At 54.4% G+C, this 135409-nt stretch overlaps 36 protein-coding genes across 36 annotated transcripts in view; 16 read left to right on the forward strand and 20 right to left on the reverse strand.

Annotated features, from left to right (window-relative positions):
* Nucleotides 1-2859, reverse strand: part of GLRG_03524 (fork head domain-containing protein) — a gene marked incomplete at both ends in the record, with an annotated part of 3405 nt that extends 546 nt beyond the window's left edge. Inside the window, one exon of the mRNA XM_008094209.1 lies at nucleotides 1-2859. This exon is cut by the window's left edge and continues 546 nt beyond it. Within this exon, the coding sequence (XP_008092400.1) occupies nucleotides 1-2859 (2859 nt within the window).
* A 1481-nt stretch (nucleotides 2860-4340) lies between these two features.
* Nucleotides 4341-5764, reverse strand: GLRG_03525 (sulfate transporter; the record flags this gene model as incomplete). The annotated part of the gene is made up of 2 exons (XM_008094210.1): nucleotides 4341-5465; nucleotides 5528-5764. 2 exons carry the CDS (start codon nucleotides 5762-5764, stop codon nucleotides 4341-4343), a joined length of 1362 nt encoding a protein of 453 aa, XP_008092401.1.
* A 3986-nt stretch (nucleotides 5765-9750) lies between these two features.
* Nucleotides 9751-9951, forward strand: GLRG_03526 (uncharacterized protein; the record flags this gene model as incomplete). Its single annotated transcript, XM_008094211.1, has 1 exon — nucleotides 9751-9951. The coding sequence occupies one exon, from the start codon at nucleotides 9751-9753 to the stop codon at nucleotides 9949-9951; it is 201 nt and encodes a 66-aa protein (XP_008092402.1).
* Nucleotides 9952-12336: 2385 nt separating this feature from the next.
* Nucleotides 12337-13054, reverse strand: GLRG_03527 (uncharacterized protein; the record flags this gene model as incomplete). Its single annotated transcript, XM_008094212.1, has 2 exons — nucleotides 12337-12635; nucleotides 12853-13054. 2 exons carry the CDS (start codon nucleotides 13052-13054, stop codon nucleotides 12337-12339), a joined length of 501 nt encoding a protein of 166 aa, XP_008092403.1.
* A 2744-nt stretch (nucleotides 13055-15798) lies between these two features.
* Nucleotides 15799-18747, reverse strand: GLRG_03528 (uncharacterized protein; the record flags this gene model as incomplete). The annotated part of the gene is made up of 6 exons (XM_008094213.1): nucleotides 15799-16512; nucleotides 16577-16837; nucleotides 16899-17467; nucleotides 17530-17833; nucleotides 17889-18232; nucleotides 18294-18747. The coding sequence occupies 6 exons, from the start codon at nucleotides 18745-18747 to the stop codon at nucleotides 15799-15801; spliced, it is 2646 nt and encodes an 881-aa protein (XP_008092404.1).
* A 1983-nt stretch (nucleotides 18748-20730) lies between these two features.
* On the reverse strand, nucleotides 20731-23503 carry GLRG_03529 (MCM2/3/5 family protein; the record flags this gene model as incomplete). The annotated part of the gene is made up of 3 exons (XM_008094214.1): nucleotides 20731-20988; nucleotides 21045-23391; nucleotides 23499-23503. 3 exons carry the CDS (start codon nucleotides 23501-23503, stop codon nucleotides 20731-20733), a joined length of 2610 nt encoding a protein of 869 aa, XP_008092405.1.
* Nucleotides 23504-23956: 453 nt separating this feature from the next.
* Nucleotides 23957-25699, forward strand: GLRG_03530 (uncharacterized protein; the record flags this gene model as incomplete). Its single annotated transcript, XM_008094215.1, has 3 exons — nucleotides 23957-24090; nucleotides 24152-24206; nucleotides 24269-25699. 3 exons carry the CDS (start codon nucleotides 23957-23959, stop codon nucleotides 25697-25699), a joined length of 1620 nt encoding a protein of 539 aa, XP_008092406.1.
* Nucleotides 25700-27002: 1303 nt separating this feature from the next.
* Nucleotides 27003-28833, forward strand: GLRG_03531 (amino acid permease; the record flags this gene model as incomplete). Its single annotated transcript, XM_008094216.1, has 3 exons — nucleotides 27003-27321; nucleotides 27444-27783; nucleotides 27843-28833. The coding sequence occupies 3 exons, from the start codon at nucleotides 27003-27005 to the stop codon at nucleotides 28831-28833; spliced, it is 1650 nt and encodes a 549-aa protein (XP_008092407.1).
* A 420-nt stretch (nucleotides 28834-29253) lies between these two features.
* Nucleotides 29254-30479, reverse strand: GLRG_03532 (uncharacterized protein; the record flags this gene model as incomplete). The annotated part of the gene is made up of 2 exons (XM_008094217.1): nucleotides 29254-29921; nucleotides 29978-30479. The coding sequence occupies 2 exons, from the start codon at nucleotides 30477-30479 to the stop codon at nucleotides 29254-29256; spliced, it is 1170 nt and encodes a 389-aa protein (XP_008092408.1).
* A 630-nt stretch (nucleotides 30480-31109) lies between these two features.
* On the reverse strand, nucleotides 31110-32372 carry GLRG_03533 (uncharacterized protein; the record flags this gene model as incomplete). The annotated part of the gene is made up of 1 exon (XM_008094218.1): nucleotides 31110-32372. The coding sequence occupies one exon, from the start codon at nucleotides 32370-32372 to the stop codon at nucleotides 31110-31112; it is 1263 nt and encodes a 420-aa protein (XP_008092409.1).
* Nucleotides 32373-34854: 2482 nt separating this feature from the next.
* GLRG_03534 (glycosyl hydrolase family 31) lies at nucleotides 34855-37745 on the forward strand (the record flags this gene model as incomplete). Its single annotated transcript, XM_008094219.1, has 3 exons — nucleotides 34855-35086; nucleotides 35154-35889; nucleotides 35948-37745. 3 exons carry the CDS (start codon nucleotides 34855-34857, stop codon nucleotides 37743-37745), a joined length of 2766 nt encoding a protein of 921 aa, XP_008092410.1.
* A 155-nt stretch (nucleotides 37746-37900) lies between these two features.
* Nucleotides 37901-39557, reverse strand: GLRG_03535 (galactan 1,3-beta-galactosidase; the record flags this gene model as incomplete). Its single annotated transcript, XM_008094220.1, has 4 exons — nucleotides 37901-38563; nucleotides 38632-38796; nucleotides 38914-39345; nucleotides 39465-39557. The coding sequence occupies 4 exons, from the start codon at nucleotides 39555-39557 to the stop codon at nucleotides 37901-37903; spliced, it is 1353 nt and encodes a 450-aa protein (XP_008092411.1).
* Nucleotides 39558-40906: 1349 nt separating this feature from the next.
* GLRG_03536 (uncharacterized protein) lies at nucleotides 40907-43569 on the reverse strand (the record flags this gene model as incomplete). Its single annotated transcript, XM_008094221.1, has 3 exons — nucleotides 40907-42977; nucleotides 43037-43416; nucleotides 43477-43569. 3 exons carry the CDS (start codon nucleotides 43567-43569, stop codon nucleotides 40907-40909), a joined length of 2544 nt encoding a protein of 847 aa, XP_008092412.1.
* A 589-nt stretch (nucleotides 43570-44158) lies between these two features.
* On the reverse strand, nucleotides 44159-44341 carry GLRG_03537 (uncharacterized protein; the record flags this gene model as incomplete). The annotated part of the gene is made up of 1 exon (XM_008094222.1): nucleotides 44159-44341. One exon carries the CDS (start codon nucleotides 44339-44341, stop codon nucleotides 44159-44161), a length of 183 nt encoding a protein of 60 aa, XP_008092413.1.
* Nucleotides 44342-49012: 4671 nt separating this feature from the next.
* On the forward strand, nucleotides 49013-51017 carry GLRG_03538 (patatin-like phospholipase; the record flags this gene model as incomplete). Its single annotated transcript, XM_008094223.1, has 3 exons — nucleotides 49013-49079; nucleotides 49191-49746; nucleotides 49808-51017. 3 exons carry the CDS (start codon nucleotides 49013-49015, stop codon nucleotides 51015-51017), a joined length of 1833 nt encoding a protein of 610 aa, XP_008092414.1.
* A 2688-nt stretch (nucleotides 51018-53705) lies between these two features.
* Nucleotides 53706-56711, forward strand: GLRG_03539 (uncharacterized protein; the record flags this gene model as incomplete). The annotated part of the gene is made up of 4 exons (XM_008094224.1): nucleotides 53706-53785; nucleotides 53884-54518; nucleotides 54592-55087; nucleotides 55535-56711. 4 exons carry the CDS (start codon nucleotides 53706-53708, stop codon nucleotides 56709-56711), a joined length of 2388 nt encoding a protein of 795 aa, XP_008092415.1.
* Nucleotides 56712-60642: 3931 nt separating this feature from the next.
* On the forward strand, nucleotides 60643-62238 carry GLRG_03540 (MATE efflux family protein; the record flags this gene model as incomplete). The annotated part of the gene is made up of 2 exons (XM_008094225.1): nucleotides 60643-61222; nucleotides 61304-62238. 2 exons carry the CDS (start codon nucleotides 60643-60645, stop codon nucleotides 62236-62238), a joined length of 1515 nt encoding a protein of 504 aa, XP_008092416.1.
* Nucleotides 62239-62845: 607 nt separating this feature from the next.
* On the forward strand, nucleotides 62846-63976 carry GLRG_03541 (oxidoreductase family protein; the record flags this gene model as incomplete). The annotated part of the gene is made up of 2 exons (XM_008094226.1): nucleotides 62846-62905; nucleotides 62993-63976. The coding sequence occupies 2 exons, from the start codon at nucleotides 62846-62848 to the stop codon at nucleotides 63974-63976; spliced, it is 1044 nt and encodes a 347-aa protein (XP_008092417.1).
* Nucleotides 63977-64045: 69 nt separating this feature from the next.
* GLRG_03542 (thioesterase superfamily protein) lies at nucleotides 64046-64719 on the reverse strand (the record flags this gene model as incomplete). Its single annotated transcript, XM_008094227.1, has 3 exons — nucleotides 64046-64394; nucleotides 64458-64508; nucleotides 64646-64719. 3 exons carry the CDS (start codon nucleotides 64717-64719, stop codon nucleotides 64046-64048), a joined length of 474 nt encoding a protein of 157 aa, XP_008092418.1.
* Nucleotides 64720-65515: 796 nt separating this feature from the next.
* Nucleotides 65516-66946, forward strand: GLRG_03543 (RluA family pseudouridine synthase; the record flags this gene model as incomplete). Its single annotated transcript, XM_008094228.1, has 1 exon — nucleotides 65516-66946. One exon carries the CDS (start codon nucleotides 65516-65518, stop codon nucleotides 66944-66946), a length of 1431 nt encoding a protein of 476 aa, XP_008092419.1.
* Nucleotides 66947-72273: 5327 nt separating this feature from the next.
* GLRG_03544 (uncharacterized protein) lies at nucleotides 72274-73157 on the reverse strand (the record flags this gene model as incomplete). The annotated part of the gene is made up of 5 exons (XM_008094229.1): nucleotides 72274-72303; nucleotides 72397-72639; nucleotides 72800-72840; nucleotides 72998-73108; nucleotides 73154-73157. The coding sequence occupies 5 exons, from the start codon at nucleotides 73155-73157 to the stop codon at nucleotides 72274-72276; spliced, it is 429 nt and encodes a 142-aa protein (XP_008092420.1).
* A 424-nt stretch (nucleotides 73158-73581) lies between these two features.
* On the forward strand, nucleotides 73582-75513 carry GLRG_03545 (uncharacterized protein; the record flags this gene model as incomplete). Its single annotated transcript, XM_008094230.1, has 3 exons — nucleotides 73582-73717; nucleotides 73914-74552; nucleotides 74714-75513. The coding sequence occupies 3 exons, from the start codon at nucleotides 73582-73584 to the stop codon at nucleotides 75511-75513; spliced, it is 1575 nt and encodes a 524-aa protein (XP_008092421.1).
* A 16241-nt stretch (nucleotides 75514-91754) lies between these two features.
* GLRG_03546 (glycosyl hydrolase family 3 N terminal domain-containing protein) lies at nucleotides 91755-94402 on the forward strand (the record flags this gene model as incomplete). The annotated part of the gene is made up of 3 exons (XM_008094231.1): nucleotides 91755-91824; nucleotides 91910-92832; nucleotides 92894-94402. The coding sequence occupies 3 exons, from the start codon at nucleotides 91755-91757 to the stop codon at nucleotides 94400-94402; spliced, it is 2502 nt and encodes an 833-aa protein (XP_008092422.1).
* Nucleotides 94403-95002: 600 nt separating this feature from the next.
* On the reverse strand, nucleotides 95003-96263 carry GLRG_03547 (uncharacterized protein; the record flags this gene model as incomplete). The annotated part of the gene is made up of 3 exons (XM_008094232.1): nucleotides 95003-95221; nucleotides 95320-95628; nucleotides 95697-96263. 3 exons carry the CDS (start codon nucleotides 96261-96263, stop codon nucleotides 95003-95005), a joined length of 1095 nt encoding a protein of 364 aa, XP_008092423.1.
* A 1292-nt stretch (nucleotides 96264-97555) lies between these two features.
* On the forward strand, nucleotides 97556-98385 carry GLRG_03548 (uncharacterized protein; the record flags this gene model as incomplete). The annotated part of the gene is made up of 2 exons (XM_008094233.1): nucleotides 97556-97883; nucleotides 97964-98385. 2 exons carry the CDS (start codon nucleotides 97556-97558, stop codon nucleotides 98383-98385), a joined length of 750 nt encoding a protein of 249 aa, XP_008092424.1.
* A 193-nt stretch (nucleotides 98386-98578) lies between these two features.
* On the reverse strand, nucleotides 98579-101724 carry GLRG_03549 (calpain family cysteine protease; the record flags this gene model as incomplete). Its single annotated transcript, XM_008094234.1, has 4 exons — nucleotides 98579-100347; nucleotides 100408-100912; nucleotides 101018-101535; nucleotides 101622-101724. The coding sequence occupies 4 exons, from the start codon at nucleotides 101722-101724 to the stop codon at nucleotides 98579-98581; spliced, it is 2895 nt and encodes a 964-aa protein (XP_008092425.1).
* A 2542-nt stretch (nucleotides 101725-104266) lies between these two features.
* Nucleotides 104267-105070, reverse strand: GLRG_03550 (zinc knuckle; the record flags this gene model as incomplete). Its single annotated transcript, XM_008094235.1, has 3 exons — nucleotides 104267-104686; nucleotides 104743-104918; nucleotides 104977-105070. 3 exons carry the CDS (start codon nucleotides 105068-105070, stop codon nucleotides 104267-104269), a joined length of 690 nt encoding a protein of 229 aa, XP_008092426.1.
* A 3496-nt stretch (nucleotides 105071-108566) lies between these two features.
* Nucleotides 108567-109252, reverse strand: GLRG_03551 (uncharacterized protein; the record flags this gene model as incomplete). Its single annotated transcript, XM_008094236.1, has 3 exons — nucleotides 108567-108806; nucleotides 108864-109168; nucleotides 109237-109252. 3 exons carry the CDS (start codon nucleotides 109250-109252, stop codon nucleotides 108567-108569), a joined length of 561 nt encoding a protein of 186 aa, XP_008092427.1.
* Nucleotides 109253-113308: 4056 nt separating this feature from the next.
* Nucleotides 113309-114541, reverse strand: GLRG_03552 (WD domain-containing protein; the record flags this gene model as incomplete). The annotated part of the gene is made up of 4 exons (XM_008094237.1): nucleotides 113309-113358; nucleotides 113414-114169; nucleotides 114224-114350; nucleotides 114404-114541. 4 exons carry the CDS (start codon nucleotides 114539-114541, stop codon nucleotides 113309-113311), a joined length of 1071 nt encoding a protein of 356 aa, XP_008092428.1.
* Nucleotides 114542-115141: 600 nt separating this feature from the next.
* Nucleotides 115142-115887, forward strand: GLRG_03553 (transporter particle component; the record flags this gene model as incomplete). Its single annotated transcript, XM_008094238.1, has 4 exons — nucleotides 115142-115176; nucleotides 115229-115237; nucleotides 115295-115517; nucleotides 115576-115887. The coding sequence occupies 4 exons, from the start codon at nucleotides 115142-115144 to the stop codon at nucleotides 115885-115887; spliced, it is 579 nt and encodes a 192-aa protein (XP_008092429.1).
* A 3580-nt stretch (nucleotides 115888-119467) lies between these two features.
* GLRG_03554 (uncharacterized protein) lies at nucleotides 119468-122176 on the forward strand (the record flags this gene model as incomplete). The annotated part of the gene is made up of 4 exons (XM_008094239.1): nucleotides 119468-119974; nucleotides 120034-120215; nucleotides 120286-121684; nucleotides 121739-122176. The coding sequence occupies 4 exons, from the start codon at nucleotides 119468-119470 to the stop codon at nucleotides 122174-122176; spliced, it is 2526 nt and encodes an 841-aa protein (XP_008092430.1).
* Nucleotides 122177-124156: 1980 nt separating this feature from the next.
* GLRG_03555 (glycosyl hydrolase family 16) lies at nucleotides 124157-125062 on the reverse strand (the record flags this gene model as incomplete). The annotated part of the gene is made up of 2 exons (XM_008094240.1): nucleotides 124157-124251; nucleotides 124312-125062. 2 exons carry the CDS (start codon nucleotides 125060-125062, stop codon nucleotides 124157-124159), a joined length of 846 nt encoding a protein of 281 aa, XP_008092431.1.
* Nucleotides 125063-125481: 419 nt separating this feature from the next.
* GLRG_03556 (uncharacterized protein) lies at nucleotides 125482-125802 on the forward strand (the record flags this gene model as incomplete). The annotated part of the gene is made up of 2 exons (XM_008094241.1): nucleotides 125482-125681; nucleotides 125793-125802. 2 exons carry the CDS (start codon nucleotides 125482-125484, stop codon nucleotides 125800-125802), a joined length of 210 nt encoding a protein of 69 aa, XP_008092432.1.
* A 1501-nt stretch (nucleotides 125803-127303) lies between these two features.
* Nucleotides 127304-128221, reverse strand: GLRG_03557 (meiotic recombination protein DMC1; the record flags this gene model as incomplete). Its single annotated transcript, XM_008094242.1, has 2 exons — nucleotides 127304-127818; nucleotides 127903-128221. The coding sequence occupies 2 exons, from the start codon at nucleotides 128219-128221 to the stop codon at nucleotides 127304-127306; spliced, it is 834 nt and encodes a 277-aa protein (XP_008092433.1).
* A 542-nt stretch (nucleotides 128222-128763) lies between these two features.
* On the forward strand, nucleotides 128764-129013 carry GLRG_03558 (uncharacterized protein; the record flags this gene model as incomplete). Its single annotated transcript, XM_008094243.1, has 2 exons — nucleotides 128764-128898; nucleotides 128960-129013. 2 exons carry the CDS (start codon nucleotides 128764-128766, stop codon nucleotides 129011-129013), a joined length of 189 nt encoding a protein of 62 aa, XP_008092434.1.
* Nucleotides 129014-129542: 529 nt separating this feature from the next.
* GLRG_03559 (WSC domain-containing protein) lies at nucleotides 129543-131102 on the reverse strand (the record flags this gene model as incomplete). Its single annotated transcript, XM_008094244.1, has 4 exons — nucleotides 129543-130188; nucleotides 130241-130330; nucleotides 130381-130713; nucleotides 130774-131102. The coding sequence occupies 4 exons, from the start codon at nucleotides 131100-131102 to the stop codon at nucleotides 129543-129545; spliced, it is 1398 nt and encodes a 465-aa protein (XP_008092435.1).
* Between the last annotated feature and the right edge of the window lie 4307 nt (nucleotides 131103-135409).

The following is a 135409-nucleotide window of genomic DNA, read 5'->3' on the forward strand; positions in this document are numbered from 1 at the left end:
GGGTTCGGCTTGCGCTGGCGGTGTGGGGGTGGGTCGGGCTTGCTGTGGTGCAGCAGCGGGTATCTGTGGTGTTCGTGCTCCAGGGGTGGCGGCCGGAGCAGGTTGTGGTGGTGGCGGCGGTGCTGATGCCGCCGAGGCGGCGGCGGCGCCGTCTTCCGTCTTGACGGCCGGGTGAGTTGGAGGCGGTCTTGGCGCATATGGTGAACTGTAGGTAGACGGCTGTCCTGCGACGCCTTGAGGCCGAGCAATGGCGGCGGCAGCCCCGTAGCCAGGGAGCGTTGCCGGCGCAACTGGTTGGGAGGCCACTGGCGGCGCAGGCTGACCAGGGGTCGGCGTCGCGCCTGGGGGCGAGTACTGAGGCGTTCTCGCTACTGCTTGCGCTTGTTGCCCTGTGTAGGCTTGCGCGTGGTAATTGTGCGGCAGGTGTTGGTAGCCGGGGGGCATATGGCCTTGCTGCTGCTGGGCGTACTGAGTGTACATCGGGTGGCTGTAGTGACCGTAGCCCGCACTCACGGATCGATCTGGCGACGAGGCCTTGCGTTTCTTGCCGGCATCGAGCTCGACGCCGGGCACTCTCGACCACAAGCCTGTCGTATCGTCCTTCTTGAAGGCCTCGTTCCCAATGAGGTTGTGCCGTACACTGGATTCCCAGCCCTTGGTCTCTGTATGGAAGTAGAACCAAGGGTATCTTTGAGTAATCCGTTTGTAAATCTGTTTGAGCGTGAGGCCATCGGGCCCTGCTGCAGTGAGCGTCTCGTCGATGAGTACCCCATAGTTCTTGTTTGGCTTCTGCAGCTGTTCCTCGGTGTAGTCCTCGATCTTGAGTTCCAGGGGTGGCGACTTGGGCCGGACCTTCTTGTCCTTCTTCTCCTTGGCCCGCCTTTCGGCGTCTGATCCTTCTGCGCCATCTTCGCCCTTGGGCTTCCGAGGCTTATACTTGCGCTTCTCGGGCCGATCGCCCCCTTCTTCCGGTAAGGGATGTTTCCGTGGGCGCCCAACCTTTCTCTTAATGGGAGGCTCACCTGGAGGCGGCTGTGGCAATGTCTTCTTCGCCATCTCCTGTTGTGCCTTTTTGAGCAGCCGTTGCTCGCGTTTGGACATGAAACCGTTCTTCGGTGGCCTGCCAGGCCCTCGCTTCTTGTTGGGGTAGCCCAAAGGTGCTCCTGCTCCCATCAAAAGATGTGCCATTTCTTGCTCCTCTGATTTGACTTCAGTGGTTGGTTGGATATTCTCTGCTTCCTCGCCATACTCATGGTGCGCTTCTCCCTCGGCATCAGCGTCATCAGCGTCGGCATCGGCATCAGCCTCTGCTGCTTCAGCTGCCTCGGCCGCCTCAGCTGCCGCCTCTGCCGCTTCGGCTTCGGCCGCCTCTGCCTCGTCTGCTTCTGCTTCTGCACGTTCGGCCTCACCTTCTGCCTCGGCTTCAGCGTCTCCTTCAGCTTCATCATCTTCCATGCCGATGTCAGACAGGCCCGCGTCAGAAGGTGCAGGCGAGCTGAGCGAGGAGTCGCTTGTGTCATCCAGGCCGTCGCCATGTGACGCCTCAAACTCGAAGCTCATCTCCTTTCCGCCTGTCGGATGCTTCTTCTTCTTGAGTTTGTCCTCCTCGAGATATTCTTCAGCGCCCGTCCGTCCTTCCGGCACACCGTTGATGACGAAGCGAAAATCGACGTCTTTAATCTGTAGTTGGTCGCCACTGCGCAGCACGGCGACACCCTCCTTGTGGTGCACGTCGTCAATGAAGAAACCGTTCTTATGGAGCGGGATGGCCTCGAAGACCCCTTGTTCCTTGTTGAACTGGATCTTCAAATGCTCCCTTGATATGGCTTTCGTCTTTTTCGCTATGTCAGGTCCTGGCGAATGGATGCCGATAAACGGAACGTGATGGGGAGAGGGCCGTAATGAAGCGAGATCGACGGCTGCCGCGCCGGGTGTGTGCGAGACGTACTGGCGATTTGAGATGAAATTCTCGTCTGCCTCGTCTTCTTCCGGCTGCTTCTGCGAAGATCCGGTGCTGGTCGTCTTGCGACGCTTGGCCGGTCGACCGTCACCTTCGCTATCGGATTCGGGACCCAGCATGCCTCCTTCCTCGCTGACGTACGACTTGCTGAATTTCCTTTGATTGAAGGGTTCTGGAGGTGGCAGTCCGTCGCGTTCGTATTCTTCCGCCCTTTTGCGATACTTCTCGTCTCTCTTCGCTTGCATTAGAGCCTTTTGATCACGGCCGATGATAACGGCATACGTGGTCATCTGGAAAACACTGTCGGCGAATTCTATACGGGCGAAGGATTCCAGGCCTTGTGTCGCGGCGGCGAGGTTGTGTGTGCTTGCGACGAGAGGATCGTTGCCGTTGCCAATTGTGCTGGGGAGGGTGACCTGAGCTGGCGTGACGGTCGGGGGCGGTGACATCTGGTTGGACAACTGATTGCCGGCCATGTGCGCAAGCGCCATCATCATGTATGCGTGGTCCATGTTCGGAATTGGGGTATGTGGGAAGGACGAGGACGAGGCGAAGGGGCCAGCGTCCATGTGAGCTGCTGAGGCCGGGTGCGACATTGTCGCAGGCGGAGCGCTGTCTGCGTCGGCTTCGGCCATAACGGTGTCGGCTGGCCCCGGCGTCGATTGGCGTTTGCTCGACGTGTCGTCGTTGGATGGCTGAGCTGTATCGAATGCTTCGGCACGCGACGGCGGCTGTTGGTGATCGGCAGCGGCGGTGGTCGCGGTCGCTGTCGCGGTTTCTGTCGTGTTGTGGTCGTCGGAGTCAGGTCGGCCGGGTGTTGTTGGCGTCGTCTTGTTCTTGGGCGGCGGCGTGGTCGGCAGGTTCGCCAGGCCATTTTGGCCGGCGTTGGACGAAGTCATCGCTGCTCTGTAGTCGGACAGACCAGCTCCTTCGCCGTCGGCAAGCCAAGAGAGGCGTTTTGGTCAGTCGCGACAAGGTTGGACCTGATGAGGCTGCGAACAATGCGAGAGATGCCAGAAAAATTACAAGTCATTCTTGCCGCGATTGCAAGGTCGACGGAGGAAGTCGCGACGCTGATTGGCCGCTCGGTGGGCTTCACCTGGATCATGGACTAGCCTTTCCCCGCGCTGCGCAAGTACCCAGGTACCTTTTTCTGTCTCTCCTTCCCTTTGAAAGGAGGAGCGAGCGGCCAGCCCAGCCCAGCCCAGCCAGACACCGATACCGACCCAGCCAGTCCCTTGACCCTCTCTCTGCCCGTTCCCTCCCTCGTCCCCCCTTCTCTGCGTCCCTGCCTCCCTTTTTTCTCCGGTAGGTATCATGCCTACCTGCCTCCTGCCGTCTGCCTACTATTATTACGGATACACCCATTCATTTCGATTCAATTGGGAAGCAACGACTGGCCACGGAAAGCACCATTGCTCAACGCTCATCCACCAATGCAGCTTCCCACAACGCCACACCCCTCCCCGACACTGATGGAAATTTGATGACTCATCTGCGATGGAGCCCTTCATGCGCCTCCGCACTCCTTGTCAGTTGGTTCAGACCTGGACCCGGCGCTCTGGTTCGATCAGTTGTCTTGCGGTGAGCGGGAGGGTGTTCACGATGCGTCTCGGTCAAGGTCCGAAACACCTCTAGTCGACTCGGGAGAGGGATGGGATCAATGTCGCGCACACCACCCTGCGTAGATCGCCCAAACTTTCTTACCTTGGTTCCCACTTCTCTCGGTCAGGGCCCAATGGCGAACGGCCTGTCGGTGAAGGAGACAATGTCCATACCGCCATCCCACTTGCGCGTACTACCGCGGGATGCCAGCCACTGACAGTGCAGAGTCTGACGTACGAAAGGGTTCAGTCATATGAGGCTGTGAGATCGCCATCAAGGTACTTTGAGTCTCCCTTGTTCTGTTCATTGTATGTGTCGGTCGAATGCGTCAATATCAAGCCGATGCATTTGAAAAGCCTGCCAGACTACCGCCATATAAAACAACCTATCAAGCAAGCGCGTGTGAAGGTTAACGGCAGCAAACCGAGCACAACTATGGTTTATGTCACAGCAGCTACTCTTAAGGAGGAGCTCGATAGAAAATGTCTACCCACATGAGGGTCCCATGTGTAATGAATTCTTCCGTGCTCTTGAGGAGGCGCTGGAGAGAGAGAGAGAGAGAGAGAGAGAGAGAGTCTCGCAGAATCAAGGACCCGATCGGGTACCCTTCGTAAAGATCTATAAATCGGCATATCTGATGCGAAACAGGTAAAGACGTTCCGAGTACATTGTATATATTTCATGGACGACTCTTTGCGTAAATCTCACAGGTGTTAGGTAAGGAGGCAGACACTCGACTCGTCGGGAACCTTCCCAGAACAGAGCCGTGACGCGTTCATCTCAGGAGCGGCGCAGTCTCGCCACCAGTAAGAGATCTCCTGCCCTCCCACCACTTCTGCGTCCTGTCCGAGAGCCGGTACGCCCAGAAACACAACATGCCCGCGACGAAGCCAATGGCGTCATTCCGGAACGCGAGAATGCCCGCCGTAGTCATCAGCATGACCGTCCACCTCTCGGTCCTCTCGTCGTCCGACAGCGTGCGATGCTGCCTCGTGATGCCTCCGCCGTCGCCGCCGCCCCCGTTACCGACGGAGCTCTCCCAGAGGTCCGAGGCGCCGTGATTCAGACTGTGGCCGACCTTGGCCAGCTCCAGGCCCGCGGCGATGACCATAACGCCCAGAAGGCTCTTGGGGTAGTGCCTGAGCAGGTCGACGAGGGAGTTGCCGAAGACGACGCCCAGGATTAGCTTGAGCAGGCCTAACATGATGATGCTCGCGCCGCTGCGCGCCCCGAAACGGTACTGCGCCGCGAGCCCACCGGAGCCGTGGCACACGGGCATGGCACCCCACCACGTGCCGATGAGGTTCATGAGGCCGACGCTCGTGCCCACGGCGGTCACCGATGGTGTGGGCATATCCGGCAGCAGGTCGGCGGCGAGGGCGCTGACAGCGATGACGGAGTTGAGGGTGGTGAGCGGGAGCTGACCAATGGCCATAGACAGCGGCTTGTACTTGAACCAGTTGAGGTCCCAGTGGAACCAGTGAGGCTCCCAGGGGTCGACCACGCGGAGGATATGGACGTTGTTATGCTCATGTTCCTTCAGGGCGACGAAGGCGAAGACGAGGGACAGGACGAAGACGAGTAGCGCGTAGGGGAAACGCGGGAGCCTCTGGGTGAAGATGAGCACGAGGAAGGCGGCCAGGGCCCAGAGTCTGTTGTCGACGACGGGATGCGTCCAGTCCAGATCGCGTAGCAGCCCGGAGCCGGCGGCCATGACAAGGGAGAGGCCGGCACCGAGCTGAATGCCCTTGACGACGGGGACAGGAACGTTCCTGGTGACCCAGTGGAGCAGGCCGGTAAGGCTCATGACAAGGACGGCCAGACTGACCCACTGGCCGGCGGCCATGACAGTCTGAATCTTGCCATACTCGGGGCGTGAGATGGCGGCAGCGGCGATGGCCTAGGGTTACTGGGTTGGCATGTTCACTTCCAGAGAGAGCAGCGTTCCACATGGGTGCTTACCTTCATCGGCTGGACAGGGAGCGGGATGCCGAATACGGCGCCGGTCACGACATTGAAGATGCCGGAAAACACTAGTGTACTGTCCAGATAAATGGAGCCTTGTAACGCCAGTGCAATCATCAAGGGAAGGAGAGTGCCGAGGTCGCCCAGAGCGCCAGAGATCTCGGCGAGGGGAGACCGGCGAAGGGTCGCGGCATTGTGGCGTTGGACTCGTTTCAGATGACTTAGAACCGACATGGTGCGGGGAAGACGATGGCACGGGGAGTATCCAAAAAAGGGTCCTTGGACGTCAAGGAAAAGAAGAAGGGAAGAGACATGAAATAGTCGGCCTGTAGAGGTGAAGAAGGGCCACGATCAATCAACGGTGATCAAGGCCGGAAAGCACACAGGATTTGAGTGTGTCTTGGCGGATGACGACGCCCTCGTGATGCCGTTGGCGACTGGTCAGACTGTCGTTACCTTAGTACCTAGTGTACCTACACCAGAGTGTTCCTTCAGTTAGGCAGCTGTGTCCCGAGGCGATTCTACTGGGTACCGGAGGAAGGAACTCTTCGATCGGGGCGAGCCCGATAATGATTAGTCACCCAACCTCCGACGGCAGACGCCCCGCCGTTTGGTGGTCCGTTGTTGATACCTCAGGTACCTAGGTACCTGGGCAGATAGACCGACCGTTAGGACCTGAGAAAACATGTCATAGAAAAGCAACAGCGGGTCGTAATGCGAACAAACGCCGTGGGCGAACGAACTGATCATGCCCTCAGCATCCCCAACGGCCCCTTTTGTAGTAGGACTCGTATTATGTGCATAAGGCAAGGCGAAGTCGGCGGGGAAAGCGTGAAGGGAGCCCAGATGACCGAGATGGCTGGCAACCAAACCGCGAGCTCTCGAAGCGAAGAGGGCGAGGGCCAGTGGGCATAAACGCTAATTTGCAGGGCCGATTATTTAAGCAGAGAAATAAGCGCCTGACTAGATGGAACCCCCACTAGAACAAGCTTGGGGAAAATGAGAAAGAAGAAAAGGGTAGAAGGGGGAAAGGAAAAGGACAGGGGGAAAAAATCAAATAAAATCAAATAAAATCAAATAAAATCAAATAAAATCAAATAAAATCAAATAAAATCAAATAAAATCAAATAAAATAAAATAAAATCAAATAAAATAAAATAAAATAAAATAAAATAAAATAAAATAAAATAAAATAAAAAATCGAACTGGGGCGGAACGGGCGGGCGACGGGATTCGGACTGTTACGGATGGACACCCAATGGGCCCACCCCATGGTCTCACCCGTGAGCCGCGTGTGGAGCTTCGAGGTTGCTTACAGCGACAATCGACAGCGCCCCAGGCTAGAGAGCTCTTCTATGAGGGTTTTACGCTACCAAATGAGAGCGTCAGCGGTGGACGCGAGAGAAGCTGCCGGTGTGACGCTGCCAGCGAACGGGGAGACAGTGGGCGCGAGGTTCGAAACGATGTCGGGCGTTACAGAAGAGAGCGGCGCCATCAACTTCTATCTGACTGCATGCCTTGTAATCGTCTGTTTTGGTGGGGTGGTTTATTCATTTATCCATGGTTGGATGTGCATCAAGAGTTACCTGGCTGGGATTGACCAGCCCCGTATCGCTGAGCACCGTGATTTTCATTCTTGCTTGGCCGAGGCTCAGTCAGATGACTGGTCCAAGCACGGGTTTGGTCTATTCTCTTGTTGGAGAGATAGAGACAGAGAGAGAGAGAGAGAGAGAGAGAGAGAGAGAGAGAGAGAGAGAGAGAGAGAGAGAGGTCGCCAATGCTTTGCCAACCGCTCCGCAGCAGCTTGGCCGGGCGCAGTTCGGGGGCAGGGCGTCGAGCCTTGCCCTCGTGGAAATGAAGCCAATGCTGCAGATGGCCTGCCAAGGCTTGTGCAAGCTGTTGGAGGCGACATCCTGTCATTGAAAGACGCACGTCGCTGAGAAAAGGTCCGCGCACAAACAGCAGCGACAAGGGGAATCCTTTCAACCGGCTAAGCAGGGGAGGGAGCCAAATTGCGCGCCGGGTGTACACAATAATTAAGAAAGAAGAGGAAGAGGGAAAAAAGAGGACCACGGAGGACGAACCAAGGCAAGGGACCACATACCTAGGTAGGGCAAGGCGGTTTTCCTGGTGATGTTACCGAGAAATCTCCCGACAACACACCTATCGGTGAAGGCGACGCCGGGCGACGACGGATCCAAGGAAACAAGAGCAGCAGGCCCAATCGAGAATCGAGGCCAGCATACCTAGATAAGCCCCGTTGCCCCATCGGTGAGGTAGATGCCGATGGAATTACTACGCAAAACCCCCATCATCGTTCCCCGTCAGACTATGTATGTGAAGACTGAAGGGGCGTACCTACCTACCTAGGTAGTGTACGGAGTATGTAGGCCACTACAAACCAGGCCTCAGCAAAGGTATAAAAAAAAAAAAAAAAGAAGTCTTGTTGTTGTCGTCGTTGTCATCGGTACATGAGAAGGGCAGCGATACCCCTTACTGCCACGAGGTAGAGCGGACCTGGACGAAGGAAACGAACCAGTGGCCCTGCAAACCCCACCAGGAAAAATGGGTGCCGGGGGGCCCGGTGCACGTCCCGGCTCCGGACCTCGTCAGGTCACCCATGTCATCCAATGGTGTCATCCCTTCTTTGTACGCAGGCAGTAGATTGATTGTCGAGGACGAGTTGTGTCGAGAACTAAGCCCGAAATTCGCGCAAGGAAAAGGGACGTTCCGGGAGACCAAGATTTCATTCCCTGCGTGCTTGCACGAATACCTACGTCCATCTACCTACGAGCTACCAAGTAGGTAGGCACGTAGGTACTAAGGTATCCGTACAGTAGGTCTCTTAGGAGGCCCGCACACCCGATTCTCCACAGCGGTAGGCCCTCTGACCCTGCCGTGTTCCCGGCATCCATGGAGACAAGCTTTTTTATCCTGCTCGCTTGGCGCCGTTGCTCTGACATAACACACTCTCCGATCCCACCTCGCCATTACGGATCATGACTTGTCAATGGCTTGCTAAGACGAAGGCCTCATGCATGCCGAGGTACCAGCCTCTGTATGGATGGGTACATGCCAGGGCTTCCTGTCTTGGGCAATTCCGGTGGACGGTCATGTACCTAGTGTAGGTATACTGTTGGTAGGCACGCAGGACGGGGCACGTAGTGTAGCATTCGTAAGGTATGTACTTACTCACCTGGTATTTCGTATGCTAGATCCAGGTAGGTAGGTACCTATGTACAAGTATAGGTATGGTCGCAATGGAGCAAAGCAAGCAACTTGGATTGGAGAGCAGGCGAAAGGAAGTGACACACACACTCGCGCCTGGCGATCGCCCGACTATTTGACCAGCTATTTACCATCACCTCCGCCCTCTCGTCACTCCACTCGACCGACTCCGTCCTTCCAGTGTTTTCCCTCTCCTTCTCCTCATCCTTTAACACGCCCGACGACTCATCAATCACGACGGTCAATTTCCATCCTCTCTCTCTATCTCTCAATTCGCCCCGTGTTCTTCAACCCAACATCAACGTGAGCTTCGGATGCCAAGCCAACCCCGGTTTTTGTTTCAATCACGCTGACATTAAGCGCCCTGCGATCGACTTACCAGGTTTCTCCTCTCCACCTCACTCTGTCGTTCGACGCCGAACACGCGGCCTAATCGGAAAGGTAATTTTGTTCCCTCTCAATGTCTCAATCCCCCAGATATGCGAGCCAAAAACTGCGACGACTGCCCTGGCCTCTCGATTGAGTCTTCGCCGCCGTGCTTCCCAAACTGGACGCACCCGAGAAAGTGCCCAAACCGGCGAGATGCAACCGTGAGGAAAAGCAGCCGAGCTTCGCTTCTTTCTATTTTGTATGCGAACGTCGGATATCCCGGTAATGACAATGGATACCGAGCTCCCCATGCTCGGCTTCCTAAAGGTGACGGACCGGCCTCTCCATAAAATGCCTCAAATGGACAAGCTTACACGCCCGCTTGCTTCATGGGCATGTTTTTCCTTGACCCTGGCCTGGTCTCTTTGGCACGCCACGCCCGCCCGTCGTGGACAGTCGCCATGGCCACACACACACACACACACTCTCTCTCTCTCTCTCTCTCTCTCTCTCATACTTAACTCACTCGCCTGTCATACTTTCTGTTTTCTTTTCCTCCTCTTGACTTCCCTGCTGACAAGTCTTCTTATTCCCCAGCCGACTTCGCACTCATATCGTTCAAAATGCCTGTCATCAACTCCATCATCGCCCGCGACGCTGTTCACCAGCTCGCGAAGCGCGAGAACTGGGCCTCCAAAGAGGCCGGTGTTATTGTCGTCTTCGCTATCGTATTCCTCGTCGCCGTCGGCGTCACCGGTCTTTGTATTTCCCGCTGCCTCTCACGCCGCAAGGCCAAGCGCCTGGCTACCGAGTCCCGTGCCTAAACGCCATCATCTTTCCCGCCCGGGAGCAGGGAGCATGAGAAAGAACAGACGAAAGTAATAAAAGATTTCAGACTGAACGCAGCTTTGAAGTCGGGGTGGACCACTCTCTCGGCCCACTCACGCACGAGGAGGGCTCAGGCCGGTGCATGTCAATGAGCCAGCCTCTTGATGTGTCGATATCGTTCATATTTACACCATCACGGATCACCACCGACCTTCGATTCTCGAACCAAGTCACCGTCTGCAGGATTGGAGTCTCATGAGAGACGCGGTCACGAAGGAAACGCCCGGGCTACATATACAAGCACCACGACCAGCCGGATAATGCGTGGGAGCGGTCACATATCAACCGCGACGCGGCAATCGTATTCTACACCAATTTTTAATGATACCTATTTCACATTGCACAAAGCGTATCTCTCTTTTTTTATTACCATTGCTGATCCTGTTCGCAATTCCGCATCGTGATGTTCGTCTCATTTGTCTGACTTGACCATCCCCTGGCAACGCGAGCATTCCTGGACATGTGTCGCATATCACAGAAGAAGAAAACAAAGAAAAAGTGGCCCTATTGTTTGTTTTGTTTTGTGCAATCAAACTAGGACATCAGACGGTATGGCTGCCAGCTACCTACCCTTCTGACAGCCTAGACGCCATCAATCTCAAGAGACTTTCACAAGGGAGGCTTGGCATTGCCGCAGCTTGGCTTCCACCCACGAGGGTTTTGCGCAACAGCCTACAGGACTTGACCCCTCCTCCATGCCAGACTTGCATGGCCCCGGCTCTCTTCCGTCGAAGCGTCACTTTGCTGGCCAAGAGGGCCAGGTTTCTGGCAGACAACGTCGGTATCCTTTTTCAGTCGCATGCTTCCTGATGGTGCATAGTCGGGAAGTAGAAGCAAAATACCAACAAAAACTTGGTCCGGAGCGGCAGCGGCTTAGCAAGCCCGAGTTCACCGAGCAATGACGACCCGGCCGGGTCTATCCTGTGATGCAGTCGACCACTGAAATATAATGTGCCCGGGTGATTGATTGACGAAGCTCTACCTACACCCTTCGTTCCTGAGAATGGCGGTTGCCTCGTGTAAAACCATGTGAGACGTAAAACGCCCTACCGCCGCGCCGCTCTTCTAGACGTACACAGTACGTCACTTGACCAAAGAAACCTCTCCTCCTCCAAATCCATAACGCCGATGAGAACCGCGTTTCTCACACTGCCCCACTCAGTCCATCAATCGAAACGCCAAAGGGCGGTCGGTGAATTTAGGTTGGCGTGCTTCATGGATCCGCCCTGCCCCCTCCTTTCCCCCCAGCGGCGCGTGACCCGGCGATCCCGCCCACCCGCCGCACCGTGCACGTACACGGGCCCGAACCTGGTTGTCCAAAATCACGAAGGAGGGGAGAGGGGGTTCTCCCGGGTGGCTTCTCCGTGGTCCGTTTCCAGACCCTAACCGGAGAGGCGTGTTTGGTTTACATATGAGGTTGCGTCGGCGCCAAATGGCTGGTGCGATGGCGTGTGAATGATGCCGATTTGGGCGCGGCCGAGTGGTCAGTTGGGTGGCTAAGGTGACAGGGACCGAGGAGGGACCTGAGTGAGGGGGGGGGGGGGGGGTTTCTTTTTTTTTTTCCTCGGCCGTCGGCGGCGTAAAATCCCCTTTGCTTCGCGGGCCATGATGTAAGAGTCATGCGGCCCAAGTAAATCCAAAGGCTCTCTCCGTCACCGCACCCGAGTCTCGTCGTCCTGCAAAGAGAACACAACACGGAGGGAGAGAAGAACGAGTGCGACGTCAAGATAGGTTCGCGCGGCGCCGTGGACTGGGCGTGTTGGGAAAGTCGGTCGGTCCACTTACACCGGCTCGTGGCGAAATCGGTAGGATCCGTTCCACGGAGGTCATGACGGGGATCCAAGATGGTGTCAACGGGTCCCGAGTTGGGGAGAAGGAGGGACACGAGGTAGTAGTTTTGAACACGACTTTGTGATTTTTCCCCGCCGAGCACGTCTATATAAAATATAAAAGCAGAATGAAAGGGGGGGTGCCCACTGGGGGCTGTCGGTGTCATATGAGCGATATGTTCGCTCGTTTGTTGCGCTGTGGTGGTGGGAAAAATCATGATGGAAAAAGGCAGAAAAAAAGGAAAACCCCCGTCGCCTACAAGGTATCGCGGCATTTGGTATGACACCCATCTGAATCTATCCGGGAACGCCCCTCGGTCCTTTTTTTTTTTCGGAGAGTCCTCCGTTGCACACTGACGAAACACCAATGCCGTAGCACCCATGCCCGTAGCACCCTCCCGAGTAATAATAATAATAATAATAATAATGGTCATGATGACAATGATGATAGTACGGTCCTCCATCCGCCTGGGTGCACCACCCGGCGTCGGCTCATAGGTAGTCCCAGGCGATCAGCAGCGGCAGCGCGATCAGCAGGAATATGGAGGCCACCAGGGCGGGCATGACGGGCGGGACGGATTCGGACGCCTCCTCGAGGAACTGCAGGGCGTCGATGAGCGGGACGAGGGCGAAGCGGCGCAGCAGCGCCAGAGGACCGCGCCCGGGCCGGCAGCACCGGCAGCGGGTCCAGACGCTGTGACGGTAAGCGACATCGTCGTGCTTGGGGGCCTCGAGGGCGGCGCGAACGTCGGCGCTCAGGTCGGGCAGGGAGCGCGACGAGACTTGATGGCCTGGTGGGGTGTCAGTGGTGTTCTGCTAAGGGTCTACACTAGAGGGGGAGAAGAGCTAGAGAGAGAGAAGAGAAAGGACGAGCGCACTCGAATGGGTCGCGGATGTTGTGGTGGGTACGTGGGGAGAGAGTCGAGCGGGTGAAGGACGGACGGAGATGGGGATGAGAGGATTAGGAAGGTGGAGGAAAGTGGGTAGAGGTCGGTGCCGGGAACTCACCGAATGATGGCCGGGGCGGCAGCGGTGATCGGGAGCCGTCGGGAGGGATCTCCTGCGTTCGGCCCTTGGTTCTGGCGTAGTAGGCTGTCTTGCGGTGTGAGCATATGATTCCCGTGCGGTTGCCGGCCAGAGGGGATTCTGATAGAAACTCCAGACGCATGTGATCTTCGGATGCAATGACGGGGATGGGGCTCGGGGACATACGCATTATCACTGTCCTGGTGATCTTTCACTCTCAACTCCCTCGGTGTCTTCCACGCGCTTCAAACCGTCGCCGTCGTTGGGTTTCGGGGTTTCCGTCGTGGCCTTTGAATCGTTTCTGATATCGTCACCCGGTCAATCTCGGGGAGGTTTCAATCACGACGGTCAGGACGTGTATGTCGAATCCGGAGTTGAAGGGTTTGCATTCCTCGACAATGAGGGAGACGAAAAAAACAGGGCTGCTAGGAAGATAGGAAGAAGGTGGAATGTGAGATTAGACCGGGTTCTCGGCGTCTTCTGGTTCTGGGTTTTTACGTCTGTCCCTGCGCCACTTTCTCGTCTTCTGTTTTATCGGGACGACGGCTTGCGGAAAAGCGTTGCGTCGCAGTCTGCGACAGGCCGAGAACGGTTGCTGAAGTGAGCAAGGTTTGGACCTTTATTTTTCTCGTCCTCTTTTGCTGTCGTATCCTATCGAGTGTCGGATTGATCCGAAGCGGAATGGAAGGACCTGGGAGTATCGCCCACACCCTCGTGTTCGAAGGCGAGCGGGCTGGCTGGAATGAAATGGGATGCCAATGTTTTGAGCCGAGAATGCCAAGACCACAGTCCAAGGTCTGGGTGTTGGGGTCGGCCGGGGCGATGCGAGGGATTGGGCGGCGGTGCTGATGCCGTTGCGGGTGCAGGATGCAGAATGCAAAACCCGGCAGAGCGGAGCAGATGAGAGAAACGATGCTCCACAGCCGCAGGAGCAGATGTGACGAGGTTGCAGAGTTATGGAAATCGAGGTCGATTAGAGGAGGGGACAGGATGGACAGGGAGGAGAGCGAAAGAGTGGTGAGCGAGCGAGTGAGAGAATGAAGGAAAGAAAGAAAGAGAAAAGCTCAGTTGAGGCCGGAAAATGTCGAAACAGAGAGCAATGTGTGTACACCCACCCATACACGGGGTCAGCAGCTGGAACGATCCGCGCAGATACTGCCGCAAGCGTCGGGGAGACTTGGCCGAGATGGCGTCTTCTGCGGTTGCTGTGCGGGAGCATAAGCTGTTTTGAGTTTGAGCTCGAGAAGGGGGACTCTTCAGGGCTTCAGGGATTGGAACACCAGTGTTTGAGTTGGTTTAATGACCCTGGGGCACCGGGAGAGGCTTCAAGCCACGGCTGACCGTCCCTCTCCTGCGTGCGTGACACAGACGGTGGATACTATAGGCGGCGCAGTTGGGGGTGAAGGTCGACGATGTGGGCGCCATGGAGCGAAATGAGGAAGTGAGAGGACGGCAAGTCGTTCCGATACCAGACACGTCAAGACATCAACAGCAGATCAATCAATGTTTAGACGATGGGATGGATCGTGCCAGTTTGGCCACATGCCCCCCTCCCCCCGCCAGGGCCAGGCAGACCATTACATCGGCACATCGGTAGGTACGGAGGCAAAGAGGACTTCCACCTCGGGCACAGGTAGCAAGCAATATACTTGTAGTTTACAACAAACTATCTAAACCATCCATCGTACAGGGTGGTATGAAGCAACAAGGTTTGCGGAATCGCTTGCACAGCCTCCTTTTCTCCAACACGTTGGTTGCCGGGAACCACCTTGTCCATGCCGGCCGAGAGCGTGCCATTAATGCCGCCTTTTTTTTTCCCTCTTCATGTTTCTCTCCTCTATTGGTGGGCAAGAATGCAAACTCCTCACGTCTTCCTTGACACTACACTCTTCTTCCCTCAGTGATTTGACCCCAGTTCGTGCAAGGACATGCGAAAAGACGGCAAGGGGTGGTGGGCACAGGCTCGGAAGACGCCGACCTCGAGTCACGATACCAAACTAACACTGCAGGGCATGGCATGGGCCGGCGGCAATGGAAGGAGTCTGATGAATGCTGCGACGATGATTGCGCGACTTGGACCACGCAACGCCATCTTGCCTGTCCCCAATGCTTCTGTCCGACGATACAGTCCCTGACAGTGTCTGTGTCTGTGTGTGAGTTTATCTGCGTCGGGGTGCAGCCACCTGAGTCCACCGGCCGGTGTCGATTGAAACTCCAAAACAAAAAAATGGCTGTCCGGGCACATCCACACGTGTTTCCGGGTCAAAACGCCACGAGACCCCTTCCCGACCTGCGTGTCGTTGCCAATTGGATCCGGCCATCGTGGAGGTCCGAGCTAAGAAAACCAATACCGGAGCCCACCACCCACCATCTAGATCAACCTTATGTACAGCCAGCCCCCACCCCCCCGACCTGACCACCAGACCTTGTCCCACATGATGGAGGCTATGCTCGCTTCAGGAAAAACAGTCAATATTGAACAGGCGTTACGAATACACAGATATCATTACCCCAACGTACAGTGCCAACCTGAAGCCCATGGTTCTGTCCTGGTCTATTAATTCTGGTGTATCTCATGATGACCCAACCAAGTATAGCACGTGTTGTGTTTTGGAGCATGCGTACGAGACGAGCTGCTCTCGTTCTGGTTTCAAAAAGGGGCCGCCATTTATGACATAATACTCTTGCCGACGCCTTGGAGCTCTCTGCCCTCATTCAATCTATCCACACCTGCCGATACGATCCAGTTAGCCAGCGGGCAGGTTTGCTCCGGCACATAACGGCTGTGCTTTCCTCTCCCGAATGGCGTCTGTGTCTGTATAGACAAGACTGATTATTATTTACACTGAGGCTTCCGAGGGCTTGGGCGCCCGGCTCATGCTTGGCTGGAGAACCGGGTTGCTTGAACTTTGTGACCAAGGCGCACAGCTAACGCAGCTTAGACAGCTTGGCTTGCCATGCTTGTGGCATCCACGAACCGCTTGTGCTCAGCCTGCCGTAGCTGCTCCTCTGCCGCCCGCGATATGCCGTATCTACCGACAACAAGTCCTGCCCGGCATACTTGCCCCGCCACGGCCGGTCGCTCGCCTCTTCAAAGAAGTAGTGGTTTGCGACGTTCGCGTAGGCCACGCGCCACGGCACCACGAGGTCGCGCTTCACCGGTCCGCCGCCGCAGCTGCCCTTGATCTGCTCGCTGGGCGGCGAGTTGACGGCCAGGGCGAAGAGGTTCTGCGGCTCGGTGAAGTCGGTGACCAGCCCGGACCGCGCGAGGAAGTAGGCGAGGCAGACGACGTTTATGACCACGACGAGGAAGAGGACCAGGTAGAACACCTTTTGCCACTCCGCCACGTGGCCCGAGGTGTACTCCTGCGTGCGAATCGAGGCCTGAAACGGGTCCAGAGCGCCGGGGGCGCCGAGCTCCGCCTTCTCGTGCCGCCAGTAGTGCTCAAACGGCGTGCCGTGGCCACCGATGATGAGCGTGGAGGAGGCGTAGACGGCCAGAGCTTCCGCCATGGAGGGGAGGAGGGGGTTGAGATGCGGTTCCCCAAGGACAAACTGCGTGAGGATGCGGGCGTTGGAGGCGTTGTTGTTCTGGGCGCCGCCGTTGATGTCCATGGAAAGGCGCCATTGCTCTGCAATGTTCTAGGGCCAAGGTCAACGAGCGTCCGCATGTATAGGTATATGCCCGTCAGGCATGGATCCTTACCTTCCAATCAACCACGGGCACGGAGAACGTGACCTCTGGGTGGACGTGGTTGTAGCTGTCCTTGTCCTCGGGATCATCGCAGTGGGCTTGCATGTGCGCCCCCGCGGTGCCGGAGATGTTGAAGTGCGTTGAGCAGAGCGGCGATACCCACGAACGCATCTCGCAGAGAGTATAGTTTGTGATGAACGCCGATTTCGTCAGGACATAGATAGCATCGTTCGCAGCGGTGGTGTTGGTCACCATGTTGAAATCTGCGGGGTACTGGGATTTTGGTAAACTGTTAGCAGCCGCATCGTCCGCATTTCTTGCTTGAGCCACTCACGAGCTGGAACACGGGAGGTCGTCGGTTGTACTGCTCCCCCCAGCGAAAGATGCTATCCGCCAACGTCCGGTTGAGCCACTCTGTCTCCGAAAGCCCCGGCACATATTGCTCCCAGTCCAGCGGGCCAATCCTCTGACCCGGGACCAACGTGTCATTGGAGTTGATCTTGCCCATGGGCCATTCCGTATAGACCAAGGGCGCAAGTTCGTCCGGCGACATGTTGACACACATGACGTTGAGCGCGGGGGATACGACGCTCGCCTTGATGGCGTACTCTCCCACACCAGACAAGTCGTTCGGCTGGAGGATCTTGTTCACCGGGTTCGTGGCCGCGTCGTACACGCTTGGGTGAGGCATCGCGAGAGTGACATTGTTAACTATCCTGCCGTGTTCCTCAAAGTTCTTGGTCGTGTTGCTAAACTCGAGCTCGATCCACGCCGACGTCAGTGTCGTGTTGTCATACAGAAGGGCCGTTCCCACGGGACGGTGCGAGATGTCGACGGTAGCGCTCGTGCCGTTTCTGTTGATGGCGTCCCAGTCGCCCATGAAGGACATCAAATTACGGTAAGCTGGAGAGAGATGATCAGTGCCTTATCTTCACACGGCACACCCGCTCCATAAACCCACTTACACTGTCCTGCATACTGCACTTCGAGACAAGCACGCCCAGCAGTGTCAACGCCCGCGGGGTCGCTGTCTCGCAGTGGTGTCTGGCAGCTCTCACGAGCAAAGGGAGGATTTGCGTAGGAGGCCAAGACGTAGCCGCTCAGCGTTTTACTCTCCCAGCCACCGAATTTCAGCTTGGGGGCAACCAAAGCATCGGACGCGGTCGTGTAGAACGTCGACGCAATCGTCGCGACAAGAGAAACCACCCCGAGCAACGTCATCCCGGCGTAAGGCAGCGTCTCCGAGTGTGTAATCAGGAACCCTGGTTGCTTTATCGAGTCAGGTCATCCCCCATACCAGAGAAGGAGGCATACTTGAACTCACAATGACCCAGTTCCTCATCGTCATTTCGGCCAACGTCATGCCCTTGGACTTCTTTACGAAAGCGCGGCGCGTCAGGACCTGGCCGATGAAGGTCACGAAGACGGTTACGAATGATATTTCAATCGTCTTGGCAAACATGGCACACACTAGGGACGCCGTTGACGGGAGGATCCCGCCGCTTGAGGATATCTGCGGTCCCCATCGCGGCTGAACGATAGCCACGATGAACCAGAGGCAGCTGAGGCCTGTGGAGTATATTGACAGAGCCAGGATCGACAGGGAGAGCCAATTGTGCTTTTTTCTGTGGACGTCGTTTCGCGAGTCACAGTAAGTTGGCGGACGGCCTGGGTTTTCTTTTAGAAGGTGCTGGCTGCGGTGAAGTTACAACGACGTAGGAGAACTCACTGAATCTCTTGTACAGCATCTCATCGCCGTCCATCCGACCAGGCTCATCGACAAAGTCGCCTTCCGGTCTCGGTGGATTTGGCATACTCCCCGTTGCTATTGGTATGCTGTGGCATTGGCTTTCGTCTTTGCTGAGCGCCCCGCGCCCCAGATCCCCCATCTCTTCGGCATCGGCATCGTGCCATGGAGCGGAAGACTTTGGTGGGTCGTCCCAGGCCATCGAGTGTTTGGACTTTGGTGTTGCAAATCCCAACACACTGGGCGATGGTGGAGTCGACTCTAGCGGTGATATGAGGTCGTGATCCGGGTTCGGCGGCCAAGCACACCCCTCTTCTCTTCGTGGAGATGTATAATCGGACTCGGGTGTAATACAAAGGACACTGTTCGAACCAGGAGTCGTGGGAGAGCTGCTTTTAGCACCGACGGGGACGCGTGCCAAGAGCATTCGGCTCATGATGCTCCTAAATGGGATTCGGAGAGGGCCTATTAGACAAATGCTGGAGGTCTCTGTTGCGTGCGTAGTTTAGTTTTGCGCGGCGCTACTTGATGTTCAAAGGTCGACACCGGTGCCGGGTAGCATTAGGTCATGACCATGTCGTAGGGAGTTGGAGGACGACGAAAGAAACTTTTCGGAGGGCAAGAACTTGCCGTGCGTTGTTTGTGGGTTGAACAGGTGAAGTTCTTCCACCCCCTTCAGCGACCGGGGTAAGGGGGAGAAGGGACACGGCCACGACGGCTTTCTATGGAGTGGGCGTCAGCGAAGATCAAGGAAGGTGTGTGATGGCTATTGGGCAAACATGGCAGACTGATCATCCAACGAGACATTGTTTGAGGGTGCGGGGCCTCAAAGGATGACAGCATCGTCAGACATTTGGGAAATGGATCTTGACCGAGGGGTGGCTTGCCTGTGTACCTATTTGCGGATCGATCCCAGAAGCGAGGGTCGTCGACGGGGCCGGTTGTCAGTCGAGGAATGCTCTGTAGGCTAAGGGATGAAGAATATCCTCTTGAAGGCACGCATGTGCACGCTAGCGGTCGTTGAATCAGTGATGGCGCTGAACATGGCGAGATATCTTTGGGGGAGGGGGGAAGGGATGGTGTAACACAAACGTGGCACAAGAACAAACAAATCGGACAGCATTGTTTACATGAGATTGGAAACGGAGTGCAGGATCAAGCCTGTGGGCTGACATCCGAAGACGTTTGTAAATGAGTCTTGGTTACGTTTCCTTCGGCAGGTAAAATGTAGATCAAAGGGGCGCCTTTCCGAATCCGGACTGACAAACAGTTGCACAGGGAGGCCTAGACTTGACACAAGAAAAGAGGAATTGCATGAGGTAAATGAGTCTATGGGATGTTTGTGAGATTCAGGTTGCGGGTAAGGAGAACAGCAAGAAAGAAGAGTGTGCGTCTGCTCAGTCGTCAATCCTTTTCGGGTGAGAACTCTAAACCCAGGTTCAGATGTATTGACGATTGGTCATTTTGCGTGGTTGGTTGAACTGTGCCGGACAACGTGTGCCATGCGAACGACAACGAGTTCATTACCAAGCTTTATGGTGACTACCTGCATCGAACTGGAGGAAACAATTTTGCGCCTTTTCCCGTTTTTCAACACATGCCGTGATGTTGCAGGTGAGAATACATTGAGGGCCCGGAAGAGGTCATCATCCCACCGCCACATCAGAAGGGATTTCCGTCTTTGCATAATCGCTTCTCTCAAGTAGGGGTCATCACGACGGCTTCACCTTCCCGGTTAGTAGCTTCTAGCCATGTCATCCCATAGTTGAATTACGTTCATCGTCATCATTGAATCCGTAATCACAGACACTCATCTACTTGGCAGCGAGAACCAAGCATTATCGCTACCATCCTCAGACTTTCCTTAGGAATTTGACCGAGACACTGATTCCGAGGCAACAAAAAACCGGACGATTCATTTACAAACGCTCAGCAACAGATTGCAAAGTATCCATACAAGTATGACGATGAAGGGGCATGGAGGGGTACACGAGAAACTGTAGATGCTGTTGTGAAATAGAAGTCATACTTCTTCTGGATTGCTGCTTGCTGCAGTGGACGTCCATATGGAATGCTCAATATGTGTCCCCATCACTCGCCATCTCCTTTTTTTCCATCCCTGATTGGTCATGAATTGACGTCAGAGAAATTGCATGTCACTCGATAGATGGCCAATTGCACGACCAGCGACAGCAACAACTCACCATGCGCGACAGGGTCAAAATTATACACAAAACCATTGCAACAACAAAAACGTAGCCGCTGTTCGCATTACCCCGATATCATCCATCAATTATCCATCCTGGACATGTGCGCTTCGCCTCTGCGCCGATCGCCGCCGGCCTATTGTGCCTGTACATCAAAGTTCCGCCCCCATCGTGAAAATGCAAAACATGATCCTCAAAATGGGTTGATCAAATCAAGCTCGCATGACGCCTGCGTGTCTCGATGCCTGACTACCCCCGGTCCTCCTTTGCCAGTTTCCCTTCGGCTTGTTCAATGTGTACTTTGCGAAAGCTCGTGCCAACGCCTTCTTGCAGCTAACCTTTTGGCTGCCGACAAAGCTCTCGACTGTCACAGCGATGGCTCTGTCAATATCCTCCGCTTTGCAGTACTCCGAGAGTCTCATCTTCGCAAAGCCCTCACTGATGCGGATGATAGCCTCAAGATGGCGCACCTGAAGCTCAATTAGCGCCTTTGAACTCACTGGGGTTTCAAACAAGGGGGGCTTACAGTAATGGGGTATGCGCCGGTGGCCAAAGACTCTCTTCTCATGTCAGCAAACAGACGAGCGACCTTGTCCTCGTCCATGTTGTACAACTTCGGACTGACGCGGTCGCGCGCATACAAAATGTACTTGCGGAGAAGTTCCTGGGGAATTTCGCCCTCCTTTCTCTGAGTCTCGGATTGTGTTTCCCGGTTCTCTGACTCGTGCTCGACTTCCATCGAGTCCTCCGCAGCCTGTGATGACGAAGGATGGCTGCGGCTGTGTGAGCCAACAATGAAGCGAGCAAGGCGCTCATCCTCTTCGGGCTCAACGGTATCTCGGACTACACATAGAATGTCGAAACGGGAAAGAATGGGCTCGGTGAGTTCGACGTTGGCGGAAAAGGGTATGGTAGAGTTGTACCGCCCACCGATTGGGTTGGCAGCCGCGATGATACCGCAACGAGCCTGGAGAGTCGTCACAATACCGGCCTTGGAGATAGAGATGGTCTGTTGTTCCATGGCTTCGTGGATAGATGTTCGGTCTTGGTCGTTCATCTTGTCAAACTCGTCAATCAGGCACGTACCCTTGTCCGCCAGCACCAAGGCACCACCCTCCAGAGTCCATTCGCTGGTCAGCGGGTCTCGTCGGACACTGGCCGTCAATCCAACAGCACTAGCACCTTGGCCCGTTGCAAAGACGGCCCTATGAGCCGTCTTTTCAACATATTTGAGAACTTGAGATTTGGCGGTACCAGGGTCACCCAGAAGCAGAACGTTGATGTCACCGCGGACTTGGTGAGAACCGCGTCCTACCTTGGCAACTCCGCCGAACAAGGACAGCGCAACGGCCGTTTTTATATCCGTGTGGCCGTAAATACTTGGAGCGATGGAGTTGATGATCTTGTCGATGATGCCGGGCTCTCTCGAAAGCTTGCGAATTTCGTTCTCATCCTCCTCTGTCATGCGGAAACCTGCCAGCTGGTCATGAGACTTGATGACGTTGTTTGCTTCGAGAATTGTAGCGAAAACGGGAAAGCCGTTTCTATTATTCAACTGAGCGTCGTAGTTGTTTCGGTAAACACCGGTTACCTCGATTTCTTCACCAGGCTTAGCCTTATCAATGAGGTCCCAAAGAAGGATGACGTCCCTGTGGCGAGGCAAGCGACCGGCCGGGACCGTGCCAGGGGACTCTTGAAGGGTGAGCTTCTGGTAGTTGCGGTACACGGTCTTCTCCGAGTTGAGCGTAAAGGGACCCCGAGACTGGCAGGCTTGGCAGTACGAAATCTTTACTTCAACGTTGGACTCCTGTTGGAAAGGGCCAAGAGTAATACCGCACTTGGTGCAGTCAAACTTGACATACTTGAGCTGAGGGAAGACGCCTGTTCTCTTCGTCACGACACCACTGACACGTACCAAACAGTTCAGGTGCGATTGACGAAGCTGTCTCAAGGTGTAATGGACAGGAAGGTCGAAAATGCGGACGTGGATCTCAGCATGGATGCGCTCGTAGTCGGGGTAGTGAAGGAGCACAACATCCATGGCCACCTCGTCGAAGAGCTTCAGCATCTCGGCCGGGGCGTTGGCCAAGAAGTAGGCCAGAATGGCCTTGGATGTGGAGAGATGCTCATAAGAAACCTCGAGAGACTCGGCATTGACCTCACCAAGCGTCCGGATACGGTTGCCATAGACTGAAGAGCCATGCTCGTCGGTGTACTCCGTCAAGAAAGCTTTGAACTCTCTCTTGATGGTTCGCTGAACAAATGGTTGAGACACCCATTCGGTCAGACTGGCGGCCTTGACATCTTGGAGGGCCTCGAGAGAAAGTTCCTCGTCCATAATATCGGCATCCATGTCTTCGTCGGGGTCTTCATCGTAATGATGGCGGCGGCGTCGGGGTTGAGCCGAAAGATCAATGTCGCCTTCATCGTCTTCGCCCGGAAGAAAAGCGGCGGGGATTCGTTGACGACGGGCAACTTCTCTGTCTCTGCGGTTGAGCTGGGCCTCGAGCCTCCGCCTTTCAGCGAGATCCATGTCGCCATAATCGCCCTCGTCATCGATATCAATGCCTTCGTATCCATCGTCTTCCTTGGCTCTGTAATCCTGCTCGAAACCCTCTCTGAAAAGGTCGACCTCGTCTTCAGCCATCTCATCCATTTCATCCAAATCGTTGTCCTGGATCTCGGCCTCGTCTTCTATGTCCTCATCATCGTCACCGCCATGCGCCATGAGAGGTGCCGGGGGAGACGATGGCATGGGACTCGATCCTGGAACAGCCGGTGACCCATCGTCGCCATTTGTACGACCGCGCTTGCGACTGGATCTATTGGGTGTCCCTCTGTTGGCGGAACTCGGGTTGCTTCTGAGAGGAGAACTGGAGTTGACGGTCAGCACTCAACTGTTTTTTTCTTCTTTTTCTCACGCACTCCAGTGTGGAGCGACCCAGATTCAAGGTCAGAGGAGTGGTTTCAGAGAACTTACCTCATGATTGCGGATTGAAAAGAGGCACTATACAGCGGTAGGCTGGCCCTCTTGTTAAATGCTAATGTTTGCGACGTAATCGTCGAAAAATGGTGAAGGAGAGGGGGTGCAGAAATGGGAGGGGGCAGGAGTGCGAAATTAGAACGAGGACCCATCCGCGTCGCCAGGGGGAACCGCGTCAGGGGTGAGCGCGTAAAGTGGCACCTTTCCTGATATGGACGACGCGTAAATGGGCAATTGTGGGCAGCTGCTGCAGGATAAGCTTGAAGCTGCGGTACGTATCTGACGTACCGTTCCTCAACGCGGCGTCACAATGCTTATAGAGACCTGGGATGATTGCTGTCTTGTCCCACGACCTCTTATTCTCCTGCCCTGCCTGTTTCCTCCTACGACCAGGAATATAATTTGCAATCGCATTTTCACCCTTGGAGCCCATCGCAGATTGATTCATTGCCAAAATGTCAATGGAGCCCCCTCCGCCACCAGCTGCGTCTGGCGACTTTGATGGTGCTGTTCCTACTGGCGCGCCAAAGGCTGCGCGAAGCGAGAGCTTCTCGTCGCACAAATCCAACGACTCTCAAACTGCTGCTGAGTGCGCCGAAATCCCAATACCATCGAATGTTGTTTTCTCAAGCTAACTCTAGCTTCTCTAGATTCATCCGCGATCAGATGCAACTGGAAGCCGACGCGCGCGAAGCTCTTCCCTACGTTCGTCCTCTCCGCACGCACACTTCATCTGCCAATCGAATGACCAGTCTGACTGTATATAGAGCATCGAGAACTGCACCAAGATTCTCGGATCTCTTCGCCAGAGCGTCTTTGCCTGTTTGACTTGCAACCCGCCGCCTACAAATCCGAAGGATGCCTACAATAGTGCAGGCGTTTGTTATGCGTGCTCGGTCCAGTGCCACGGCGAACACACCCTTGTTGAGATCTTCACCAAGAGAAACTTCACATGCGATTGCGGCACCAAGCGATATCCATCTACAAGCCCCTGTAGCTTGCGAATCAACTCCGTCAACAACACCAAGGGCGGCGTTCATTCGGAGGAACCGGATGCGAACAACAAGTACAATCAGAACTTTAGGAATAGGTTCTGTGCATGCGAGTGTGATTATGACCCATTCCAGCAAAAGGGCACCATGTTTCAGTGCTTAGGTTTGGGGACGGCTGAGACTGGTGGCTGTGGCGAAGATTGGTATCACCCCGGCTGCTTGGTTGGATTAGGCCCCAACTGGTTCGAGGGCATGAAGAGGGAGAAGGATTCCAAATCCAAGGATGAGATTACAGACGATGCAGCTTTGCCGACAATCTCGGAGGATTCAGAAGCGCGCCCAGCGGAGGCGGCGGGGGCAGTGGGGGCGGCGCCAGCTGCTGTTGGGCCCAAGGAAGAGGAGGAAGACGACGACGACGATCCGCCAATGCCACCCGGCTTCCCAGGCGAAGACGACTTCGATGCGTTCCTCTGCTACAAATGTGTCAACGCCAATCCATGGATCAAGAAATACGCCGGTGCCAAGGGGTTCTTGCCCGCAGTTTTCTCAAGTCAGAAGCAGGAAGACGTCTCAATCTCAGAAGAAACTACCAGGAAGCGTAAGGCGGATGACGACGGTGCTGAACCGGAGTTTAAGCGACTGAAGGGCGATTCCGAGCCATCAGAGGACGGACCTGACAGCAGAGCTACAGAGGCCAAGGAAGAGCCCAATGAAGCCGTGTCGACTTGCAAGTGGGCAGCACTTCCACCTCCGCCACGCGGAGAGTTCTCGCTCTTCATGAAAGAGGATTTCCGTAACAATTTCTGCCGTTGCTCGTCGTGCTACCGCAACCTGGATCCCCACCCGCAACTGCTGGAGGAGGAGGAGACGTACGAGCCACCACTTTCAGATGGCGCAAACTCAGAGCACGGTGGGTCGACCAATGGTAGCGGCAGCCTTCTTGAGCGTGGTGAGAGTGCTCTACGAAACGTTGACCGCGTTCGTGCAATCGAGGGTGTCATGGCGTACAACCACCTCAAGGAGCAGCTGAAGCCATTCTTCCAACAATTTGCAGAGAGCGGCCAAGCGATCGGCGCAGAGGATATTAAGTCTTACTTTGCCAAGCTCAGAGGCGACGAGCAGGCCATCAAGGACGCCGGAGAGGCAGCCAATGGTCCGAAGGATGATGAGGAGGATGACCAACGTCGGGAGCAGAGTGGATACTAGACCTGGAAGGAGTCCGGTTTCCCAAGAACCCGGGGCATGCTCTATTGATTTACGTGCTTGTACAATATTACGACTGATCAGGTTGGGATAGTAAGGGCGGGGTTCGACGCCCCTACAAATTGATACTTCTTTTGTCTCCAGACATTGAAGTCCGCTATGGCGTTGAGATGCAGGACCAAAACCAACTCGAATTTGTGCACAGAATTTTGGACGTCTGAGCAAGCAAATCCACATTGAAGCACCCCACACATCCCTCCATGCATAACTGCGTCACCCACAGCTAGACATCCTGGTTCTAGCCTATCTCGCAATCTTGTTCCAGTGAAAGCCGTCCAGGTGCCGTGGAAGCGTCACAGGGTGGCGCCAATTCCACAGCTGAAGAGGAGCCAAACCTATTGCGAGGGTTTCTTTGAGTTCGCGGGGGGCCAGTTCGTACCAAACTATTCAGAGCGCATCGACCTTGATAGGATCGCGATGCTGATCTGAGTTTAGCACCCTGGGTACACATTGTTGACGTGATTGCAAGTCCGAATGGCCTCACGGGGACGGCTCTGCAGTTCAGTGAACCTGCGAATATAAATACGCCGTAAGGAGGAATAATTATCTTCAGCTTTACCATCATTCCAGAATCCATATTTTCGTAAGGGAATGCTTTTCAAATGCTAGCCAGAAAGTCGGTGTGTACTTGTCAGAACATCAGAGGGACAACGTCTCCGCACCCCTTTTCGCCATGATCAGGTGAGGTCCCGGCTCATCTTTACCTTTATCAGCGCCGACAGAGCGATATCCGTAGCTAGGCTAGGCTGAGGACCTGGAAGTCAGGATATCTCTCTCCGAAATCGACACTACGGGCGACAAAACCACAGTGAGCGAATCGGGCGGGGGGATGTCACCTACCATAGACAGATCTCAAAACAGGAAGCAGCAACCCTATGGTTGCCGCCTAAACATGATAACGGCAACGGCCAAGAACACACGCCTTCAGAACCTTATATGCTTGAAGACGCCTTCCACTTCTTGACCAGGTACTCCAGTCCCACGCTCCCTGTCACTATCTCTTCCGCCGCAGCCAAAAAGGGTTCTACTGCGGTCTTGTTCTCATTGCGCCTCCTCAACTTCTCTCCAAAGCCATTGCATGCACTTCTACCCATAGGTATATATAGAAGCCATCCTTTCCTTATCCAGCAAATTCTCTCCTACTCCCTTCGGTCCATCCATCTTCCATCATCAGTACTTTGGCTTCTGTTTCTGCCTCGATAGCCGTACTCTGTTTTTACATATAGTCCATCTTCGTCCTATCGATATGTCGCTCCCGGAAGCCGATGGTGATAAGTCAGAGGAGGTTACGACAACAACGATCGAGGCCATAGCCATGGGCTCAAGGATGCCCAGCGGATCTGCCAGTGTTGAAATTGCCCCTACCACCGAGGGCGACAAGTTGAAGCGAAACATCAGCATTCGGCAAATGATATTCATGGCTTTAGGAGGCTCCATCGGCGCTGGCTTGTTTGTTGGATCCGGCGCGGCCCTTAGCGCCGGTGGACCGCTGTCTCTGGTCGCCAACTTTGCGATTGTCGGTCTCGGTGTTACTTGTACGATGGGATGTCTGGGAGAACTAGCAGGTGAGTCGCTTCTCTACTCTGTCACTGTTTACAACATACCTCACGAATTCCCATGCACATTCTCTCAGACCTACCTTGACAGACACCAATGGCGGAGTACATTGCTCACAATGTGTGTGTAGCTACATTCCCAGTAGCCGGCGCCTTTTACGAATATTCTAGACGCATGATATCCGAGCCCTGGGGTTTCGCCATGGGTTGGAACTTTGTCTTTAACTGGCTCATCGTCTTTCCCTTCGAGCTCACCGTCATAGCCGCGCAGATGGGGTACTGGGTTCCAGACCTGCAGCCGGCCTACATTATAACGCCCATCCTTATCACTTTGACGGGCACCTCGTTTCTCGGATCCAAGTGGTTCGGCGAGTTCGAGCACGCCTTCGGCATCTGCAAGGCCCTTGCCGTCACTGTCTTCATCTTTGTGGCCATCTTCATCATCACCGGCGCCGTGCCATCAGACCCTCGGTACGTCTCTTACATTCCCTCCCCCGGTCATTCGGTCAAAAATGGCTAACTTCTCGCAGACACGGAACGGGAGCCAAGTTCTGGCACGACCCCGGCGCGGTGAGCAACGGCTTTTCGGGCTTTCTCATGGTATTTCGCGTCGCCGGTATGTCGTACGGAGGCACGGAGCTCCTGGGCATGACGGCAGCCGAGTGCAAAAACCCGCAAAAAGCGCTCCCCCTCGCCACCAAGGTTGTCTTCGCCCGTATCTTCTTCTTCTACATCGTATCGCTCCTTCTTCTCGGCTTCGTCGTGCCCTCGAACCACCCGGGCCTGGCTTCGACCGGCCACGGCGCAAAGTACAGCCCATTCACGCTGGCAGCCGAGCTCGCCAACATTCGGCACCTTCCAAGCTTCTTCAACGCCCTAATCGTCGTCGCCATCGTCTCCATGGCCAACACCAGCATCTTCGCCGCCAGCCGTGCATTCCAGGCTCTCTGCGAGAGGGGCATGGGTCCCCGCTGGGGCGCCACGGTCAAGTGGGGTGTGCCGGTGTATGCCTTCTTCGTCACCTTCGTCTTTGGCCTGCTTGCGTTTGTCAACCTGGCGCCCGGCGGTGGTGCAATCTTTGACTGGTTATTGAGCCTCTCGGGGGCCAGCAACTACTACACGTGGGCCTCCATCTGCGTGAGTCACATTCGCTTCCGCAAGGCGTGGGCTGCCCAAGGACATGACCATAAAACGCTCCTTTGGAACAGCCCCTTTGGTGTTTGGGGTGCCTGGCTTGGAGTTGCAATTTGTGTCGTAGGACTGTTCGCCAACGTCCTGACGGCGATTTGGCCCGTTGAAAACCATGATGCTCAGGCCATCATTCGTGACAACATAGGCACCGCGATCCCAGTCGTTCTCTACTCTGGCTACCGGCTCTGGCAATTCATGATCAAGAAGCTCAAGCAGCCCGTTTTGATTCCTTTGGACCAGGTCGACGTGCGGACGGGCATCCGCCTCTATATGGACAGCGCCAGCTCGGACAGCATAGAAGCACCTGTTGGTGTAGCTGTCAAGATATAGTCATTTCCCTCGTTACTTTCGTCGTATGCACGGCGGGGGTGGAAGGGCGGAGAAGGCCCAAAAGATACGAGGTCGGGGGGGGGGGGGGTTATGCGCCTGATAACATCAGGCGTTCCGGTGAGAAAGTGTCAGTTCGTATTGTAGTGTTCCCCGAGTGCGGCAACCGCGGTATATATTTGAAACAGGATATCATCAAGTCGTCCGTTCCAACAAACCATTAGGGTATTCGTGACAATGCTGGCCCACAGGCAAGCTGCTTGGCAAGTGTAACATGAGGTATAATGCAATCGCTCGACTTCAAGCGTTCCTCCCGTCCCAGACCCTATACCCAACGCCGCACATTTCTTTTACCCGAAATGCCCATTGCGCCTGTGATGCCCGATAGCATGCTTCTCAAATTCCAAACGCTATTTTTCGATATCATTGGCCAGAAGAGCCGGTACTGGATGTCGCGCTCGAGGGCCGTGGTGGAGGTACAGGCATGCCCATAGGAATACCCAGATCTCGCTGCATGGGGACGCCGCCCATCATGCTAGACTCCGGCGACTGTGAACGCGAGTATTCATCGCCCATCTGCTGGCTCCCAGCAAGTTGCTCCTGAGCGGCCCTCTTTTCCAGCTCCTTCTGCCGCTCCTTCTCCGCAGGGTCGATGAGGTCATCGTCGTCGCTCCAGCAGGGATCGTCGTCGCTGACTTCGGGCATGGCCATTCGTTTCCAGAAACGCAGCTCCTGACGCGCGGCAACCTCTTCGACGCGCCGGTCCCATCTCGTCTCGTTCTCGTCGTACTTGCGGCGGAACTTCCGCAAAGCCTCGTTGGCTTTTCCCGCGCGCTCCTGCATCTCCCAGATCTGGTCCCGGAGCCTGCTATTCTCGGCGCGCGCTTCGGCAAGCTGAGAGCGGTAGGAGCGATGCCACGCGGCGACATCCGTGACGTGCTTCGCCTTGTACTCGTGGAATTGCTTCAGCATCGCAGCGAGGACTGTCGCGTATTGGGTCAGGAGGGTCGCGTTGGCGTCGCGGCTGTATTTTGCCTTCTCGAGGGACTCTGAGAGGATGGAGATGAGTGTGTCGAGATTCTGTTCTTGTGCTAAGACGGGGTCAGCATATCGATGCGAAGCAAGTGGACGAGGTAATGCTCCATACCGTGAATATCATCGGCAGCGTTGTGGATGAGGTCGTCATTGCTCATCCCCTGCGTCCTCGCGCGGCTACGCACTCTCCCAAGACCGGTCACAATGTCTTCGGTAACACGACGGTTCTCCGCAAGCTGTCGGCTGAGCTCCTCGACCATGCTATAGATGTAGTTGAGCTCGGCCTGCTGGCCAGCGGGGGTAGGCACGCCGCCCATGCCGTTGGGCACATTGCCACCGTTCATTCCGTTCATGAGGACAAACTGTTGGTACTGCGCGTGTGCAAAGGCTTGCTGGGCGGCGGAGAGGGATTGCGCGGTGGCAGACGACGCGGGTGGGGGAGACGGCGGTGGCGGCAGTGAGTACTGCTGCTGTTGATGGTGTTGTTGCTGTTGCTGTTGCAGCTGCAACTGGCGAGAGGAGAAATGGGCCTGCTGTTGGTACTGTTGCTGCGGCTGGGAGTTGGAGTTGGAGTTGAAGGCGAAGTCGTTGGTGGATGAAGTGGGAACGTTCATGGCCCTTGAAGTTCTATCCGCTCTTAGGTGGACAGGTTGCAGCAACTGGCTGGCAGCTGTGAAAGACGGATGTGTCTTTTTTCCCGAGGTGAACCGGGGCAAGACAAGTTGGGTGCCGCCGGAAAAGAGAAGCGATTGAGCGAGCGACTAGCAAATGGGGGACTGGTGTGGAGCTTATCTGGGTGTGAAAGGCCTCGTCGAAGGTACTTTGATTACTCTGGCAGTACCGTTTCGGGCTTGGAGTGGGTGGTGGAGGAGGAGTAGAGGGGGCAGAAGGGGGTGTGATTGCTACAAGACACACTTTGTGGATGTGATATCACTGTATCCAGAAAACCGGGGCGCTTGTGTTGATCAACTTTGCATATGATAATTGCATAAAGCGCTAAGAAAGCGACGACCAACCACCACCCTTGACCCAACTACGTGTTGACCAGCCCAAAACCTTGCAGGTGTCTCGCTGAGGTTCAAACCACCTCTAACGATGTTTTGGTTTTTGAAGTGGCAAGCGCTCTTCTGCAATGATCTGAATGTCGACGGAGAGCGCGGGGGCGACCCAAGGGAAAGCAGAAAGGGACAGCACACAGAGGTCCTGTCAAAGATTGGTATTCCAATCCTTGGCCGTGTGGTCGCTTACTCCTCGTCAATATCCATATGGCGGTTGAGGACCGAAGCCTTCGGCGTGAGCTCCTCATCCTCCTCACCCTCCTCCTTCTCATCTTCCTCGTCCCCGTCCTCGTCTTTGGCGGCAGCGGCGAAGCGAGCCAGAATCTCGCGCTCGCGTGCGACGTCTCTGCCCGAGAGGGTAGTAGTCCTTTCAAACTCACCCCGAGCTCTCTTGGTCTTTGTTGGTGTACGTGGAACTGGGTAACCAAAATAGTACGGGTGAGGGCTATGAGCACGGCCGCTATAACGGTCTGAGGAACCAGAGCCAGCAGCCGCGCCCGAGTTGAAATCATCAGCTGAGGTGATGCGGAGACGCCCCATCTGAAGGCGGAGGGTAGGCGATTCATCTGGCTTCGTATCGTTGCAGGGGAACATTGTGGCCGGTGTCGTTTTGACAGTACGAGGGCGGTCAGGTGTAGCACCGTATGGGCCCTCCTCCTGTTGGAAGCCAGGAGGGGGATGGGGCGGGGTAGAGGGAGCAGTCTCGCCTTGAATCTTGTTGATATCCATGGTTGAGCCGCTCTGGGCGCCGTTTATGGTCTTGCCTTTCATACCGAGAGCCAAGAGGTTCTTAGGGCTCGGGTCGAAGATGAGGTGGTTGCCGGTGCCGGGACTGGGCTTATTGGGGTCACTGTTCATGCCGGTGTTCTCATTCTTTTCGAGCCGAATGGTCTTGTTGGATCTGCGGGCTTCGCCAACAGACAAGGAGCCGAGGCGGGTAGGGGTCGGTGGAGCAGTGGCGTTGATGGGAGCTGCAGGGCCAAGGAAGGCGTCAGGCGATTCTCTGCGAAAGCCACGAGGAAAAGGTAGATCGACAGGCGAGTCATGAAATATGCGAGCGCTGGTTCCGCGAAGCTTGGTACGACTCAAACGGGAGACAGGTACAAGAATGGGTCGTCCAATGTTGACATAGGGCCCCTCGTAGAGATCAGCGAGGAAGGCCTCGCGGCGCTCCTCGTCAGTACGGCCCCAATCGATGTAGTCCTGGTTCCGAAAGCCGTCGACGGGCCTCATCTCATCGATGGTCTGTATGATGCTAGGGGAGAAAACATCTTCGCGCTCATCCTCAATGGGGGAAGAAGTGTTGGTCTGATGCTGCTTCTGGTGGATGTCGTAGGCGAGATTCTTTTGCCTGCTGTTCTTCTCGTTACTCTGCGCCATAGGCTGGAACTCAGGCCAAAGGGTGCGTTGGATACTCTCCTGGCCCTTGTTGATGTACTCGGAAGCCATTTTTTCTGGTTCATCTGAGAAGGCGACGGAAGCGTTATGCTTGCTTTTCTGCTTCTGCCTAGGTCAAGGGTCAACGAGACCAAAGGAGCCTTGGAGCGCGAAGCTTACCTCTTGGCAGACGCCCTCTGCGTAGTATGAGAGAGGCAGGGAGGAAAAATCCTTTTGGCAGAAAGGACAGCTCAAGTGAGTACCTGGTGTCTGCCTTAAAGCAGCGGAAGCCTGGGTTGGTGGAGATGAGTTGCCAGGAAAAGCCAATGATGTACAAAGTCTGGCAACCAACAGCTCGAAACGGGAGTGACTAGTTTTCCCCCAAGAGTCGAAAGAATCCAGAGGAAAGATTGTCAGTGATTAGGGAAGCTCAAGTGGGCAAAAAAGGGGCTTCTTTCAGTGATTGAAAGCGAGGTTTGTTGGGCATCGAACTTTACCAGTCTCTGATCTCCTTGAACTGAGATGAAGAGAAGAAGAAAGAGGGGGTCAAGGCAAGAAATAAAAAGGCTGTGTTTTTTTTTTTTCATTTGAATGTGAAGCTGCTATCCTCATCGAGGGCCCACGAGACTCCCGAGGGATTCCGGGTGCTGGACAGCCCGAGCTCATTGTGCGTGTTGAGAGTCACGTCTTTGAGGTTTTGGGTGCCTCGCTGCTCAAGATTCATTGGCTTGACAGCGGGTGTAAGTGGCTTAGATATGTAAAGCCATGATGGGAAGCATGTTTCCATTGCATTGATAGATTTCCATATCTCCAAGCCAACGAGATCCCCTGAATACAGAAATGAGAGAAAAGACGCTTGGTGGCAATGATTTTCAGGGCGTAGCAAGTCTCTCCAGTCTACTCGATCCAACCCCTAATGCTTAGTTCTCTCAACGTCTTGGTTCTGAAAGCTGTTCCTTGACCTCGGAGTCAGTCATCTAGAACATATGCAGTTCCTATACAGAGAGAAGCTCAACTGTGTGCTTCGATGGGTTGGCCGTATTAAAGCCTACTCTGGTCATGAACAGACAGACAGTCGTCCAAACCATTGTTCTTCACACGTTTGGATGAAGTGACGATGGACCGGGCAGCCCACAGTAATACCTTGTCTGGAGCCCCATCTTCTCTACCCTAACTGTCTGGGAGAAACACGTCAGTTGAGTGCAGGAAAGCGTGCCGATGGTTTGGCCGAGACCATCCATGCCTCGGCGGAATACAGCCTCGATGGTACCGCGGAGCGGCTGGGGTGCAGGCTGCATGTGGTACACGACAGGACGGTACAAAGTAGGAAGTGACAGGCATTAAGCATTCAAAGCAGTGACAAAAAAGCTGGTAACAAGATGACAGACAGTGAGTAGTGCGCTTGCGGAGACTCCGCCATTGGGTGATGGCCCATGGGGTATGTATGTAGGTATGCGGGTGGGGTGTGCCTCTTTGAGGAGCTTCCCCGCCATCCGGTCAAGCCACCAGTCGGGCCGTTGGCTGCACCGGATGGATCATCATCATCCTAACTGCAGAGGGATACAGCGTAGAGAGGCTAGAACCACAGCAAAATTCCAACACGTCGAATCAACAGGTAAAGCACAGTTCCTATGCTTCTTTTCCCCTCCTCGACAGAGAATTCGCCAACCAATGATATCCCACTTGCAACACAGCTGACCTGCCTCTAGGGACTGTAGCTGCATCTTTAGCAGCATTATGCGGGCTCTTCCCCATCCCATCTCCGTCTTTTCCCCGCCGCAAAGCACAGCTGCGCATCATCATCGTCATAGCGCTACTGCATCAACCTTGGCTTCAAGAGGGCGGGTGCGGGGAAGCAAAAAAGAGAAAGAAGAGAGATGGCTAACCCTCTCCTCCAACACACTACCTAGGTACGTCGAGACATTGTTTTTCAGAAGACGTACACGGAAACTTCAAACGGCCTTCTTTACACTACCTCGCTCCATTGCTCGCTCGAGCCGCTCAATCAAATAGACGTCAGAAGCATTCCACACTAACTAAACACTAGGTTCCTTGGCGAGTCGGGCGCTAGGGGAATACACAACGGCGGCACCATCCACAGCAAACCACGAAAGTATCGCAGGGAACCCCAGACCCGCGCGGACGAAAGACCGAATGATGTTTGGCGCCGAGACCCTGCAGCCCCATGGACGGCGAGCCCATTCGCTACCATCGTCTCCTGCACAGCAAGCGCCAGCCATACGTAAAACAAATAACCCCATGCCAATAGGTATTCATTTCTTGACTTCCCGGGTGAACGGTTGGAGAGCGATCGTTACCCATGCCTTCCCCCCACTCCAGTGCTAGCGGGGTTCCAATTGACCTTCGCGCCTTCCGGCTGATGTTACTCTGCTCCCGAATCTGCAAATTAAAAAAACAACCCGCAGTCAAGTATAAAGCCCGCCATGGAGTCAATGCTTTATGTCTATACCAGTAGTCGGGCCTCTCTCGTCCTTGCACCAATTTAGTTATCCTCGCCAACACGGGTTAGAAACGAAAGGTCTTGTCGTCAGCCATGGCGAGAACCCTTTCTGTTCTCGGACTGCTCACGGCTGTGGCTTCGGCTGCCGTTATCCCTAGAGACTATCCCAGTGACGACGTTCTTGCCAAATGCCCAGGCTACCGGGCTTCAAACGTCCAGACCTCCTCTTCAGGCCTTACCGCAGACCTATCCCTAGCCGGCGAGGCTTGTGACGTGTACGGCACTGACTTGACCGACCTGACTTTGACTGTTGAGTACCAGACCGGTGAGCGATCAAATACTCCCGCGTCCCTTGGGACGCTTCGACATGGACAAATACTGAGACACAACAGACACTCGCCTCCATGTCAAAATCCAGGATGCCGGGAACCAGGTCTACCAGGTCCCCGAGTCGGTGTTCCCCCGCCCCGATGCCGGCGGCGTGAGCTCGGAGAAATCCAAGCTCCAATTCAACTACACCGAGAGCCCTTTCTCCTTCACCGTGATCCGGCCCGACACGGGTGAGGTCCTCTTCGACACCTCGGGCGCCAACATCGTCTTCGAGAGCCAGTACCTGCGCCTCCGCACCAAGCTGCCCGAAAACCCCAACCTCTACGGCCTGGGGGAGCACTCCGACCCTTTCCGTCTCAACACCACAGATTACATCCGCACGCTGTGGTCCCAGGATTCATATGGCATTCCCTCCGGTGCCAATCTATACGGGAACCACCCTGTCTACTACGAGCACCGCAAGAATAGCACTCACGGAGTCTTCTTCCTCAACTCCAACGGTATGGATGTCTTCATCAACAAGACGGAGGGGTCTGGCCAGTACCTCCAGTACAACACGCTTGGCGGAGTTTTGGACTTCTATTTCGTGGCTGGCCCCTCTCCCATAGAGGTGGCTCAGCAGTATGCTCATATTACCGGGTTGCCTGCGATGATGCCGTACTGGGGCCTGGGCTTTCATCAGTGCCGCTACGGATACCGTGACGTCTTCGACGTTGCCGAGGTTGTTTACAACTACAGCATCGCCGAGATCCCCCTCGAGACCATGTGGACAGACATAGACTACATGGACAGACGAAGGTTTGCCACACTCATGCCGAAAATTCCATATTTGTATGCACACACTAATACTATACAGGGTCTTCTCTCTCGACCCGGAGCGCTACCCCCTAGCAAAGGTGCGCCAGCTCGTCGACAAGCTCCACGAAAACGACCAGCACTACATCGTCATGGTAGACCCTGCAGTGGCCTATGTCGAGTCCCCCACTTTGCAACGCGGCATCGACGACAACATTTGGCTTCTCCGCAGCAACGGCTCCGTCTGGGTCGGTGTCGTCTGGCCCGGCGTGACCGTCTTCCCCGACTGGTTCGCCGAGAACATTACAAAGTACTGGAACAACGAGTTCGCCGGGTTCTTCTCGGCCGACGACGGTGTCGACATTGACGCCTTGTGGATTGACATGAACGAGCCCTCCAACTTCCCCTGTTACTTCCCCTGCGACGATCCCTACGGCTCCGCTGTTGGTTTCCCTCCCGAGCCGCCACCGGTCCGGGAGAACCCCCGCCTCCTGCGTGGCTGGCCTTGCGACTTCCAACCTCCTGGAACCGACTGTGGCAACAACCAAACCAAGAGATCCGACGTCTTCGTTCGCAAGGATATCTCCCCCAGGACGATCCCAGCCAGTCAGAAATTTGACAACCTGATCATTGTCGACAGGCAAGTACCCGGCGACCAAAAGGGCCTTCCGGACCGCGATCTCCTTTTCCCCAAGTACGCTATCCACAACAAGGCCGCATGGGACACGGCCTCGAACGCTGCCGGTGGTGGTATCTCCAACAAGACGGTCAACACGGACGTCATCCACCAGAATGGGCTCACCATGTACGACACCCATAACCTCTACGGGTCGATGATGTCGACGGCCTCTAGGATCGCGATGCAGGCCCGCCGCCCGGGCCTCCGACCTCTCATCATCACGCGCTCGACCTTCGCTGGCGCCGGGACGTCCGTCGGCCACTGGCTCGGTGACAACCTTTCCAACTGGCAGCAGTACCGCGTCTCCATCTCCCAGTTGTTGCAGTTCGCCTCCCTGTACCAGGTGCCCATGGTCGGCTCCGATGCCTGCGGCTTCGGCGACAACACCACCGAGCAGCTATGCGCGCGCTGGGCCGCCCTCGCCGCCTTCTCGTCGTTCTACCGCAACCACAACTCCCTTGATAGCATATCGCAGGAATTCTATCTCTGGGACACCGTTGCGGACAGCGCCCGCAAGGCAATTGCCATCCGCTACCGCCTCCTCGACTACATCTATACGGCGTTACATCAGCAGACTGTCGATGGCACCCCGCTCATCAACCCAGTCTTCTACCTGTACCCCGAGGACGAGAAGACTTTTGGTCTCGACCTACAGTACTTCTACGGTGACGCCGTTCTCGTCGCGCCCGTAACTGAAGAGAACTCGACCTCGGTCGATGTCTATCTTCCTAACGACGTATTCTACGACTGGTATACCCACGAGACGATCCAGGGCGCCGGCGCAACCATTACCCTGGCAGAACAGGACTACACCACAATTCCGCTCTTCATCCGTGGCGGCTCCGTGCTGCCTCTGCGCGCCAACAGCGCCATGACGACGAAGAAGCTCCGTGAGGAGAACTTTGAGCTTTTGATCGCCGTGGGACGGGATGGCACTGCCAAGGGTACGCTGTACCTCGACGACGGCGTCAGCCTGGAACAGGCCGGCGTCACGCTCGTCACCTTTGACTACAAGGACGGCAAGGTTTCTGTGGACGGCGAGTTCGGCTACGAGACACCGCTTAGGGTTTCCAAGGTCACGCTTCTGAGCGGAGGACAGACTGGAAAGAGGCAGGAGGCTGTCAAGTCGGTCGAAGTCGATGAGCCCCTGACTGGACCCTTCGTAATCGAGATCAATTAGGTTTATACGCCTCGCCCGGTCCCTCCCCCCCTTAGGTTTATTTTTAATGTATATATACACAATGAACAACACAGGAAAGTCTGTCTCGTCATTATGCCCCCCCTCTACTCGTGCGCTGTACGATCTTCGCGAATCATGTCCCCACTTCTCCCTCCCTAATTGACAGGAACAAAAATCCTGTCAATATCGGCAACCCACGAGGAATCGGTGCTCATGAAGGAGATTGTATTCCCCGACCCGGCGTCCAGGTTACAGAAGACGGAGCTGCTCCCGGGCGTGTTCCCGTCCGCGGTGGGCAGGAACCCGACCGTCTGCGAGACGCCGTTGCACGTCACCGTCCCCCACCGCTGGCTCGTGTCCCCGTTCATGTGCTTCACCCTCACCGTCGTCCACCCGGAGGCCTGAACGCTAACGTTCGAGAACTGCGCCTTGCCGCCTGCCGACCCGCCGATGTACCCGGCCGCCGCCAACCCGCTGCAGCCCGTACACGATATCACCCTCGCGCCGTCCGAGAGCCCGGCCGCCTCGCCCTCGTAAGACGTCTCGGTCGGAGCCACGGCCCAGGTGCCTGTGCCGACGTTGGGGACCCAGTTGACGCGGTCCGTGAGGGTGATATTGGTGCCGGAGATTGTGAGGGGCAGCCAGATGTAGGTGCTCCGCATGAGGTTCGTGCTGACCCAACGGTCGCCCATGTAGATTGCCGTGTCGCCCAGGGGGAGGATGTACGTCGTCTGAGAGGTGAAGGTGTTGGAGCCGACGGGGGCGAAGGTTTGCCAGGCGGACCAGGGGCCGGAGAGGGAGGTCGCGTAAGAGTAGACCTGGCGGGCGTCAGAGAGAGAAGTAGAGGGGGCAAAGGACGGGAAGAGAGGGAGGAGAGAGAACGTACGTTGTCGTTCGGGTCCCAGCCGGTCAGTCTGCTTCCGAACATGAAGTAGTACCCGTTCTTCTTCAGGATGGCGGGCGCCTCGATGCTCTCACTCCAGAGGTAGACGCTTTGCGTGACGTTGAGGTAGTCCGATGATAGCGCATCGATGCGCAAGCCATTGGCCCGCTGTCCGTCAACCCTCCCCGTCAGCAACGTATCGCCGCCGTGTTTCTTTGGGCAATAATGCAAAGAGAAAGCGGAAGGAAGGAAGGAGAAAGGTGGGGGGAGAAGCCAAAAACTCACGTCCTCGGTCAGAAGATACACAGACCCATCGTCGTCCTGGAACAGCCCCATGTCCCGGCTCTGGAACCCCAACGGCCTCCAGCTGCCCAGATACGTGTAGTTACCGCACACAGTGTCGGACGTCGCCACGCCGACCTTGGCCTCGGCGTAGTTGCTGTCGTCAATGTGCATGTACATGACGTACTTGCCGGTGCCGCTGTTGTAGACGACCTTGGGCCGCTCGACGACCCTGTTGGGGCCGAGGTCACCCGCCACCGAAGTCCGCGAGAGCAGGGCGCCGACGTAGCTCCATTCGACGAGGTCGGTCGAGGCGTAGCAGTTGACGTTCTGGAAGGCGCTGCCCTCGGTCTTGTCCTCGCCGATGAGGTAGTACGTCGAGCCGACCTTGGTGACGCCGGCGCCGTGGGCTTGGACGTGCCGGCCCGTGTTAGTCTGCGAGCCATGTCAGATTTCTTGCTTCGCAAAGCGTTGTTCTGGGACGCGAGGCAACGGCTAGAGTGGATGGAGGAGGGGGGAGAAGGAACGCGAAGGAGGGAGAAGTGGCTGCTTACCGCCGTCCATGTTCCGCCAGGTATGATTTGGAGGGTGGCCTGCGCGAGGCGCGCTCCTGCCAGGAGGGAAGCCAGGCCGTTGAATAGACGCATGTTGGCTGGCGGATTGTCGTGTAAGTCAACGTTGTATCGCAACCACAGAGGGGGGGTTGGTTTAGCAATCGCACCGAGGCAGTGAATTGAGACACGCCCTACCCGGTCAAGTGTTCTTGTAAACACAACATTGTGAAGGCATAGGCTGTTATATAATGTTCTCCCAGAAAGCACGGCCCGTTGGCATCGAAACATCCGCCAGCTTCTATGTTCCATCACCAATTATCCATATTGCGACGGCCCATCTTCCTTTCGGCCCCGGGATCCCCATGGCCCTGGGTTCCCCATGGTTCTATTTCTCCATTAAGCTCATCTCGTGATCCGCACGTTGAGCTTTCCTCCAGCCTACTACGGCTTAGTGCACGGGGAACGACCAGTCTACCTAGTCGTCCAGGGAGGAGGGAGGGGTCAAGTAATTAGTCCCTTCAATCGACTGTCAGCGTTTCGTCACCGTCCAAATATCCTCAGTGGCTCGTCGACCCCACTCGGTGAGGAGGTGGGATGCCGTGTGGATGTACTCGCGTCATGCGCTCACGTGGCCGGCCAGGTTAACCATCAACGACCCTTTTAGGTCGCAAGCCGAGGTTGCAACCGACCGCAAATACCATAAAGCCATGCTGGAATGAAACTGAAATGGCCACTTAGGAAATCGGAAGCACAACGGCGGGTGACCAATTTCATTTTCCCTGCAACCTATACAACGCCCAAGGGGCTAGGGGGAGGGGAGATATCAAGTCCAACCCCCCTCTTTTTGTGGGGCGCATCGGGCGATCTGCAGGAGGCGGCAGCTGAATGAATCGGTTCCGGGGTTCGACTGCCGAAGCCGGTCCGGCATCGTCAAAAGCTTGGTATACGACCACGCAGGCGAAACCTGGGTCATGAGAGGACTCTGATTTGGTCTTGACTACTCTTTGCTTTTTGGGCTTTCCAGTCCATCCTCCCTTCTTTTTTCTTTCTTTTTTCTTTCTTTCTTCTTTCTTTTTTCTTTCCTCCCCGTATTGCGTAGCCTTGGGCCTGGCGCTCAACGACTTGAACCAGACAGGTAGGTAACTAGCTGCTCGGGGTTTTCGAGCTCACCAGCAAGAAGCGAATTTGCCAAAGAGAGTGATAGTAGTTCATGTACATCATGTCAATCGTACCAAAATGATTCCTCCCGATCAATGGTGCCGCCGTAGTATATAGGTTGACAGGAAATCCGCAGTGCCGCGCCAACTTCCGCAAAGAGTGAGCCGCCGCCCTGGAACCTCGCTTTTGATTCTGCCCTCTCCCCATCGCCGTTGGCCCCTCTCTTGCCCTTTGCCCTTTGTCGTCCTATCGACAAGGAAAGTAACGAAAACGATGCCGATAGACTAAGCGTCTACTTCCATCTTGTCGTGGGTGTTGCTTGCCTCGACTTCTGCCTCGACCTCTGCCTCGATTTCCGCCTCGATTTCCTGCTTTGGTTCTGGGTAAAGCACGGATATTGATTCTTTTGCTTCTCCGCCGACCGAACCGCCGCCGCTGAGGCCAGCACCAGGGCCATTGCCGGCACAGAGACGATATTCGCCATCTTCCTTTCGCTCGATGATACCTTCGTCGAGAGCCCACTTGGCCAACAGTCGATCGACCCCGAGTCGCTGGCCCTCACCTTTCTCCATATGCCTTCCAACGTGCTCCGTCCACTCGTCCCAGGAGCCGGGACCCTCGAACACGCTCTGGCAATCCGGCTTTGGGCAGGCCGATTTTTGAGGCGGTGACCGGCGCGTGACAAGACATGTTGTCTGCATCTCCTTGACATGGCCTTCCCATTCCACTTGCAATTTGCTGTCGCCCTTAGCAATGGCCTTCTTGATGGCGAATGGTGCGTGCATGCGGCGCAGGTGCTGGGTGAAGAGATCTTTCCGGTTGAACTCGTTCCCCTTGCCTTCCACAGTACTCTGCGGGCAAGACGAGCAACGGTAGTACTGTAGGCAGAGGTGTTGAGAGGCAATGTGCCGCTTCCACTCGTTCTTTGAACCAAATGTGCTGGTGCACCCCGCGAACGAAAAGGCGCAAGGGAATGGCCTGGTGTGTGCAGCTGCGATGTGTTTGCGCAACGATGAAGAGTCCTTGAAGGGAGCATGACTACATAACGTACATCTAGTCTCTTGCTTGGGGGTCGCCTTTTGTATGGACCGTCGCTGTTTGGTTTTGGCGTTGGGGGTGCTCAGGTCGGCGGAATGCATCGTGTCGTCTGCACCTGATTCATTCGCGTCATGAGACGAACCTGTGTCTTCGTGATTGACGGGCATCGCACCATCAGGGAGGGTTGTGCGTTGTCGTTCTACGGCTGGGGGGGCCTCGTCGCTCAGATGGCGCACATGGCTTAGTGCCTTTAGCTGTTCCGCCGCTTCCTGCATCTCGGCCGAATCTTCAACATCATGTTTGCCATCCACCGCTGCAGCGGCGGCGGCGGCGGCAGCGGCGAATGATACGCCGGAAGGGTTGGTATCTACACGGCTGGCCGCCTCAAGGTACGAGGCGTCTTTGCTGTCTATCGAGCGTCGATGCAAAGCCGGCGTGCTTGCTGCTAGCTCCCGCGCCTCCAACAAGATTCGCCCGTCCTCAACCTCCTTTGCCGTGGCTTTGGGGATGCCCGTGGAGCCCTTGAGCTTCTGATACAATTGAATCATGTTATGTGACGTGATGTATCCCAGGAAACAACAGACTTTATCATGCTGTACGACATTCCAGATCGAGTGAGGCATCGATATCAGGAGCATGGTTGGAGGGCCGAGAAACATGCCCTCGACTTCAATCTTAGCAGCCAAGGGCGGTGTGTTGTGGAGCCAGCTATTGAAGAAGGACATGTCTGGACTGGCATCCCCGACAAATGTGGTGCAAACGAGGACTCTCGCTTCATCAAACCGAAGGTCAGTAACAGATTCGGGATCGATAAGCTGATCCTCTCGCGATGTCCTCGCTTGGGCGTCCCCATCAGAGCCGTTGCGTGGTGACTGCTGTGGAAGTGGCCAAGGAGATAATGGGCCCAAGCTCAGAATCTGTCCCTTGCCGGGCGTGAGAGTGAAGCATATGGGAAGCTGGGTTGATGGGGGCGGAGTTTTGCTGGCACCATTTGTGAGCTTGAGCGCTTGAGCGCTTTCTTGTTGCCTCAACTGAACGACCTCTTCGTGCAGCCTCGGTACGCTGAAAGGCCTACCCGCTGTGCTAAGCTTGTGTAGTGCTTCGATCAAGTGGTAGGTGAAGGATTTGCCCGTGGCATCACGGGGGTTCTGCTCAGGCCCGCACGCCGCGATGACTTGTTTGACGCCGTGGCTCCCAGAAACAGGAACATCTCGAACCGAGCAGGAGTCGAGAAGCAAGAGAATATCGGACTGAGCATCTTCGAATAAGCAGCGCACGCCATCCCACTTGAGCTTTGCGGCGTCATCTCGGGTATTGCTATGGAAGAGCGGTCAGAACGGTGCGGGGGTTCTTTTCGAGGCAGATCCTCAACTCACCAAGCCCAGTAAAGTTGGTTGTCGGATCCAACGAAACCGTAGCCGGCGTAGTAGATGATCAACAAGTGGTTAGCTCTGGCTTGCTCGAGGAAGGAAGCCATCTGCACACCAAGCTTGATGCTAGGGTTGGGCACTGTCGGAATGGCCCATCGGTCGGTCCGGAAATTGTAGGTTGATCGGAGTATATTCTCCATGGCTGTGAGATCGGCTTCGACCGAGGTATCCTCTTCCCAGCGCAGAAGGAGAACAGAGACGTTGTCGTACGGGGTGCGCTCCGTCTGGCGTTGTATCAACATGGCGGCATCTTGCAGATGCCTCGCGAACGACTCGAAGTCATGCCGTTCGGCTGGAGGGGTCTCTTGGACCGGGTGTTGCTGAGGCTGGAGACCCCAACTGTCAGTTCAGACTTCGTCACAGCTGCATTCATCCGTCATGCTCACCAATTCATGTGGGAATGGGGCCGCTTGTGTGGTGCTGGTTGAGGGTTGGCGCGGGAGAAGCTTTCGCCGTTTCGCTGGTTGAGACTCTTCCATCTGCGGTTTGGGTCAATGGGAAGACAACGTGTGATATCGCAGGTTGAGATTGGGTTGCGTTGCGGTCATGGAAGCACCAATTTACAGAGGGAGAAGACAATCGTACGAGGAATTGGGGACGAGGGCGATGAGGAGATGAAGGATGGTGAGGAACCGAGGAGCAGCACAGCACAAGAGGAATGGCGGGAGCGCAGTGAGGCTGCGAGGCTGTGGTTGCCCTTTGGGGGGATTTGGACTCTACTCACCTGCATTAAGCTTTGATTGGACGATGGGAGCCCTGGTGATAGTGGTTTTATGGGCCCGAGCCTGAGAAATGGGGAAGGCGGGAGACCATTCACCTCTCAAGGTGGGAAAGCGGTGGCCCTTGCTTTCTCCCCATCTCCATCCGTACCTGTCTGTAGGGACATTAGTCCATGTTATCTTACTTCATCCGCACTCTGCAGTGTATCTTTTTGCCCATGCCCTTCACCAATCTATTTTTTATTTTATTTTATTTTTGAATGCTCTGCCAGGCCAATACCGCAGGTGTCAACTTTCACTGCCAATCTCGGAGCTGTTATTCTTCCTCTCTCTCTCTTCCCTTTCCCGCTCATCCTTTGGGCGGGCACCCCTCGCCCCTCTCATGCAGCTCGAGACCTTGCCCCTCCTCCGCCTTTGCCTCGACCGCCGAGTCCCATACCTTGCCGTCTGGCATGGGGCGCCTGGAGCCTGACGACTGGCCGGCCGTCATGCAGCCAGCTGCCTTTTTCTCTGGCTCCCACTGGTGCCACATGTACGACCTTTGTCCAAGTCTTGCTGCAAGGCAGCATCTTTTAGCTCCATTGGGCATGCTTCGGACATGACAAGTCCATGCCAGTGTTCCGTCAGTCCTTCAGTGATGCACCAGGGAATCCGTACTCGCCCGCTCTCGCCCTAGATGGCGAAAGTATCGATACGGGTAAGCTCTCCGACTCGAGTTTGACGTGTTTGTAACACTGGACGACGCCTGTCATCTGTAAATCATCACTCATTAACCACATGCCATGCACATAGAGAGATGAGCGCCTTTGGCTCCAAGGCAGTGTACAGTGAGGGTAGTGCAGCCTATTGCTGTACAGTCTCAACCCATCCGCCTCATCCGGGACACACGAGACGTGGCGGCGCAGCCGGGAAGCGCAAGGGGCTTGCATTCTGACGCTGGACCGGTAACGGCACTGTGAGGTGAGATAATCATCTCTTGTTAACCGATTGGAGGAGGCATAACACTGGTGAGAGACGACCTCATGCTTGGCTGACTTCCTGCCCACGTCGGGCAAGGCACGGCTGCAGATGTGCGGTCTCCCACCATCCAACTCTACGACCGACATCTTTCACACTCCATCTTTTCTGCCGCTTCTGGCCAATCAAGGCTACATGATCCGGTCTCATCAGCTTCCAGTGCAGTGCACTACGTACGCCTTCCTGTCGGATTTTGCTGCATCAATCGCAGCCTCCAAAGCGACGTGTTGCGCTAGCTGCGTTAATGTTTATGCCCTCTATTGGCGATATGCTACCAATCGTTGTCATCTCAGGGGAGGGAGGAGAGGCTGGCTCGCTACGGCGTGAGTCCAACGAGCTAGATATCCAACAATCGGCAACGTTTGAGGATTGGTGCCCGCGCTGGGACACCGCTAAAAAAAAATAAAAAAAAAGAGCCGGCCTCGTCTCACTCTATACCTGTAGTGTATGTATGCTTTGCCTCGGATGAAGGGTTCTTCCCGGTAGCAGACATAGCTCTAGCCTCTAGGAGCTTGGGCGCCCTGAGTGCCGCTGGTGCGCACAGCCGAGTCCAGCCATCCTGCGTTATCAGAAGCACAATGCTCTTTGGCTGCGGACTAAAGTAGGGGTCCCTTAGTAAAATTTATTCGATGTGGGTACGTGGTCGCCCAAGCAAGTCAAATTGACGATGTTGTGATGTACCACACCTATAAAAAAATAAAAAATAAAAAAGGCGACCGAGCTTTCTTCAAAAATATTCAGAATTTCAGAATTCCGACTACCTACTCGAGAAGGCCATTATCGCTCGGTGGCTCGGCAATGTGCGAACCGGCGATCACTGTGCATTGTAAATCCAGGGCTGCATGCAGGTCGCCTCCGTTCCGTTTATTCAACCTTTGGTCGGGGCAAAAATAGATCCGGATCAGGAGTTCTGGGAACTCCCGATGGTGCCATGCCGCGAGTCGGGAGGGTGGGTCGCCGGGCAGGGATGCAGCCGGCACCTGTTGATCAGTCGCCTCCGAGCTTTTCAACTGTTTCCCACCCTACGCTGGGTCTTGGGCACCGATCCGGTGGCCAACGTGCCGGAATGTACGGATAGAGCACTCGACATGATGGATTCCCGTGCGCCGATTGAGCTTGTATCCCAGCAAACGACGGCACGGTGATGTCCTGGGTCGCAGTACTCAAACACATGTATGTAGGTATGTCAGGTCGCAATCGCCCCTCATTGATTCCTAGGCAGCTCCGTTCGTTCCACGCATCTCCCAGCGCTAAGCCACTTGTTCGGTCAATTCCTGAATTCCAGAATGCAGAGAACCATCTTCTCAAAGTTGCCAATCCAAGGCAGCGTTGACCTGTCTGGGATATCCCTTGATGAAGAATACGGGCCGAATGAGTGAGTGTCTAGTGTTGTGGCGCGAAGGCCCAAAGGAAAGAGGGGAGAGATGGCTACGCGAAGTCCAATGTGCGGGGGTCTCCCAGCCAGGCTCGGCCATTCACGAGGCACAAATGGAGCCACTGGCTGAGCCAGTGTTTCTGGCCCAGTGATTGGGATAGTACCTGTATTATTAGCATACATCGTAGTATCTGTATGCGAGATCCGCCAACTTGACGGGGTTACTCCGTACACGTCTTCTGCCAAGAAGGTTTATGAAGGACGACGCGAAAACCCGAGAGCACAGAGGAACGCGTCGCTGTCACGCGAGCGCTTGTCAGTGGCGACAGGACGATCGATCGATACTAGTGCAGCTTCGAGTCGAGCGAAGAGGGGTGGGGAGTGAGAGCCGTCGAGCCGCCCAAGCCTTGCACAGCCACGCGGAACAAGAGCTTTGAGCCTTCTGGATCAGTCCGAAGAACCATCGTAGCCAATCAAGGACCCGGTTCAACAGCTTTTCTCACGTCCGAGGCAGGGAGGGAGCCCAAGTCGAGCTGAAGGATGAAGGCACTGTTGACATGCGGATGCCATCACCAGAAAGGGCACCCTGGCTTATATCCTACCCACAGGTGGCAGGCCGCAGAAAGTACATGTAGTCAGCCCCAACGGGCAATGCAAAGCTCACTGATGCATTGATTGGGAAGATAGGCTATGGGATGGAACTCCAGACATAAGGCGCGGGGTTTGTTATTTCCCGGTGCGGCAAAACACAATGCAGGCGCTCTGGCTTTGGGCTCGTTAAGGTCAGAAACCAGAAACAGGCCATGGCCGTGCTGCCGGGGCTATGTCATCAAGAATCTGGCGGGGTATCCCGTAAGCTTTCCCCTCTCGGGATGAGCAGAGATTAGTCAAGGATGAGAGCGGATGCCTCCCGGCGTCGGAACACGGGAATGCAAGTCTTTTGAATTCAACCAGGCCGCAAAAGTGGATTCGGGCTCGTACAGGGTGGCACCATTGTAGTGTACGAAGTTGCCCCTGCCACCTTGTATATCAGACTGCCAGCGTCGGCGATGGGGAAAAACAGTGTGCACCAACATAAACGGAGGAACTGGCAGTGACGCCACAGCAGCCAATCCAGCAATGGCGGCCGAATAGCCTGGGGTTGTTAAGCGACTTGCAAATGAGCACGAATGGCAGGCGGCCGTTTCTACCAGACCCAAAGTCTTGGTTCCCTCTTTGGTGTCTTTGGAGTGAGTGCCAGACGGGAAAGGTATCTGAACCGGGGCAAGATCTTCTCTCGGGCGGCGAAGACGTCGAGGGGGCAGAAGTCCGGCGGAGGGTGTGTTGTATCTAGGCGGGTGATGGCAAAAAGAGGGTTGGCGCCCTGTTGCTGACGGCGTCGGTGGGAGTTTTCTGACCAAGGGGCCGGTAGTAGTTGTAGTTTAGGAAATAGGTGGGACATGCAGGAGAAGGAGGAGGAGGAGGAGGAGGAGGAGAAGGCAAAGGAAGATGCTGGATAAACCTGAGGGTGTACCGCATGCCTGGGCGAGCAGAGATGGAGGTTTGCCCTGGCAGCTGACTCCAATCTACCTGCCTGCCTGCTTTGGGTACCCACTCACCTGAAGTTGTAGTTTTGCTTAACCATGTAATCAGGGAGGAGCGAATGACTTTCTTACCACATCTCCAAGGCAAGTACCTACCTAGATAGATATCTAGGTAGGTAGGAAGTTTAGGTATCTGGTTTGAAATACGAGCAGCAGCTCAAGCAGGATGGATGGGCAAGTGCAAGGGCAAGGGCAAGGGCAAGGCACCGTGGCAGGACCATATCTGCACGACCCTTCCCTGTCATACCTATTGTCATGTCAAGGCACCTACCTACCTACCTGCCGGACCGCTCGCGTGCGTGTGCTTCATTCATTGTCGTTGAGCACCTACCTTGTTCGCAGGCCTCCTCTCATGTCCACATGGAATCAGCACTACAGATGAGATAACCCGAGGCATGCTGCAAGGCATATAGACAGACAGACAGACAGCCCGCTTACTGTTAACACCCGCCTTAGGTAGGTAAGCTGCACGTCCAGACGGCAATCTCGCAGCACCTTGGCCGAAAACTGGTCCGCGCAGGGACACAACAATGTTTCCCACTCCACGCAAACCCCTCGCAACTCTGCCCAATCATGGCCTATGAAACTGTTTACATAGGTAGTAGGACGGTTCGGAGAACAGCGAGCCTGTCGGCCTTGAGCCCATGCATGTTCCTTGCCGACCTTGCCCCAGTATCCTCCGGGGACCTGCACTAGAACCTCGCTTCTCTCTGGGTGACGAGCCCCCATCGAAGATATCGAGCCTAGGTACCTTACTAACAAGTGAGTCCCCTCCGCAAAGTCGGCGCAAGTGACAGGGCCGAGGTGGGGGGAACCGGGCTCCATCTGAGTGGGCGGCCCAGTACGCAAGCCGCTTTCTTGCGTCACTCGTGATCAGGCCTTAGATTATGACCAGCTGCGCTTTTGCCTTGCTCGTACCTCCCCTTGCCATACCTTACCTACCTACTGGCACACCTACCTACTAGTCTGTCTTTTTTTCTCCTACTACCTTTTTATTTTCCCATCTCTTGCGACCGCAGTGTCAAAAATCGGATCAACGTCACCTTGCAAGCGACGTTTTGCGATCGCAGGATCAAAAATCGGATTGACATCACCTGCCTGTGAAGCGACGTTCTGCGATCGCGCGAACTAACCTCCCTTCTCAACATAAACGACTATAAACGGAAACCAAGAATCCGGGTAGATCGCAACCACCAAGCTGGCTTACCGTCGGGAACCCACGCCACTCATGGACCTTAATGGGGTCAAGAGGAGGGACACTACCAAGGGCCCTCCTCTTCGCATCCTATCGCTAGGTATGTGAAACCTCGACATACAGCGACCTCAATCTTTTATGCCGCAGAACACATCCAAGCAGGCCCCCAACCCAACCGGCGACGCTCTTGACTGACCATGATTTGCGACAGATGGTGGAGGAGTCCGTGGTTACTCCATGTTCATCATTCTCCAAGAACTCATGCACCGCACCTTCGTCGAGATCGAGGGTAGAGCCCCTCGCCGAAACGAAATTCCCAGGCCATGCGACCACTTCGATCTCATCGTTGGCACCGGTACCGGCGGCCTCATCGCCTTGATGCTCGGCAGATTGCGCCTGGACCTGGAGCAATGCAAGGAACTCTACGTAAGGTTGACGCGCATGGTTTTCGAGACCGACAAGACCATCGCTGGCATCCCTTATCGATCAACACTCTTCAAAGCCTCCAAGCTTGAGGAGGCTATCAAGGAGGCTGTCCGAGAACACACCGTCTACCAGAAGGAGGGCAATGACGGCACCGAGAACGACATGATGAGCCCTCTCAGCGGATACAACAACTCGAATCCTAGGAGGCATGCAAGCAACGCCAGCACCGTCAGCTTCAGCGCACGCAGCCCTCAAGCCCAGATGGCACGGCCCGTTCTCAACTCGCGATACGGCGACCCCAATGCACGGCTCTACGATGCCCGGGAGAACAGGACCAAAACGTAAGCACCATGTACTCCAAAGACCCCTGTCGAGAAGTTCATTTAGTTGACAATTATGAAGCGCGGTTTTAGCAATGTACAAGGGTTCCCGTAAGGGCGCTCCTGCCGCCATCTTGCGATCCTACGACTCGAGGAGAGAACCTCCGCCAGAGTTCGACTGCAAGATCTGGCAAGCTGGCCGTGCCACATGTGCCATCGGCCTTGCTTTCAAGCCCATCCAAATTGGACAGTCTGTCTTCCACGATGACGGTGGCGGCACATTCAACCCTGCACCCGAAGCTCTGGACGAGGCGGTGTTGAACGAATGGCCCGGCCGTGATGTGGGAGTGTTCCTCAGCGTCGGCACTGGCAGGCGGCCCAAAGGGAGCGATGCGAATTCGCACATTTGGTATGAAGGCTTTCTGGGAGAGTTTGCAGAGGCCCGCCGCAAGCTCATCTCCAAGATTGAGGGCTGTGAAGTTATCCACGAGCAGATGAAGAAGGAGCACCTTCTCAAGAGAAACGTCAACATCGAGAACTACTACCGCTTTAATGTAGAGGTTGGTGTCGGTGAGTTTGGTATGAACGAATGGCACCGCCTGGCCGAAATTAGCACGAGCACGAGGCAATATCTAAGGCGGGACATCGAGCAAAAGATGATACAAGGGGCTTCCGCGAAGATGGCCAAGATCCACAAAGCGAACATTAGGTTCTCACGCCTGCCAGATATTCCCGAACTAGTCAAATCGAACTCCCAGGTCACCGAGCCGCTATCGTTTGCTGTGGAGTTGCCAGGCGACGTGCCCACATCGTGGCCACCGCACAACACACCACCAAGTCGCCAGTCATACGAGTCTGGAACGGAACACCTACACATACCTTCGCCAATGAGCCCTTCCCCCAGAAGCTCCGGCGAGCGACTCCAACCATCGCCGGCTCCAAGAGCTGAGCAACGCCCCCCGCCTCTTCCAAAGGATGATGAAGCCGACCGGCTAGTTGTTACTGCGCCCACACCTTCTCAGTACCGGTATGCGGCCGGCGCCGACATGATTGCCATCACGAGCCCCGACGAGCACCCGCGATGGCAGAATCAACAATACAACAATGGCTTTGTGCAGCAGCCGCAGCAGCCGCTGCGAATTCCACCGCCGCTGCCTCCCAAGACACCATTGCCGGAACATCAGGCGGCAGGCGGCCGTCGCCCTATCAGCTCATCGCCCCTGCCTTACCCCGTTGACGACGAGCCTCCACCAGTGAATATGGCTAGAAAGCCAGACTACCGCGGAAGATGATACGATTTGGGCAAATTGAGATACCCCGTTTCCTTGCAAGCAGCTGGACCATCACAAGACCACTTGCCTCCACGATGAGCGAGGTATGAAGATCCAATTGGAATCATGATTGGACAGCGACACGACCACAGGAGTTTCTATTGGAAGGCAATTTCGGATTTGGTGATTCCTCAAAGATACCATTCTTAGCACATGTGCCTCACTTAGTGCAGAAGACGTGATGTAGCGACTCAGAAGCTTACCACCTTAATGAAATGACGACATTTTCCTTCGTCTTGGTATGGCATGATTACTTGACTTATATCTCCTGGTAATTCCCGTGAGCTGTGACTTCATCGCTCGGGGCACTCCCGTTTTGCGGCCGGTGGCAAGGACCCAATAATTCGGTCGGCTAGTGGGGCACTACGTCACGGCGAGCCGTTCCTGCTGATCGCGACTCGGGGCTTAAGCTTAAATCACGGGAATCTCCGAACTGCTCAAAGTCTGCTACCTCCATGATATTCCCGGCGGGGCTGTCTGATCTATTTACTTGGTTTGTCCCCGAATAAATAACATTTCCGTTTGTCCTTTGCATTGTTCCCCTTCCAGGACGCCCAATTTAGACCATGACATTTCACAAAGGCCCTCAACCGTTGACACGGCGTCTATCCAAGCATTGAGACATCCAGCTGGCCACCGTGGCCTTGAAGTTACTGATATATAGCCTCTTTCGCAGCACACATCACCAGCGCAAACCATAGCCGCGCTCAAGAGGGCATGGCGATGTCTCAACGCTTTGTATCTGTTTGCTTCTCCTTTCGTGGCCGCAATCGAGCAGCGCATCCCCAGTCATCAAGGGAGTTATCCAATAGGCTGGGCTCTCCCAGATTGTACACTGTGTCTCAAAGACCCAAGATATTTGGGGGCCGCTGAGGGCTTCTACAGGGGCGTTTTACGAAGCTTGGTCCCGTTGTCTTTCCCAATTTCTTATACCCCCCTCAGAGCGCCACCAGACATGGCTGACAAATTCAACAGGAGATAATGGTGCGCCAGTCTAGTATGCAGACACATTAGGTACCTTGACGAACCTTGTCTTGGTGGAAGGTTTTGATCTCATCTTTCTTGGTCTCTCTGTCCAATTGATGTACATTGAGTACTGAGGCATACGGCATCGCGTAACGGCCCATGATCGCACATTCGCCTGATGGTCTCTGGATCTAGACAGCCGTTGTGCTAGTCCCTTTCTCAGTGTGCCTTGTCAACCTGAAAGTCATTTGCATTCCGGGACAACATCTTCTTCAAGCTCCATCCTTCTCCCAGGACGCCAACGCGGTGCTTGTCGGCGCTCGCACATGGACCAACCATCGTTGGCGCTCACTCTTCATTCCTGTGTTCGAGGAAACCCGTTGGCCTTCAGCTGCCGTGACGGACCGTCTAATCAGCTCAGCCGGGACCACTAGCTTAAGCCCGCAGACTTTACCCTGCAACACCGACTGCGGGAGTATTAACTGTGTTATGGGATTGAAATGGACGGTCAGTTCAAGAACCGTTCCCGGGGCAATGCACCGCGACAGTTATTTGGCCTTCTCCAGTAGGGAGGTTTCACTATGGTTACACAATTGAGCGATGCGGCTTACGCTACAAAGGCTACAGCGCTTCGCAATTAGCCCGAGGCTGATGGCGCTTTTACCCTGTACAGAAGAGGGCTTGGAGGCTAGAACTCTTTCACCAAGTGGTGATTTGCATGTATACTGCTACATACCGGCCCTGTCGGACTTTGGGCCCGTCTCCGCGAATAGTCGATTCTGAGACAGGCTACACCTCCCACGTTTCGTACACCAGCCACTATCCGAGACTCCCCAGCATCTTCAATCTATTCCCTGTTACAGTAGCCTTGTCCATGCCTTGACAACATTTTCACGCAACTTTCGGCCGGAATGACTACCTCTCACGGCGAATACGGCGATTCAGGCATCTTTACCTGGTTCATCAAAAGGTTCAGCCCTAGGTACTAGCGACGCAGCTAATGCAGATCACCACAAACCCCAGAAAAAAGAAGGCTGCCTTGTGGCTTTCTCGAGGGGCTCCCCGTCTCGCTTCTCGCTCCTTGGCCTAGCCAGGCCAGGCAAATCCTCGACGCTAAGCCAAACATGTCGAAGCCAACGACATGCAGGCTCAAAGAAACCACAATGCCACCTGTCCCACCCCCAATCATTTCCTCCCCTTATACGAGTTTGATCTTTGCTTTCTGTTTATCCCCGATTTGCTTATAAGTTCAGCCCTACCAAAACTACAACCCTCGAAACAGACTCCCGGGCCACACGTCATACTTGATGCTGTGCCTCAATCCACCGCATGACAACAAGAACCACAGGAACGAATGCTCTGGAGACAACGACGAAGAGGGCCTCCTCGCCGCTTCCGCTTCGATATCATGCCCGAAGGTTCGCAGCAGCAGAAGCAGCAGCAGCAGCGGACAGCACGCAACATGGCCCGCGCCGAAAGGACGACGACGTCTTGCGGAGAGTGTAGGAGGAGGAAGCAGAAGGCATGTAAACACCTTGAGTCTTAACGACCGCCCCCAATCCTCATATCGTTCGGTTTCACAGTACTTTCAGACATATCAGATGTACTCAAGGGCATAGAACGATTTCTCGAGTATACGGACATATTTCAAGACGTTTCAAGCGCATCGGGTGACTAATCCGGATGCAGTGCGATCAGGAGCAGCCCTGCAGTAACTGCCTCCGTCGATTCCCCGTACCGATATGCGAATATCGGGCAGGAAAGTAAGTCTCGTTAGCTGTAACCCAGTTGCTCCTGCCACTTATGTGATTGGTTTTTCTTTCTTATTTTTATGCGGCCCATGATCTGACTGCCCTCCTAGCCGGATACCAGGCACATCGACATTCTTGGCACCAGCACGAGCAAGAGGCCGGGTTCCCATCCATCTCCCTCTCCCAGGAGCAGACTCTCCCCTTGTACAAGTATCTCAGTCTCCAAGGACGGCCGGGCACTCGCCCATCAGCGTCGCCGGCTGGGTTGCATCTGAGAACACGACATCAAACTCGAGTCCCAAGACAGATTGTTTGACAGATCCGGCTGCCAGCGACGCGCCGTGGCCTCAGTCGGATTCCCTCGACGAAAGCAAGAGAGCAGCGGCGGCAGTAACGGCACCAGCACCATGGCTTCCGCTAGCCGACCCGCAACGCAGCATACTGGATTCGGATGTATCCCAGGCGTCGCAGCAGATGCTCGCATACCGTCTCGCGGTGCCAGGCCTTGTCCTTAACCTCGCTGACAAAGACGGCGTCGGCGAACTCGATGGTGATGGCGACGACAACGAACAAAACAATCACGACAACAAAATATTCGTCGCCGGTGAATCGATACCCCGAGGCTGGCATCATGCAGAAAAGCCCCGAGTTCAACGTCCAGAAAGGCCCATCAGCGCGGTGGACGCTGAGATTGTGCATCTCCCAGTAGCCCAGACGGTATTGAACAAGAAACTTCTTCGAATATGTAAGCAATTGCCCTTGATCTGTCCGCTTGGCGTGAGGAGAAGAACGTGCTGAACCTGATGTACTGGTCGTAGACGTCACAGTCCTCTCCCGCTTCAAGGCTTCCGTCAATGGTGACCCGGACCCCAACAATCCCTTCATGCGCCATTATTCGCCCTTCTGCCTCCAAGACCCTCTCGTCGTCCAAATCATCTTTTACACCTCGGGTTGCTTCCTTCACGAGACGGGTCACGTCCGGACCACGGTCCTCCGGACTCTCAAAGGTCGTGCCATCCACATGCTCAACGAGAGCCTAATGTCTCATGGTGCCGACGGTAGGCGACATTCAAACGGTCAAGACACCGCCGAGACCGCTCTCACCACGATGACTACCGGCAGCAGCGGGAGATCTGAACACCCCAGCGACGCCGCCATCGCAGGCGTCATCCAGCTCACCGTTACCGAGTGGTACTGGGGCGAGACGGAGGACGACCTACGGTACCATCTCAAGGGCTTGCGAGGCATGATTCGGTTACGTGGCGGCTTCAACCAGCTCGGTATGAACGGCCTATTGGCGAAGAACGCAATCGTGTATGTAGGCTCGGCCCTTTTGTCTCGTCGACCCAGAATCGATATGTTGGATAGGAGGCTCCGCCCCTTTTCCAGCGAATTTTTTTATAATCGTTTGTTGTTTAGTATTCTCATCTATTTGTTGGTCCTGTCGAGGATGGTAACACCCTCAACGTATCCACGATTCTTCATCTGATTCCTCTCATTGTCCCTCCCTCGATTCTGTCAGCCTCCCATTCGAGCCCTTTTTACCCCCATGTTGTCTTGGCCGCGCAGTATATACCACCGGACATTCCATGTTTCCATTTTTTCCGCTCGACCGGCTGTTAGTTGTTTTTGTTGGTTTCCCGCCCCCAGCCTTGACTCGTAAATGGGTCTCGCTTTATGGGCTTCCACGCGATATGCCCCTTCGGCATTTGTCCGCATGTATAGACCTTACAAATCACTGACTCATATGCTTACACGTAGTCACGATGTCTCCATATCTCTGGCTCACGAAAATGTTCCACTGCTACTGACTCCGCCGCCCTCAGACGCACTGGCAACGACGGCGGACCCATGGGGTCCTACGGGATATACTTTCGATGACCCTATAAAACACGTGCCCCTTCGGATGGCACACATGTCGCCTTTCGTCAGCCACCTGCCCTCGTCCGTTGGCGTGCTCCCGTCCTTCGCCAACTGCGCTGCGAGCCTTGGCATGCACTCGGCGACGGCCTCGATCCTCGACAATGTGAGGTACCTTGTTGGCGCCGTGGAGGCGATTTACACTGCGGCGAACGAAACGAATACAACTAATACGATCATGACGGAAACGACGACGAAGGCGATGCAGGCTTCCAGAAAGGCCCAACTCACGGGGAGGTACATGCACGAGCACATTTCTGGCCTCCACTCGACGATCCCAGGGTTTAGACAATTTTTGTCGCCGGAAGAGATACCTATCAGGGCGAGACCACCGCCGAATAGTAGCATCCACACCACTGTCGAAGAGGCATCCGAGGAAAGTGGGAACATCTTCAGCACAAGCACAGTGGGACGCGGCTCTGTTGGCGCGGGCCGGTCGCCATCGGGACCATCGTCGGATTCCGAATGGCTACAGAGGCGAGATGTTGGCGATTCTCCGGCGAGCCCTAGATCGACGCAATACGGCCATCACCGACAGCATCCGCAACAGAGCCCGGACTTCATGTACCAGGTCGTCCGCATGACGGCCATCGTCTACACGCGGGCCATCGCGACCGGTACACCCTTGAGCGGCGCATGCACGGAATCGGAATTCCTGCAGATCTGGACGACGACGTGGCGGGTGCCCCTTTCGACGTGGAACAGCGCTGTGGGCGTCTTCCATTGGATCATGATGGCCATCGCGCCGGCGTGCCACCGTACGCCGCACGCGCGCTTCGTCAAGAATATGACGACCATCAGTACGCTGACACTCGGCGTAGAGAACTGGGCCATGGCCATGAGTGCTGCTAGGGCCGCCCTGAGATTGCAGCACTGGCTCGGAGGCCAGCAAGACACCAAAGGAGCGGGCAAGAGGGATGGGGCTGGGGCGGAGGTAGCCGCTTCTGCATCGACAACTGCAAGAGGAGCAGCAGGATCAGCGGCGGGCGGGCAATGCTCCCGCCTCGAAGAGCGGTGAGCGGAGTGTGTGCCCAAGGATTCAACTTCCTGACGAGAAACCCGCGCCCTCGCCCAGTGTGGATGTTGTCTCCATTCTGCAACATCATGGGGGGGTATGTGGCCAGGCCAAGGCATTCAGTCCACAGCCGCGTATGTATCCGCAGGCCGCAAAACCCGACGACGAACGACCATCAACAGTCTCTCGCCCTAATGAGGCAAAACCAATGCCCGCCGCCCCCTCAACCATGGAAATAAAAACCGATAAAGCCGCCATTATCGCAGTGCTGAGCGGGCTGTTAGGCCTGGCATGACGTCCACAAGCATACGGATTCCCTGACCCTTTCTGTCTACAATCTTTTCTCATTAGGTCGGTCATTCCGGGATGGCAGCAGTTGGTTCTTCCGCGAGGCGTTGAATAAGAGACACTGCCGACGGCAATGCCGCAGGTAGTGTAACGGTTCCGTTCATAGGGGGTGGCTTGCTACTGAGAGCTCCTGCATAAAGGTGGCATTGGAAGGAAAGCACAAACAAGGGCCAGGGATGAAGGGCAGGGCAGAGCAGGGGCCGGGGGAGGGGAGCTACCTATGGTACTGTACGATGTACAAGTACTGCAGGCAGGGGACAAGGAAGATGGTTCCCACCCTTCCTCTTGGGACAGGATCGCGATGTTGTGGTTCAAGATGGCACCTTGCCATAACGTCGTCATTTCCACCCCCCTTGGGTTATTTCTTCGATCCGACTTCCGAAATTACTCCTGGGGAAGGCGCTTGCACCTTCCGATGGCTAAGTTCAAGAATGGATAAGGGTGTGTGGATGAGGGGTCGGTTGGGAAGTGAAGGGAAATCTAGAGAGGCTGACCCATGGCTCTGCTGCAATGCTGAACTCTAAAGAGTGGGAGGCGATAGAATGCTCTCCCCTCTCCCTCCCACCCTTTTGTGTCTTTGTCTACGCCCCCTTCCCCCACCCCTGGCTGGGTCAATAAGGTGTCCCAGCGTACCAGGAGCGGGGGTACCCAGCAGAGGGTTCCCCTCCGTGACATCTCAGGACGATGCAACGCTATCCACGTTTTTGACGGCAACATGCTGGTGTACACAAATACTCGTCGTGGCATCGGGGCCTTGTGAAACGGGCGACCTTGCGAAGGGGTGTGTTCGGCTGTCGTCCGTTGCCTACTGCAGCCACGGCCACGTGGGTATGCCAAAGAACCCTAAACCGTTTCACCGTTTGGCACACCGTATCCGTGCGGATGCGGACATTCTGCGAACCTTCAACGGGCCAACCTGTAACCTTGTTGCGGGGCTTCCGCCTCTGGTTATCCAACTTCCTTCCGTAGGCCGCAGTAACGTTGGTCTGTTCAATAGCTTAGGCAACCATGTAATCGAGGCCTACGATGGTGTTCATCCCGAACGTCTGCCGAATGCCTCTGCCGAGAAAGCCTATACACAACATGAGGTCCGAATGGGTCGTGCTCTCGGAAAGTAGAACATATGGCAGACAAAGTAGGAGGCAAGATAATTAATGCATGAGAGGACCTAAGTGGAAAAAAAAGAAAGAAAAAAAAGACATTGAGAGAGAGAGAGAGAACCCTGCAGACATCGTTCCGTGTGTATACTAACTGCCACATGACGGGTCGAGCTCGAGGGCGGGGAAGTCGATGAGAACAACCAAGGGAATGTATCCTAGGGTGTCTACACGCAAGTAACACTTGTGCAGACATACATTGTACAGGGCCCGATGTTCGTCATACACGATACTGTAATACCAGGCAAAGTGTTGGAATTAGACGAGCAGTGTTGTTCCCTTAGCCAAGGTCCGGTCCCAAGTACGCGAGGATTCACAGATGAAGATTTAGAGTTTGGAGCCACGTTCCACATCATGTTTCGAACGATTTTCTTTCCCATGGCTGAGAAAGACGGGTATGCGAGGAAAGTAGTGACTTGCCACGTCCTGTGTCAGGACCGGCTCTAGCTTATCTCTTGAATTTGGCTTGTACCTTGCGTCGTGGTAAGGAGCGTTCCTTGCGTGATACCTTTGAGATGTAATGAGACTGGTACATCATATCCTCTTGATTGGCCTCTTGGCGGACTGATGCATGGCGGGCGCAGGCACGGCAGGGGTTGTCAACCTAAACTTTGGCTTTTGTCCTGCAGAAGTGGTGAGCTTTAGACTTTTCCTTTACACCGCAAACATGAGATCCCAATGACGCTACCATGCATCTTCTGCAACGATACTCTCTGCCTTCCTTGCCACATCTTCACAAATCCATGGCCAGGCCTGTAGGTATTCAACTTGACTCGCGTACCCGGTTGTGATCCTACCAGATCCAGTGAGCGGGCTGAACTCAACTCAACTCGCCTCGTCCCGCATGGCATTAGGCCATTGTTCCCGGCATCTCTACCCGAGTTCCGACTCATGAGAAACGCATGCCATTTTCTTTGCCTTGGTCGTGCTCTTCCCTTTCAATTGGCCTCCTCGGATGCTCGCCAGTGAATAGGACAATTCTGGTGATTTCCAAGAAGCTTCGGTAGCTATGGCACTGTCGTCTTTAGCACAGATATTCCCTTCTGAAATGGTGAGATGAGGGTAGCAAGCGAGGACCCATGACCTTGACTCCCCATCCTCTCCTTGCCATTGCGCTTTGACGGTGCAGCGATGGGCTTGCGTTTATCCTCATCAGGACGACCAAGGTTCTTCCAGAGGGGCTTCTGGTGTTGTTCCATTCGTTCGAAATGTTCCATTCCCTCTCTTGTGAGCTAGTGCAATGTAACCTGACATCCTGTTTAGCCTCTCTGTCACTCTTCTCGTCGTTTTCGGATGAGTTCAAAGCGGGTGGGGTCGGTCGACACTTGTGCGCTGGAACCCTTACAAGTCTCCGGCGGAGGAGAATGGCCTACATACCTTCACAACCAGCGAATGATCGATAAGAAAACCATATCACCCCCCCCTCCTACCTCTGAACCCTCCGGCCCTCTGCTTCGCCGGCCACCTAAAGCCGAAGCCGGTGTCGGCCTTTGACCGCTTTGTCACCAAGGGAGTGTTCGCCGCTGCCCATGGAAACGGATGTTAGATAAGAAATCTGCAACGGTTGTCCATCGGCTCCTATCTTTGGTTTAGCGCTAAATATTACCTACAACATCCTACACTGAATGGTATTTCCGAGACTCTCGAGCGCAGCTTTTCTTATCTTGAGAACTGCCGCCGCGATTCCAACATCATACCAGAGCAGTCAGAGTAGCAGCGGCTGCGCAGGATGTCAAGCGCTTGCTTGTTCGAGAAATTCGACCTCATGTATTGCGTCAGTTTGGATGGATTGCTTGCCGCGCACCACATAATGCAGCCACTCAGAGACCTCGTTCTGTTCTCCAACGTCTTTTTCACACGTCTAGCCCTCGCAAGCGTGAAAATAAAAATCACGTAGGTCGAACTGCACGCTTATCGCTGTCCAATGTTGCGTCGTCAATTGAGGGGACCTCCCCGCGCAGGAAGTGTCGGGCAAGCTTCGCAAACCGTGCCCAAAGTCAGTTTTTGGCCATTGAATTGACAATTTGCATGTGGCAATCGACTCTTGTCAGCTATCTCATGGCTGGAGAACCGGGTCCTGGAGAATGTCAGTTTCGTAGAAGAAGACGAAGAAAGCACTATGCATTGTTGCTTCGTGTCTCGCAGCTCTTCGTCCGTGATTGACCGTCTGAACCTTCATTGTCCACCACCACCACATTTTCCGAACGGCATACGCGATTCATCAGCAACATATTTAGAGCTTGGACACGGTAAACAACTTCATTGTCTCATCCGTTCCGTGCAAAAGCAAGCTCCCTTGGCTCGTGCTTTCGGCCAACTCAACCATTTTCCCGGAAAATATTCGACAACGGGAACTTTTGCAGACATCAGTTCCGCGTCGAAACCGAGGAGTAAGCCGAAGCGCCTGTAACCCTAGGCAGCCACCAATAATGGCGGAATCGTCGTCATCCGATACGTTGGGCCCGTTGGCCGTGCAGCCCCAGTCCGAGACCACGGCGTTGCTACCGAAGCCTCCGGCGTCCGCCCCTGATGGATCCTACCCTATCCGGCGATGGCTAGCCGAAATTCTGCTCCTCGGCAAAGCCGCTATTCCCGTCATCCTCGCGTACACGCTGCAGAACAGCCTGCAGACCCTCAGCGTGCTCATTGTTGGTAGACTGAGCCCCGAGGCCCTCGCGACTGCCGCGTTCAGTTACATGTTCGCCATGGCAACAGCTTGGCTCATAGCTCTGGGCGGGACAACGGCCCTCGACACGCTTGCATCAAGTAGCTTCACTGGATCTTCGAACAAGCACGACCTGGGCATACTGTTGCAGAGAGGCATGATCGTCTTATCGGCATTCTACGCCGTTGTGGCAGTGCTGTGGTGGTTCTCTGAGCCGGTGTTCCGAGCATTGGGTCAAGAGGAATTCATTTGTGTGCAGAGCTCGGTATTCTTGCGATGGCTGATCCCGGGCGGGTTGGGGTATGTGTGGTTTGAAGCAATGAAGAAGTACTTGCAGGCGCAGGGTAAGTCAAGGGCCCCGGAGGTTTAACAACGCGAGAATAAGGGATAGAGACGAAGTCGAAGCTGACGTTGGGCTGTGGCAGCCATCTATCGTCCGGGCACCTACGTGCTCCTCATTACGTCGCCATTGAATGCAGGGCTCAATTATCTTTTCATCCACACCTTCGGTCTCGGCCTGTATGGGGCTCCCATCGCCACAGGCATCTCGTACTGGGTTTCTTTCATGCTCCTCGTGGCGTACGCCGTCTTCGTCCGAGGCAAAGAGTGTTGGGGCGGATTGGAGTTGCGTAAAGCTGTAAGAAACATTGGGCCCTTCGCCAAATTGGCTGTTATGGGCGTCGTCCACGTCGGCACTGAATGGTGGGCTTTTGAGATCGTCGCTCTGGCGGCTGGAAGACTTGGTACGATCCCACTGGCAGCACAGTCAGTCATCATGACTGCGGATCAAATCATCAACACCATCCCCTTTGGTCTCGGCGTGGCAGCGTCGGCAAGACTAGGGAACTTGTTGGGTGCGCAGCGACCGCGGGATGCAGCAATAGCAGCCCATTCGGCGGCGATTCTCTCGGTGTTGCTCGGAACCATCGTTCTCACGGTTCTCATGGCAACGAAGGATGTGTTTGGAAAGATTTTCAACGACGATGAGCGCGTGATCCGGCTCGTGGGCGAAGTGATGCCGTACGTTGCTTTGTTCCAGATAGCAGACGGATTAAACGGATCGTGTGGTGGTGCGCTTCGAGGTATGGGCCGCCAGTGGGTTGGGGCTGTTGTGAATCTTATCAGCTATTACGGCGGAGCTCTCCCGGCCGGGATCTACCTTGCCTTCAACGGATGGGGCCTCGCGGGGTTGTGGGTTGGACAATGCGTCGCCCTGTACTTGGTCGGAGCGCTGGAATGGGTCATTGTTGGGTTCAGCAAATGGGACAATGAGTGCCAGCGGGCTCTGGATCGGCTGGACGACACCAGCAGCGATAGTGAAGGTGAAGAAGCAGTTAGGACGACCGGTAGCTTGGTCTAGTGAAAAGGAAAGGTGGCTCGCGGCTGCAAAGGCAGTCGTTGTGTCTCGGTATGTGATGAGCTACCCAGGTAACTAGTTGGTGATAGCTGCTAGATTTTTGTCTCTTGGGTTACGAGCCATAGAGGGTTAGAGAAGGTATACCGACAGACATGGTGTTGGCGTATCAGGAACCACGGTCAAGATTGCTATCAAGAATGACATGATACCGAGATACATATGGTGGTTCCTACCTAGAAAGGCTCTTGCCCAAGCTGCCAAGTAGCTAGTTGCCTTATCTAGGTAGGTACCTACCGATCTCTCGACATAACAGAACACTAACAAACATTCTGCTTTTCGACGCTACGTCAAGTTAGTGCGGCACAAAACCATCCGATCAGTTGCGGGGCAGTTGTGTCACTGAAATGCTAAACCCCGCCAGCAAACCCCACTATGATGGCATATTGTGCGTACGCCTGGCTCAAGATACTATGGTCGATCCAGCACCAGCCTGGATATTGCAAATCGCTCACAAATAAACCAACGCCTCGCGAGAGTCTCTCACCCAACGCAGAGAATAATCCACCATCATACTTCACAAAGTCGGTAGCATAACTGAGAGTCGAGCATCATGGCCCCTATCGGAGTGGCTATTGTTGGCGGTGGCATCTTTGCCAAGGAACAGCATCTGGTAAAGCATCCCACAGGCCTTGTCTTGGTTAAGTAAAAAGCGAGGTGTCTAGGACTTTCAAGGTCACACTGACGGTAACCCGAGTAGCCGGCCGTGGAAGCGAGCGACCAACTCACACTCAAGGCCATTTATTCGCGGTCCCGCAAGTCCGCCGAGGATACGGCGAAACTCGCCACCAATTCCGCGTCGCCCGACCTGTACTCCGACGACTCGGGCGACGGTAAGTCGTTCGAGGACCTCCTTGCCCGCGACGACATCCAGGCCCTCATCCTGGCCCTGCCCATTGTCAATCAACCCGAATACATTGAGAAAGCACTCGCTGCTGGCAAGCACGTCTTGGCCGAGAAGCCCATTGCCCCCGACGTCGCTCGCGCTCAGAAGCTGATCGACTACTACAACAAGGTTTCTGCTGAAAAGGGTGTTACCTTCGCTGTCGCCGAGAACTACCGTTTTCAGCCCCGCTACACTGCGGCACGGGATGAGGTGCAGACACTGGGCAAAATCATCGGCTTCAACGTAAGGGTTTTCTTCTACGTGCAGCTGGGTGGCAAATACATCGAGACAACGTGGCGTAAAAAGCCAGACTACCAGGGTGGCTTCCTTCTCGACGGTGGCGTCCACTTTGCAGCCGCGCTCCGGCTGCTACTCGGCAAGGAGGCGGCGGCGGACTCGGTTGCCGCCTTCTCGGACCTGACCCAGGAGCACTTGCCCCCCATCGACACCATCAATGCTGCCATTAGGACCAGATCGGGCGCCACGGGCTCATTTGCTGTCAGCGTCGGCTCATCTTTGAGCGCATTCGATTTCCAGGTGGCGGGGGAGAAAGGCAGTGTCACCCTGTCGGGCCATGACCTCACTGTCAAGCTTTTCGATGGCGAAGCACGGACGATCCAGTTCGAGCAGACGAGTGGTGTCAAAGAAGAGGTCAAGGCATGGGCGGAAGGTTTGGTGGCCGGGAGGCCGAACCCGTTGCAGTCTCCCGAGGAGGCCTTGGCCGACCTCGAGCTCCTTGAGAAGATTTTCAAGAGTGGTGAAAAGGATGGTGCGGTCCAGAAGCTGCAGTTGCAATAATGGACGAGACATTGATAGCCAAGAGATAAGCTCCAGTCCGCCCTGTGGGTGGGTGATAGAGTTCAAACTTCAGAGCTTGTTTTCCCTGGCCTCCACCACCTGAATTCGCTCCAGCCCCCTCCGCATTTCGTCCGTCATGCCAGATGCGGTTGGGCGGCCAGTAGATCTCTCGACAAAGACATGCACAAACTCCCCAACTGCTCTCACCTGGTCGACTCCCTTTTCGAAAAGAGCAATCTCATATGTCACGCTGGACTTGCCCAATTTGTTCACCCGGAGCGCCAACTCGGCAACTGCAGGGAAGGAGATGGACGCAAAGTAGTCGCTGTGCGAGTGCACCACAACGCCGTGTTGCTTAGACCCTGCAGGCGATAGACGACAGTGCTCAATCAGGTATGTGTTGACGACCGAATCGTATCTGCAGATCACTCCTTAGCCGGACACCGCGTAAGCACATTGGCTGGTTCGAGGGAAGGCATACAGAAAATTGTAGATGCTGTTGTTCATGTGCTGGTACATATCATTATCGGCCCTGAAAAAACCTCGTTATCGACTGCTCAAGCATCAACCCCCGAGAGAAATGCCAATGGAAACACGGAAAGAGTGAAGTGTGATGATGTGAAGATGATGGATACACGTTGGCACAACTCCCCTCAAGGGGTCACCTACCACCGCGTCCGGTAGTCCAGCATGTAGCGATAGTCCTCCCTCCGACGCTGCTTTAGCTCGGCATAGCTCGTCATGATGGCGTCTTGATGTAAATGACGAACGAAAAAGAAGCGTCCGATGCCCTGAAGCTTGTCACAGTCGACAGTGTATTGATCTGGAACGGTACGGTAGAGTAGGATGAAGGTAAGAGATACGATTCTTGACAGCAACAAGGTACGTCGCGGTCGCCGGTACTTCTCTTGAATTACGGTTCATCACATTCCTTTAAACCCTTCGAAGCAAGGCCCCAAGCACAAGAAGCTCTCATAGCTTTTGCACTAAAGCGTGCGGAGAAATCGGCTGCGGACTGGGCTGGGCAACGCAAATCTCCTACCCAAACCGAGGCACAGGGAGACGCTGAATGGGTCGAATGCGTGGGTAGACCCGATTGGGCCCGTGCCAGATCAATGCCTTACATAAGACGGATGCTGCTGCCCGGCTTATGTAATCACAAGATGGGGGAAGTCTGGGGAGTCCAGGAACCAATCACCCTGTCTCCAACCCAACCTGCCTGAGCGAGCTTGTGCCTGTCAAAACCCAACCTAAGCAAAGTTCTGCCAGGTCTGACCGCCATCAATTTTTGTGCCTCCTTCTCGGACCTATCACCACCAACCTCGCGGATCTAAGTATATTGGAAAATCTCAGATCTGAGGGGACGACCTGCAAGCGACCTATCAAAACGTGGCAGCCCTGCCGATAGACAAATTTCTTTCAGTTCAGCTATCCACCCTTCTCTGCTCCTCACCCTGTCCCTCAACCCTGGCTACCCTTCGGCGCGCGGTCACGCCTCTGGCACGACTATCACTTCGACCAGATTCCCTTTCTTCTACCATGGCTTCCGAAAAAACAGCGTCGATGACAGATCTGGTCCCGGTGCCAGCTGCTGCCGGCGTTGCTGCGTCCAAGCTGTCGGATCCTGTGCCACCTGAGGCCGTTGAGAAGCTGCCTGACGTGCTGACGACTCCCACTGGCGACATGTGGCCACGCCCATACTATTTCGAGGACGGCCTGCGTAGAGTCGCTCCCTATCACTTTACCTACCACACCTGGGCCAAGGAGCGATGGCGAGGCCGGAAGCTAATCGAGATATTCGAGGACGAGTTTCGGGACCGCACCCTAGAGTACTATCGCCATGCCATGGAAACCGGAGCCATTGTCGTCAACGGGAAGGCGGTTGGCCCGGACCATGTTGTCAAGAACGGGGATCTGGTAAACCACACCATTCATCGCCACGAGCCTCCTGTCACCGGGGAACCTATTCGTATCATCCACGAAGACGATGAGATGATTGTTGTGGACAAGCCTTCTGGTGTGCCTGTACATCCTGCTGGCAGATACAAGTACAATTCACTCATCGAAATCATGAAAGCTGAGAGGGGTGAGCACTTTCTGCCGTACCCGTGCCATCGCCTGGACCGCCTCACAAGTGGCATCCTTTTCATAGGCAAGACGCCGCAGGCCGCCGTAAAGCTCACTGCGCAAATCAGAGCTCACACGGTACGCAAGGAGTATCTGGCTCGTGTTGCTGGAAAATTTCCTGATGGTGAAGTTGTTTGCGACCAACCCATCCTGCAAATATCCCCACGGCTAGGACTCAATAGAGTACGCGCCAATGGAAAATCGGCTCGCACGGTCTTCAAGCGTTTGGCATACTACCCGCCGGACAAACAGGATGCCTTGCCAATGGAGCAGCCCAAAACCCCGGAACAACTCGCAGAGGAGAAACGTCGGCCTTGGATCAAGAAGGAGGGCTACTCGATTGTCCGCTGCTTGCCCTTAACGGGGAGAACGCATCAAATTCGCGTGCACCTGCAATTTCTTGGGCACCCGATTCAGAATGATCCTTTGTATGCAAACCAGCGTGTCTGGGGCATCAATTTGGGATGCAACGACTCTGATGCAGTTGAGAACACGGACGAAGACATCATGTCACGCCTGGAACGCATGGGCAAGCAGGATATTGCCGACGCGGTAGCATATCACGACGAAATGGTGGATTTGTACGCAAAGAGACGGGCTGAGAAGCTGTCGGGCGAAAACTGCGAGGTGTGCGACACGCCACTCTACACGGATCCCGGCGCACACGAACTTTCACTTTGGCTTCACAGTCTCCGATACGAAGACGCCGGAGGCGCATGGGGGTACACTAGTCCGATGCCCGGATGGGCCCTCCCCCCGGATGGCATGAACGGACCAACGGAGGTCGGTGGGCTGGAGGAGCTCGTCGAGGCTGTCAAAGAAGAGAACCTAGAAATATCCTGAGGGTTATCTATCGGCTGGAGCGATAAACCACGTACCGTGACTAACAACGGTCCCGGACGGACCGATTGACCCCACCTATCCAATTCTATTGGGTTTGGGACGAAGTGATACCCCGGCGGCATTTGCGATATTTCCACGCTCGCAACAATAAACAAGATTTTGATCACGCTGCATTGGATAGGAGGGTCATCCCCCCTCCCCCCCCTCCTTTCTTTCAAAAGACATGGATACCGATTGTGACAGACATGCAGAATTGTAGAAACGCGTATACATGGTAGGTGTACGTGAGGTTTACACTATTGTTGCGTATCTGCGACATTAAGAGCGACCAGACCGCCTTGTATTTGTATCCAAGCACGAGACGGATCTTGCAAGGGAAAAAAGAGTCCGCCCACTGCGTCCCATGCGCTCTAGTGTACTGTAGGGATCAGCCACTGCCGGTGCCAACACCACAGGCGCGGATATGCCAAGCTACCTACACACCCTTTTCCCTCTTCCGGAACGAGATGCGCTCCGATCTGAACGATTAATGATTGGCCAGTCTTCATGGGAAAAGTGGTCTGTGCTGGGCTGCTAGCGTGTCCTGTCCTGGGACCTAGGTACCTAGCTTCTGCTCGTGTACTCGTAGGGTCCACAGTACCTCACGGCACTGCCAGACATTCTCCTCAGCTGGCCAGCCTTGAGGCCATGGACGGATGGGTTCTTCCGTCACAGGCTTGGCACTGCGCTGGCCTTCGCACCTGGCCCTGCAGGTCCTACTGCAGGCCCTACTCGAATGGAGCCTCTCAACCGCCGTCTTGTTGTATCCCGAGGAAACGAAACAGACAATAATCGGCTCTCTGAGTCAGAACTGACAAATTTGACTAAAATCCAGAACTGTATATTGCTCCGATGAGACGGCTGTTATCAGGCGCTCATATACCCCAGGCTCGATGGTGGCTAAGCCCACCCCGAAATAATTTAAAATCGCTGATTCCGGATGCTCTCTTTGTTGATACCCTCGACGCCTTTCGCCGTGTCCGAACCCCTCGCCAGTCAAACCGAACGCCAATGACATACCACGAACCAAACAAAGACCCCATGAGATTACATACCTGCAGCCTCGGTTCATCGGGACGACGCCTTGCACGACTAAACCGATTGGAATGCGCGATGACCGGGCGGCGGAAGGATGCAAAGCAAACGACATTAGCAAAAGGAGAAGAGAAAAGGAAGGAAGGAGGAGCCACCGATCGGAACATTTCCCCACCATTGGAGCGAGCACCGTCGCTGACGGGTTGGGGGTATACGCGTACTGACATTCAAATGAGACCATGCTTGGCGAGAACAACCATCAACAGACGGAAACATTGAATGAGGGAACCTCCGGACGCCACAGTCCCGCCTGTTTGGAAACTTTGGTGAAGCATACTTCCAACTCGGCGACACGCCCCCTTTCTCGCCTCCTCAAGGCCATGACAGTATCCTACCATGGCAACTTGCCTACTCGTTGGCAAGGATGCATCATGGACAGTACTCCTCCTTTCTCCGACGTGAAGTAACATGAGACGATCGCAGGATGAATCCGACCAAATGATGCGCTGCAGAACCCAGAGAAGAGCCAAAGTATTCCGAAAAGCCCTCCACGCGGTCGGAGAGATGCTGCCGCATCGCCATCGAGCACATATACGAAACCCACACCACGCCGGGTTCTCGGAGGGCCCCCTCTCAAAAGAATTCAACTGAAAAAAATTGGACGAACGAAAAAAAACCCCCGAAACAAACTAGGAAGCGGGGACGCAGACAGCGCAGCCTACGTACAGACCTAATAGCAGCGAGCTCGCGATTGCTAATAAGACAGGCCTTCATCTGGCCGCGAGCATGCATAACATATGTTACGGGGATCTACCAACTGCATCTCGAGCGAATGTTTATGCGAGCCGCTGACCGCTTGCTGCGCTGAACTAGAGCTTAACTGGAACTTGCTTATCTGAAGGGCGGACAGGCGGGGTCGTGAAGCTGGAATTAAGCCATGACGCCGAGTCCCATCCCGCAGTAGGGAGAACCCGCTGATTCTCATCTCGACGGCCATAGGAGGCAGGAAGAGAGACACACACCAGGGTGCGCTATGTATAGCCCGTCATCAGCCTGCATTCCATCTAGCGAAAACAAGAAACCAAAGGGAAAGGATTTGCAATGGTAGTTCAGTAGCGACTTTCTACATGATTGGACAACCGGAATTAAGCCCGACCATCAGGAATGACAGACACGCCATCTGGTCGCCCAGGCAGCGCACATTACGGCCGTCTCCATACCTCTCATTGCAAGTTGTGTCGCCAATTGCGGAAAACGGAGAAAATAAATGGTGTGTAGCGACAGCCAACGGAACCCCGAAGACACCGAGGCATTCGCCGCCCGAGCGGTCGAGCCGCCGGGAAGCCTAGGCCATGCGCGGCTCGGCACCGACAATTTAGCATTTCTAATTGCAAAGACGATGGGTCTTTCAGCGTCGATGAATTGCCATTGCGGCCTTGCTACTTGAACGAGGAGTTTGAGCAGTCGGACAAGTGAGCGGATTTGCCAAGAAGTTTCTAGCATTGGCTCCGTAGGCATAGGGCGACCGACCATCACTCAAGTGCTACTGCTAACCTTGTTCCTGGCCGGGCGGCTAGAAGGGCTGGCTCACGTCGAGCATGCCAATGAAACCACCAGCGTCAAGTCACTATGCTCCTCGTCGTGCTGGAAGACCTCGGAATAGAGGACACAATAGTACTTGATATACCCTGTAGCCAACCTAGTCGGCCATCTCAACGGAGGTGGTTGTAGGACGAAGAAACATTGCCACTCTACTCGGTCTTGCGAAGAAGAGCCGGCGGCAACGGGCAGCACCCCTTTGGCTGCCGACGCTAAATGACGCCAGACCATGTATTTGAGTTCGCCGTCTCTCCTCTTCCCAAGGTGGTTCCTACGTTTGTATACTTCCGACCTTAGGCTCATCAACGTCAAGTGCAAAGGAAGAAGCCGTCCTGCGCCAGCCACTACGTACTGTTGACGTACACACACACACACACACACACACACTGCTTTGCAGCCATCCAACCATGCGCATGTTAAACTTCGTCCCTCTAGATGCGGATAAGCGTGTTACGGCGGGGGGGGAGGGGGTGGTGGGAAGGAAGACATAGTAGCAGTCGGGCTGGCCGCCGGGGCCGGAGCAGGAGCAGGAGCAGGAGCAGGAGCAGGAACAGATGTGGGAGCAAGTTTCTGGGCATCTCGCATGGTGCTAAGACGATGGTTCACGGCAGTTAGATACGTACCGGTGGTGGACAAAAGGCGGAAGAGTGGGAGGCACTGCCTGCCTCGACCCTTTTTTTTTTTCAATCCGCTTCCTTTCCCCCTTCTCGGCTGGTTGATACATATCCACTTTCCACCCACCCCCTCCTTCCAGTACTATGTATCCGTACTAGTACACTTTGCTTCCTGTTGCTGGTGGGCCGCGTATGGTCACCCACGAAACTAGGCCATTTTGTCACTTAGCGCAAAGTTTATTTCTCGCAAGGGGGTATGTCCGACCTCTCCTGTGTCTTTCTCCACCCATTTTATTTTCCCACGGTTTTCTCCAAGGCCCCGACTGACCTCATCGCCTCACATTTACATTACTTCACCCCATAAGAGAGGCCGAACTGTCTCTGCTTATCAACCGCGTGTATGTGTGTGCGTGTGTGAGAAAGTGAGAGAGAAGGAAATAAAGAAAAAGAAATAGAGAGAAGGAGAGAGAGAGAGGGAGAGAAACAGAGGGATATGGAGATCGTGCAGGCGCCCATATCCACTCGGACGTCCCAAACTCATTTCTCTCCCATTCTCCTCACTCTTACCACTACCGCTCACTCACACCCACACCAGACGGTATCTGCTATGGGCCGACATCCCTGGCCACGCGCGCGCACTACCCGGCCACGGCCGCACGCCTGCGAAATGCTGACCGTTTGTGGCGTGGCGTTTGGCGCTGGTATCCTCGTCCTTCTTCGTCTTCAGACCCCGCAAGGGGTTGATTGATAGCTAGAGCTTCATTTCGTAATGTTCTATCCCACCCCGGTCATCGGAGTGTGGCCGAAACCTTCTACAACTAGACATGCAGCAACCGGTTTAGAAGAAGTGCTGAGCCTCGAACAAAGTTGATGCCCATGTGTCTTTGCCCTGCTAGGCATGGCTTTGCCGTAAGGGAAGGCGTGGCGCGGACTTGCGGCACAGTGTTGTTTGTGTCGGGCCAAAACCGCCCCCCCATCAGCGTAATATCTGTACGGTTGTGAGAAGAGATGGGGACTGGAGGTTACCGGTACCCTGTCTTCCTTACGTTACCGTTAGGCTTGGGAGTCTCAAGGGACACACAGGCCATGGCATGGGTATGGCTATTCCGAGCAAAAACGGGGCCCGACATTATTACCACTGCTGGTGTTGGTGCTGGTGCTGCCGCCGCTCGTTACTGTTTGCCGCTGCTTGTCGACTTGCAGTGAAAGTACAAGCCGCTCTCTCGTCACTCGCCTTGCAGGCGGCCTCTCCCACACCTCCACTTTCCCAAGCAACCAGAGGCCGGCGCGATGGGCGAACTCCAATGGGACAGGCCTCTGTATCTTTTCACCACGTTGCACACTTTCTTGGAAGAAGCGGACAGGGTATGGCATGGGAGGGCAGAGATACATAGCCTGGCCACTGACAAGGGCACGCACGATCCAGTGCAGGATGTGAGGAGTCGCGCTGAAATTTGGCGGTGCCATTCTGCAACAGATTCGACAAGGCAGGCAGGTAGGCATGTGGGTGCCTTTTCCATTGCAGGGACTATAGCTTGCCTTGCCCTGTCTTGCGTTTCTCCTTCGCCTTACTATTAGCCCAGTCGCCCTCCGTTCGGTCACTTTTGATCAGCACATCTGTATTCCCAACCCAATGCCTGCCCTATGACTTGACTAACCATGTGATAGATAGCCTTTCCTTACGGATAAGCAACTCTCCACCGGGAACCCTTCGTCCAAATCGGGCTCGCACCAGAACAAGGGATGTTGCTTGCCCACCTCAACTGCTACCAGCTACGAGACGTGTGACCCATTTCCCCCGACAACATTGTGCGCGACGCGGCGTAACTGAAATACGGTTACAAGACAAGACACAAGACGATTTCCGAGGAGCAGCGGCTGCATGCCTCAGGCTTGCATCCGGTCCTCCTTAGTCCGAGTTGATCTCACGGATATCCCACGACTGCAGCTGCTGTTTCTTGCCATTCGGCAGAAGGGTGTAGCGCAGAAAAGGTGACGCACCGTAACTTGGGGCAAACGTGCGTGTGGTGGCCCATCTCATTACCTAAGGTAAGGCATCTCATACGTCTTCTGCATCTTCTAAACGTAAGGTAGGTGCCTCGGAATGAACAGAAACACGCCCCTCCCATCCTATCATGGCACACCACCCCCACATCACCTTACCTCCCACCTCACCCCCCGTCCAGGGCGAGGGAAGTACTTGTATCTAGCCTTGGGGAGGTACATTGCCTGCCACCCCCGACTCGGTACGTACCTGTCCGCTGCCTCTCTCCACCCTATGGTACGTACCTTGGTCTTCCATGCCCCCTGTCCTGCCTGCCTTCTTCCATGTTCCTTGCACCGTCTGTCCTGTTCTGTTCTGTGTAGACCCTTGCTCACACCCATCGAGCCCCATCCTGGAGAGATCTGTAAGTTGTTCTTGAAGTGGGTTAGCAATTTACGCCGTGTCTGCACCTAACATCAACTGTCATGTGCCAAGTTACGTCTCTCTCTCTCTCTCGCTCTCTCTTTCCCTCTCGCATTCTCGCACTCTCGCACTCTTTCACTCTTTCACTCCTTCACTCACACCCGCGCTCGTTTTCTCTGCCTCTTCACCGATACTTGGCCCTTATCCGAGCAATAAAAAATAAAAAATAAAAAATAAAAATAACACTGATAATAACAATCATCATAATAATAAACGGTACTCGAGCACAGAGTGTACTTGTACACATCTATCTGCCCTGTTCTGTTGCTCTCTACCCTCTCCAAACTACATACCTACCATTCGCAGCTCCTGTGATCCACGTCCTTACCCTCATAACTGGGCTACCTTCGCTACACATGCTAGCCCGAATGCAGCCATCTCTCGAACCCCTGCTCCAGACTTGCCTACCTTATGTGCAAGTCAGTCCCTTGGGTCTGGCCGTCCGGTACGTACCCATTTGGTCTCGTTGAGTCTCCCTCCTTCCTCCTTCTCCCCCCCCACCACACACTCTTCCCGCCTCTTCATCCTGACTTTGCAGAAGTCACTGACCCTTCTCTTCATCCCAGTATACCTAGTGTACGTATACAGTAGTACACACTCATTCCCCTAGACCCATGTTCCCCCTCGAATGTACGTACCACTGTACTGCTACCCCCCCTCCCCCCATCCATCGCTCCCAGCTGCCCTGAAACTACTTTGCCGCCGGCATTGGGAGCCCTGTTCTTGCGTCTGCTCATGTTGTTAATAGATCTTATAACTCCAGATGCGCTGCCAGTTGACCCTCTGGATTCAATGCTTGCTTTCGTACCACGAACAAACAGCAACTCCAACTTGCCGCTCAATATATATCTTCACTCTCCTCCCGTCTTCTTATCTAGAGTATGGCCCATACTGCCGTTGCCAACACTCGAACAAGATCTGTCACCACTACCGTTGTTGCACAACACGACAAGTACCCCGTCGACAACATGACGCGATCAGCCTCCGCAGAGCCTACGAAGCCCACCAAGCGCAAGGGTACGCATAATCAACTTGATTTCCTCAAGGGACGGAGATGACGACGACGACGAGGTCGTATACCACCTCACGCCTCTGTTGTTGCCGCCTCGACCGTTCCTTCTCCAGCCCTTCTCCACTCCCCTCAACACCTCCCTTCCCCTTCGTTGTTTCGTGTACGGACACTATGTTGACTTGGCCGCCTCTTCATAAACAGGCACCAGAAGCGTCTCAACCTTGACGCCCTCCCAGCTGGCGCGCAAGCGTGCCAATGACAGAGAAGCTCAGCGGGCCATCAGAGCCAGGACAAAGGAGCACATTGAGAGACTCGAGCGCGAGCTTGAGGAGCTCAAGAGCGAACGTGGGCGCGACCAGAGTCAGACCGTCCAGGAGCTTTTACGCAAGAACAAGGCCCTTGAAGAGGAACTGTTCAAGCTCCGCGAGAGCATGGGCGTTCCCAATGGGCAGTCCTACCCAAACTCAGGTATGGCTGCCTCCTCAGTCGCCTCGTCTTCTGCGTGGTTGCCTCTCGTTCGTGCTGACTCGGCCCCAGTGTACGACGACAACCTCAGCTCTATCAGCGGGGCCGTCCCAAGCCCAAGGTCTTCACCGTTTCCTTCCAACGGTGACTACAACGTGATGCAAGAACTCGGCCCCTCCTACGTGCCCATGCCGGATGCCTCAGAGTCATGGGGCCCAGGCATCCCCGTTTCCGTGCCCTCCACCGTCTCGAGTCCGTCATCTTCTGCCAACACAGACGAGTACGGCACTGGCTACATCCCCACGAGTGTTCCTGCGCCAATGATGGACGCCCGAAGCATCCCCGCCAAGATGGATTACGACGAAGTTGACTCTGGTGGGTGATCTCCCCTGCATGCGGTGGTTGGGTTGCAACGCAATTCTGAGACGCTAACCACTCAGCTCCTAGACGCTGGATATCCTCACAACCACTCAATAGGCCATCATCAACAGGTGCCCATGTCTCATCATCATCAATCGTATCTTCATCACCAGCAGTCGTGGAACTCGTACCCAACTCCAGTGTACTATCAACAACCGTCGGCTCATTGATCCGCCGGCCCGGCACCATCCTTTGGGAGGTCCCGACGCTCATTGTCCCACCCACATGTCGAATCGACCAGTTGATTGTTGGCTTTATTCAGGACTGCCGCCGACTGGCTCAACTGAAACCCCTCGATAACATCCTACGGCCTACCAGGGTCAACGTGAAGAACTTTCTTGAGTACCACCCGGCCTCGCCCACCTCGCAACCTCCACGGTGCCAGCTAGCCGACCTTGACCGAGCCGCCTCCACAGCAATCACGGGGCCAGGCGTCAACCACCCTATTGCCGAGCTAATCACGGCTCTTGTCAACACGGCAGGCGTTACCAATGTCATTGAGCGTCTCGCAGTTTTCGCCATCACTCAAAAGGCCGTTGCCTGGTTGGTACACCCAACGCGCGACGCGTATGCTGCCATTGTACGGGAACTCACGCCAAAGCCTTGCCAAACCAGCATTCCGCACCCCCAGTGGATCGACCTTGTACTCTGGGCCCCTCTGCGCACTGCACTTATTGAGCGGCAGGAGGTGTACGCCAATGAAGAGTTTCAATCCGTCTACTCGGCCAGCCTAAGGCTTATCAACTGGCCGTGCCGACCAATTGACGCTTTGGTAGTCGACCCGCAATCTGGAGAGATGTGGCTGAGCGAAACGTTCACCTCGCACGCAATGCGCATCGAAAACTGGCGTCTCGATGAAAACTTTATTCGACGTTACCCTGAACTTCGTGGCTGTGTTGCCGTCCAAGGATCTTGAGGGAGGCAGTTATGCTCTCACTTGTCCACATCCTTCAAGCCCCGGGCCCTGGGTTTCGTTTATTGGCTTTTGTCGTCCTTACATTCCTTCTTTGTTCCGAACTGGAGTTTCATTCTAGCTGGAATGGGATGGGGGTCCTCTTCAGAAAAATCCAAACAGACTCACACTTTGCCTGGATGGTCTTTTTAGTAGATTAAACACAAAACGGGGTTGGTTCATTGTCGTGGCATTTCACAGGTGGGCGGGGAGTGCACGTCCTTTTTAGGCCCGGGTCTGTATTCTTGTTCTTCACGTTTTTCCCCCTTCCCTTTTCCCTTTCTCTTGACTCTGATTCAATCAACATATACTGGGTGGTGCATGGGAACCAGGTTGGTGGATTCTTGCACTATCAACTCAACCATAGCTGTTTCTTGTCTTTTTAACGTTCTGTTTACTGGAAACCCTGGAGAAAGAGAGGCGCTGTATAGGAATTTGGGATGGCATTTCTTTTTCTTTTTCCTGTTCTTTTACTTTGTTTTTTGTTCCGGGCACAAACAAACCATTGGGCGGTTTTAGACTCTTTTGGGGATGGGGGATGATACACACCACAACACATTCTGGGATGGAATTAAAACGAATGTGAATATGGACTTTTCATGTTTAAGCATAGTTACGTAGCCGACGAAGGGAGATTCCTATCCAGGCACGCAGAAACCAAGAATTCGATGAACATTTCAAAGCAAGTCTTTTTAGTTGGCTCGTGGACCACGATGCAGAGATTCGGTTCTTGCATTATGCATAAACAAGGAGCCACTCGAGGTAAGTTGTATGAGAGAGGTTGATATGAGATAGGTCGATATGAATTTGGAAGAGACAGGACAGACTTTGGACAGCATAGGCGCTGCCGATCAGTTGTGTCGAGTCATGCTTCTCACTATCAACAGGACACAGACAGATGCAACAGTCGAGGTTCCTATACCAAGCTTACCGAGGCAGCTTTGGAAGAAGCGGCATGACACGACTGTTGTAAACTCTATATATTCTCCACCCTGTTGTTGGCGTTGACGGGGTTCCAAAAACCCTCAGACAAACACCCACTCCAACACCCTCCATCACACGAGGAGATAGATATGCAGGCCGCAGCTGCACTCCTCGCGTTTCTTCCACGCAACATGACGTTGCTTGTGGAACCTGATCAGCGAGTATCTCTCTGTGTGCGGCGAGTTCACAGCCAGACTTTCATACGCAAATCGAGATGCAGTAAACAAGGAAAACCCAAGGAAAGAGTGATAGAGAGACAGAGAGATAGACCATGACACACTTGTGATGAGAAAACCGACGGGAAGTGTCTTTTCTGGGCCCGGCACGACCGGGGGGGAGGGAGAGACGAGATGGTCCAATCACGAAAGCTGTACGGATACTAACCGTCTTCTGCCCGCGTGTCGTCCAGTAGATGGGACAAACAACTCAGATACCTAGAGCGGCACAGGCACACTCGCAAATCCATACACATGTTTCCCCTAGTACCTTCATTTGACTTAGCCGAACCGGACCGAACACACGACGGCAGAGCATGGGTCCAGGACAGGCAGGCTTGGCCACAACAGAGGAGAAACCTCGCCGGACGACAAGGTAAGGGTAGTTTGGCGGGGAAGGTGTCGCAAGCTCATAGTCCATCCGACTATCCGCATACAACGCAAAATAGGAAGAAAGCAAAAGACCAAAAATAAAAACAAAGAGACAGACTGGGGCAGGGACGGTCGCCAAGGACGGAGCGCGCGCGCGCGCGAAAGAGAGAGACATGAGACATGAGGTCAAGGCAAGGAGGGGAGACGCCCTTGCCGCTTATAGACAAAGATACCGCATAAAAATCGACAACCCTGTCCGTATCTATCTCTGCCTTTCCCCGTCTCTGCTCATAGTTCCCCAAATTTGCTTGCCTGGTTGCCTCATGTTCTACCTACTAACCTCCCTACCGCAATCCCCCTATGTTCGGCGCCCGAGTCCAAGGTGCAAGGAAGTCGGGTGTTTCCGCTCGCCTACACGATAGCAATGGTCCAGGGCGGGACAGTCCCAAACGGGCGCGCTGTGTCGAGCAGCTGGGAATGGTAGGCCGCAGTATCCACACCCCCCAGCCTGCCGCCACCGCCGATGTCACTTGAACCGACCCCCTTCACCTTCCCGTGCAAATGGGACAAGAAAATGGAGACTGGGGTATGAAGAGGAGCAGCTATTGTTGTCGCACGTAATCACTGCGGGGAACACATACAAAGAGAGAGAGAGAGAGAGAGAGAGAGAGAGAGAGAGAGAGAGCGGCTGTCGAATGCTGCATCCAGCGACGTGATACTGATCCAGGACAGCCTCATTGACGGCGATCCGAATATGGGTCATCCCATTCATGCCCCGTCCCCCCTCTCTCTGCCCCTTGACGGGATCCGCCCTTGTATAGTGGGAACTGGAACACAAAAAAGAGCGAGGTGTGCGAGGCGAGGGTGTTTTGGACGCAAATGCTCAGGAGAGGAATGACATGGGATATGCAGTGATGTAGTGTGGGTACGACGTGGGAAACGTACCTGTATAAGAAAAAATTGGTACCTCCACTCTTGACGAATTAAGCCTCCCTCGCACCACATATCCTGGTCAGTCCTTCCACCCGTGCGTGCTCCAGTGTTTTCCGTATTGTAACTTGCAAAAGGTGGACTGTCCTAGCAGATGGTTGCGATGCTGCGGAGCCTTTGAGCAATCAATCAAATCCAAGGTGGTAACGACGACGAATTGACCGCCATTCTTGGACTGGCGTAGGTACCCTTCCATACAGGCAGGCTCCATCGTCGACTCTTTGGGACCTGTATTCTGGGGCTACGAGCCTTTGTTAAGCCTCGAAATGCCTCCGTCTCTGGAGGCGGAGACAGCGAGAGAATGAGGGAGGGGCATGGCGACAGGCTGTGGACGGGATCCATCTGAGGAGGAGCCCAATTACCAGTCCGTTGGACATCTCGGCCTCCCTCTGGGGATCTGGGGTTTTTTGCCGGTGTCCGCAGAGCAGAGGTCCGGACTCTGGAGAGGCGAGACAAAGTTGGTCGAGTGAAGTGTGATCGACTGGCTGATAAGCGTCGGGCAATGAACGGACTCGGGGCTGCGATCCACCTCTCCACAGCTCCTGCCCCAGAGAGATCGTTGGGACGTCGCGGCCTTGGCCGATCTATCCTTCGAGGGGCGCAGTCAAGATCCGGTGTCCTGGATGGTCTCGCACCGAGACTTTACTTGGGCCTCGCAAGCTGGCTGGGTGGCATGTCGCCAACTATCTTTTCCAAAGACTCACATTGTCATTCAACCCTTCGCTTGGCAAAGAGTCCATTGGCCCTCTCTTAGACACGACGGTGTACCCGTAGCTTGTGCATCTGTATCCGTACGGGATGCATCAGATGATCGAAACCCTGATGAGAAATCGGTTGGAGTTTGGCATGTTCCAACACTTCTACGAATACGTAAGCGATGCACACGGACGTGCCAAGGATAGATTAAATCAGCAGTGAACTGTCAGCGGTACGGAGACGGCGGAATGGCGAGATGGCCTGCCGGGAATGCATAGTACGTACCGTTTCGTCTTCTTCACCTTCCTAGGTTTGTAGGTAGGGGGGCGCCTATGTGGGCCCCCGGCTTGCGGACTTTTCCCGCTCGGGAGAGCTAAGGTCACCTGGAAGTATGTGCTCTGCTTTGCGCCCGACGACTATGGCAACCTCAGGCATGAATGAGCTGCTTTCTATCTTTCTCTCTTTCCCTCTCCCCCCTCTCCCCCCTCTCTCTGCCCTGGGATGAGATCAACAAAGCTTTAGGAATACGTATGGGTGTGTCGAATATGTGTATGGCTGGAGGCTGCTTCAGCGGCCGCAAGCCGCCAGACAGTCGTGGTCAGTGACGGCTCTTGAACTGGGGGGGCAAGATAAAACGGTGTCCGCACGCGATCACGACAAGGCCAGGACAGACCCGACGTCACTAGGCCTGGCCATGCCCATGTATACTCCGAGCCGGGGACGCGCCGATGCATCAGAGAGTTCAACGGCATCAGGACGCCCCGTGGGCTCGGGAAGAGTGGACGCCCAACGCGGGTGGACCATTCGCCCGTTTCTCTACCAGAAGGCCAAGGTTTCATTCGGGCGTCTTGTTTGCACTAGTAACAACCCCTCCCCCCTGCTGGTAGCTGGGTTATTGGGGTTTTCCGGACCCCTTCACCGGTCCATCCACATGATCCAAGGACCCCTGGGGCATGATGGGGTGAGAGTTGAGGATATTGCCAGAGGGTTGCCGCATCGCCCACTTCATCCCACAACAGAAGATGGGCGAAATGCAACGCTGAAAACTCGGGGGGGTTATTGACCCAGCGGTGCTGCCCGCGACGGATAAGGAACATGGGCATGGGAGGGAGTTTCTGTATCCGGATCTGTGGATAAAACGGAGTCCACTGCAAGGCACATAGATACCTGTACGCTATATCCGTACTACTCCGTACTTATGATAAAATAGTAGTAACAGTGTGACTGCGGTTGCTCTCAGGGTGACGTGTAATATGGGTGAAGCGAAGGCTGCACAGCTTCAGGTGAGCTTTCCCCTTTGGAGCACTGCTGGAGACTGTCATTATTTCCATCATAAACCTCGGCCCCGCCTACTGGAGAATCCGCCTATCGAGAGAAGGTGGTACAGAAAGTAAGTTTACGCAGATGGACGCTTCTCCTCAATAGGCCGTCTGCCTTTGGCTCATCTTGGTCAAGGACCCTGGGTCGGTCATGGCAATTGACCATGGAAAGGAAAGGCATCATCTACCTCTCAACTACCTATGGTACGCCCGTGTCTCGGCTAGAGTGCTACCGATCAGTGCTGTGCACTTTTAGCCTGAACTGTTGTTTTTTTTGTTGCGTGGATTGAGGGTCGGAGGAGCAGGCAACCAATCCAATCGAGTGCCAGCGCAACGTCTTGCTGCCCCGCTCGGCAACTTTGGCCTGGTCTTCTGCAGACCAGCAGCTGGGACTGCAAGGGACCAGGACCAGCCAGGTTGTGGACAAGCCCCCGGCCCGGGTGTCTCACTCTGCGCCGGAGGCTTTTAGCATCAGACGTTTCTGCAATGGTGCAAAAGCGCCGGACTTGACTGCGCTGAAGAGTGCGAGACCGAGCGACGGGCCGGAAAGTGCCGAGCAACTGCCAGTGGGTTGGAGATCAGTGTTCCACATACTCCTTAGGGGGGAGATGAGTACCACGGGATCCAGTTATAAAGTCACCGACCGGCCGACTTCCTACCGTACCTTACCTTGCTAAACGTCATGTTTCCTCCTGCGCTGGAAAAAAAAAAAAAGAAAAAAACCCGGACTGGGCGAGCACATTAGAATCGGGCTGGGCTTGAAAGGGGTCGGTTATGCGCCTACAGGGGTCTGCGACAGACTGACAGTTCCCTCCCCCTGGTGCCTCTCTCCCATGGCGCTGTTGGCCTTGTAAGGCCAGGCCTTCCGTTTACTTGGACACTTGGTAGAGCGAGGGAGAAGAAGGGGGGTTGTTTTGATTCTGGACAAAGTGCGAAGCGCCAAAACTGGACCGGTCGATCTGGATGTGCACAAGGGCTGACCAGACCAGAGACGCTCGAGATGCCAGGTGATGATGATCAAGGATATATGAATGGGTTGGTTCGATGGAGTCGACGAGGAGAGCCCCATCTTCCTAGTGTGCTGCTCCCCTCAGCATAACACGGATGTGTACCACGACAAAGTGAGGGAAGGGTTCGAGGAGGTTGGCTCGCTCACTCCACATCCATCGCAAATCGGTGTACAGAGTAGTGTGTCGTGAACGTATGGAAACCAGCGTGCCTCAAACCTACAGCATCGCTGAATGGTAGAAAATAAATGGTGTGCATTCGTGGCGGCCAACGTACCCAAGCAAGCGGGCAGGAAACAGCACCAGTACAGCCCCCAGGAGCGTTGTTCTAGCGCCGACGATGGAATTTTCCTCAAGGTAAGGCGGTCCCCCGGCGTTTGTTCCTCCTGCGGTAAGGAACAGGACGGATGTACGTACATGCCCACCTTGGGTAGGTGCCTAGGTGGTACCCCAAGTAGATACGGTACGTCCCCTGATTGGTTGCTGCCTTAGGCCACAGGGGTGCGCCCTCTCCCCCCCGCTTTCTGCTCCCACCGTTACCTCATGTACCTACCATTGACGCTCGACCTCAAAACCAAACCAAACCACAGCCTCGAACACGGGCGGCAGCATTCCTAGACATCGTGGGCACGAACCGGAGGATGGCTTTTTCGAGTGTTGACCCACCGGTGCGAGAAGGAGAGAAAACGAAGAGGGGGGTGACACCCTCTCCTCCAACTGGGGGTGTAAAGCGAAGTTGTGCTTTGACGCACTCTTCGCCCTGCCAAAATTGACTAAGAGGACCAAAACTTCACGCTTTGCCAGGTTTGTCTCACCGTCCAGCTACACGCCGACTTGATCCTGGATTCCCCATCCAGTTGCACCGAGCAATCGCCAGTCATCCCAAGCCGTACCGGTGCATGGGCATGAGCATGGGCAGGAAGGGCGTGGCTAGGGCAAGCGAAGATAAGGTCGAGATGTGAAAGGAAGACGAGACCAGAGAGATCAAACCAGGCCACCTTGCTGGTCCCGCCTTCCGTCATTCGCTGCTCCTCGTCACCAATCAACCCTGACCTCCTCCTCTTCCCTCGAACGGCAGCCCGGTCCTTGCTGCTGGAGTCAGACGTCAATTCCTACATGACAAGCTCGACACACCCGTGGAAAACGTGGAGGGGACTCCGAAGAGTAATGGAAGTAAAGCTAGCTGGATGGAAACTTGCACTTTGCATGCACATTCGAGATACGGGTACCCAAGCTCGCCATTGCATGGGAACTGGGGTACTTTCGACCACGCTGAAAAACAAAGAAGGAGAAGAGAAGATTGAGGAAAATACGTGGCCGTTGGTGGTTGAGATGGAAGGACACCAACCCGCAAGCGGGCCGTCCGAATAAGACAAGCATTTAGGAGGAAGGGAAGAGGGGGTCTTGGGGAAACCTTTATCTCCAATCAACACCTCGACCAGAACACCCATCAATGCAAAGATGTTGCTCCGAGCCCCTATTGGAGCCGGCGATGCGACATCGACACGGGCGTTTTGAAGGTCAAAGGGCCGACAAGTCTCACCTGATAAATTCTCTAGGCCCGACGAGTCCGTCGTCCAACCGCAATTAGGGGTTACGACAACTCCGTACCGGTAGATGGGTAAAGTTTGCGATTAGACATTTGCGAAGAACAAACGAAGCACCATGGAAGGTTGTCGGGTTGGGGCTGGCGCGCGATTGACAAATACTTCCAGATCATGGCAATCATAGTTTATGACATGAACCTCCCCCGACTGAAGAGGGGATGGGATGTAATGCAAACTCATTCGCTGGTCGAGGGGAGGAAGAGACTATTCGACGAAATAGGACCGTGGCTGTCGAGTCGACGAAGAGGAGAGCAATCACAGCAATTTGACTTCAGTTGGTGATGCGGCCTAAGGCTGGCGGGCAGGTGGACGGCACATTGTGATGGTTTGCCAGTGACCATATAGCTCGGGGGTCCAGGGTGATGCAAAGTCCTGTCCCTACCTATCTCGTTACTTGGTTGGCTCGGTGCAATAACGTCCCGTCATCGTCCAAAGAATCACCGTACGCCCATGTTCGGCTTGGGTTTGGAAGACCAGAAGACACGTGCAACTCGGAAGTCCGAATGGAACGCAAGGAGATGAGGGATAGGATCTCCATGAGCTACGCAATGTCAAGGCGAGGTACTCATGCGAAGGGAACGGGGGAGCTCGAGTTCAGCTGTCCACAGGTATGTACATAGGGAGCTAGGTAGGTAGGTTAGAGCAGGGTGCATGGACAAGTCGATAACGAAGTATGAGGGGTGGAGTGAGAACAGTACACAGAGCAAGATGGAAAGAAAGCTTAGACCATTTAATATGGAAATAAATGGTCCATCAAGCTACCCCGAACAGGGCTTACATTGCGGGCGATGGTTCTGTACGAATACACGACACGACAATAATGCTTCTTCAATGTGTGTGGTGAGCAATGACGACAAGTAAGACTGCATCCACGGTTGGAGGCAGTGATGCCTGTCAAGGGCTATTTCTCGCTGTATCTTTCCCACCCATGCCAGCCACACGGATCAAGCCAAGAGCAAGACGGTATATGGGTTCTTTCCGTTTTGCAAAAGGGCGTTCTGGGCTCCAATTTAATCGCCATGCGTGCATGGCTAAATGGGGATGAGAGAGGGGGAGAGCGCGGAGAGGGCCACACGGGCGGACAAACGGACAGGGGTGCAGACACGGTGGTGTGAATGCTGCAAAATCGCGGTTCCGCAGGGCTACAGTTGCCCCTCAATTATCTTTATTTATGTCTTTCTGTACACTAAAGAAAGTGCGAAGTACGGATACCTACCTATGGCTCCCGTTTTGGGAGGAGAGCTTGGAGGAAGAGGGGTACCCCTTGTCCTTCATAGATGCACGGGCGATCACCACATGCTTGCTGGGATTTATGGGTTTGGGCCAATGAGCCCTCTCCCCCCTACACAGACCCCAGCGCAGCAAGGGTTTGGGGCGTGGTTTTAGCAATAGATGTATCAGTCCGAGGAAGGTACTTGCAGCCGGTACTTTTAAGCTAAGTGGGGAAAGAGCTGAATACTAGTGCCAGGCGAAAGCCGGAGAGATCACATCCCCCCGTGGCAGGACGCTAACGGAATGGCGGGGCCATAGTCTTGCATGCATATCTCCTTGCAAGAAGACGACCGGGGCATCATCACCACACATTTCACATTAGAAGCTGGCTCAGGCAAGAGCTCGGAACCTGAAGAAGGACTGTATGTACTTACATCGTACTAGAGAGGTGGCGTGCCGTACGGTCCGATTTTCTCGCAAAATCCTAATGTACGCGAGTGCTCAACATTGGCCGGCGAAATGCTCCACTCATCTGCCATCCAGCCAGCATCAGCATCCAACCTTTCTCCTTACACCAACCACCTACCTTTAGAATCACGTGCCTGGCAGATGCATCCCATGATCCACGGACTGGCGAAGCGACTCTGATTGGAGAGTCGGATGGACATACATAGGTACCTGTCTATATTGCTTACCTACCTAGGTACTAAGTAGGTAGTATATGCGCGGTGTATAGGTAGATAGGAGGGTGCGCCAAGGCCGTCGACTGGTAACGGTTTCCAAGTTCCATGTTCCAATGCCGTAGTTGTGTTTGATCCCCTCGCCGGCCCCCAAGTGAGGTATTTTATCAATCCGTGGTCGATCACCTCTTTGGTCCGTCCTCAGAATCGTAACACCGTGGCATTTCACGCGTACTCGGCAGCAAGGCATACCTCGGCAGGAAACTTGAGGGTGCCCCATCCATCATGAGGCCGAGTCGAGTCGAGTCTCGATATACTCCGGATACATGGCCGTAGGGTGGGGGGAGCAGTCAACATGGTGGCAACCTACCTAGGGTAGGTATGTTGAGAAGAAGTGTAATGGGGCTACCAATCAAGAGGGCGGGGGAACAGGTCCCTTGGCCACCGTGCTTACCTCCTTATCGAGGTGGTTTAGGTAGTGTGCTGCGTGATTCTTTGTCTCCGAATGGAGGAGCATCAGGCGTGGATTCCCCGGCGGTGTGATACTACACCGTACGTGTACCTTGACCGAACCGGGAGAGAGCTGGTTCACCATTGCCCACTCTATCGTCCTTTCTGCTTGTTGCCTGCTCAGTCCTGTCCCGGTGGTAATATTACGTAGAGTAAACGGGTGCCTACTGTTGTACGAGACATTGGAGGATCCATTTCGAGACATGCGCTGCGAGGGCAGGTATGCTTGCACGACGCCACGTCCTGCCTGTCTTTCGTACACGTACAATATACACCTACCGACCTACCCACCTAGGTTCTTTAGTACCTTAGGTACACTGTAGATTGCCGTCGATACCAAGGCGTGCCTAGAACTCATTTGCCTTTCTCCCAGCGTCCCTTGCCCTGTCTTTCCCCTCCTCTTTCCCGGGTTGTCTGCCCCAAAGGAAGCCCACGTTGCTACCTGCCCTGAGCTTCCTATCCACGCAGCGGCCCTCCCCCCCTCCCCCTCTTTCCTTCCTCGCATCTTCAGCAAGATGCAGCTCGGGTGTCCCATGTTGGAGAGCTCCCTCATCAAACCCCCCCCCCCCCCCTCTCCCCCCACCACACCACCTCGTCTCAACTCACACCGTTGCTCCTAAGCTACCTACCTAACTATAGTACCTAGGTAGCTTGGCTTCCACTGCGGTTCCAAGGAGCGGAAAGCTTCTCCTTCTACCCTATCCTGGGCCACTCCTCCCGCCATTCCCGTCCCGTCTCATACGAGGTTATTAAAGCATCCGTTCTTGAGCCCCTGGGGCGAGCTTGGCCGATCCTGGCGCCCGTCCTGACTTACACCATCTTTCAGCTTTCCGCCAAAGTCAACCGAATCTGACATGTTATATCTTGCCTCTGCTCCTCTGCTATACCCTACTAGGCAGGCTTCGAGACGCTTTTTGCTTACGCTGACAGATACACACTAATGTACAGTATTGGCCGCATTACCCCGCCCTCCCCGCCTGATTCGCTACTCGTATGTAAGCCTACCTTGGTAGGTACCTAGGTACCGGTATGAATACACTCCGTGAACCGTGAGCCGTTTGCGGATCCGCATTTCCTTGACCCACTATGGGCTTCTAAACCTTGTGACCGTTTGGTCCCTTGCACACCACGCCACGCTACGCACCAACTCTTCCCTACCTAACCCCTACCTGCCTACTTGTATACTTTACTCCGTACACAAGCGCTATCAGCAACACGTGCTAGCGGTTCAAACCTTCGTATCCCCCCCCCCCTTTGCCGTTCCTGCCTTGTCTTCAAGAATTGTATCCGTACCTAACACTGACCGTTTTAGCTTCATTGTCCAAGCACACCGTTGCTGCATCGTCGTGCTGCTAGCCAGGTCCTCCCAGAACAGCGCCTTAGTCTACGAATAGACACTTCGTACCCATTAGGATAGCCTCGTCTCACTTGACTTCTGACATTTCTCCATCCTGGTCTTCGTTCGACGGCTTCTCCCATGATGCCTGCCACCGTCCATCACGCCCAACACGCCCGGCCCCCACCGCTCGCCTCGCATTGTCACCTCACCTCCAACTGAATGGACCCTTCGTCCGTCCGGCGGGCGCAGACTGCCGACGACGACGACGAAGACGACGACGAAGACGAAGACGACGACGACCAAGACAACCGCCTCGGCCTTATTTCAATTTCCAAATTGTGAATTGGCCCGGCGGCACAGCACTGCTCTGTCGCTCCGCCCATTTCCTTCGCTGCCGTCTGTCACGCCGCATTTCAATCAACAGGCGACCCTGTACTTCCTCAACGCTACCGAGCCATGGGACGATAATATATGGTTTGCTTCGTATGGACTGCTATATTTGCTCAACTACACATGCTAGCCGTATCACAAGGTGTGGTGGCCTTGTTGCAGCTCTGCCTGGGTTGCTGTTAACAGCCTTGATGTCCAACTACCTACACCTACGACGCGCAAGCAGTTGTCCCGCTACATTTTCCCTCTTTCGTGGCCTGTTTGCGAGACAAGCTGCTGCCCAAAAAATCAGAACCGTTTGACCACTTTCTCCTGCCTGCTTGGTTCATGCGCAACACCAAGCACATCCACCCCTACGCGCATTACTTACACACGCAGACACCTACATGTATCCATCCGCACGCTAGGGGGAATGCCCCTTCCGCTTGCGAGTCAGCCCCGCGCAGAATCTGATGCATGGGAGTTTCTGAGACATCCGGCTCGGGTTCGTGTGAAGTGATTGCCTCAATATAGACTTTTGGCAGATGGCGCTACCCTCGACACGTGGCTATAATGCGCGTCTCATGTCCAGGCCGAAGCGTTTCTTAAGCCCTACTACATCATGACCTCGTACGTTGGCTGACCTTGCTCAACTCTGCTTACAAGCTAACGAACAAAGGAGGGTATATATCGAGCGCTGAAGCCTCCGCCTAGCTTGGCTCATGTTTGACCGGCGCGTTTCGACAAGCACACACTGTTGGTCGCCTCGAGCCCATGGCCGTATGGTCAGTGCTACCTCAAGCGAACGGCACACTGTTCCAATAAGATGGTGTTCTAAAGACGAAGATGACTCGATCCATGACCTGGCGGCTAGTCGCTTTGTAAGTAGTCGGCCCGCCATCACTTACACTTTTCCCCACCACCATGCCGTCACCGTGACCGAGTGCCTCGCCATTGCGGCTTGCCATGCGTTGCGCTACCAGTCGCCATCAGCACAACCATCATCAGACGCCACGAGATGGTGTGAAGGGCTGAGTAGACCGTGCAGTTCTTGCGCTTGGATTTGTTGAAGCGAGAGAGTCTATGCGACGTGGCGGTGTGTTTCCCGTTGCAGTGCATTCAAATCCTGACCATCGAAGCACCATCGAAGCACCATCGAAGCCTTGTCGAAGACTCGAAGGATTTACACTTTGCGCCGTTACAAGGCTTCGGGTCCGTCTTTGTACCGGAACCCCCAACAAAGCACTTCCGGGTGTGTCAAAAACCATCGAGAAACTAGCTTGCTGCTCCTCGTTGGATTGTCAACAATTTAGGCGGTTTTGCTTTGCAAGCCCACGTCCAAGAACAAGACTAGGTATGGTGAGGGAAAGGCTACTACTTACCGCCCAACACCTAGTTCTAAACAACCCTTCTAGAAGACGATGAAAAACAAAGAAATGGCCATAAGCATCGGTGTATCTACATTACTGCCATTGGTCTGTTTGGCTCTCGTTTCTGCCTGCCCACGCCGGACAAACACCACCGCTCCGCCGCCCTTTTCGGCGTCGGGCAAGCCCCACAATGCTCGGCATTCTCCCCTTCCGGTTCATTCTGTCCTCTCGGTCATCTTCCCGGCTGTTCTTCAACCAAAGACCACGCCCCCCTTTCTCTTGGTTCGCTCACTCTTCCTCCCTCTTCCCCTCCTCCTTTTCCTATCGGAAACCCCGGTGCACTTGCAGCCAATCTTTTTCATAGCGACCAAAATTGGTCAGCCAAGCGGGTCTGTGCCCCATTTGCTCTTGTCGGTCCGGAAAAGAAGTGTTGCTGAGGTCGGTACGGTGGCTCTCCGGATTCCGCACCGCCGAATCTGCGCGGATTAAGGTGTTTGTTGCACGGGTTTGATTAGTCCCTGCCGGAATTGCCCGGACTGCCCGGTGCTGGTTCTCAATGTGTAATGCCACGTCGGACTTGGCCTTCACTGCCATTGGAGAATTGATGACATCCTTTCCGGATCAGGAGATGAAGCCTAGCCTGGAGCTGTAGACAAGTACCTACTTGGTCAATGGGGCCGGGGTGTTCCCAAGCCACCAAGGGTCATAGGCATCGTGAGATACCAGCCTCATGGCGAAGAGATTCGGAACATGGGCTGCGATGCGCCCTTCAGGACCAAATTACTTTTCGCAGATGACGGTGATGCTGTTGAAAAAGAGGCGTCGACACAGCGCGCCCGTGTATATTCACTACTCTCTTGGACATGATGAAGTTATCCAAAGCTCGAACATGCGATTATTCGAGCAACGTCCACCAACTCCAATCTAACGAGGCATGTAACTCGATTAGGTCGCCGAGATATGTGTCTAAGCAAGACGGTCAATGTAAACTGTTAAATTGGCTGCCTCTCTCCTCTTTGTCGCGTATTTCATGGGCCATCGAGTGAGCGTTGGGTCCGTCATCATGTGGCTAAAGAGAGGGGTGTTGTGTGGTGAGGTATCCTTGTGCCATTCGCATCGTGGCTGCTGACGCTCAAGCAGTCATCGAGTGGGCGATCCGCCCGTATCAAAGTGGTCTGGAGAACAGACTTGAGTCTACTTTCCGCTGTGCTTCCATCGCCGGGTCTCTTGCGTGGCAGTTATTGCTCCTCTTACTGAATGGTCATGGACTCCATTTCCAGTTTGGCCAGAAGTGTATTATTGATCTGCCCGATTATCTTTCACTATGCAATACTCTCAACGCAGAAGCCGGCAGGTGGTTGAATCGGGCGATCTGCTCGTTTGAAAGAATACTGATTTGACCATGTGACGGGGGCAGAGCTTGACGTCTGAGCATATCACAGTCTCGATATGTCTCACAGGTTAGCAATATATTCACCAATGGGATAACAGACGGCCGCCCTGTATGTAAAGCACTACTACTACATCACGCGATATGCGGTTGCAATCGAGATTTCGATTTGCAAGTCGTTGCACTTTCACTTGGAGTCGATGAACCGATTTTCAAAGTGGCTCAGAATGATAATCTCTTACGAGCGAAGCGTTCGGAGTCTCGAAAATGCACATCAAGTAGTGTTTGGGGCACAGAAGACTGCTCTGGGTAGAGAGTAACACCGTTGTGCAACACCTGGAAGCGCTACATGTGAATATGGTGCTGGAATCTTGCCATGGCACGACTCTGACTGATCATGCGAAGTCAAGATAGAGGTCAATTGCTTCCCCTGACAATCCCTCTCTTTTCTGAGGAAATGTCCGTTATCAACTGGAGAACCCTTCCAAGGATCCGGCCGGGTCTCCGGACCATCGGTGTATCCAATGTTCGCCATTGCTCGGCAAACCGCAGTTCCTGATCACATCTCAGGGCAGAATCCAACGCTGGTCGCCTTGCAGACGCACAGCGGACGGAGTTTGCCTCGATCGCCCGAGAGGCACAAACATGGTCCAACGGCTAAGCCCTCAATTGGTCGTCACAGGTATCAGGAGCCTCTACAGTACTGGCTCAAAAGTCTTGTTACATAAGGATAACCCAAAGAAGAGTCGAAGAGAGGACCCAATGAAGGAAGCCTCCTTCTAGTTCTAGGTTCAAAAGCGAGGCGAGTGTCTCCAGAAGTAGTTTCGGTCAGAGTACCTTTGATATGCCCAGTTCGTTGCCACGCGCCACGATGGAACATCTGTACACTTGGACTTACGGGTTGGGAAGCCAGTAGAGCTTTCCCACTAAAGAGACACGTTCAAAAGATGGATTAGAGTGACCACTTTGGTCAAGTACCTCAGTTCAGAAGATGGATCGTCCGCATATGAACGGTTGAATGGGGCCGGGGTGCCGGAGTTGATGGACCGGAGGTGGTTGACTTAGCCCACTGATTAAGTAGGGCCCGCGACTCTGCAAAGCTCCGTAAGTCAACTTCCATCCCATAGAGACGCACGGTTACCCGATTGTGGAACCGTGGCGGGAATTGTAACCCGTAGCCGAGGCCCTAGGCGGTGTCGTCGCCTATTTGCGCCCTGTTTGGAGTACACATATCGGCATCATAAAACACCATGCACGTATTCCGAGCCGGAGCCAGTCGTGCCAGTCCTGGTGGGGAATGCCGGACGGTTACGGCCGGCCCACGTTGCACTGTCCTTCATTCGGCTGAACCTCGCTAGATCTTCGTCAAGTCTACTCCTTACCTCCGGCAAAAGATTGGGTCCGTCTGCCACTATGTAACTTCTGCTACCGTAGCCGAACTTGAGCCGGGGGCGAGGACGGTGTCGTCTTGACGGGATTTCGGGGCGACGTTCATGTCCAAAATAGACCAGCCAATCCGCCCGCTATCATCGGATGGGGTTAAATGCCTGAGCTAGGACAAACCAAGACACCACGGCGGAAACCCATCCGAGCTTTACCCGAAAAAGGAGGGGCAACTCCCCTGATAGCGTGGGGTAGGTTGGGCTGATGAAGGGCATTGGATGTCGACGTCAAGCCAATTCACCGGCCCCGTGTAAGAGACCTCTCCACCTTTCCGCCCATCGGTTGAAGGGCATGCATGATTGGAGGAATATCGTCGCTTCCAACTGCTTCTGGCTGCATGCAAACATGCCCTGCTTGCCTGTAGTTCCCCGGTGACGGCAGCGGCTACTCTATCCGATTAGCTCCTGTCACGTAGGACATGAGACCGAGGGGCGGAAAGTTGGCAAGCTCCAGCCTACTATCAACCAGTTCCCGCCGTGTCCGAAGCTGTTCCACTTGTCGAGCTTGTCACCAATCTATTTAACAGCACGACCCGTCGGAAGAGCTCCTACTCCCTTCCTGCGTCTCTTGCCCATCCCACACTCTTTCCCTTCTCGCCTGTCTGTTCCTCTTCATTGTTGGCAGACACACCGTGGATTGTTGAAGAGGCTTCTGTAGATAATCCAGTCGCTTCACGCTGCCCGCCGCTATCCAGAACGCGCAATGGCCGACTTTGACGTAGAAGAGGTGCTCAAGAAGCTCACCGTCTCCGAGAAGGTTGACCTTCTTGCGGGTAAGTTTCGTCCCTGCATTCTGCTGAATCGCTCCATCGAGTACCGGAAAGGGTGAATGACAAGCTAACGGTGGAATCTCCCAAGGTATCGACTTCTGGCATACCAAAGCCCTCCCCAACCACAACATCCCCTCCATTCGACTCTCCGACGGCCCCAATGGCGTGCGCGGCACCAAATTTTTCAATGGCATCAAGGCCGCTTGCTTCCCTTGTGGTACGGCCCTCGGCGCCACTTTCAACACTGAGCTCCTCGAAGAGGCCGGTAGGAAGATGGGCGAGGAGGCCAAGCTCAAGGGAGCCCATTGCATTCTGGGCCCTACCATCAACATGCAACGTTCCCCGCTCGGTGGCCGAGGTTTCGAGTCCATTGGTGAGGATCCTGTCCTGGCCGGGCTTGGCTCCGCTGCCATCGTAAGAGGCATCGAGAGCACTGGCATCCAGGCGACCCCAAAACACTTTGTCTGCAACGACCAGGAGCACAGGCGCAATGCCGTCCACAGTATTGTGACGGAGCGCGCGTTGCGTGAGATATACGCACTGCCCTTCCAGCTGACCTTCCGTGACTCCACGCCTGGCGCCCTTATGACGGCCTACAACGGCGTCAACGGCACTTTCTGCAGTGAGAACTCCGACTTGCTGGACAAGCTGGTCCGTAAGGAGTGGGGCTGGGACGGCATGATTATGAGCGATTGGTACGGGACCTATAGTACCACGGAGGCAGCCAACGCCGGTCTCGACCTCGAGATGCCCGGCCCCCCTCGCTTCCGTGGAGAGCCTCTCAAGTTTAACGTGTCGACGGATAAAGTCCGTCAGCACGTGCTCGATGAGAGAGCTCGCGCCATGCTCAAGTTCATCAAGAAGGCTGTAGCTACCGGCATTCCCGAGGGCGCCCCCGAGAAGACGGGAGACACCCCCGAGACTGCCGAGTTGCTGAGACGCATCGGCGGTGAGAGTATCGTCCTTCTAAAGAACGATGACAACGTGCTTCCCCTGAAGAAGGACAAGAAGGTCGGCAAACGCTCATGGGATAGATGACATGGTGGCGATCGCTGACCTCTTACGACTATAGACTGTTGTCATCGGCCCCAACGCAAAGATCGCCACATACCACGGAGGTGGTTCTGCCGCCCTGGCTGCATACTACGCTGTCACCCCCTTCGACGGTATCAGCAAAAAGCTTCAGTCTCCTCCTGAGTATACTGAGGGTGCCTACTCTCACAAGCTCCTTCCACTCCTTGGAAATGTCTGTAAGTCGGCTGACGGCAAGCACGGTATGACGATGCGTGCCTACAACGAGCCCCCGACGGACCGCCACCGCGAGTTTGTTGACGAGCTCGTCCTGACCAAAACAGAGCTGCTGCTCGTCGACTACTACAACCCCAAGCTCAAGTCCAATCTCTGGTACGCCGACTTTGAAGGCTCCTTCGTTGCCGAGGAAGACTGCGCCTACGAGCTCGGCCTCATCGTCTGCGGTACAGCCAACCTCTTTGTCAACGGCAAGCTGGTCATCGACAACAGCACCAGTCAGCGCCAGGGCGACGCCTTTTTCGGCGCCGCCACCGTCGAGGAGAAGGGCCGAGTCGAGCTCAAGAAAGGCGAGACGTACACCTTCAAGGTTGAGTTCGCCTCGGCCCCGTCATCCAAGCTTCAGGGCGGCAACGTCATCTTCGGCGGCGGCGCTCTGCGCATTGGCGGCTGCAAGGTCATTGACAACAAGGCCGAGATTGCCAAGGCAGCCGCCCTCGCCAAGGATGCCGACCAGGTCATCATCTGTTCCGGTCTCAATGCCGACTGGGAGACGGAGGGTAACGACCGCGCCGACATGGACCTCCCGGGCTACCTCAACAAGCTCATTTCGGCCGTCGCTCAGGCGAACCCGAACACCGTTGTCGTCAACCAGTCGGGAACCCCCGTGCGCATGCCCTGGGCCAAGGACGTCAAGGCCCTTGTCCAAGCCTGGTACGGCGGCAACGAGACAGGTAACGCCATCGCTGACGTGCTCTTCGGCGACGTCAACCCCTCGGCCAAGCTCTCCCTCAGCTTCCCCGAGCGTGTCCAGGACAACCCGGCCTACCTCAACTACCGCACCGAGGCCAGCCGCACGCTGTACGGCGAGGATGTTTACATTGGCTACCGCTATTACGAGTACATCGACCGCCCTGTACTCTTTCCCTTCGGTCACGGCCTGTCCTACACGAGCTTCAGTTTCAGCGGCCTCAAGGTCACTGAGAAGGATGGCAAGATTGCCGTCAACGTCAATGTCAAAAACACGGGCAAGTTGCAGGGTGCCGAGGTTGTGCAAGTCTATATCGCGCCCAAGCAGAAGGCCAAGGTCAACCGCCCTCTTAAGGAGCTAAAGGGCTTTGCAAAGGTGTTCCTTGCGCCGGAGGAGAGCAAAAGTGTCACAGTCGATATCGAGACCAAGTACGCTGCCAGTTACTTTGACGAGGAGCGTCACCAGTGGTGTGCTGAAGAGGGAGAGTACGAAGTAATTGTCAGCGACAGTAGTGTTTTGACGGATAAGGCCGCCAAGGGTAGCTTCCAGGTTGGTGAGACGTTCTGGTGGTCCGGCCTTTAGAAAGAGTTGAGAAAAGAAGGAAAGAAAAAGGGGTTATGTACTGCGGCATATGGTGGAATGGTGTTTTACTAAGGAGCCTTTCTCTGTTTGGTCTTGGACATGAACGAATGAACCCTATAACATCCACACAGGGCCAGATAATTGGTTGGCCAAGTGAGTGAGCCAAACAACAAAGCAGATCCCAATATAATCATCCTAATTTATAGTGTGTTATGCCGGTCACTATACTCGTGATGCCTACTCTGCGGAGCTCTGACGCTTCTACTGCGAGGTCGAGCAGACCACCAGGTCTGCTCCGCAAAATGAACGGTTACGACGCGTGGCCAACGCTTCAGTGGACCGGCCAGGTTTCTCGACACTGGCTACACATGTGCGGACCGCTTTACAGATTCTAGCGCAGCTTGAGGTCACGAGCGGCAAGCGGCCGAGCCAAAAGGTCCAGGTTATCAGAGCGGAGATCGTTGCAAGTATGCAGGGTCTGGAAGAGCAGGGCCAAAGTTTCGACACCATTACAGGGTTGCCAAACGCTAGCCAGATACAACATCGTCTAACGGTCGCATGCTCCACTTCGTGGAAGATTGTCCAAGAGAGATTCGCTTCTCATACAGCGCCTACGCCCTTCTCTCCCATGTTTTCGTCGGAGCTTGGTGTTCTGCCGTGTTCTGACTGCAGCAGCTCGGCCGGTGGCAGCCAAGGCTCTGCGTCTCCCAATCTCTGGACGGTGAGACCCGCATTCCCGGCGTTCTTCATTCCTGCTTCGAGCTGGCGCTGATATGAGATGCGGCGGAGACATTCGGATTCCGCAGGAGTCAGATGGAGCTAAGGTCTCGTCAGTATTCAGTCTCCCGCACTGACAACTAGACCGAAGGGGAAAAAATCGACAGGTTGTAGAAGAAGTTGCGAGGAATCAAGCTTACATATAATTCGACAAGGACGGCGTGGATAACCAGAGCCAGCCAAGACCCGGCATCGAAGACGGACGTGAAACCGGCCGCGATCTCGGCGGGCTGGTGGGCGTGATAGTTGCTGTGGATGATGACATTGAGACCAGGGCTCTCGCCCGAATAGTAGCCGCCGCAGCCCGGGTAGAGATCGATGACCTTGGTCTGATTGTGACTGAAAATGAAATCTAGCACGGCGCACTGCTTGACCTGGTAGTAGTCTGAGTCGGCCGTAATCATGACGGCCAGGAAGCCGATGATGCGCATGGTGACGATGAAGCCGGCCTATGAAGCATGGTATGTTAACCCTCAATCCTGTCAAAGAGGTCAAGATTTGCAATGTTTTGTCTTACGTAGACCCAGGCTCTCATCATCCAGGCACGATGCTGCTCTATCTGGAGCTTCTTGATGTTGTAGAAAGAGAGGCCCAGAGCGCCGAGAAACATGATACTACTGGTGCCCATCGCCGTCTGCATGCTCACGCCCCCCCCAAAGGCACGACGGGCAACCATCAAGACACCGATGATACCAACAATGCTAAGGAGGATGACGAGATACCCATTGAGGCGATGGAACAGTATGGCCTTTTGTCGGATGACGGGTATAAACTGCAGACAGGCGAGAAACCCACCAGGAATCATGCCAGCGAGGTGCATTACGATGCCGGCCCTCCCCGTACCCGACTGATAGAAGTAACACTCCCCTGGAACGGTGCGCTGTTTGTGATCCGGGTTGCAAAACACGCCATCAATGTTGAAATATATCATGCGGGAAAGGGCGAAACCCATCATCCCTCCCGCCGTGACGACAAACAGGGTAAAGTTGTAACCCCTCTTGAAACCAATGGGGTGATAAACCTTGCGCGCGAGAGCGACGAAGCCTTGGACGGAAGGTATTGAGAAAGGAGGAGTAGATGACATCGCAACGGTACCCAAAGGGGGCTCGGCACAACGCAAGGTTGATATGGACCAGGGAGTGAGACAGCGCCGCCGCTTGTTTCCTTCTTGTTTGTGGAAGAACGGCTAAAATATTTGACACGGTCGCAGACATGAACGGAGTGGCAAAGCAACTAGTGAGAAGGGGACCTTTCATTTAAGTTGAAAACCCAGCCAACGCAATAACGACGTTCCAGGGTCTTGGACAATGGTCCCAAAGTGACAGTTTGCTTTAGCGCAGGGCCACATAGAGGCACAAGTTTGGGGGGCAAACATTGATAGCTTCTCGCAAGCAAACATCTGGCCACCCAGATAGGCGAAGTCAGGGCTGAGCTAGGGACGAACGTCTGGATCCTCAGCGGAGGGGGAAGACGCATCACAGAAGCTAGGTATGCATAAAGGATTCCAAGAGACTCGACCACGTGAGCTGCTGCACGATGAGAGCTTTTCTCTCCCCCGTCCCCCCAGCCTCTTGGAGTGAGACGGAAAGGCCTACCGTGCAGATAACAAGTAAGCCGACCAAACTTTCCAATCCATGCGGCCGTACGGGATAGATCGAGTGCATACGGACAGCATTAGTGTTGATATAGATGGCGGGGGCGACCAAGAAAAGGGGAGATGGCTATAGGTATGCGTCCCGTAGCGGTGTGCCTATGCCTCGCTCGACAAGGATTGTTACATCCATCACACAGCCACTGACGAGGGTGCCAGGCACTGGGAAAGGAAATGCAAACCCGGGCTGCGAGCAAAACACTGCGCCATACACAACAGCCCGTATTGAGCTAGACCGCCGAACCGAGTCGAGGGGTACAGATTGTCTAGCGGAAGAAAGAGGGGTAGGAAGAGAAAAAAGAAAATTATCCTGAAAAAAGAAAGAAAGAAAACAAAATGACTTGGGGCTGCTGGTGACAAACACTTCATCACTCGGCCAAGATTTGAATGTGATGGTAGGAAGGAGGGGAGCACGGGAGGTACCTGCCTAGGTAGATAGGGAAGTAGGTAAGTACAGGTACGTACCTGTTCAGGGCCCTCGAACCGTGGCCCACCTCTCCGACGCGTCCAGCCCCTCCGCTAACTTGCTCCCACAATCGCCGCCAACCCCGGTATCCGCGTGCCCGGCCGCCGCGTCTCGGTCCATTCTACCGCACCCCCCCTGTTCGAACCGGCCTCTGCTTGCTCCTACCTCGTTACCTACCTATTCAGGTATCAACTCCATCCAAGTGTCAGAAAAACTCACAGTTGATGTGATACGGCCGTGCGTATCCCCGTACATCAAGATGGCGTCAACGCAAGCCCCTCCCCCGACGGTGATCGCACAAAAGCAAGCCTTCCTAGCAGCCCAGAGCCGTCTCCTTTCGCTGCCCCTCCAGCCATCCCCTTCCTGGCTTGCCGCAAACGAAGCAGCTGAGACCCCAATTCCTGACCCAGTCGTTGAGCATGTTGTCGCCCGGCTCAACAATGCCGTACTACAACATTCGCGGCGCGCCTACTCGCACCAGGCGAGCCGCCATGTCGCCGAGCAAATCGACGCCCTTTACCTGTCCCAGCCGTTCGCGGCGCACGACGACGAGCCAGGCGAGGGACTGCCTCTGTCTTTGGACCTAAGTAAGTCGTTCTTCTGACATGTCGAACGGACCCGTGCCATGATTAGTCTGGATGTGATGATTAACGGAGCAGCACAAAAGCTGAGGAGGCGGCCGTTAAGTCCCTTCCTTCGACATGGCCGGCCGATCGCGACGTCATCGCATACCCTATGGAAGCTAGGCGATATGAAGAGCAAGTAGATCGCCTTAGGTCGCTCGCTGAGAGGAGGCGGCAGGTTGAAGCCCGCGTGGGACGGGTGCGGCGCATGGAGGCTCTACTTGGCCCTTTTCGCTCCGACAATGATGGTATGGGCGTGCAGGAGAATCTTGTTACCCGCGACGGTGAGATCGAAAAGGAGATGGAGAAGATGCGAGTTCTTTTGGCACGCGTCGGCGGTCGTGTCAGCCTTCTGCCTGAATCCACGGAATCTGGAAGCTTGTTCAGGGAAGATGACTCCCCCGTCGTGGAACGTGTGACCGCAGGAGAGAAACGAAAGCTTGAAGACCTCCTCGATAGCTTCTGAAGCGCTTTTTAAGGGCGATATACGTCACGGCTAAAGCGAAAGCGCTCGTTTTGTTGAGCTCATGAGAGTATATTGGATACTGATGGGAGAGAGGCGTTAGGTTCTAGGCTCTAAGGATACCCCAATGTCAATTAAAAGCAATCTGCCAGTCCCTCCTAGTTCCTTCCGAAGCCTTAAAAAAACGCCATTGGTCTCAAAAGTTGAAGCTTGCCCTTGCTTGTACGTCTGCTCCCTGCGCAGCCTGCGCTCCTCTGCCAGTCCCACAGCGAATTAACACAGAGGTGTCGCTGGGATCCTCACTGGTAGGTCTAATGCTCTTCTTCCGCTGTTTGATCTCCCCCTCCAGAGTGGCATCTTTGGCGCTGTCGTCCACATCTAGACCTTTCGACTTCTTGTCGCCCGGTTTTGATGCTTTCGGTGTCTCTTCCTCTTTGTTGTAGGGGTTTGGTCGCACAACTCGCAGCTTAACGACAACCTCGGTTTGACAATCTTCTGATGCTTTGTAGTATATCCGAAAACCCACCACAGCCACAGCGTTCCAAGGGTCCCTCTCAAACTCATCCTGGTCGTCAACGGATACCGCCGGCGCCGGCTGCGGCGACATGCGGCCAACAGCAATGGGTTCTTGTGCCTCTATGGCATCGATCTCGAGTTCTAGTTCCCGCTCAGAGAGCTCTGACAAGCTGGAGACACTTGAAATCCCATCGTCGTCTGATTCGCATAGCAAGAAATCGGAAGCTCTCGAAGGGGCTGCTGCTTCGCTCTCTTGTGGAGTGGCTCCGTGACCTCCACTCTTAACGCTACTGACCTCTCTCGCATCACCTTTTGACTTTTGAGTCTCTAGAATGGCCTCTGGTACTTTGATGGATAGCCCTTCGTGGCAACGAACAAGCATCCTTGCTTGCATATTCATGGATGGTCTCGCCCCATCATGAGTACGGGGAGAGGCCGGTGACTCTTCCGGGACAGTGATTTTTGGACGGTCAGCAAACTTGTTCTGGCGCTGCTCCATTCCGCATATTTTCAGGTCGTTTATCCTTGGCTCAACACCCACAAAGTCGGGCGTTTGTATCGGGATATGTTTTCTTGTCGTGGAGTTCGGTGACTCTAGGGATACGGGGGGTTCCTCGTGTATTTGTGGTCGCTTTGATGGTACAGAGCAAAGTCTTCCCGGTACAGACCGCATCCCTTTTGTGGCCCCTAACTTCTCGATTTTAGCCTTGTGCCGTGCTTTGCGCTTTGCTTCCTCCCTCTGTCTTCTTTTGACAGCTCTGACCTTGAGGTAGTGCTGTTGTTCTCGCTTCTCGAGGAGCTTCCGTTTGATTTCAGCGCGTTTCGTTTCCCGGTTCTTCTTCTCGCAAGCTTCTCTGGCTGCCTTCTCTTGGGAAGACTCCACTACTTTCCCTTTGCTGTGAGCAAGGTCGTATGCCAGCCCTATTCGGATAAGCTTCTCCCGGCGACCCTTGGCATTTTTTCGAATAACATGCTCGATGGGAAGAACCTGATCGTTTCGAACTGCATCCAGCTTGACGAGAACCTCGTAGCTACCGGCTTCGAGATCGAGCTCAACGTTGACTGAGCGGGTCATGCGGTAAGATGCTTGACTTCGTACGACATAGTCTTCCTGGCCGGCTTTGTGCAGACGGAATTGTAAGTCAAATCTGTACTGTCCTTCAAGCCCTCGGAAGTAACGGTCGTCTAGTTGAGCCAGGACAAGAACTACTGGGCCTGACTTTGAAATTGTGAATGCGAAGTATGTATCGTGGTAATCCAGTGTCCACGGTACCGAAAGTGTCGTCCATATAGATGTAACCTTCCAGCCAGGGCCAAACAGCCGAGTCGCATCGAAGATGCTGTACTTCTTGAGGAGGTCAACGTAGGAGATCCAGAAGACTCCATCGTCTCCAAACGTATGTTGGAGTTTTTGCAACCACTCCGGGGTCCATTCCTTGGAGCCGTCACCTGCTGCTCGTTAGCATGGAGTAACATGAACACTCATCAAGAGCCTAAGATATCACTCACTCCAGGCGCCTTTCCACTCCCCCTTGCCCCAAGGATTCTTCAACAACACTAGTCTATGGCCGTCCATCTCGACTGCTTTCATGACACTATAGGCGTGCATCTCAATGATACCCTTTCTTTCGCCCCAGCCTCTTGATGCAAATCCCGTGGAACAGCCCAAAAGCCAGTCCTGGTTGACTTTGAGCAGCTTCTCGTTCCAAAAGTATTCCTTATCAAGAATATCCGTCGTGTATATCTCAGAGGTGACGCCTCCGGTCAGATCTTCAATGGCCTCGCCGGTAAAGCCACCCTCGATAGACGCATAGTCACCATGCGCCTTGGCGTAGGCCTTTTCGAGGAGAGGCAGCCATGTCTCATTTGGATTCTCGCATTGAGCAAAATACAACGCACCGCTGTTCGTCTGGTAGATGCGTCTGTAGGCCTCCTCTGAGTTGACGCGCTCTCGATCTTCCCAAAGAATACGTTCGAGATGTCCTTCATCATAGTCGGGCTTGGTGAGATACAGCTACGACACAGGTTAGCATGAATAAAAGACGCCTCCTCCCATGCCCGCCGCTGTAGGATGAGTCGACTTGGGCATGGAGGATAGGGCAAATAAGCGGCTAGATACCTTGTCATCAATGATTTCGCTGAACCACTCCCCGTCGCGATGAAAGACAAATCCATAGACGCCGATATTTTGATCATGGGCAACGCAAACCCTCTCGATTAGACCAGGCTTGTTGCTGAGGTTGCACAATGCAGCCATGAGCCAGCAGTCCCCGTCCCGGCCTTGGCGTACATCATCGGCTGTAGGCCCTTCGATAAAAAATTGCGGCTTGTCGAAGATGTCGACAACCCGTTTCACGGCTTTCGGGTGGAACAAAGGTTCCGGAGGATCCCTGCCCTTGGTATTCCAGAGGGATTCGAGGCAGTCTCGTCGCCCAAACTTCAAGTCAAACTCGATGTCATAATGAGGGTCTCTATAACGTTGGTTCACCCTCCGGCATTCTTGTACAATCTTCTCGACTTTGGCTCTGCAGACAGTTGCAGCCTCCTCGTATGAAGTTTGAGTGCCGATGCCTATGACAGTAGCGGATCGCTTCGCAACCCTCTCCGCATACGCGTTCTGGGGAATGACAGTTGTGGCTGAGCACGCCGATTAGACAAGACTCATATCGGGCTTGATGCGAGGGCGGGCGGCGGAGATCTCTTGCAGCAAGGAAGCGACCAACCTTTACCCGGGGCCTTGGTGGTAAACTTTGCCCAAAAATCGTCGACAATTTCTTGAGGAGGCTGTTGCTTGACCTTTCGGGGTTTGCTAAGGATCACAGGCATGCTGGCTAGGTGTGTTCGGTGATGCAGGTGGTTAATGATGTCTGGCACCGCAGACGAGGAACTGGATTCTGTATCTGAGCTAGAGCTGCTGCTGGACGACATGGCGGGAAGCATTGAGGGAATTGCTAATGGATGTTGTTACATAGATGGCAGCTAGTACTGAATATCGATCGTGCTTGCTGACACTCGTTCAGCCGACCCGAGCCACCAGCTACCTAGGCTGCGTTGTTCAATTTGCGGTGCTAACGAGGCAGGCGGCCTCAGCTGCACTATTATAGATCCTTAAGGAAGTATAAGACAACGTCCAGGAAAGGAAGAGACACCCACGAAAGTGCCAGAACAGAACGATCAGGTCTCGTCGGGAGAGAGCATGCACCAGGCAAACTTCACTAGTTGCGAAATGCAGGTTAGGGGCAGCGCTCTCCATCCCTATATACACACACATAAGCTAAGAGGGCCCGAGAGTCCCTTCACCTGTTAAGATGAGGCTCTTTGTCCAACTAAGAACCGTCGGCTTACGAAACTGACCTCAGGCGAGAAACGTCGCTCGACGTGCATGCCTGCTGCATGGAGAGCAGGTAGGGTGTGGTACGGGGCTTCGAGTTGTGCTTCACTCGTGACCTATTTTCACAGCCAAGCCGTCTCGTGTCATCAGGCAGATAGGCAGAGACGGGCAGAAAGAGTGGGTTAAGCTGATGGTCTCCCTAACATCAGGCTGTTGCGCAACAGTGAACTCCAGAATATGGCGCCGATGATGCAGGCTGCGGCATGCAAGACCACCTCGTGGGTTGAAATGGCCCAGAGCTGATTAGCGCCTGAGGCGGGCTGTTGACATTTTACCCCGCTTCGGACTTTGGAGCCATCCATGGCCGATTCTTGGCATCGAGTAAGATACTGATGCAGCGAAGCGGTTTGGCCTTTGTTCGCCGAGTTATCATCGTAGCCCGCATGTGGTTATTGCGTCTTGGGTCGTGGGGCAACGATTACAATCTACGAAAGGCCCGTCGGCATGACGTGGCGAGACATGGCAGGAAAGGCAGGAGCCCGACTGCAAGCAAGCCTCCTCGTGAGGTGGGAATCACGGGATGGGTGGCCAAAGCTTCTGCCGCAGCGCCGGGTCCCACTACCGTCCGGTTACGCCGCAGCTGAGACCGCAGTTCAACTCTTCCCCGTCATCGTCGGCGCCTCACCGACTTACCGATAAGTGGCGACACATACAGCAACATCAACGACCATGTCCAATCCTGATTATCAAAAAGACAATCGCCGACGCCGGCCGTGGGCGATAAGTTGAGCCCAAGGCCAGATTGGCTTTGCAGGCCTTCTTCGGCTTCTGAACAGCTCATGCAACAACGGCTGGCTGCATCGGGCTCAGTGCAAAGCCTTGGACTCTCTCCTCCGGTCTTGGTGTTTCTGGGGGTCGTCATATCTACCTTGTTCCCATAGCTTGCCCAATATCCGTGCCATCGCACCTCGTAGCTGGTCGTAAAGCATGTTGAGGTATCCTTTAGCCCGGACGCTATGGCGTGGCTTCGGCAATCGAATGTTCGGCCCCATCCACCCCAGCTGCGCCCTACCCACCACAACATCACCCAATTCAGATCACCCGTCACAACTGCAACACCCCTCCGCCAAAGACACGCAGACAACTCAAACAACAGCAGCTTCTTTTTTTGTGCGTCACGCCACAACAGCTTTGCCAAGGTGTCCACCATTTTTCCCTTCGAAAGGGTCTTCTACTCAACAACCACTTCCACCGCCCCAAAACTCTTCTTCTTCTTCATAAGATACTCGAATCTCTCACCTCCCCCTCAAGCCCCGTCTTCCATTCCAAGAATATTTTCTCGTCCGTTGCGGTCAGTCGGCATCCACCCGGGACCAGCGTGAGCCGTCCATCTAGGCTATTGTCGACCGGTGCATCACGACAGTGTAAATCCCCAGCCACAAGTTACCTCGACACCGCTGTCCTGTGATTTATTCTCGTTGCTGTCGTAGTCTCGCGCAACGCGCTCACTAGCGCCGCTGCCTGTGCTACTTTGTTGGGGATACCCAACCGCAAGTAGCCCAGCCGAGCCCAAGTGAACCGACTGTAGGTGGCTGCGAGGGCCTTGAACATTCTGTTTCCAATTGATGGACTGAAGATGCATTCAAATACGTTGAGACCGTCCGTCGTGAGAGTCGTTGCAAAGAACCAAGCGTACTATGAAGAAAGGAAGCCTTTCCCGTTTTGTTCCAGAAAATGAATAGTGTTGACGAAGGGGAATCCGTGTAGACGCCGTGTAAACAAAGGATGCCGATTGGCGACAAGCCCATTTTGTGCAGAAATTGAAGTAATAACTAGAATGAAAAGGGGGAAGGTGGAGTAGCAGTAGTAAATAAGTTCGAGAGGCGTGAGTGGTCGTACTGAAAACATGAGCAAGCGGTGTCACACGGAGCAACGCCGCAAAGGGGAAGGACTAGTCTGCACAATGTGCAGACTGGTTTTGCTGGCCTAGACCAGAAAGTCACCTCATCTAAAGGTGGACACGGCCGTGGTCGCCACCTAGGCGACGGGGGCGATGGGCGCGATGGGCGCGATGGGCGCAACCGCGGGCTGGGGGATGCCAGGGGCAGCCGTCAGGTCCACATCGTTGGGGATCTCGCCGTTGGTATTCTTCTGGGGGCAATCACGAGAAATGTGACCAGCCTCGCCGCACTGGTAGCAGGTCTTGCCAGCAGTGTTGAGAGGGCCACCGTTGGGCGCAGTGCAGTCGCGGGAAATGTGACCAAGTTTGCCGCATGCGTAACATTTCATAGCCTGAGCCTGGCAATCCCTGGCAAAGTGGTTGGGGCCACCGCACTTGTAGCAGGTTGCGGGACGAGGGCCACCGGTGAAGCCGCCTCGGCCGTAACCACCGTATGCGCCGCGGGGAACGGGACCGCCACGACCCATGTTGACACCGGCAGGGCTGGGGCAGGCACGCTTCTCAAAGTGTCAGCAATCCAAATCGTAGGCATCAGGGTTCCAGATAATCTCACGGCGAGGTGGCCGGGCTGTCCGCAGTTGTAGCAGCGGCCGCTCGTGCCGGCACCGCTCAAGCGCAGAGTAGGGCAGTCAGCCTGCACATGGCCAAGACCCTGGCAGTGATAGCACTGCTTGGCCTCGGTAGTACGGGGCAGAGGGCAGCCGTTGGACTCGTGACCGGGCTGCTTACCTGTATTCTTTCGTTAGCGGTCTGAGTGATCTGGCCATTGGGGAAGCGCAGAGCTTACAGTTGTAGCAGAGACGCTCAGCGGAGGAGCAAACCTCGGCGTAGTGGCCAACGTTGCCACACTTGTAGCAGGCGCGACGAGAGAGGGAAGACATTTTGATAGTTATGTGACTAAGATTGTCCATGTTAGCCTTACGTGCCGAGCGCATCGAGTCTCGTGCATCTAATGTCTGCCACACATTCTGCAGCGGCAACTTTCCGTCTACAGAACATTCATCGTGTCCAGATCGAGTGTCAATTGTCGCAGACAACAAATAGCAAAACCAGCGCGGCCCGCAGCACCATTCCTTGCACTTTGGCAACAGCGGAACCGCAACGGGACCTCAGTTGGCAATAGCGCAATCAAGTGGCCCGTCATGATGGTTTCTTGGGCAAGGGCATGTAGCTTGATTCGGCAGCGACTGCCCTGGGGGCCGTACAGAGAATGTGCAAGTAATCCGGCGCTCGCAGCGACAAGCCCTGCGACAGTTATTGCTTCTCGTCCCGAAGACAGTACCCCAAAGCTCAAGACTTATGGGTTCTTCGCGCGGCATTGCTATGACGGTAGCTGCAAACTGATTGAGAGATCATGGCAAATGATCCACCGAAGGCTTTTCGGGAGAGCGGCGCATATGTTCCAAATCGGAATGGCAGGACCGAACGCGCGGTGATGACGGCAAGCGAGACGGCGCAAATGTGGCTAAGTGCCGACGGAGGGCTGATTCGGTCTTCGGGTTCGGTCAGGTTATGGTGCAGGCGATATATCCAGTAGCGGGGGATTTTGAAGGGGGTGACGGAATGGGTTGAGAAGGCGCAAACGACAAAAGTTCGTGTGTGGGCTTGTGACCAAACCAGTAAGGCGGGGTTGGCGCATCACTAGCGACAGCAGCATGCCGCAACACAAGCGAGGACGCAATGCGAAAGCCATCTCGAGTGCCGTGTGTGTTTTAACCCGGTGATCGACGTGGCCACTCGACTTGAGGCGGACGAGAGGCTGAGTGAGGTGTTCCTGGGGTGCGCTGGTCTGTGTCGTCGCGGTGCGATGCAATGCGAACTGTGTGGTGGTACAGTGGCGGCTGCTAACAGAAGCGATTGTGCTGCTGAACAAGCTGGGCAGGGCGATCCTCGGTGTATCGCATACACTTGATACGACGGCAGGATGATGGGAAGCTTGCGGTGCCGCATGGCGAGCAGGGAGCAGACAATGAGGGGGTGTGATGACTGGGGAAGAGGGACAAAGACGCTGAGATGGAGAAGGAAAGAGGTAGGGAACATGAAGAATTGTGCATATGTATGTGTGCATGGGCTGCGCATGCAAGAATAAAGAGTCGAGGGAAAAGCTTACCTTTTTGCAAAAAATACCGTTGAGAATATTGGGACAGTCGAGTTCGTTGCGAAGAGAGTTGCGGTTTATAGGGAGGGAGGGGAGGGAAGGGAAGGGGACAAAAAAATAAATGGTTTGTGATGGAAGAGGGGTCTAGGTAGTGACTGTGCACTAGGTACCTAAGCGGGGGTGGACGGGGGGGCGAAGAACGGAGGCGAGGAAACTTGCTTCCGGGGGGGTTTTTATTTATTTATTTATTTACCTTTTTTATCTTGTTCCCTTCTCTTTCTTTTCACTAGGTAGAAAGACGCGAGTTCGCAGACGAGGAAGGATTCAAACCAAAAACTACCCGATCGGACTTGACTAGGGGGGTTTCAAAACCGGAAGGTAGTGAGTAAGGGTATCTGTGTGTGTGTGTGTGTGTGTGTGTGTGTGTGCACCTACGTGCCTACCTAGGTACATTAGGTATGTGTGTAAGACGAAGCAGGAAACCACTAATTCCCACCAAAGCAAAAAAAGTATGAACTTGGGGCAATTCATCAGCCAGTCACTGCAGTAGTGTCGGGGATGACCCCCGTTCTGAACATGTCTAGGAAGTAGAAAGGGGAGTACGGGCCCAGATTGGGCTGGGTTGGATTCGGATGGGAGAAGCGGGCTGGGAGGAGCGGGCGAGGCAGGTGACGAAGAAAAGGTATCCTCTGATTGCTGCTGGACACCTGATGGCCCCAGCGCACATACGTTTCTGGAACACGGAGACTGGAAGTGAAGACAGGAGGATCGAGGAAGAGGCCCGAGTTTGCTGCTGACACGCATTCGAGCCCTTCAGCTGCACTTTCCTTTCTGCACCCGCCTACATTTGCACTCGCCCACATTTGCACTCGCCCAGCCTTTCCGCCTTGTCGTCACCAGAAAGTGAGCACTAGCGAGGATGGATGATTGGCTTTCCCGCGCCATGCCAGAGCTACACCATGCCTTTCCTCCCCTCACCTACCTAACGTGCTAACCTAGGTAGGTACGGTACTCTGAAGATGCTGAAAGAGGCCCATGTCAGCTGAGCGACCGGGGACAAAAACCCAGAGCGCACGGTCCACGCCCATGTCCAAACAAAAGCGACTGTAGCACAAAAAGAAAATTAAAAAGAAAATAAGAGAAAATTAATCAAGTCAGAGGCAACTCTCTCAGTGGGTGTCCGTTTTCGATCCGGCGCACCACCGTTGTACGGGAGGGATTTCGGGAAACACACGGACCGCCTTAGAGGGGGCTTCCGTCATTCATCACGACGTATCCGTACTCCGTAATAAATAAATAAAAAGTGGGAGGGCGGGGAAGACAGGTACAGTAATAAGTCAAAAGTTTGGGCACAGCGAAAAGAGCGACCCAATCAGCAGCTGTAGTGAAGTAGTGACAAACGTGATTTCTGGTGGTGCAATAGGACACTCTGTACGGAGTATCCGTACTGGGCTATCCTTTTTGATGTGCCCGAACTTTTGACCTGGTCCGGAGTACTGCATTCACTCTGCCAAAGGCAGGTACCTAGGCACTATCTTGGGTTAGCCGCCTAGTAACCGTCGGGGCTGACGTAGCGGTACCCTCGGCAAGTCATACTTCGTCTGTCGCCTGTCCAGGGCCACCGCTAGTAGCTTGTGCTTCTTCAATCTCGTCTTGTCTCGCGTTCGCTTTTCCTTCACCTCACTTACGGGTGTCCTCTCCGTCTCTCGCCTTAGGTCATCAGGGGTGACGAGGATGTAACCGCCAACATGTTGTGGAAACCACTCCTCCGCAGCTAGGGTCATCGCCAATCATAGTTCTCGTGCTTTGCGTCGTCACCTGCGCTTGGTCTCCCAGTGTCCCGGCCACACTTCCCCAACATATGGCTTGGGGGCATCTCTTGAAGCAGGTGAAATCTTGGACGATGCATCGCTTTGTCGGCCCGTTGGGGCTCAACCGACATATTATACATATATATATATATATACTACTCCGTCTTGCGCTATTGCAAGTGCCCGGGGTTTTTTACATGTCGCGCCAAGCCAACCCTAGCCGCCACGGTCAACAAGACACCTGTTTACACGGCCAGACTCTCTCTAGACGCATACACTCCGCATTGAAGCGTTGCTATTTTGCTTTGAGTCGTCTTGGCCCGCACCGACGCCAGTGCCATCATTGGCGCGTCGCACAGTAACCGACCCCGAAACAAACATACACCAACGCCGCCGCCGGGTGTTGAATCACATTAATGGAATAGATAATCGTGCTCATCGCCAGAAAGGGATGAGATCGTTGTCAACTCATGACAGAACCTGGCGTTCACCCACGCGCCCAATCTCGGAAGGATGCGACGGCACTGGGGCTTCCGTCATGGCCGGTGCGATCGATCGGGGGCGAGCGTCGACGACGTAGCTCACCCCGTCTTCCGAAGCATAAGACGGCGGCCGAGGCCCACTGGTGCTCTCTGCCGATGTGGACAGCTCGACGTTCGATGCGGCATTTGGATTACGCTGCCAGTATATCCGGTTGGGGTCAACTCTCTGTGTCAGGTCCGTATTAGTCTCATGCGCGTAAACTTCCTGACCGCGAATACGTACCACGCTCTCCCGCCAAAGGCCGTAGGCAGGCGGCTTGGCCAACAACGCCTCGCTGATCTCCCCTTGCTCTTCTTCATCGCGTGCCAGCATGACCCGGATAGGTTCTCGAGGCACAGCATAGCCGCCGGGGGCCAGAAGCTGCGGCATCGGCGGCCTGGAATCGCCGTCGGGTCGTAGCCGAAAGATGACCATGCAAAGCCGAATCAAGCCATGGCAGAAGAAGACGGTGACAAACAAGATGACAAGTATGAGCAGGACCGTAAACTCATTATTGCGGATGTTCTGTGTGAGAGATAAGGCTAGGTCTGGCAACGAGGTCAGTCACACGTTCCATACGAAAACTCCCAGCTGGGTAAGGTGAGTTTGCACTTACAAGCCGTCAGAAGCATGGTTAAGAAAAAGCCCGATATGAAGCACTGGAGAATTTGGGACCTTATGCGCCGCGACTTTGGCCAGGGGATACAAAGGAGAAACCGTTTCGGATGTCTCTCGTCGTGGTTCGCATGTTGACGGCGATGCGCACGCCGTCGACGCCGCCGTCCGTCCTGAGCCATCTGTGCCAGATGCATCTCTGCCGGATCCGGCCCGGTGAACGTCCTCCTCCTGCCAGTAGATTCGGACCGGGATACTCGGGCCACGGGTGCTGGCATTGCTACCGGGGCAGCTGGTGCCCCTCCGGTCCGGGGCAGGGCCGGGGGGTCTGTCGACGCTTCGTTTCCTTGATTGGGGAGGCGTTGGATTGGATTGGGCCGCGAGTCCGGGCCATTGGAGCCCACTGTCCATGTCCTTGTGAGATGCGGCAGATTAAGACGAGTTCCTGGGAGTGCTGGAAGGCCTAGGTTGAAACGAGGAGTTTTGGGCGGGCCACTTTCTTCGCCACCAAGCCTCTGCATCCCGTTACCCGGACCCCGTCTCGAGGAGAGCGAAGGCCGTGTTCCAGGCAACCGTGTCGACCGGGATCGTGATGCTTCCTCCATTTCCGGCTGCGTCGATGATCCTGCCGAAGCCCGCTGCTCAGTGCCCTCCCTGTGGGAGGACCGTCCTCGGCGCAGAAAGTCCATGGCGAAGGGCCCAGGTCGGCTGGTGAGCGAGCCCTCGTGTTGAAAATTGACAGAAGAGCTGTGATTATCCCCGTTCAAAGTTATATCATGCTTCAGAAGCAGACGTCTGTTGACAAGCGCGACTCGCCGCCGGGTGTTTCCTAATAGCCCCGCAGAGGCCGTTGATGGCGTTAAAGGCAGCGAACAGGCCCCTTCTCAGTTGGATTGAGGTGACGGGCAAGTCAACGATGGTGTATGAACAAAGGCTGCCGCCTCGTTGCGCGGGAACGACTGGGCGCTGTCAACGGCCGGGAAATGGTGTAGGGCGACGGACGGGAAGAAGAGCCGTCGAACAATGAACCGAAGGTGTCGAGCGACCGAGGTTCCCAAAGGGATAAGAGCGTGGCGTCCAGATGGCTGAGAAGCAGTCGGGCGATGGTCCAAGGGAGGGATGCTCGCGACCGTGTGAAAACAGCAGGGAGAGAGGGTATCAAGAAGAATAAAGCCGGCCAGGGCAATGTAATGTACTGGACTCACAGAGCCTTGAAGGTAACGATCGACACGCAGTGCCGTCTTGTGACTATTGTAAACAAAAAGGAGAGCAACAACAACGAGCGGGAAGACATGCGGAAGCTAGCAAGAAGCACGCGATGCCGGAGAGGCAGCTGGCGCCAACATGACGCTGGGTGGAATGGATAGGTTGGGTTGAAAAAGAGGACAATGTTGCAGAGAGGAATGGAGGGAAGGTAGTAGGGCACAATAAGCCTCCTGTCAACATACTAGAGGAACTATAGGGTGGAGGGCGTCGTTTCCGAGCGTCGTCGGCGTCCGTCCGCCGTCCAGCAGTTCGGTTCGCTAAGATGGATCATGGCAAGGTCAGGCTACCTGGAGAGGGCGGAACAGAGAGAGAGAGAGAGACGCCAGACAGGCGTCTACCGTGTGCAAGGGGATTGGGCGGGTATCGAGTAGCGTACCGTGTCACTGGACAGAAGGAAAAAAGAAGCGGCAAACTCGGGCACACAGACACCAGTCTCATCCCGGCATATCTGGGATCTTGCGACACCTGCAATGCTGAGACTCTGGGGGAGAAGGAGAGAAGGCACGGGGGCACGGAGGCAGGGGTATGAGGAGGCAGAAAAAAGGACAGGGAGGCAGCGGATCGTAAGGACGGGATAAAACCGGGATGAGGATGATAACAGGAGGAAACGTGCAGGTTCTACGGCATCAACGACGAGAAGAATATGTTGCATCTGCATAAAACCCTTGTAGAGTGTTGTCGCAAGGGCATCGCCGAGAAAAGCATTGGGATTGAGCTGTTGCCGCTCGTTCTTGCCTAGTATACACCGCATACGAGGGGAAGCGAAGGGCGGACAGTGGTATGGAATGGATCCGCCGTCATTTGTCGACGACTTCTCTGACAGCTTGGGTGTTGCACAATTTGCAAGGGTATCGTTTTTGGGAGCGCGGGGCCAATGGAATCAATAGCTGACCCCGGACGAACAGGACGCACACAAAGCACTAGCCCAGGGGTCTGCTGGATCAGGAGCGTGTTTCGGATTCTCGAGATCTCAGCTTGCCTCTGGGGGAGGAGAGCCCAAGTCCAAATCCGGTTGATACCGGCATTGTGGTCGCGCTCTGGAGGCCTGGAGGGGCAAGCCACTGGTAGCTACCGGTATGGTGTTTGGCGTTTAGCGTCTGAAGGAGCTGCAAGTCCCTCCCCTTCCTAATGCAGTGTAGCATTATACCTACCTCGCCTTACCTGATGCACATGCCTAGATACGGTATGAATACACACCAACACCTACGGTAACGTTGGCGGCAAGAATAGCAACCACTCGGGCCCCGGCCCCCTTGCCATAAAGGGGCCTCTGTGGCTTGATATGTTTCTTGTGTCGGCCAAGACGAGAATCGTCTTTGTCGTTGTTGGTGTTAGGCATGGCCCCCACCGCTCCTCCTCAAGACGAGCCAATCTTCAATTCACGGCTCCCGGACCAGCTGTTGGCTTAGGGTGAGCGTTCTCCAAAAAAAGCCCACTCGTAATTTGATGCCTCGTTGGTGTGAAATCTGGTCCATGTCAAGAAGCAGGGGTTGACATTAATTGCACTCAGATAAGGTGCGGGTACCCTCATTCGAGACATTCTAATTGCGCTCGTAACTTCGCAACAGGGATTCGCTCTGCCTCGTCCAGATGCGACGCCGCAAGCATATATGTACAAACCTCTCTTGCGCGCCTACAGACTATACAGTCCACGATACCTTGCTTACTGCACTACCTGCTCGAGAAATTGCAACGCTTCCTTGGTGATACCTCGGTATCATCACCACCGTCCAAACTCGTATATTCGTCCGTTAGATATCTGCAGTCATCCCATGTGCAGTCTCCATAAATCGCAAGATTGCCCCGTCTCTTCGCCTGCCACGGCTGCCAGTGATCTCCATGCCCTCCTTGAAGCCGATAGAGTTAACCGAGCCTCCTCTCTCCCCAGCACAAGGCGCGTGCGAGACGAACATTGTGCCTCTCTTCCAGAGCAAACCCCACAAGGACTCGGTCTGGTCAACCTCACTGTGTAGATAGACGAGCTTCAAGTCAAATGACATCTGCCCTTGCCCATAGGTCGAAAGCAAACCTTTCACTGCTTTACACAGCAGCTTTCTTGCCCAGCTCGTTGTCATAGTCCCGGAGACCTAATGAAGCCCGACAACGCGGGTATGCTTTGTCTATGGGCACACGCCAAAAGACTCCCCAGATGTCAAAACAGTGGTCTGGATCTCACCTGTACGGGCAACGTTCATGGGTGAGGTGACACATTCCCAACCCCACGTTTCTCACGCCGCGGGGAGCCATGTGGCCCTGTCCCGAGGGCCAATGCAGACACACCAGATAGGTATTTCTGGGCCGTGCCGTTCGCTGGCATATGCCCTCTCTTGACACTACGTAAGCCATATACCCAACGACCCCAACCAACTTGCCGACATCGGCATTTCTAGGGTATCAAACTGGTCGTTGCCTTGTTTTTCATTGCCATGTTGTTACAGCAGTCCCCGTAAGGTAAATGCCTCCTTTACCAAGAACTACCGCCAATTTACGGTCTTATATCGTCTCTGCATCTCCTCGCGCCATGCGTGCAGATATGCCACCACTGTTGGGTCGTAAAAGGCAGCTCTAACTTCCACTTCGGCAAACTTTCAACAAATCGTGCGCATCGTGTTGATGATGCACGCTCTTCGTTCTACCTTATCACGTGTGCAAATATAGTATTCTCCACCGTCACCTATCTCAGCCCCATCATCGGTGGACTGGAGGTGAGCTGCATGCCGCTATGGCATGGTTGTACACATCGACCAGGAGGCGCTCTGGGAAATGCCCTCCGTTAGAGGATTGACTTCTCGCGAGGCGCATCGCCATCATCGCAGCTCTCCAAGAAGCATGTTCCGATCAGAAGATGCAGAAAGTACTTTGATGATGCATTAGCTCAGTATCGTCACCATGCTTCAAGAAGTACAACTCACCAATAGGTTCCGTACCGGGCGCAAACTCAACGCAGTTCACGGTCCCCTTATGTCCAGGAAGCTTGTACATGAGCTTGCCAGTCTCGCTGGACCAAATAGTGGCGGTGCCGTCGCCAGAGCCGACAGCCACTTTCTTGCCATCAGAGTTCCAGCTGGCTCGAATAAGATTCTTCTCGAGGCCCACGGAAGCGCCGTCAAATGTTCTGATGTGCCTATCTGTCGGGGCAAACGGGCGAATGTCCCATGTTCTAACCGTAGAGTCCATGGCAAATGAAAGCAGTGACTGTGAGTCCGGTGATACTCGGAGTGAGGTAACCGTATCCTGGTGTCCAAGCATGGAGTACACAACGGATTTCTTACGCAGGTCCCAGACCTTGATGTCGTTGTCGATGCCGCCCGAGTAAACTTCGTTTCCGGCCTCGGACATAGCAATGGCAGTAATGGGGAACTCGGTCTCAATGTGATCCACCGCATGCTTCGATCTTGGGTCCCAAAGTCCTATCGTACCATCATCGCTACCGCTTACCAGCATACCCTCGCCTCGTTTGCTGATATCCATCGTGTTCACAATCTCGTCATGGCCGATGTACCTTCGTATTCTTGTGCCGTTCTCAATATCCCAGCTTGCCAGATGTGTGTCGGCTGCAGCTGAGTAAATAATCTTAGAGTCTCTGGACCACTGTAGATCGAGAACAGCGCCGCGGTGGCCCGTGAGAATGCCATAATTTTCGCAGTCGCCATAGGTTCGCCACAATACTGCGGGGTATCAGCAAAGCACCATGATGAGACGCTCAGAAATCTCAAACGTACAAATGCTTCTATCCATCGACCCGGAAGCAATGAAATTGCCGGTAGGGTCAAATTTGGCGGCAAAGACCTCACCAGAGTGGCCGGAGAGTTCCATGACCGGTGCCTGCAGATTACTCGTCCGGGGAGTCTAGCCGTAATACTATCAGTAGAGTGCTGGTTGCCTGCGATGTATCTGCTTACTGTCTGCACCAATGCGGTGCTGTTTCCCGAGGCATTCAGTCGAGCCAGCGCTCCGGTTGAAGATCCCACGTTCTGACGCTTCACGATCATCTGGCCCGCGCCAGGCTCATCAGAAGCTGGTCTTTTTTCGGCAGACATGATGTCGGTATACAGATCAAAATTTCGTGTAAATATCGAATAGTAGGGTTAAGGAGGTTGTCTTGGTCCGAAGGCTGCGGGGGTATCGTGGCGAGGCGTGTCGAGGCTATTGAACGAGGTTCAGTTGTAGACCAGAGAAAATGTGTTGCTGCTGAGATCATTGACCTGTGCGAGGTTGGGGGCGGAACGGAGCTTGCTTCTGCCGATCCCCGAGCTCTGAGGCTAGAAGGTGGGGCTTCAACATTGGGGTGCGCCGATATCCACTGTCGACTGTTCCTCCCTCGCCCGATAGATAGCAACCCCTGCACTGCCATCCTCTCAATACCCACCTCACCACCGGTAAACAGTCAACGTCAAACACCCAAGTACTGCGACAGCTGCGACCTGAAGGCAGTCACCCTCGCTACCGCAACCCTTGTGCAAAGGGCACTTGTAACAGCTTCGGTACTGCGGCGAAGACGGCGACAGACGACGTAGACAAAACATAACCGACCTGACTGCGGCTGCCGCGTGTTTCGAACTACTTACTTCCCTTATACTTGACGTCGTTGCAGAGGCCATCAAAACTAACAACAAACCTTGAAAGCTGCTACTACGATCATGGCTGCAAGCAAGGCAACCCGCTTGGGCGAGGAGTATGTTTCCCTGTAGTACATGCGTTGATGACACGAGCTAACCACACGACAGAATCTGGAAGTACGTCGCAACGTCCACATATGCCTAGAACGAACACATTTGACATTTTGATTGCAGGACTCGGATAGACAAAGTCAACGCCGAGCTCGTCACCCTCACATACGGAACGATCGTTGCGCAACTGTGCAAGGACTACGACACCGATTATGCCGAGGTCAACAAGCAGTTGGACAAGATGGGGTACAATATTGGCCTCCGTCTCATTGAGGACTACCTGGCCAAATCGAACACGATGAAGAGATGTTCAAACTTCCGCGAGACAGCAGACATGATTGCGAGGGTAGGAAGCCGTCGTAGTGTCTTCCAGAAGGGCGTTGTACTGACACTTGGCAAACCAGGTCGGCTTTAAAATTTTCCTGAATATCACGCCGCAGGTGACGAATTGGACAACAGACAACAAGCAGTTCTCGCTTGTATTTGACGAGAATCCTCTGGCGGATTTCGTTGAGCTACCCGACGATGAGCGAGCTCAGGACGAGCTGTGGTACTCTAATATTTTCTGCGGCGTGCTGCGAGGAGCACTGGAAATGGTGCAGATGCAAGTAGAGGCGCATTTCATCAGCGACGTGCTACGGGGTCATGACACGACGGAAATGAGGGTGTCATTAGTGCGGTACATTGACGACGAACTACCGCCGGAAGACGATTGAGTGGCATGGCACCCCCGCGCAATACATCGTTGTCTCTCCTTGCTCAAGTCGAGCATTGTGCTCCGATCCGCCTCCTCGCATACTGCATGCCATGGTCTTCAATCGTCGAGAAACTTTGATATGGTACAGTCCTTGTCAGCTGGAGAGCACGACCTCAGCCTCGTCATTCTTTGCGAAACGCTAAGATCAGACTGGAGTATGTATCACAGGTGGTCCCTCTAGGTTGCACATGTGCACAATAATACTCCAACAGTCGGAAAAATACAGTATAAAACACGAAGATCAGACGTCATGAAATCATTGCGTTGGAGAGGACTAGGCCGGGAGCTCTCTGGGCCGTGCATCGCAGCGCATGCTGTTCAAAGACGACCAGGCTACGAAACGCGTCATTCACAATACCAAACAGAATTATACGCCCAGAAATGGTCCATGCTAGCTGCAAATTCCCATCTAGGACGATGGTGACGGTAGCTCTGACAGCGGTATATGTACCAACCCAAACAGTTTTTTTTTTTTGGTTTTTGGTACAATTATCAGAAGAATTGCAGGGGCCAATAACGCCCAAAATCGAATGACCAGCTTCACAGTTCGTGTTGTTGGCATCTGTACCTTGGCGCGCCGCATGCGCGAGCCATGTTACGGCGACGGATTCTACATGCCTGGCCCCAGTCTGTCCCCACGCAGTCTGTAAGGCGAGTTAATTTTGACGACGAGCCGTAATAATCTAGTCTTGCCAACTTGGTAGGCATCAGTGTGCAAAAGATTTGCTTCAACAGTACTATGTTTCACAAGAACTCGAAACCAAACCCGCGCATTTGGTTGGCGGTAGACCTGCTTTGGCCAGCACGTGTCAGCCCGTTGCAAGTCGCTCGTAGGCGTGAAAATGCCTGCGTCTCTCGGGACGGCCGGTCGGTTTCGGCGGATCCCAGGGGGAGGGCGAGATGGAAAGCCGGTGACTCGGGGTGGCGGCGTCACCCGCGCGTGGACTGGTTGATAAGCAAACGGCAGTGGGCGTCATCCAAGGCCACCTTAACATTCTCGGTGCACCGATTGAAACTGTCGTCACATCAGGAATTCTGGTTCTGTCTATGCATTTTGTGTGAGCTCGACCCTTAACCTCGGCTTCCGTTGTCATGACTGGAGCTTGAAGTTGCCGTGATATTATTGTAAGGGTCTGTGCGAGGGTCCAGCAATGGTCTCTAGGCCGCCCTTAATTTTAACTGTGGATAGGTCGTTTGATCGAACGAGATGTCTTTGAAATGAAAAGCTTTTCAGAGCAAAGCGTATCAAGTCGGAACACATTGCAATACAGGATTCGTGGCGTCTTGACTCTGAAGGGTCCGTCGACTGCGAAATCAAGCGTGTTGAAAGGACTAGGTAGCCTGTACGGCGCATGAGTCGGGGTGGGCTGCTTTTGAACGACATCAGTCAACCAGACGGGAACATTGATTGCGGCGGTGTGGTTAGTGAGGGCCTGTCTGCACTTGCATGAAGCAAGCATATACGTCTGCATCTGCGACTGAGTCTACGTTAACGCGATATGTCGAAGAGGATTAAGACCAGACGTGAAGTGGGAGGCTCTGCTTGAAAATTACGTGAGGCAGGGGTAGGTTGTGGGTAGGCAAGCTAGAGCTTTAGAAATACCTATCATTCGGCGTGGTATGACGCGTCTGTACTTGCAGCGCGGTCGCGGTCGCTGAGACAAGTGAGGAAACGTGCCGGGTTATGTGAGCTCCATTCAAGATGCCATGGGATGCGACGCGCATTAACGAGGAACATCGGCCGACGGGAAGGCGCAGTCTGAATAAAGCAAAGATCCGGAGCACAAGGTCGACATCTTCATCTCGCGCCGGTGTCTGCATCTTATTGCATCAAGTGTTAACCTGGGAAACACAAGAACCCAGCAATTGCAGCAATTCAGGCATCTCGGGTGCATCTCAGCTCTGCCTGCTGGAGGAAAATGGGGCCTACAGGCTCCCTAAGTACCTGACAGGACAGGGTACCTACCTACCTACCTAGGTAGTGCATAACGTACCAGCAAAATGGTACTAACGTAGCACTTTGCAGGGCAGGCAGAACCCGACGTTGGAATGGCATTTAGGAGGCGGCAGGGCGGTGACAGGTGGTTGTGCCCCCTTCCACCCACTTTTGGAACCCTCTGAGTCCGAAGTCTTGTCCCTTTCGCCCCTCCCCCTTTGCCTTTGCCTTTGATATAACGATATATGTGGCCTCAGGCAGAACACATTCTCAAATGTTCGCGTCACATTCTGAGGTATACCCGCGTCGACAGCGAGCTCCTGCCCCGAGCAGCCAATGTAGCTACTAGCTAACTCACGGTTCCAGGTCTCCAGACTTCCCACCCCGAAAATCTGCTCAAGCGTCCCAGGCGAAAATTAGGAAAATCCCAACCCCATCCTTTCCCACGTCCGCGTCCACGTTCACGTCCACGTCCACTCCCCGACACTCACTCCCTCTTCCCTTTGCCTTGTCCCGTCTTTCTCCTCCGTCCCGTCGACCAAGCGCCCCTCTCTTTCTCTCCTACTGCTCTCTCGCTCTCCTGCTGCTCCCCCTTCCTCCCCATTTCCAACAACCGAACCCCTAGTGGCCTTGCATGCCCAACGTATTCAAACTCAACTTGGCCTTGAATTCGCGTCCATTTCTCCGTTAATGGTTACCCGCCGTCGCGCCCCCCCGGAGACAATCGTCGACTTCATTCTCGACTTCGCCTTATCGGCCTAGCGCTTGCGGGAGAGAGAAGAGGGAACCTGACCTGCTACGGGATAATACCCTTGGCTGTTAGGATCGACGACGCCGCCTGGCCAGAGCCACCTCACCGCGCTGGTAGACTTGAGAGACGTGGGGAGAGCACCTGCACAGCAGCGATAGCAGCACCAGCTGCCAGCCCGGCCAAACCCCAAAGCCAAAAGCAAATCAAAAGCCAAAGCCAAACTACCTTTACCCCCGACCCGAGCCGTCGCGCTGCTTCTCCTCCTCCTCCTCCTCCTCCACCTCCTCTCCTCTTCTTCCCAGGCTGTCTTTCCACTCCCATTTCCACTCCTCAACCCACACCTGCATTTGCATTTGGCCCTGCTTTCGCCTTCGCCGCCTTCTTCGCCATCGCCCTCATCAAACATTCAATCCAGCCTTTGTCGCTGTACGCACGTCCTTCGACCCTTTTTATTTTATTTTATTCTCTCTCTTTTTTTTCTCTTTCCCTTCTTCACTTGTAACATCACATACCACCACTGCCGTCACGAGTTGCGCATACTCATCTACCCGTCGCGCCTATCCAACCGACAAGACATTCCCTTCCTTTCCTTGAACTACTCCCGCGCCATCACTCAAAGGCTACTCACCCCCTGGTGGCCCTCAACCCACTGACTCCGACGCATCTGCCCGCCAGTTAGCCAAACCCTCAGTGCCAGTCTTGACGGTCGCTGACCCGGGAAGTTTCTGACGAACCCCGACGCTCACTCTTCGCCTCCGACCACCATCTATCCTTCAACCTTTTCTTTCTTCACCGCATCGACCTCACCCTACCCTGCTGGGCAGACGACTGTCTGCAACCCAGCTCACAACCATGAACGTTAACGTCAATCCCAATTTGGCCAACATGAACGCCATGGGCGGTCCTGTTGGCGCCCCCGTCCCAATGATGAATAATGGCGCAGTTGCGCCTCAAGTCGCCGGCGGTCCACGACAGATGCCTGTTCCTACCGAGAGCCAGCGTACCTTGCTCAATACTTACATCTACGAGTACTTCCTCCGCCATCAAATGTTTGATTGCGCCCGAACCCTCCTCAATGGGGACAACCAAGTAAACGTCATGAAGGACGGATCAAACCGCCGGAGGGACGAGAACGGGAATCTTTTGGGCAACGGCCTCGGCGATGACCCCATGGACACCGACTCAAAGGATGACATCGATGCCAAGTTGCCTGACGACCTGCCTGCCCCTAAACTGCCAATGCCTGCTTCGGAATCATCCTTCTTGTACGAGTGGTTCTGCTTATTCTGGGATATTTTCCATGCGCAACGCACCAAAGGAGGCAACGGCCCTGTCAATCAATACGTCAGCCACACCCAGGTACGCCGCCCCCCCTTCATCTGCGCATCATGCATGCAACCGCTAACTAGGCTCTTTAGCAGCAATCCCGCATGCGACAGAACCAGCAGCAGGAACTCCTCCGCCAGATGCGCCCCGATGGCTTAGCTGCCCAGCAGCAATATCATTCCCAGATGATGCGCAATATGCAAAATGGAGGCATGGCTATGAACATGCAAAAGAACCAACTTGTGCGGACGGCCATGGCCAATAATCAAAACAAGTGAGTCGCCACAGCTTCCCATATTTTGCCCCGTGTTGTCTGCTTGGTTTGCTCATTTTGCCCCGCGTAGCCCCCAAGCTATGCAAATGCTGCAGCATGCAAAGCAAACCCAGATGCAACGAGACCCTTCGGACATGGATGGAAACCGCCAACGCCCTTCATCGCCTGGTTCCGGTGAAAACGCCCCCTCGCCTTCCAAGAGACCTCGCCTGGATGGAGCGCCCAACTTTCCCAACCAACCTGGAATGATGCCGAACGGAAGACCACAACAGGGCATGCCGGGCCAGCAGGTGGGGACCACCCCAAACGTAGCCCAAGCTCAGCAAATGCTCATCACCAACGGCATTAACCCGGCGTCGCTGACCCAACAGCAGTTTACGACATTCTCAAATCAACCCCCTGCTGTTCAAGCTAAGTCCATTGCCACATATGCGGCAAACCTCCAACAACACCAAGCTAGTCAAATGCCTAACAAGCCCATGCCCAACGCGTCTGGCCCTCAGGGCCAGGGCTCGCCCATGATGGCGCAAGGCCCTGATGGGGCCGGGCTGGCTGCATACTACAACGCTGGGGAGATGGGTCCCGGCGGTATTAGGCCTGGCCCAGGCGGCGCTCAAGCCGGTGGTGGAAGTAACCACGCTCTGCAAGACTATCAAATGCAGCTAATGCTTCTGGAGCAGCAGAATAAGAAAAGGCTTATGATGGCTCGACAGGAGCAGGATAGCATGGGCGGCGCTATGCCTAGAGGAGATGGACCAGGTGGCCCAGGCGGCCCTCCTGGCCCCAACGGCCAGCCTTTCCCAGAGACATCTCCTCAGGGAGGCAGATCCGGAGCGTCGCCGAACCCCACGGAGCAGATGAAGCGAGGCACGCCGCAAATGAATAACGCGGGCATTCCGTCACCATTGCCTGAGGGCGCGCAGTCGCGCGGCTCCCCCAATCCCATGAACTTTATGAACAGCCAAATGGACCCCAACATGGCACCACACTTCTTCAAGGGTATGGGCAACCAGATGGACGGCAACATGGTCCCCAACCCTCAGATGAATGGCGGCATGCGCCCCCCTAGCTCGCATCCAGGCCAGCAGTTCAACGGTCAGATGAACCCGCAGCAAATGATGGCCGCTCGACAACAGCAGCAACAGCAGCAGGCGCAGCAACAGCAACAGCAGCAGCAGCAGCAGCAGCAGCCCCAGCAGCAGCCTCAACAAGCCGGTCAGGGCAATCAACCAGTGCAGTGGCAGCAAGGCGGCCCGAACGGCAACCAGATGGTGCCCCAGGGCCCCCAGGGTCCAGTTCAGGGTACCCCGCAACAACGGTCAATGCCGCCCCCGTCTGCACCAGCTGGTGCCAATGCCAACCGCACAAGCACGTCGTCGCCCCAGCAGGCGACAGCAGCCCCTCCAACTCCTTCGCAGTCTAACAAGGCTGCCCCGAAGAAGAAGGACAACAAAAACGCCAAGACTAAAGTAAGCACTTCACTTGAGCTCATAACATCGATCCACCAACTAAACCCTGTGCAGGCCGCGACTCAAAAGAAATCAAACACAAATCTCAACAGCGGCACTACTCCGGCTACAGACGGTGCGCAGGATGCCGAGCCGCCAACGCCGGCGACCCCTATCACCCCTGTCAATGCTGTTAGCTTCAACAAGAACGGGCAAAACGCCGCTGTGCCCGCTGTACCCAATGGTCAACAGGGTGCTCCTGCGCCAGCCCCTCCAGCTCAGGTCGCTCCTCAGCCTCACACAGACAATAACCAGAACGGATTTTCTGGCCTGGACAGCTCGAACGCGATTGACTTCAACGCCATGACATTCGCCGACCCTTTGGTCTCGGACAACGTGCTCAACGACTTCGACTTCGACTCGTTTCTCCATGAAGACGGCGACAACCAAGCCTTTGACTTTAACACTGGGTCATTTGGCATGGAGGGCGGCAACGAAATCGGCGCAGACTAGACGTCCGAATCTGGCTTTGCGCAGGCGTCCGGTTCTTCCCGTTTCCCGTCAGGCTTCAGTCATTTGTTAAGGCGTTGTTACGATTCCCCTGACTCGACCGCATCGAGTCTACATATCGGTGCAGTTAAGCAGTAGGCTACTTGCGAAGCACGGCGAATTTCACTTGTTTTATGAATGCGCACAAGAATACCAAAAAAAGCTTTCTTCGGTTACTTCACGTCAGAATTGGCTCTGCTATCGACCCCTCCAGTCGTCAACTACTTTGTCTCGGGATCCTCTGTTTGATGCCTGTAGGCTCTGAATTGTCTCTTAGATTCAGTTCTTACTGCTGCCGAGCCTGCTACTTTCTTTTTTCCTAGTTGTCTTTCCATGTCGCTTTCCGATGGTGTCGCTAGAGGCAATATCTCTGTTTATTGTCTGGTTAGCGGCACACTTGGCAAGCCTCGTCGTTCATTACAGCCTAGTTATGGATGGCGATCTAATCTTTTGCGTGCATCTGCCTGGGGTAACGCGCATAACAACTTGACGGGGCCTACTCTGAGTTGGTGGTCAGTGGACCGACCGCTCGCCGGAGTGGCCCTTGGATCATAGGTTCTGGAGTTCCAGGGGTCGGTTTCGCGAGTTTTTGTCGGGTGCCCTCTTCCTATTGAACAACTGGGCGAAATCATTGATTACATGCGGCATACGACGTGAGATGGCGGATCCGGGGTTTTATTTGGAAATTGGGGAGGTCTGTCAACCCATGAGTGTTTACCTATGGAAAAGAAATGCGAAGATTAGTTCAAAAGGGGGCAGCTGTATCGGCGGTGGATACGTGAGGAGCATTGTATTTACTAGAAGGCCAGTGACACTTCTTACCCCCGTATCATCCAGCCATCTTCGTTTGCCCTGGGTCTTGTCAGATTATACTGTAGCAAGTTGCGGTACTGGCTTACGAGAATCAATCCAGCTTCTTTTATCCTTGCAGCTCACAAACCAAACACGAGTTTTCGGCTACTATGCGTGAAAAGACCGTACAAAGTACGGTATATTGGGCATTCTACTGTTGAACAGACAACCAACTTTGCTATGCTCGAAGCGTCTCCTCTCGAAGCAGAACCCTGCGTCTGATTCTTTTGGCCGTTCAACAGTGTGCAGTCGTGTAATGCGACTACGAGGCCAAATACGGACGTGGAAGTGGTTTGATACTGATATGGCCCCGATATGGCAGCTCCTATCCCCAGCGCGTGCGGAATAAAGAAACTTTGATCGACCTGCCACCAAGCTCAACCGCGCGGGCCGCTCGCTTCCCCATGCGATCGACTGACACTGTGCAGAACTGAAGCTACTTGTGGAGCCCGCTCATTATAAGCCAACGTGCTATTCAACGACCCACCTTCACATAGGTATTCTCCTTCATGAGGTTAGGACACGCTTAATGGAGCTGGTGGGGTGTTCAAAGGCCTAGATGCCTCCCTGGCGATACACCTGCAGCCCTAGTCGTTGGCCATGTTACATACCAGCTCAGTCCTTGGTTCGATACAATATTCACGAATAATCCTTTGAGAATACAACGGGACTTATAATGGATCACAGGCCTATGATTATGCCATGTCGAGATTCACCCACCGTCCTCAACACTGACTCAGTATGAAATCAACGCCGACTTGCGGAACACGTAATGTCCATTGTTTCATCCATCTGCGCTGTCTTGTGCGCGTGTGTACGGTAAGGCCGGAATGTAAAGGGGGAAAGAAGCCGCTGTACGTCGCTATCGTAAGGGGTATATACTAAGAGAGGCAAGAGAATTTTGCCCAACGATTTGGGGAAGAGAGACATGCTACGGTATTCGGTTACGTGCTTTCGACATTGCGATGGCAGCCACCCTGGTGTGGTTTCGGAATTGACATATCGTGCTGCAGCTGCGGTACCAACTATGCCCAGAACGGTGCGAATGCTAGGTAGGTCTCGTGGTAAAGACGGAAGATGATGTCATGACGATTATGGGGACTGGTAGATGGCAAGATAACCAATCTCCATCATGCTACCGTAGCCATCTTGTGTGGCATCGGTAGGGGGGCCCGGCAATGTGCCGCCTGGTGTGTATGATTAGCAACTGCCCAGAAATGACGGCATCTACAGAAAAGATAACATACCAACTGCCACATTCATCAGCACGTAGTAGGGCATGTGAGCGAGCGTCGCCCAAATACCCTCATCCCCAATATCGCTACCCCTGAGCTGGTTGAATACGACACCGTCGCGCATCCATGTGATGGTCTCCGTGGCCCAGTTGTTCGAAGTTCGATCCCATTCCAAGGCCCATGTGTGCCAGCCGTTGTCGGGAAGGGAAGTGGCTACTCCGCGCCCGGCAGGCTCGTTGCAGATGCCACCAACCTCCTGTTGGCAGTGGACGGTGCCCGTTGCGGAGAGTTGGCCGTTGATCTGCTCAAAGATGTCGAGCTCGCCACAGAGGGGCCATTGGACTCCGTGGCGAACAGCATCGCCAAGCATCCAGAACGCGGGCCACATGCCCTGCTTATTTGCGTTCTCGCCCATCCTAAACATGGACTGTACTCTCATCCTTCCTCCGGGTTGAGGGGTCCACGCTGCCTTGGTTTCGATGCGCGCAGATGTCCAGACGCCGCTGGCCGATCTGCGGGGGATGAGCTGAATTGTTTCGCCGCCGGATATTTGAACGTTCCAGGAGGATTCTGTGTAAGTCTGGACCTCGTTGTTCGTGTCGATGGCCAAGGCCACGTCCCAGGTGTCGCGTCGAGGTGGTGATCCGGCGTTGCCTTGGAATGTTTCTGACCAGATGATGTTCATGCCATCTGCCGGGGGAGGCACGAGAGCCGTGACAACAGGCAGGAGAGCCAGGAGAAGGCTGGCTGTTGTGGAAATCATTCTGATGTGAAGGTATCTTGGGCCAACAAGTGTAGTAAAAGAATGTATAATGGATAACGCTTGTATAAATCTCGTCTGTCCAGAGTACTGAGGATCGGTCACTTGCAAAAGCTGACAAGTGGAAAAGAATGGACGATGATGTCTGAATTGACTTGAATCACCAAGAAATGAATGGAACGGCACTTGGCCTAGTGAGTGAACGTAAGTGTGGTAGAGAACGAGAGAGGCGGCGAAAGCAGAACCGACCGACTACTCACAAGGCTGGGCTACGCATATATACCATAATGCAGACAGGAACTGGCTGGACGGCGTGGGCCAGGTCGTATGGTTGAACACAACGCCCACCCCTGCCCTTCACAAGAAGACAGGGCATCAAGGGATGTCTGACGAAGACGCTCATTGCACAGCCATCCTCGCTCATGCTCGAGACAAAGACCAGTAAGACGGAGGGGAGAGATTTAATGTGGAGAGCAAAGGATGAAACGCCCAGAAGCTGGGAACACTCCAGGTGGGCGGGCGGTGACGACAGGCCGCAGGGCAACTTGGCACAGGCTGCTTGGGCCAAGCCCATGTTTCTTGGAATCCAGGTGGTGGCTCGAGAATGGCCGAAAAGGGGCTTGTATGTGGGCTGCAGACAGTCGGTAGTAAGTAAGTAAACGGGGTCGCAGGTTGAGGTTGGGGCGGTGGCGATGGGAGGGAGGCATGGCCAGAGGCTGACGGGGGATGCTAGGGAGCCCTGATTTGCACCGGACATGGCCACAGCCGCCGCAAGAGACAAGGATTGGCAAAGGTCGAGAGCATGCCAAGATGCGAACCAGGGATATTTCTTGTGTCTGGAATAGACGCGTGCAAATGCGGCTCAGGTACGATAGACGTAGGAATGGATGCATGATATGGACATGGGCCATACGGGAGTAGGAAAGACGGGATGATAGGGGCCAGGGTGCGTGGATTATGTACGTCGTACATATAGATGGGACGAGACCCAATAGGCGGCCACACATCCACGCCAAGGATCGACTCCCGATGGGTGCATTGGCCAGCCGCTATGATTGGTATTTTGTATGTAGAGCATGGAACACATAATCTTTATTCAGGGGCATCATCTCCACCAGCAGCTGAGAATTGGTTCCTAACCATCTACCTACACTAGTTTGGAAAATGGACGGGAAACCCAGAGAATATGGATTTAGGGTGTCTGATAAGAGAGCTCAAGAATTGGCTAGCTGTAGTTGTTGTGAAGCATGGAAGTGGGAATGTTCCATCGAGAAATCCGTCAAACGAATACCTGCTGTCAACTAGGCCTTCGGATATCTACATGAGTGCAAAGATGCAAAGCAACCTGCTGACCCTCAAACCCTCCTAGCTCTGCAGCAAGCTAACGCCAAAGTTGACGACTTCATTCATTTGACAAAGCACAGTGTGTTTTCTGCTCCCTCCAAGGCAAAGAGGAGCGTGGGGGTTTTCCATGCCATGCAACGGCGCAGAAGCATGGCTCTCTAATGTTTGGACCGGCATTGCATGTTCTGAGACACCAGGTCACCAGGCGACAGGGGTTCTGGCAGGGTTCACTCAGGCCAAACACATGAACGTATCCTGCGCCACCTCAAAGATCGTGGGAATACCCAGAGAATCCCTCCTTGGGACTCTCGGTCGAGCTCATGTAGGTACCGAGGCAAAGGTCCTCAGGAATCAAAGAGTCGGGCTTACGCATGTCTTCAACTCCTTCGCCGGTGCCAGCAACCGTTTGCCACCTCTACCAGTGAGACATGATCACCGTCCTTAGAACCAGAGCGGTCACTAATAGGGATGAGCTGCTCTGTCCTCCTTGGGTGAACCGACCAACAGTGTGTCGCGCATCTGGTGCTGAGAGAAAGATTGGCCGCGCAGCATCTATTTGCAATTACTAACCTGGCACATCCTGTGTACCAGCCGCCACGGAGCCCGGCCTCTGCCTGCCGGTCGACACGTGAAGACTTCCATGTGGGCCGAGATCATGTCATCTCTCGCGTTTGTTGAGAGACGAGCTTTACTCTTTGTTTTGTAATAGGAGTGGCAAGTGTCGCGCCGAGATGATGCGTTCCCCGTTCGCAATCCTATTGGCGACGGTGTGAGAACCAGCCAGCCATACATACATGTGGGAGGGACCGGACCATGGTGACTTGATTTCATGGGGCCGGGCATCGCGTCGTCGCATACAGAATCACAGGAGCCTGAGAGCGCCGAGTCAATTGTAAGCTATCATGGGGCCGCAGAGCAAAGAGCGTTGTTGCTCGCACCCGGGACCGCGGGTCCAAAGACGTCACCCAACCTCTCACCCAGTTGGACAATGGTAAGCTCATAGACTCGTGTTGCGTCCAGGTAGAATCCGTCGTCGTCTCCATCCCATACCGGGTCGACTGCGTCGTCATTCTCAGTGTTGTTATCCATTGTGACGTCCGTCTCACTTTCAGTCTCCTCCATCTCGTCGTCCTCATCCGGCTTCTTGCTAAGGACCTCGACAATGACCAACCTGGTCTGTTCCACGGAACTCCGACAACGGACCATATCTGTCGTAGACATGCCTGCTCTCATGCCGTTCTCAAAGCCGGGTAGCGTATCTTTTGTCTCTATGTCGCGGCCGGTAAGGATGCTTGCAAAACAATGATCCAGCTTCTTCAAGATTGAAAACGTAGCTTTGGGAGAAGATGGAAATGCGTCAATCCACTGTGTAAAATCACTGGCTATGTTGAGGAGGAAGGGGATCTGTATACTCGCTGCAGAAACGAGTCAGAGTTGGTATCTCAAGGCATGCAGGACACTTTTGTCCAGCGAACTCTTGGGGGTGGGGGGGTCCTCACGAGTTCCGGACAACCACAGGACGTCAACGACGCCGTGCAGGTCGTTGCAAAGCTCGGCAAAGGTTTTGTAACCGACGACCTGATCACCAGGCTCTGGATTTCCGTGCTTCTTGACATAGCGACGATTGATCATGGCCAGTCGTTCCTCAACATATCTACGGACTGTCTCTTCCTTGTTCGATCCGGGTCGGAGCGACCTGGCACGAGGATGCGGAAGAAGCGCACTGGGGCGGGCGGAGGTGCTGCTGGGAGCAGGTGATGGGAGAGTTTGAGATGGAAAGAAGCCACCTGGCTCCGGCGGCTGCGAAGCATCAGCCATGGTCTTGACGTGTACCTGCTGATGGATATGGTCGTGATGATGCCTTTCACATCGTCAGCGTGATGAGCTTTATGGGACTTAAGCCCTTTGGATTGCAAGGTGTTGACGGAAAAGAAAAATGCAGCAACAGCCCAAATCTACCTACCTACCTAGGTAGGTGGGTTGGTAGTACGGATACCTCACACCTACCTAGGCGCCACTTCCTGCAAGCACCTTACTGAGCGCACTGAGCGCACTGAGCGCGCTGACTTGGCCTGCTTGGGACTGGAACTTGATGTATTAGGTCAGCAGAACTGAGCCACATCTATCGGGCCCACGCAGACGGAACCGTGGCTTGTGTACGTACGTCTGACGTCCAGCTCGGTCAAAAAATTTGGCTCCCGTACTGTCTAAGCTTCTTTCGTGCAGCTGGCCCGACTTCAACTTCACATCACGAGCAAGGAAAGATTTGTCCGTTTCCCTCTCCACGACGTCAACGCTCTCCAATATCCGATACTCGATCCTAAATCTTTTCTCTTTACGCCTCACATCGAAAAGTCAACATGCCTCCCAAAAGAGTTGTCGTCGAAAGAGCCAGCCCGCGCTCCCGCCAGCCCAAGGGCTACTTCAGATCAACCTACGATGCTCTGACCTCGTCCGAGAATGCGCCCATTGTCCGTAGTATTGCCATCTTTGGCGTGAGTAACTCCGCAATTTTCGAGCTTTCTTCACGCCGGGCTTGCTAACATGAGTTCTTAGGCTGCCGTGACCTTTCTCTCGAGCTCCTGGGGCGAGGTTCTTCTTCCACCGTGAGCCCTCCCCGATAACAATCGGTGTTTGTAACCATTGCTAATGTCCTTTTTGTAGTCAATAAACGATTCCGTCAATTGCCGAATGACGATCCATGTATAATCACGTTCTTGTTGCCGCGAAAGAAAGCTGGCTGTACAATAGTTGAAAGACGAGTAGCCTCGAGGATATAGGGAATATCACCCGAGGCCTAGCGATATCTCGGGTATACGGCCTACGCCTCATAAGTTAATGAATCTCACTCTCATGCACTGCATGCCTTGATCATATTGGAGACCATGTTGGCGGGGGTTCATGGAATTGATCGATAACACCATGCTGCTTCCCAACACGCGTCGGGCTCAAAGAGTGAGGAGGCGACAAACTTAGTCTGGTAATACGACAGGGTACACGTAGACGACGGTGACAGTAATCAGGCTAAGGCAATACGAATGAAGCTGAGATGCTCTAGGCGCTTATCCATGAGCAAGTTGTACTATAACTGATGAAATACAGACAGCTCTCGCCCCCATAGTTCCGCCAGATATCACCCTCACATTAACTCCGCATTTTGGCAAGTTCCGTCGCACTTCTGGTAGAGCGAAAGGGCAGCCCATCCACCACACATCTCACTCGGGCTACCCGAACAAGGCATGTTGCATCCACCCCACAGTCCCTTCTTGGGCATGCGATCATCAGCGACCGAGTTACCACACCAGCATTCTTTTGCGTAGGACAGACCCGCATATGCAAAGCCTTTTCCATCGCAATGCTTGATGCAGGTATCAACCGTCATGCTATCGCTAGACGTCTTCGCGCTCGGAAGAGTTCGACCCTGGCCCGACGGGTCGCGGGCACAGCCAAGATACTTGTAATTTAGCGTGCTCGTTACGTCCTTGTATCCCCATTGGGGCTGCGAAATCTCAGTTGTTGCACCACACCCTGATTCCGACTGAGCATTGCCAGGGCCGCGCTGAATGCTATTACAGCCTGGCAACTTGTCAAGCTGGCCCTGTACTCTCTCATCCACTTTGACTGGAACTTGACAGTTCCTTCTTGTCTCATCGTCAAAGAACTGGAATACTGTGCATTTTTCGATACTGCCTCCGCCATCCTTGCATTGTGTGAGGGCAGCCTGGAGCACATTGACGTCCCATCCGTTGACAAAATCGCCGTGGAGACCATAACCTGTCGGGTCGCTGTACAGCGTCAGCAATAGTGCCCCTCGCCAAACTGAGAAAGGGAACTGACCCATTGGACAATACGAACGGCTGGGTGCCACTTTCGCCATACCACATGTCCTTGAACTCGTTGACGTTGAAGATGACCTCGTAAAACAGACTGAGAGGGTTTAGTATTGCTCGGATAACAGCTCCTAGGATGTGCCTAACGTTGGGAATCTTTTGGGGTGGCTTGACGGGCATATGCCGTTGTCCAACCCCCCTGGGTAAGCCATGTGACTTTTGTGGTCAGGAGAATCCAGGTTTACGCCGTCCCAGCACGATGGAAACAAGACTTGAAGTCGCAATCCATTGGGACAGTTGCGTGTAGGAAACCCATTGGTCTGGGGGCCGCCATTCCCCAAGCACACGTATGTAATACCTCGCTGCTCTAGGGTATTATTGAAGCTTCGGAGCTTGGGGTCGCCAGCCAGCATACGAAAGCCCTTGGGGAATGCTATAAGCCCGTTGTTGTACTCGGGATCTTTTGGGTCTTGCCGAAACCTAGAAGCCTTTGGTCAACCACAATCGCGTCGCCATTTACTGCACCGGACTACCACTTACAAGTAATAGGCTAGCATGCCTCCGGACTGAGAAACGCTGGTGAATTTGCCGTCTTGCCCTTGGTAATAGAGAGTCGGGATCCAGTAATTGCTTAAGTCCGCAGTGACTTTGCAAGTTGAACAACTTGCGGAGCGAGCCTGCTCATAGGTCATGCTGAAGTCAAAGCCGTTGCCGCCCATGATGGTGTGGACATGTCCAGCAAGAGCTCCCGGGTTGACGATGGGATCGGCACGTTCAACAACCACTGGTTTAGAACAAGGCATGATAAAGAAGGCTGCTGCATGGCCGACTGCCCAGATCCCAACGAAAAGCCTTTCGGCTGCCCTCATTGTGCGCAGAAACAAAAGCTGTAACGGGCGGTAGCGATAGGAACAGGATGAAGGAAGGTTCGAGGAGATAAAAGGAGCAGCCCGAATAAATCAAGCAATTGGCCCGCAATATCGCGCGAACCTTTCCAAGTCTGCCAGCAAAGCGGTAGGCTTAAACAGAGCTAAGAGCTGAAGGCTTCGAGGGATGAGCTGAACTGAAAAGAAAGAAAAAAAGGTGGGTGCAATACGTGATAAGCAATTGGAGAGCACGAAAATGATACTATACGTGAAGTGGATGTGACGAGGTTTTTTATTATTTTCGCTTCGGCGTCTCCCTCGTCGCCCTCAAGTTCCGCATACCCACCTGCCATAAACCATGGTCCAGGCCAAGCTTGACGAAGCCTTACATCATTGCGGCCGTGATGGATGGGCCCATACAGGCCCATACTGTGAACTCGGCCTGCCCTTGGGGGGGACTGGTAAGCGGAGAAACATGACGAGCGGGCTGAGGCTAGACTGAAAGCATTTCCTGACTCGGCAATTTGAATCCAAAATGGCGTCGCAAGATGGCGCCGACACCTTAGGAGGTTCGACTGGACGCCGGGGTTCATTGGAGGCGGCTCCGACTGATGGCACAGACAGAGAGGCTGTCGCAAGAGAAGCTCCTACATAAAGCTCTTTACCCAAAAGAGAAATGTGTTCCGTTCGGCTTCCGACCTCCAGGCCAGACATGACAGCATTATCTCTAATTTCTTTCCATTAAGCTGGTAACACAAAAACAACACTTCAACAATAGGTGCTACAAGACAAGATCTAGCGCATGCCGAGATCCTGCATGAGCGAGGTCTGTTCCGTTCATGGTAAACGAATGGGCTCCGCAAAGCGAGACCAGTACCAACAAAGCTTGGAGCTTCGGGTTTGACTGTCTTAGACATGACGGACTTTTGGGGACATAAGAGAGGCCCTTTTTGGCTTGCTACTTCTCCTCGCCATGCAAGCATCCGTCGACTCGTTAGCTTTTGGGTGGAAGGCGCGTCATGTTTGTCAGCCATCATTCCATGGCCACCGGAATTGGCATTAGGTTTCAGTCCAAATCTGAAAGAGTGCAGTCTGGATGTGCCTCGTGAGAAATTGGTTCCAGGCTAGTCATCAACGGGAAACTTGGAAGCAAGGGGTGTTGGATGAGCATGTGGCAAGTAGGCTGTCAGCTCAAGCATCGACGTGAGACATGCAGTATCTCTCAGTCTTGCTCTGAGGTTAGCTGCCGCGGTCTCGGCAAGCCATCTTCTTGTACCATATGAGCTTTTCCGCCTCGGCAATCTGTTTCCGGAAATTTTAAAATTTGACGGCTGGAAAACGTTTTCGTATTTATTGTTCCTTATCCTGGCGCCGAAACAGAAAATGGGACGAGGTGACAGTTTGGGGATTTGGGTGAGACAGAAAGACAGGGCTCTGCACCGACACCTACCGGCACTTACATTGTACCTATTGCACAGATTGTCTAGTTTCTAAAAAACTGCCCGGTTTCCCGACAAACTGGTAAAGACCCGTTGCGCCGGAGCACTTTGGTTTATGCCTCCGAGTCGGAAGTGAGGTTACGGGGTTACGGGCCTACAGAATCGGTAGCGTAAGTGGATCTTAACGGAGCCGGAGCCGGGTGCACGGGGGTATATGCCAACCCTTCCTGACCGTCTTTCTAGCGTCATACTTCTTTGCTTTTGGAATTAATGGAGATTCCGTGGCGGCTTGTCTTCCAAACTTCCCCCGTGCGCCTCATCCGTCAATGTTCCACTTGCTACGGCCTATCTTCTGAGCTAGCCCAGCTACAGGCTTTTGAGAACGGCTTACGCTTAATCTGACGGCGTGGGTCTCATAGACATCCTCGGGCCGGTCGCTGTCTGAGTGTTAGCACTGCATTCACTGTTGATCGTTCCGCTTTTTCTATACACGACGAGGCAGATCTCGTTTAGCCACACTTAGCCAAGGAACCACGAGATCACAGAGCTAGGGTCAACTGAGCACACTTGCAAAGGTTACCATTCCCTCCTGTTTCGGCTTCTCGGGCAGGCTGACATTGAAGCAGCGAGTCTGGTCGCACGTTTCTAACGAGAATTGCCAAGAAATTGATTACTGGGTCGTTCTAGGCCAAACATTCGTTCCCGTTTCCGAATGAAACGGGCACTGCACGAGTAAGTTCACACGCCTGTTTAGCACTACACCTGTACTATTCCGGCAGACTACCACCACACTGTCATGCCAGAAGCCATCTCTGTCAGTTTTCATGTCCTGATACAGATGTCGATCAGCATACAGACATTGGTTCTGGTCAACAAGTCTCTAGAAGTGGCCTTTACTGGTCTGTGTTACTATGCCCATCGGCTCTCCTCTTTGGCAGGCGGTGAATTATATTCACAGCCCTGGAATGAGGCAACTGAATTGTATTGGAGCCAGACTCTCTGCTCTGTACCTCGGTCATAATCATCTTGCCAATAGGGACCTCATCTACCTCCCGAATCTCGTGCAGCGTGTCCCACACGGATATGTAGTGGAATTTCTTCACAGCCCATCCCAAGACGCCCGTCAAAGCTTGACCAGTGGTAGAATGGCCACGTTTCCGGGAACGTCCAAGGCACCACCACTTCGTTTATTGAACCACACGGTGTGCATTCCTGTGACCGCGTCGACTTCCCTAGTTCGATCGAGACTAAGCTGCAGCGCATCAGCGATTCTTCGATCTAAGATGAGAATATCCAAATGAGCTGACGGGTAGAGTTTAACGGGAGATCAGATCTCCCGCTGTCCGACTTTCTTCCTAGAAAGGCTCACCCTAGGAGTATGGTGAGCGTTGCGATAGGAGGAAATCAATGGTGCGATTGTAAGCAAGGAAGCTATCGAGCAATTGGGTCAACCGTCGCCTGTTTACATGGGTTTCGTTTTTGAACCACTTTGCTTTGTCCAGTTTGAGGGCAGCGTTGTTTCTGACCGTACTTATCATATTTTGCCAACTCCGAATATTGTTCACATGCACCCATTGAACATTTGCCATTCTTGTCGTGTGAGGTTCATGGGTGGGGGAGTGATACCGAGCTACAAAGGATGAAATGGCAGATATTGTAGTAACACCAAGTCAGACCTTTCTCTTCGAGTGCAGGCATCCAATGAGGATAAATGTTCAACCGCTTCTTGTTCAAGGAAATCACAAAAAAAACACTCGTCCCTGAGGCTATTTATCCTAAGCTTGTTTGACACTCTATGCTCTACACTCAAGGAAAACACGCAGTGCGACAGTGAATCCACAATCCACCAATCCCCTGCAAAGAACCAGCGCGCATTAATCAACATAGGATACCTAAAGAAATAAAAAAGTTTAGAAATATTTGAGCGAGGTTACACCTCAGCGTCCGAGTCACATAATTGATCTGTCAGCAGCCGTATGCTGAGACTCAACAATATCATTCTTACTCAGAGAATCTATAAGCTGGAGCTGTTGCAAGGTTCTCAAATTCAAGTCGCTGACATGTCTCTGTCGTTTGACATAAGCAGCTCCTTAAGTTATGAATGAAGCAGGAGGGACATGTAAGTAACACTGAGAGACTGACGTCAGCAATGGTCGTCGTCGATAACGGCGCCATGGATTGTGAGGAACTGGTCACAAACTCGAACCTTAGTCTCGTCGGAGGCTGCAGGCAATGGGTCATGATAGTCTCGAAGCCTCAGAGCACGACCAGCCGCTAAGGCAGTATTCTGCATGTTTGATGCCTACACCGGCGGGAGATTGTCTGTGAGAAGTAACATCACCACAGATTAGGGCGAAATAACCAAGAAATTAAGACGCCGTGCTTAAAGAGTAACGACTCCTAAGTCCTTCCGAAGGTTACCTCGTGACCGGGAAAGGCTGATTTCAACACAGCCAGTCAATGACTTGGAGTCACAATAATCCGAGGACATTGCACGGGCTGTCTTTTTCACGGAAGAACCTACGCAAAAGAGAAGACTGAGGTCCAGGAGGCGTGGAGAAGTGAGAAAAAAAAAGTGCCGAGCCTTTGGGTTTGAGCCATCAATATTCCGGGTCAGGTGCCGAACCGCTTGAGTCGATTAACGATAGGGATACCAGGGTATTATAAATGTATTATCCTAGCTGAGAGGGTATTGACGCAAATAGTTGTAAGTGCAATTTTTCTTTCATTCAGGAAAGGGGGCTTGGAGGCCAAGATCATGCGTACTATGGATGGCATGCACTGAACGTAGTCGGCCAAGATAGCATTAGGCAAATGTAAAGTTGAGAAGTTGTATAAATGCCATTTGTGTCCGAGTGTACAAGATACTGA

Source organism: Colletotrichum graminicola, assembly GCF_000149035.1.
Source record: "Colletotrichum graminicola M1.001 genomic scaffold supercont1.10, whole genome shotgun sequence".
Classification (NCBI taxonomy): domain Eukaryota; kingdom Fungi; phylum Ascomycota; class Sordariomycetes; order Glomerellales; family Glomerellaceae; genus Colletotrichum; species Colletotrichum graminicola.